Genomic DNA, 144,179 nt, shown 5'->3' on the forward strand with positions numbered 1-144,179 from the left:
GTGATTTCAGTAGGGCTCCACGTTGGTGCAGGAGCAGGGGTCATCTCACACCATGCTCCCACTCTGTGCAGCACCTAGCGCAGTAAGGGCCTGGTCCGGGGCTCAAAGATGTTACTGCAATACAAATAATACATAATACTCCCTCAAGTGCTCCTAGCCTACTGGGCTGTGCTGTATACAGGGGAAAGGTCTTTCCTGAGCCCTGGGATGATCCGTTTATACCCTGAAACATGAGATTACATTACCCCTTTTGAGAGGCAGTGTGATCTAGGGAGCACGCTGCCCTCAGCCACCAGGTCCTGAGGTCTGTTCCCAGCTCGATCAAAGGCTCATACCGAGGCCTGGATCAGTCCCTTAATAAAGCCGTGTCTACGCTGCTCCATGTCAAAGAGGAGCACAAAGATCATGACCGACCAGGAGCTTTGCGAGAACTAATGCACTAGCCCTTGGGAAATGGTTGGCTGAGCATGTGAGCATCTTAGCACAGAAATGATTACAGCGTGTAGGGTTTGCAGCTTTATTCTGTGTTGCTTCACCCTTCACCCAGAGGCGCCAACTCCATGGGTGCTCTGGGGCAGGAGCACCCCTGGGGAAAAATTAGCTGAGCACTCACCAGCAGCCAAGCTCGCACCTCCCCCCAGTGCCTCTTGCCTGCCATGAACAGCTCAGGATGCTCTCGGAGGGAGGAGGACGAGCAGGGATGCAGTGCTCTTGGGGGATGAGTGGGGAAGAGGCAGTGTGGGGGCAGGAGGTTGGGGGAAGGAGGTGGAATGGGGGTGGGGTGAGGGAAGGGGCAGGGGCTTGGGGAAGGGGTGGGGCCTGGGGCAGAGGGGTGGTCAAGCACCCCCCAGCTAGCGGGGAAGTCGGCGCCTAAGCTTTCACCCACCCCAAATCAAAATCCAACATTGCCCTAACTAGCAGGGAAGCGAGGATTAGAGCAGCATGTGAACTGAGCAAACTTCCCAGTCCAAACCTGCTGCAAATGCTGCATACCCCTACTGCCCTCCACGGGCCAGTGCTGCTCTGGGAGGGCCACCTCTCAAGCCATAAGGGCAGTTTAGGTTCCTCCTGCACATTCACTCCTCCTCAGCCTCTCTGCAGATTTGTCCAGCATGGGGACAAAGCTAGGATTATACAACATTTGTGAATTAATAAACTATTCCCTGCCTGTACCTATGAAACTGAAGAGGAGCTGGAATAACATCCTCGTACAGCTACATGCAAGGACGCAGGCTGAGGATTTTGTTTTCTAAGCATAGGCATTGAATGCGATAGACACAGTACATTGGAAAGTGATAGCGGTGGGATGCCATCTGGGGAAAAGGCAATGATGATCCTGTGCTCAGATCACATCTCCGTGCATCAGGGTTTCAGGTACCTGTCTACCTGATAGCTCACATGGGATGAATTGGCAAAGTTTGGCTTATTTTCCACACTATAAGTGTTCAGATCTAGCCAGTATTACAGCATGCTTGTGATAGACATTATGGTTTCATTCATAGTTCCATCTAGGCGCCCCGATCAGGATTACAGCCCCATTGTGCTAGGAGCTGTACAAATACACATTAAAAGGCAGTCCCAGAGGACAAATAGCTACTTAGATATTTGGTTATCATTTGTTCAGTACTCAGACAAAGTCCATTCACCTGCAAAAAAGCCCCCAAAAAACCTACCACGTGTCAATCTTTTAAAATAGTAACATTTGGTAGAAATGCCCAGTTTAATCAATGTGTAATCAGAAGCTGCCCTCAGTTTAATAAAATCACTAGAAACAACACACCCCGGATAGTGGAAAGTGGCTCGCGCTTTTAAACTGGTACCAAGCGAGATCTGATTATTGCATTCACATTAACACAGGCTCATTGTCTATCATTTTGGCTCTGATATCGACATGGCAATGATGTGTAAACCTGTTAAAACGTCTAAAATAAATATATATATATATATATATTTTTTTTTAAAAAGGCAGTCGCTGGCCCAGAGAGGTTAGAGACCAGACTCAAAAGGGTCTACTGATGGAAAGGGGGTAGCAGTGACAGGAACACATCCTAGCTAAGGGACAATGACCACCGCTCACATCAAAGGATTTTTGTTAAAAGTCTAAATAAACTAGGAACAATAATGGCGGAATAACCAGCCACCTGCCTAGCCACTAATGACTGGCAACTTATCAGCAGATGTGGGGTTTGAACAACATTGTAGTTGCTTTACTGAGGAACTTGGGCTGGGAGTTCCCTGCAGGAGGAAAGGCATGAAAGGGCTGAAGGGCCAGGATGCTGGTGGGAGACGTGAAGACGCAAGCGCGTGTCTGCTGCTTGCAGGGATACAGTGGCAAACGTCTCCCGAACTTGCTGGCCCTTGGATACAGTATCCTCTGCACATCCCATCCTAAACTTCTGCCCTCACAGAAATTGGAGATGGAAAAAGACTTGATAGGAGCATGCAGGCAATCGTCCAGTCGGTGCAGGATTAGTCCGTAAAGGACATTTCCTAGTGTAGTGGTTCCCACAGCGTGGCCCATGGACTGTAGATTGTCTGGGGAACACAAGCATGTTGTCCGTGGTCAAAGGGTACTAGTGTCCACCTCTTCATTTCCAGATGCTACATTAAATACTTTCCCAGTGTCTCTTCTCCATATAAGCAGTTGCTGCAGTTGTCACAGAGAAGGTAGATGAACCCCATGGGATGCAGGGAGGTGTCATGTTTGATGACAAATGAGAGAGGGGTCCACAAGCCAACCTCTTTTCAGCAGCTTTATCTTTGTCTTGTCTTCCACCCCCGAGGAGGCTGCATGTCAGTGGTGGGGGAAGTGATTCCTGACCAACATTTCCAAAGTAACCAGTGATTTTTGGCCCCCCAACTTGAGACACCTTGGAGGTGGCTGATTTTCAGAGGGTGGATATTCAGCACTTTCTAAATCATAGAATCATAGAATCTCAGGGTTGGAAGGGACCTCAGGAGGTATCTAGTCCAACCCCCTGCTCAAAGCAGGACCAAACCCAACTAAATCATCCCAGCCAGGGCTTTGTCAAGCCTGACCTTAAAAACCTCTAAGGAAGGAGATTCCACCACATCCCTAGGTAACCCATTCCAGTGCTTCACCACCCTACTAGTGAAAAAGTTTTTCCTAATGTCCAACCTAAATCTCCCCCTCTGCAACTTGAGACCATTACTCCTTGTTCTGTCACCTTCTACCACTGAGAACAGTCTAGATCCATCCTCTTTGGAACCCCCTTTCAGGTAGTTGAAAGCAGCTATCAAAGCCCCCCTCATTCTTCTCTTCTGCAGGCTAAACAATCCCAGTTCCCTCAGCCTCTCCTCATAAGTCATGTGCTCCAGCCCCCTAATCATTTTTGTTGCCCTCCGCTGGACTCTCTCCAATATATCCACATCCTTTTTGTAGTGTCCGGCCCAAAACTGGACACAGTACTACAAATGAGGCCTCACCAGTGCTGAATAGAGGGGAATTATCACATCCCTCGATCTGCTGGAAATGCCCCTACTTATACAACCCAAAATGCCATTAGCCTTCTTGGCAACAAGGGCACACTGTTGACTCATATTCAGCTTTTCGTCCACCGTAACCCCTAGGTCCTTTTCTGCAGAACTGCTGCCCAGCCATTCAGTCCCTAGTCTGTAGCAGTGCATGGGATTCTTCCGTCCTAAGTGCAGGACTCTGCACTTGTCCTTGTTGAACCTCATCATATTTCTTTTGGTCCAATCCTCTAATTTGTCTAGGTCCCTCTGTATCCTAGCCCTACCCTCCAGCGTATCAACCACTCCTCCCAGTTTAGTGTCATCTGCAAACTTGCTAAGGGTGCAGTCCACACCATCCTCCAGATCATTAATGAAGATATTGAACAAAACCGGCCCCAGCACCGACCCTAGGGGCACTCCACTTGATACCGGCTGCCAACTAGACATGGAACCATTGATCACTACCCGTTGAGCCCGACCATCTAGCCAGTTTTCTATCCACCTTACCGTCCATTCATCCAGCCCATACTTCTTTAACTTGCTGGCAAGAATACTGTGGGAATACCAATCCCCTTTAAGGTGTCTCCAGTGGGGCCCCCAAAATCACTATTTGCTTTTGGAAATCTTGGCCTTTGTCTGAATTTCAGAAGGGTGTTGAAAACTTTGATATCAGTTGATGAAAGGCACTATTGAAATCTTAGTTACTAATAAGCGTGACTATTAATAAAGGCAGCTGTGAAGCTGAATCCCCATGCACAGAGCATTGAACTACCTAGGCATGGCTTCTTTTAAAAGAGCATTTAGAAGATTCTTTACCCTTTTTTCCGGTATTGCTTACAAAGATTGTGTTAAACTGAGAGTGGAACCCGGAGGATCGAATCAGAGCCACCCTGTGAGCCATATTCACTCACACAGATGAAGCAAGGCCCTAGTGTGATAAAAAATGCTTTGGCTCATGTTGGTAAGCCCCAGACCTGGGCTATGGAAAGTTATTTACAAACCTGGGTCCTACCCTTGTTTTCCTGTTAAGAGCCGGTTGCCGAGTACTGCATGGGGCTCAAACTAATTCTATATAGTGTCAGTCTTGGGGCTGCATTGTCACTACTTTGGGCTTCCTAGTGCAACACACAAGTGCAAACAGTTCATTCTAGAGTGACCAGATAGAAAGTGTGAAAAATCGAGACAGGGGCTGGGCGGGGGAATAGGAGCCTATATAAGAAAAAGCCCCAAATCTCAGGACTGTTCCTATAAAATCGGGACATCTGGTCACTCTAGTTCATTCACAGAGCTCTTCGGGGCTCATTTCTAGTTGGACAGTGGCCAAAGTGACAGGTAATAGCCACATGCCTATTTTGCGAGAGTAAGAAAAGGATTTGTTGATCTAGTTTTTGAACCCCTGATCTGTAGCATATTTCCTTTTTCTCAGCCCTACTTCACTAACATTGTGAGTTACAGTATATGAAGATATTGTGCCTATCCCTGCCCATGTTACAAAATTCTTAGCAGTATTCAGGTCAGGCAGTAGGTGGTGCTCTGCATTCACTTTCAATTGCCATTACATCCCATAATTGTAAATTACATGCCTTTCCTCTGCCTGAGGCTCAGTTAGGAGGAAAACATGCTCTGCCCAGTTAAAGGGCCTTAACTCTCCAGGAGTTCTACTTGGAATTTGTTCTCTGACCCACTTGAGACTCTCCACTTTGACAGGACTGCAAGAAACATAACAGCCCTGGGCTTTGAAATGAGGCATTGAGTCTTCAGGCCTGTTATATAGCGGATTTATCTCCATTACAGCCCAGGACATTTGAACAGGGGTGCCATTTCAGATCTTCATGGGGGGCAAAGGGGCAACTTTAACTGTGCTTCCAGGGACGACTTAGGCACCTGAAAATGCTAGTGGTTTTTTTGTTGTTTTTTTTAAAGATAACAACTTAGAAATTAGCTGATAGGAGCACTGTATCTAATTCTTATATAAAGGAAGAAAATTAAATAAATATTAGACCCTCTCAGCTCCAATACTAACATATTCTGACATCTTTTGGCAAATCACTTAAAGGACACTCGTTAGGTTTAAAATTTTAATGTATATTCTTACTTTGTTACTAACTTTTGAATACGACAATTGCCCCTCCCCCCCCCCCAAATAATCTAGATTGCTCTCTATCATTTAAGCTACTTACTTTTTGCAGTCACCAAGCTTGGACTAGATCATTAACTTTTGGAAACATCCTACTAGGCAAGGCCCCATGAGTTTACACTGTACCTGCCTGGGGACTTAGGGGTGTTACCTCACTACTACTAATAAACTAGAAATTGACTTTAAACAGGAGGTGAAACTGACACTTTCAAGTCACTTTCACAATATTTGCCCACCCCAAATGTTCAAAACTCATGAATCAGGCTCACCAAGAATGAAATTGCCTTAAAAATCCTGAGATTATTTAAAAACTATAGATTTGTGTTCATTTTATTTGCCTTCTGCTTTTCGAGCCTTTGGGGTGCTCTGGGGGCACATTTTGAAGCTCTCTCCACAGCCATGAGGGCTAGAAACTTACTTTTTCTTTAAGAATGAAGGCTGAAATCATCACAGCTCCACTTGACTCCAGGAGCTGGGGCTTTAAGAAAAACAATTATCATGAGACTCATGACAAAATCATGAGAGTTGGCAAAACCTCTTTCACTTCTATTTAAAGGCTAGTTACTTTCCAGAAGGCTCATAACACAACACTAGGGTGAGTGAGTTGCAGGTCTCACAGGAGAATATTTAAAACCAAACAACAAAACCTCCACATTTTACAGTGGAGAACAAAATTGAGTCTTCTGATATATATCAGGGCCACTGCAGGCAGCAAAGGAAAATAAACAGACCCAGGAGCTCTGGGCAGCTCTTCCTCTTGAAAGAAACTTGGGGGGGGTCAAATCTTCCAGTGCTTAATCAGGTAAAACTTCTATAGTTGTCAGTGCCTCTACTCATCAACTTTATAGATTCTGTGGATGCAAAGTCTGTTCTTTGTTCTGGAATTGGCCTGAATACAGCAGAAACCCTAAGAATTTGAGGCATAAGCACATCTGATACTCATCTGACACTTCCTCATTCCTTGCTTTTCTCAAACTCAGAACAAAAAATGACAAAACAAAATGGTTTTCAGTTAAAATGTAAAATTGCACAGCAGGCATTGCTCTACAGCCCAGCCTCAGCAGAACCTGCCACCCCTTGGGGGTTAGTTATCTCCTCTCATGTGACTCTCATTCTCTCTCTCTTTCTTTGTCCTTCCTGACCTCTGCGCTGCTTTTCATGGTGTCAACCATGACAGCCAGCCCAACCTCCTGGGACCGTTTGCTGGAGTCTCAGCGAATTGGCCGCCTTGGTTTTGCTCCCAACTAGCAGAGTCCCCTTTTTGGCAGCATTCAGCAGAGAGATAGGCTGGTGAAATGGATACGGAGCTAACCCTCAAAGACCTGGGTTCTACTTCCCCCACAGACTTCCTGTATGACCTCAGGCCAGTGCCTTAGGGACAGAGTTTCAAAGGTGTTTTGGCACCCAAAGATGCAGCTAGGATCTAGTGGGGTTTACAAAGCACCTAACCTTCTAAGCGTTTTGAAAATCCCACTAGGTGCCTAAATACCTTTGAAAATCTGGCCTTTACTCTCTATGCCTCAGTGCCCCATCTGTACAATGGGAACAACAGCACTGCTCTACCTCACAGAGGGTTGGGAGGAGAAATAGGTTAGATATTGCGAGGCGCTCAGATACTCTGGTGATGGAGCCACATAAGTACCACAGGTAGAGTGAGAACTTCTCTGTACCACTGATAGCCCTTCCCTGGGTTTTGACTCCTTCTTTTCACCTATTTGCCTCCCTTCTCACTCTTTTCTAAGGCCATGTCTGCCTGTGCAGCACTGTACCGATACAGCTGCACTGCTGCAGCACATCTGGTGAAGGCACTCTCTGCCAACGCAGATAGATAAAACCACCTCTACAAGCGGCAAAAGCTATGGCGGTGGGAGAAGCTGTGCACACAAGCGCTTAGGTCGGTGTAATTTACGTCACTCAGGTGAGTGGTTTATTCACAACCCTGAGTGACATAGGCTGACATAAGCTGAGTGTAGACAGCCTGAATGTAACCTTGGCTGTATTTCTTCTGAGTCCCCGTGTTCTGTCATCAACACCCCACACCCAGGCTCATCTAATGACTTCCTGATCCTTAATTTAACTACCAGCCCTTTCTTATCTTAATTACCCTGCCTCTGTTTAACAACAAAATACTGACTCCCTGCCCCAGGGGCACAAGCTGGGAGCAGCACCTCTCCTCTGCAGAACTCACATTCCACACTCGGGCTGTGCTGCAGATAAGATTCCCCTGGGGGTAGGGCATCTGTCAGGCACAAGCCTCCTGTATGGAAACTCGGGAAGCAGGAGCCTACCCCAGCCCCCACTAAATGGCACCCCTGTTGCATTATAAAGTAGTAAAGAAACAGGCTAATTGCTCCCCTTCAGCCCATCCTGAAAACAGGAGAGGTGGGGGAAACTGCTAGAAAAAGGTGTCACCAAACAGATCTGGAGTTCCTTTCTCTTTTCTTTTCACAGGATCAGAGCAGCTAAGGTTGTACTGGATGATCTAATAGCTCTTCTCTATCCCCTTGCAGCCCATATGGGACAGTCATCTCCCAGGCTCTTGTATAAGAACTGACGAGGTTTAAAATGCCACCTTGGAACAATCCACTTTAAAAAAAAAAAAAAGGTCTAAGAAATATATCTCAGCCCTAGAGACTAGGAATCTCTTTACCCTTGCTGGAGATGTGTGTGACTGAATGGGCCTGGAGACTGAGCTAGTCATTGACCAGATCGGTGATCCCTCCAGAACAGGGTTGATACATATTAGTGGACCTGCAGGAGGAAGCTTGCACAGCTACTCGCCCTTCGGTACCTGTTCTCTCACCACCATGCCAATGTTTTTCACAAGTGCTAATTTTCTAGGGGAGAGGAAAATTAAAGAGCAATGGCATATACCCCGTGCTCCTTTTTTGAGACCAAATGCAATCCAACAGCTTCTGCTAGCTCAGATTTTATTAGTATTGTTATGGTATCACCTAGAGGCTTCCATTAGGCTGCAACCCTGTTGTGCTATAAATATTAGACATGTCAAGGCCATCTCCTAGTAGACCGTGGCTTTGCAACTTACTGCTGCTGAGCTAACATGGTGCCTAATGTTCTTAAAAGGCATTTATATTTCCCATCCCTCGGACTAGTAACCTTGCCACCATTAGCTTCGACTTCCTGACCTGTATCTAAGCTCATCACTAAAACCTTGTCACTATATAAATCCATGATACACCCACACCTTGAATACTGCATGCAGTTCTGGTCGCCGCATCTCAAAAAAGATACATTAGAATTGGAAAAGATACAGAGAAGGACAACAAAAATGATTAGGGGTATGGAACAGCTTCAGTCTGAGGAGAGATTAAGAAGACTGGAACAATTCAGCTTAGAAAAGAGATGACTAACGAGGGACATGCTAGACGTCTATAAAATCATGACTGGTGTGGAGAAAGTGAATAGGGAAGTGTTATTTATCCCTTCACATAACACAAGAACCGGGGGTCACCCAATGAAATTAACAGACAGCAGGTTTAAAACAAACAAAAGGAAGTCCTTCACACAATGCACAGTCAACTTGTGGAACTCATTGGCAGGGCATGTTATGAAGGCCAAAAGTATAACTGGGTTCAAAAAAAGAATTGGATTAGTTCATAGAGGATAGGTCCATCAATGGCAATTAGCCTAAATGGTCAGGGACGCAACCCCATGCTCTGGGCATCCCTAAACCTCTGACTGCCAGAAGCTGGACTGGATGACAGGGGATGGGTCACTTAATAATTTCTCTGTTCTGTTCATCCTCTCTGAAACATCTGGAACTGGGCACTGTCAGAAGACAGGACACTAGACTAGATGGACCATTGGTCTGGCCCAGTATGGCCATTCTTATGTTCTTTGGCGTCAGCATCTCTGGAAATCATGCCTGTCTCATGAGCCCCGACAAAATCATATTCTTCCAGTCATGAAACCCTGTGCTTGCTCCTCTTCTTTCACCAAGTTTAGGCTCATCTTCACCTTCAAGGCCCTTCACAACTCTGCTTTAGCCTACATAGCCCTTGTCTCCACCTAAGCCTCCTTCTGCCCAAGCCTCTTAACCCAAAAACTCCTTTCTTCTCCTTCACATGTGTCTTCTTTCATGTTGCCATTTATGCCCAGACGAGTCTTTTATTTAAAGCACAACAAGCCGTTGTTTCCTCAATTCAAGAAGTAACTGAAAACCCACAAACCCTGGGAAGGCTTCCCTCTGACCCTTTGATCACCAGAAACAAGTATTGTATAGACAAGGCCAGGCATCTAAATTACAACAAGAACCTCAGTAATGGGCATGGCGGGTGGGAAAGAGAAGAACCGTTTATTGATGTTTTCCCAAGGCACTAAGAGGAATGAGAGAGAAAGAGTGGATCGGAGTGGGAGGGAAAATGCAGAGCTTCAGATGAGCATCCAGGCGGGGCAGGGAGTAATCCAAACCACATTTCTGGTGGTTGCCTGTTAGTGGAATATACCCATGCCCTCTCCTCCTTTCTCCCTCGACCCTGTAAAAAAAAAATTCCAATTTACTCAAAGCTGTTTTGGACACATATAGCACAGCACATTGCCTTACAGAGTATTCCTATGAGATTATGGATCAAAAGACCCTAGAAGCATCCGTTTTACACACAGTTGAGTTCCCTCCATGCCCTTTGATGTCACTTGGCAGAATCAGGCTCACAGGGGCCTGATCCAAAGTCTAAGAATCCCATTTATGTCAAAGAACTTTTTAATCAGACTCTCACGGTATTTAAATCAGACTCTCGCTGCTGTGAAAGCCATTGAGCATTCAGAACTGCTGTTGGCTGTGAGTTTCATTTCCAAAATGTATTAAAAGTTTCTGGTGCTTTGGGTTTCTCTGTTTTAGAAAAGAAGTGCATGTGGGAGTGTGGGGAAAACACTGACATTTCCTTTCCCACGACTCCTCTTCTCCGTGCAGCGCAACATGTGGTGTTCTTGTTGATCACTCTCGGTAACTGCCATGTGTAGCACGGGATTTTAATAGATTGACACATGACTGCGTACATGGCCTTCTCCTGCCACAGTACCACAGACAGCATCGGAACGTGCAAAAAGAGCAACTCTGTGGCAAGTCACCACTCAGGACTGTCTGTGACACAATTAATTATTGCTTTAGGCCTGTGATTTTCAAACTTTTTTTCTGGGGACCCAGTTGAAGAAAATTGTTGATGCCTGTGCCCCAACGGAGCTGGGGATGAGGGGTTTGGGGTATGGGAGGGGCTCAGGGCTGGGTCAGAGGGTTGGGGTGCAGGGGTGAGGGCTGCGGGGTGGAGCCGGGAATGAGGGGTTCAGGGTGTGGGAGGGGGCACTGGGCTGGCGCAGGGGGTTGGAGTGCAGGAGGGGGTCAGGGCTCTGACTTGGGGGTGCAGGCTCTGGGGTGGGGATGAGGGGGTTGGGGTGCAGGAAGGGGTTCCAGGTTTGGGGGAGCTCAGGGCGGGGACAGGGGATTGGGGCACGGGGTTGACGCATGGACTTACCTCCGGCGCCTCCTGGTCAGCGGCGCAGCCAGGGTACAGAGGCAGGCTTCCCACCAGTCCTGGCACCGCGGACCGTGCTGCACCCCGGAAGCGGCCAGGAACAGGTCCAGCTCCTAGGCGGAGGCGCTCAAGCAGCTTTGCACAACTCTTGCCTGTAGGCACACACCTGCCCTCCCCAGTTCCCATTGGCTCAGGGCCGGGGGCTGCGCATGGAGCCCCATGATCCCCCTGCCTAGAAGCCAGACCCACTGCTGGCCGTTTCCGGGGCGCAGCGCGGTGTTGGAAAAGGTAGGCACTAGCCTGCCTTAGCTGGGTAGCACCACCGATGGGACTTTTAACATCCCAGTCGGCGGTGCTGACCAGAGCAAGGCGACCCACTGCCTTACATGCCACAACCCACGGTTTGAAAACATGGCTTTAGTCAGCATGGTGGCCCCACAAGACGGCTGGAAAAGGCAGAACTAACTACGAATGCTTTGTGCTAACACAGGTCACACACACACAGAAGTTCAGAAACTAGTTGGTTTTGGCCTGACCACAAGACACCCAGCTGATGTAAATGGAATAGGCTCCAGCCAGCTGGAGACAAACATGAGACAAGGCTTTGATACCGTGTGTAACTCTTTGTTGCCCTTCTCAGTCCAAAGGCCTGTAAGGAGCACAGGTCTGTTTTAAGCATAAGTTGTGGACTAAAAAGCGCAACTATTATACACACAAGTACTTTAATCAAAGTCAAGTATAACAACATTTCTTTGTTAAACCACAAAAAATTATCACATTAACAAGTAAGAAAAATAACTGGAATTTGTCTTTAGTTATTTGAAATATTTGATGAAATATAGTTAATAGGTTAAACCCTACCGGTCTGATTCTCCATTGACTTGTAACATACAGAGTTTTACTGGTGAGGAAGGAAATCCAGGACCTGTGGGTCGAAATTAAACCGAAAACTTGAAGCAGCACGGACGAGTGGTTAAGGTCAGAGACGGGGTATCCAGCCCCAGGGTCTACTCCCACCCCCCACCACTGATGTGCTGTGGCCCTGAGAAAGCCGTAAGTCCCAGGTAGGGGGGATTTCGGTCGGGGCTGGGAAATGCTATGTGTCTGGACTACAGCTTCCCCTAGAATTCTTACACCCAGGAGCGAGGACATGGCCACGGGTTCCAGTGGCGTAACCCAGTTATCTGAGGTGATCTGAGGTTATCTTTGGCCCAGATGATCAAAGTGATTTAGGCACCTAAACCCCATTGAGTTCAAGGGCTGTAAGGCACCTAAATACCTTTGAGGACCTAGGCCTTTGGCTCTTTATTCACACTTAGGTGCCTGAGAGCACAAATTTACATGGGGCTCCCTTCCCAAAAGCTGTTCCAAAACACAGAGGGGAACCACGTGTAAATGTATGCTGCTGACAGGACCTCATGAGCTAATGCCACCAAATTCCCCCAGGTTTAGAAGGGGATGCACAAGGCCACCTCTGCAGCTGACATGCAGCCCATCTGCCAGCTGGGGAGGACTAACTCGGGCAAACACTAGATGTCTCCTCTTTAAACACTGGCTTGCCTCCAGCTGAAATCAACCTAAGTATCACAGTTATATGCACATAGCAATAAGTAGCGATCCATATTTTGCATGTTTAAAATTATTGTGAAAATTTGCAAAAGCAAATTGGAACGGTCAACGCCTTTTCAAGCCAAAATTGCTGAACTGTTCTTAGGTTTATCTTTTTGCCATCTTCTAAATAACGCCACAAAGCTGAATTTAGAATCACTTAAAGACTTATATATAAATAGATTATAGCCCTACTAAAAAGAAATTTAGAGTGGCGGGAACCCATACTTTTAAATAGTTTAAGATTGAAAAGATCAGCTAGAATCTCATGTTCTGCCTCTTTTCAGGTGACAGATGCTGCAACCTACCACCACTCAAAGTTGAAAAATTAACAAGTTCTATACACCCAGCTAGAAAAACCACACACAGTAACAGTGAAAAAAGCATACAACCTGTACTGATGCTGAATATGCATCTATGTCTCCTATTATCTACATGCTGTTATAAAAGAAAAATTATAGGTAAAGTATTTGTAATATAAACATGTTTAGAAACCCCAGGATAACGCTACTATGACAATAAATATATTCTCATCTACATTAGCATCAAGAAGCTGGAGAACAACACTGTAAGTTGTGAGTGCAAGTGGTTCTTTTCCTTGAATATTTGTCTAACTCACTTGGTGGTGGAAGCAGTACTCATCCAGGGACAAGGAAGGACTTGTGCCTTGGGGAAGTTTTTAACCTAAGCTGGTAGAAATAAGCTTAGTGGGTCTTTCATGAGGGTGCCCATATCTGTACCCCAGAGTTCAGAGTGGGGAGGGAACGCTGACACTGATCCACGCTAAAAATCATAACATAAAAGGCTGATCACTAATTAACCAGTGCATTCTACCTAAATGCATGGCCACCGGCCTTAAGTGATAGATGGTGGCAGTCAATTCTGCAAGTGTAAAAAGCCTTCCCTAACTAAAGCGGGTCACAAAATCATAGAATGTAACTTTAAGTAACATTATCTATAGGATTGTGCTCACATCAAACTGCTAGATAACTTGACAGGTTTTCTACCAAATGGATCACTAATGAAAAATTGAGGGAGACTATACAAATATAAAATACTTCTGGTGTTGCTTGAAGATCATGAATCGTTAGAGTCACTAAGCAGTTAGTTAATCTTCAGCTAGAATTTGAAATGCACTAATCAGCATCAGCTAACCATCACCACAACCATCTATCTTCGTGTTTTGTAGTTTAGCGGTTAAAGCGGGGGACCGGCAGTCAGGAAATCTCATTTTTATTTCTGGCTCTTCAGCCTCGAGCAAGTCACATAAACCAAAAGCAAAATGAATTGTGTGTTATTAAACTCACAGGGTATTGTGATGATTAATGCGTGTAAAGCACAGAGATGCTTGGACAAAAGGCAGTATATAGTATACGAGTGCACAATATTATTATTATTATGAGGACGGTAGCTAGAAGTACTGCAACACAGATTGCTTGTGAAAACTGCAACACCGTAAATGATAGATATTTGATTAGAAAGTCAGTTTCATATGAGTCAGAAAACTAAGACAGGCACGTGATAAGTCTCCTGTCATTACCTACCAGGGCTTCATTTTTTTTTAACATTCCTTGAATCCAGTTGAAATCAATACTTTTAAATAAAAACAGCAACAAACAAACTGTCGGGATAATATTCACTTTCAGAGCATGGGACTCCCTCTGGATGGGACAGCTGTATGGTAGTTTTCTTACCAGCATGTCTGTGCATCCCTGAACTGGTGCATCACTTAATCTTAAAAAGAGAGAGAGAGACACAAAAACACATCTACTAGGCCTGGTACCCAGTTTCATTAAAATGCCGCACAAGTGACTTTGAATGTTGAAGTAATGAACTGTATTTGGCTCACAAACTTGTATTGTGCTCAGATAAATCAATAAATGACTCTCCTGGTAACCCACATTCCTAATCCCCCGAATTCTGCCTTCCGTCGTGTTTGAGAGGCAGGCAGTTCTATGTCTAGATTAACGGGCACAAGAACAAACTTCAAAGAGCAGCCTTGCTCTGAAAAGCAGTTGTACCAACTGGATTGTGGGGTTCATGTTTATTGTGCCCTGCTGACTAAACTAGGTCTCCGAGAGGTAAACAGCAAACTTCCTGCACATCATCACCAGTAACAAAAGGCTCTTCAGGTCAAAATTATCCCTGCAATGACCCCTGATGAACCCCAATGTCCTCAATGAGTTTGCACCGTTCTAATGGATTGGAATTTAGGAAGCGATTTTACTGAAGACAAGAAAAGTAGCATCCAACTCTACCGGCTCTGCAAGGCTAACAAAAGTAACAAGTAGTAAAGCGTTATTTTTGTCATTAAAATGAGCATTTTTTACATAGCACTTGTCACCTTTTAATTTCAATGAGTGTTTAGTATGGCCTTTGTTGAGCCTACATTATTATTCCTCCACCCTACCACTCCCAAACCTTATCTATCTTTTGAGTTAGAACATCTTAACTGGGTTCTTTTTACTTATCATATTTTTATTGTGTCAATGCCCTGCTCTGCAAGAGCTTTCAACACTGCATTGACCCCTATGCTGTCAAACGCTTTTTCATCGTCGAAGGCAACACATAAAGGGAATTTGTATTCCCTTGAGCATTCCAATAGCTGGTTTATAGTGAAAATATGGTCCATTGTTCTGAAATTCCTTCGAAAGCCTGAGTGCTCTCTCGGCTGCTCCTCGGCCAGACTCTGTGCAACTCGGTTTATTATTTTGGTGAACAGCTTGTAGACATGTGAGAGCAGGCATATTGGACGATAGTGCTTTAGATCTTCACGATCGCCCTTCTTGTATAGCAGAATGGTGTTGGACTCCTTCCAGCTAGATGGTATCTTCTGCATTTCCAAGTAATGACTAAACCTCTGAGCAAGGGTTTCCCAGAGGTCTTGCCTCCAGCTCTTACCATTTCGCTTGTCAGTCCATCTTCACCTGGGGCTTTTCCTTCCTTCATTTGATAAACTGAATGTTGCACTTCACTGACAAGGACTGGGAGTACATGCTCGTTGGTCTGTTGAAGTGTTGGTCAAACTATTAAAGAAAGCAAATTCTGACTGCACTACAGATATAATTTTATTTGATACTCCCTATCATAAACAGATAGTTAAGGGTTAAGGTCTCTTTTACCTGTAAAGGGTTAACAAGCTCAGTAACCTGACGAACACCTGACCAGAGGACCAATCAAAGGACAAGATAATTTCAAATCTCTGTGGAGGGAAGTTTTTGTCTGTGTTCTTTGTTTGGGTTGTTGTTCTCTCTTTGGCTCTAAGAGAGGCCAGACATATCTCCAAGTTCTCCAAGTTTTCCTGAAGTATTTTCTACTATCCAGTATAGTGAGTATTAGAAAGGCAGATTAGTCTTATAATTAATTTCTGCATTTGCAATTGTGTGTTTGCTGGAGAAATATCTTATTTCTGTTTGCTGTTACTTTGATTATTCTGAGAAAGGAAGGGGGGAAGTCTCTCCAGTTTTATAAGTTAGACCCTGTAATTTTTTCCATCCTGGTGTTACAGAGATAGAGTAATTTCTTTCTTTCTTTTAATAAAATCCTTTTTTTTAAAGAACCTGATTGATTTCTTCCCTTGTTTGGATTCTCAGGGGAAGGGAGGGGGGAAAGTGAATCCCTCTTTGTTTTGATTCAAGGAGTTTGAATCAAGGTATCTCTCCCAACGACTAGGGGAGGGGGAGGAAGGTGGGGGAATGGTTTTTTTCCCTTTGTGTTAAAATTCAAGGAATTTGGATCTGTGTTCCCCAGGGAAAGTTTTGAGGGAACAGAGAGTGTGCCAGAGACTAAAACCTGGCTGGTGGCAGCTTTACCAGATCTAAACTAGGATTTAAGTTTAGAGGAGCCCATGCAGGTCCCCATCTTGTGAACACTAAAGTTCAGAGTGGGGAATAAACCTATGACACTCCCCTTCACATCTCAGTTTAGAAAGGTGTGAAACAAGGAGACACAGTTTTCACCAGCCTGCCTCAAAATGGTAATGAGGTGGATGAACTGGAAGGGTGGAATCATCAACAGAGAGCAGTTAAACCATCTCAGATTCACAGATGATATTGTGTAGATTTCCAAAAATACTATCAAACTACAGGAAATGCTGCGAGAACTCAATGCAAAAAGCAGCCAAGTTGGACTGAAATTAACCACTGCAAAACAAAATTTATGTGGTCTGATACCTTGCCAAAAGTCCAAATAACAATCAAGGGAGAACAAACAGAAGAAGTTTATTTGGGCAAAGAAATTAACATGCACCACGATCAGGAAGATGAACTCTCACAAAGAAGTCAAACAGGTTGGTGTGCATTCAATTCTATCAAGGATGTCCTCCAAGGAAAAAAATCAACAAGGCAACACATGCCAGCCTCTTTAACTCAACAGTACTGCCAGCAATGTTGTACAGCAGTGAAACATGGACGCTGACAAATACAGCGGAGCAGCAACTGTCTGTCACAGAGAGGGCGATGGAAAGAAGAATTCTGGGACTTTCAATCCCCAACCGAGTCACCAATGAATTGATTAGACAGCAGAGTGGAGTGCAGGATGTGGCTGTTGAGAGCAGGCATAGTAAAATGCAATGGGCCGGACATATAGCGAGGCTCACTGAGAATTGATGGACTGCCACTGTCACCAAGTGGTACCCACAGGAACTGAAATGACCACTCAGCCGCCGACTTCCAAAGAGATGGGAATATTTTATCGTGAAAAGACATGTCTGCACATGGAGAAGGAAGGTCAGGATACGAGAAGAATGGAAGTTGTGTTGTGATCGGTACAATCTATACGAGGGCTGAAGGACTGATCGATCAAGGTGTAATATTTTTATTATCTATTATGCATCTGTGAAATGATGTAGCTTCCAGAGTGTGCCAGTGAGGCAGGCGTGTTGTAAATGAAGCGATATATCCCAACTCTGAAACAGAATGCTCTCTAAGGGCGTGTCTACACTTGCCACTTAAAGCGGAAAAAGGCCCCTTTTTGCACAAAAACCATGGGAGCGTCTACACTTGCCAATGACTTTTTGCAATGAAACTCCAAAGTTTCACCCTAAAAAGAAAACCACCTCCACAAGAGGCGTACAGCTTTTACCAATGATGCTTTTGCGGTGATGTGCAAGTGAAGACATGTTCTTCCTGTTTACAGAGCTTTTAGCCTCCGGAGGATATCCCACCATGCCTAGCTGACCACTCTGGCCAGCAGCTCTGCTGCTCTGATGCTAGGTAAACAGACATCCGCCCCTCCCCCTGTAAAGCCCCAGGAACTTTGAAACTCCTCTTCCTATTTTCTTGACAAGTGCTCACTTACCTGGCCAGGTGACAATGGCTGTTCCACAGACCAAATGATCCCCAGCGTGGAGCAATGCTGAGCTACTGGAGCTGATCAGTGTTTGGGGAGAGGGGGCTGTGCAGAGACCCAGGATGCCCCACAATCACCCCTACCCCTTCCCAGAAGACTCATCATCAGACTGGAGAGAACTGCATTGTGGGATAGCTGTCCTAGAGTGCTGCTCTCATAGGCGACGGAACTGCTGCTAATGTAAACTCACTCTGACGCCTGAGGAATGGAGTGAGCACACAAACCAGAGCTTTACTTTCACTGGTTCCCTGTCACTGGTGAAACTTACCGCAAAAAAACTCTGCAAGTGTAGACAAACCCTAACACTAGAAGATCCACTTATCTTTTCACCTGAAATCCTTGCTACTAGAAAAGCAAATGTATTGATAAACGCCCCCTGGTAACAAGCAACCTAGATTAGACTGGGTCAAAAATCTGTTTACCTGAGGTATTTGTACAGTATCAATTTCATGTGTATTTTGAGCACTCTCTGTGACTGCAGCAATTTTCAACTCATTATTGTTATTATCCAAGTTCTGTGGCATTTGGTGTCTATGGTTCACCGAAATAATTAGTTTGCTTTCTGATTCATCAGACTTTAATTATGTAAAGCCACATAAGTAATTTTGATGTAATACTTTCAAACGTAGCTTCATAAATTAATTACTCGCCAAAAGTAAAAGGGAGCATTGCTTGCAAACAAGGTCAATGCTAAATTAGCTTGGAACAGACAGAAGAGAAACCTATACTTAATAACAATATCAAACTGATTCAGCACATGGTCTAGCTCCAACCCATGAAGTGTTCCACCACTTCCGGCAACAAACACAGTGTTTACAGTGTTTTGATTTCAATTTCTCTGGAAAGTCATGCTCAAGTAAGAGTGCCAAGAGATCCTGAATTTAAGTTTATCAGAATATGTGCAAAATCCAAATGGGAGACTGTATATAAACACAGTTTCATGCCTCTTTATGTCTTCTCTTACAAAGGGATGTATATTCATGCTGTACTTCACAGGAAATAATCTGTCCATCTTCTTCACCCAAGATGACTGACATTCTCTTTACAACATATGTTTGGCATACATTTGTCCTCTCTGAAACACCAAAGCATATAGAATTTCAGTCACACCAGCTAGTGCCTTTCAGTATCACAAATACAGCAAATCTTGTCTGAAGCAACTTCCCAGGAGATCTCCAGGAATCAGTAAAATAGCAGATGTAGCTTTTAAGAAGACCAGCCACGTTGAACTGCCAACTATGGGAAATTTTAAAGTGGTCAGTCAAAACGGGGAGCTGTCTGTCTGAGGAGTTGTCCTGAGTGTGTTTTGAGGTGTGGTCCCAGCCTGTGGAATAAACTCCCCCAGGAACTAAGGCCTATCACAAACCTGACCACCTTGCATTTCGGTGAAAGGCACATTTCTTTGACCTTGCTTCCTCTCATATAAACACATAGGAACAGGTATATTTTAGCAAATAAATAAAAAAGAACCCTTCAAGACAAGACACATCATCACACCCACTTCTCCCTCTGGAGAGAGGCTGAGAGAACTAACACCATATGACAGATGTGTTAAATAATGTGAAGGTGCTACTACTGGAAGGCGCTCTGATACTAGGGTGATGAGTGTGTTATAAAAATCTTTTATAGAAGAGAACAGTGCAGGTGTCATCACTATATTTGCAATAACTTTTACATCCTTTAGGTGGAAGTTTCCTTTAAGAATAAATTAGAGTGCAGATGGAGTCAGACAAGTGACTATGTAAAATGGTACCTCTTCACAAAGCTCGTCTGCTTGCTGAATACTTTCAAGTAATATCTGGTGTGATGAATGGGGCTACGCCTGTACAACTTAAGGATTCTGCTTGATATTGTGAAGTCGTCTTATGAAAAACTGCTGTATTACAAGTGCCTATACATAGGGGATCCACCAGTGCTGGACAGGGTCTGTAGCATGTACATCCCAACCAGAAACACAGGGAAATATTAAGGTTAATGATGGTATTTAGACCTCACAAAGGTTATACAAAATAGACGCTGCAGTCTTAGAAAAAACAATTTAGTTGATTCCTCTGGATGGAGGAGGGAGAGTAGGAGGAGTGGAAATTTGCCAGGAGATGTTTCAAATAAAGAAACACATAGGAACAGGAGCCAGGAGGAAGACACAGAATGGGGCAGGAGAAAGCAAGGTCACCGAAGCAGTGTAAGGGGCTCCAAGAGGGAGAGGTCACCCAGCATGTGGAAGCCTCATGGAGGAGGGGGACCCTGCCCCCATTCCTGAACCCAGATGGCCCCAAGGACTCTGGACAACCCAAGAGACATGGACCCCAGCCCAAAGAATGCCCTGGAGGTTCAGGAACCTGAGACAAAGACACGAGTTTTGTCTTATTTTTGTCTTTATTGTTTTAGATGATCTGTACTCTCCCATGCTTTACATGGTTAAGTATAACAGAGCATAAAGGTGTTAGACTGTGCAAAGTGTGTGAGTGTGTGTTGACTGCTGTCCAGTTACTGAGAGCCCCTGAGAGTGTAAAACTGTAAACCAGAAGCTACATTCCCTTTTTGTGAAGTTCTGGAAGAGGGGTGTGTTTATGTAACTGGGATATCTCAGAGGCCGGCCTGGTCCTGCTGCTTAGTTCCCCTCACAGCAGCCCTTGTGGGGGGAGGGATAGCTCAGTGGTTTGAGCATTGGCCTGTTAAACCCAGGGTTGTGAGTTCAATCCTTGAGGGGGCCATTTAGGGATCTGGGGCAAAAATTGGTCCTGCCTAGTGAAGGCAGGGGGCTGGACTCAATGACCTTTCAAGGTCCCTTCCAGTTCTAGGAGATTGGTATATCTCTAATTATTACCTTTAGATAGAAGAGGGTGCTCACTACAATCTGTGACAGAACGGTTATTTTATTTTAAAAAGCAAGTTACCTGTGCCCAGCCAAAACAGCGATGGGACATTTTGCTCCATTCCACACATCAGTAACAAACTCATCACCCAAATCCCAACTGCAGAAACGTACTACTGTCAGCAATGCATGAGCCAGAAAGACAAAGCCTGACCATCAGTGCCAAGACAGGATTTACAACATTTTGACTTTGAACTGAACTTAATCTAGAACCATTATGTTTACACAGTCATTAAAAGCCCCACTATAACCATATTTTAAAAGCGTGTTTGGCGTGGAGTCTCAAATTCTCCTTAAAAGGAAGATGTTGTACTAGTATAAAACCCTGCCATACTAGCTTTTAGCCAAATCCGCCCTTGCCAACTAAATGCTAATTTGTCTCATTGTATGCAGTGTAGTAGCCACGTTGGTTCCAAGATATTAGAGGCGCAGGGTGGGTGAGTTAATATAGTTTATTGGATCAACTTCAATTTGTCTCATTGAAAGAAGCTCCTCTTGTGCATTTTTAGAGAATGCTACCTGCAACCTGGGGTCTGGAGGAAGGATGAAGATTTGGTATAGTGCAATGGCAAACAGGAGCGGCGCCAGGGTTTCTGGCACCCAAGGCAGAATTCGGGGGGCGGCATTTTGTGCGCTCCCCACGGGGCGCGTGGAAGCTTCCGGTTCCGCTCCCATCGCGCTGCCGAAGAAGGACCCTCAGCCGAAATGCCACAGGCGACAGCGGCAATCACTGAGCTGCTCAGTTGCCTGCCGCTGTTTTCAGCAGCACATCGGCAGAAAGTCCTTCTTCGGTGGCGCGATGGGAGCGGAACCAGAAGCTCCCGTGCACCCCATGGGGAGCGCACAAAATGCCGCCCCCCAAATCCTGGTGCCCTAGGCGACTGCCTAGGATCACCTAATGGAAGCGCTGGCCCTGATGGCAAAGGTGCTATTTTATCACCATTCAAAAATTAGGAGATTTACAGGGGGGTGGGTTCCCTGCTCATAAAAATAAGAACAAAGTAGAAGAGGGGTGGGGTGGAGAAGAGGTGTGGAACAGAGGAGACTAGAAAACAAACAGACAGTTGTGCAGTAAGTCAGAGTCAAAAATGCAAGTCTGATGTGAAAAAAAGTTATAGGAGAAGAGCAACAAAGGATAATGGAGAAAGAGAAAGTGTGACATAGAATCACAGAATCATAGAATCTCAGGGTTGGAAGGGACCTCAGGAGGTCATCTAGTCCAACCCCCTGCTCAAAGCAGGACCAAACCCAACTAAATCATCCCAGCCAGGGCTTTGTCAAGCCTGACCTTAAAAACCTCTAAGGAAGGAGATTCCACCACCTCCCTAGGAAACCCATTCCAGTGCTTCACCACTCTCTGAGTGAAAAAGTTTTTCCTAATATCCAGCCTAAACCTCCCTCACTGCAACTTGAGACATCACCCGGGGTAAAATCTGGGCTGTGCAACCGCTGTGCTCCCTTAACTCTGTAGCTCAGGACACCTCTCACATAGCTCTGCTAGTGAAATGCAGCCCCTCCAGGCTTTGCATCACAGCAATTAGCACCCAAAGTTACAGGAATACTCTCCCAGCCACTCATGAACCGTACAAAGAGAGACACCCACAAATGCCCCCAGCCTTGAACCCCAGAAATGTGCATCTTACATTGCTCAAGACCCCCTTGGACAGTGCAAGCTCATAAGTCTGTCATTTTATCAAAGAAAATGAATATGCACCAGCCCTGAGCAGAGAGTTCCCCAAACAGGTCAATCAAAACACACTGGTTTACATAAAAGAATAAAACAATCTTATTAACTACTGAAAGACAGCTTGTAAGTGATTATAAAGTGATACAGGCATAAAAGGTTAGAACTGGTTACAAAAAGAAATGAAATGATAAAATCACTATCTATATTCTAAACTTTGCCAAACTAAGTAAACTTTGAAGCATGCAACTTTCTCACCCCACCAGATGCTGCAGGCAGTTCACAGTTCATACTGATCAGAAAGCCTGGCAGTTAGGACCATCCCTTCCCCCAGATCAATGGTGCTATTCTTTGTCATCCAAATACTCTTGCTTTCAGATGTCAAGATGGAGGGGAGCAGGGCTTAAGGAGCCAGTGTCTCTTATTTTATACCCTCCTCCTCTCCTTCAGGAACACCCTCCTAGTGGGGTATAGACAAAGCAGTCTCCTGTGTACATGAGACTGGAAGCATCACTTAGGTGAATTGTAAATTTCTTGCTAGCACCTTCTATGTATGTGACATTTGGGTTACATGCAAGGCCTTTGTTATTTCTGAGGAGCTAGTCTGTGCTGTACCCCAGACTCACAACATGTTTGAGTAGCAAACATATAGCAAAATCTCATAACTCCATAGATAATGATGATACACACGTTAACAGGATAATGATGTTCAGTAGCTCATGAGTTTTCAAATGATACCTCAACAAGGCATGCTGGGAACCTGGGGCACAGGGTGTTTTTTTGAGGTACAGAGTGTCAGCCTAGGCCGGAGTCCCAGGTTTCCGGCTGCCTGGTGTGGAGGGGTCCAGGCTGCCCCACCGCCCAGCATGTGGGGTTGGGGGCCCAGGGCAGCTGCCTGGCCCCATGAGCTCCGGGGGCTGGCAAGGCAGCCGGCCTGCCCCCCATGGCAGGGGCCCCACAAGTTCCGGGGTCTGGGCCACGGCAGCCACGCGGCGGGGGTCCTGGGCCAGCAGCCAGCTGGCTCCGTACCCCGGGGTTCGGGTCCAGGGTCGGCTCCGGGCTGCCTCGGTTCTGCCACCGGCCCCTGCAATCCAGATTACACAATGTGCTGCCTGTAGAGCAGCGGTTCTCAAATTCTAAGCAGGCGCAGATGCTTTTGCATAAAATTGTGCTTTTCTTTCTTTCCCAGGGTGAGAGCCAGCATCTCTCTGGGTTACTCTCTAATTGCAAGCACTGTGTTTTAGTTTTTAGAACAACTTAAAAAACTTAGTCTCCCATATAGCACTGAAGGAGCCTCTCTTTGAGGCTGGTCAATACATAGCCTACCAATGAAAACTAATACCCACCTCTGCTCTTAGCAATCATAGAAATGTAAGACTGGAAGGGACCTTGAGAGGTCATCTAGTCCAGTCGCCTGCACTGAGGGGGAACTAAGGGTATGGCTACACTTGCGAGTTGCAGCGCTGGTGGAGGCTTTCCACCAGTAAGTGGCCACACCTGCAGGGCACTTCCAGCGCTGCAACTCCCTGGCTGCAGCGCTGGCCGTACACCTCACTCAGCATGGGGAATAAGGATTGCAGCGCTGGTCATCAAGTGTGGCCACACACCAGCGCTGTGATTGGCCTCCAGGGTATAAGGGTGTATCCCAGAATGCTTTTATAAATTACTCCCTTTGTTTTGTTATGCAGCCTCTCTTTGTTTTGTTGTGAACCTCCGGAGCTCCGTTGCTACCGGAGTTGCTCTACCGGAGCTGCTTATCAGCTCCTGTTTGCTGTGATCAATCTGTGAACAATCAAATGAGATCCTCCTTCCTGCGTGTTTGCTTTGCTTGAGAGAAACAGGGAGAGGGGGCAGAGGGGGGAAAGAGAGTATGTTGGATGCAGGCTGTTTGCAGTTAACAGTAAGGGGGTGGGAAAATTTTCTGATTTTGCACAGTCATCATTCATTCATTCATGCCCGTCACCCCAACCGGGGTATGCACAGTGTCAGTTCCAAAAATTCACTCTCTCTTCCCCCCCCCCAGTCCCTGTCACACTGCCCCACACCCCCCTCTTTTGAAAAGCACGTTGCTGCCACTTGAATGCTGGGATAGCTGCCCATAATTCATCACTCCCAACAGCGCTGCAAATGCTGCAAATGTGGCCACACTGCAGCGCTGGTAGCTGTGAGTGTGGCCACACACCAGCGCTGGCCCTGCACAGCTGGACGACCAGCGCTGCAACTACCAGCGCTGCAGATTTGTAAGTGTAGCCATACCCTTAGTATTATCCATAGGTGCTATCTCTGTGGGTGCTCCAGCCCTGGAGCAACCATGGAAAAACAATTAGTGGGTGCTTAGCACCCACTGGCAGCCACCTTACCCCCTCTTGCCCTCCCCCCAATACCTCCTGCCTGCTGGCGGCCTCACCAATCAACTCCTACCCTCCCTCCCAGTGCCTCCCACCTGCCGCAATCAGCTGTTCCGCAGCATGCAGGAGGCACTGGGTGGGAGGAGCAGGGGGGCATGCTCGGGGGAGGGCATGAAACTGGGTGGGAAGAGGCCAGGCTGGGAGGGGGCTTGGGAGAAGGGGTGGGGTGGGAGCGGGGCCTGGGGTAGAGTGAGGGGCTGAGCATGCCCAGGGCCTGGAGGAAGCTGGCACCTATGGTATTATCTGCTGGTTCGCCGTCCTTCCATACATCTCTCATCCTATTTCCATCCATTTGGTATCTGATGTGCTGTTTCGCTGAGGAAGCCCATATCCTGCTCAGCTTACTTGCTGTATTGTACAAATGGGCAATCCCATAATTATCAATCATGTTTGTTAAGGTAGTGCCTCAGGCCCAACCAAGAATGGGGGCCCACTGCACTAGGTGCTGGACAAATACAGAGTAGCAGACAGTCCCTCCCCCAAAGAGCTTGCAACTAAATAGACAAGACAGACACGAGGGTTCAGAAAAGGTTGATACCATGCAAGCAGAGTAAACAATGGGATGGTAGCAATATTAGTGTGATAATTTGTTTTGGCTGGCAGGGGTTAATTAGGAGAAGATCAGCTAAATGGAAAGTAAGGTAACGGGAGCAGTGACATTGGGGGCAGGGCAGGGGAGAACAGCGTAGAGGGGACAGGTGTGGAGTGACAGTGAGGTGAAGAGAGAGTGCGAGGGATGGTGGGGTGGTTTGGAGCAAATAACCAATCAGCACAGGGCTACGAGAGTCCAGTTAAAACTGTAGAAATCCTCCAACTATCTCTGCTTTGGCTGCTTCTAACACGGCTCCTTTTGCAAGCCAAGTATCATGTCTGAGTTTGTAAACATCATTTTTCACCAACCATTGTTTCCTTCCTTTCTCATTTTACCCCTAAAACGCTAGAGTTTTGCTAGAACCACAAAGAACAGGAAACAAAAACCTCAATCTCTCAGTAAAACACAGAGCAATGCAAAAATCATCTGGCTGCACTTCATGCACCTCCCTCACTACAAGTCCTACAGTGAATTTTCCAACGCTTCACTTAATAGATCAGGAATATTTGTTAGCTACAGGTAACGAACAGCAATCCTTTATATGTTCAGGGCCCATGTAGTACATTTTCTTTGTGTCAAATTATTCAGGGCCAAAACTTAACTTTGGTATGAAGGATGCACACTCCAACTGCAAATAATAAAAGAGGTCTACAATGAACAAGAACCACTGATTATCTTTAAAGCAGCCAGCCACAGCCGCCACATGAGTTATTTCTTAACTATTCCTTCATGGAGCTGACAAGACATGAGCTAGTTTAATAAAAGCTTTATAGAACTCTATTTACATGCAATCCAAACTAAGCATGGCACACTCCTACTGTTGTAAGCCACATCCTTCCTCGCCCCATTAAAGCTATTTGCCCTGCAATACCAAAGTGATTCAATGCCGTAATACAGAGACTGGTGCTCAAAGATGCTTTGGCTTCATAGCAGGTTTTATGCTGGTATCAGCTATTTTAAACTGCATGGTGACAGGTTTCAGAGTTGTAGCCGTGTTAGTCTGTATCAGCAAAAACGACGAGGAGTACTTGTGGCACCTTAGAGACTAACACATTTATCTGAGCATAAGCTTTTGTCGGCTAAAACCCACTTCATCAGATGCATGGAGTGGAAAATACAGGAGGAAGCTATATATACATAGTACATGAAAAGATGGGAGTTGCCTTACCAATTCTAATGAGACAATTCAATTAAAGTGGGCTATTACCAACAGGAGGAAAAAATCACTTTTGTAGTGGTAATCAGGGTGGCCCATTTCAAACAGTTGACAAGAAGGTGTGAGTAACAGTAGGGAGGAAATTAGCATGGGAAAATTAGTTTTTAGTTCTTGTAGTGACCCATCTACTCCCAGTCTTTATTCAGGCCTAATTTGATGGTGTCCAGCTTGCAAATTAATTCCAGTTCTGCAGGTTCTCATTGGAGTCTGGTTTTGAAGTTTTTTTGTTGAAGAATTGCCAATTTTAAGTCTGTTATTGAGTGTCCAGAGAGACTGAAGTGTTCTCCAACTGGTTTTTGAATGTTATAATTCTTGACGTCTGATTTGTGTCCATTTATTCTTTTGACTAGAGACTGTTTGGTTTGGCCAATGTACATGGCAGAGGGGCATTGCTGGCACATGATGGCATCTATCACATTGGTAGCTGTGCAGGTGAATGAGCCCCTGATGGTGTGGCTGATGTGGTTAGGTCCTACGATGGTGTCCCTTGAATAGATATGTGGACAGAGTTGGCAACAGGGTTTGTTGCAGGGATAGGTTCCTGGGTTAGTGTTTCTGTTGTGTGGCGTGTAGTTGCTGGTGAGTATTTGCTTCAGGCTGGGGGGCTGTCGGTAAGCGAGGACTGGCCTGTCTCCCAAGGTCTGTGAGAGTGAGGGATCGTCCTTCAGGATAGGTTGTAGATCTTTGATGATGCTCTGGAGGGATTTTAGTTGGGGGCTGAAGGTGACACCATTAAGAATCTGGAAGTCTAGCCTGTAAAACAGTGATTTGTGGGAGGGAGGGAGGGAGGAAGCAAGGGTTGTTTTAGAGAGAGCACAGGGGACTCAGAAAAAATACAGCTAGGCCCTCTGAGCCAAGGTTACATTCAGAAAAGGGGGAGATTTGGGGACAAAGGTGAAAAGAAGGGGCCAAAACCCAGGGAAGGGCTAGGAGTGGTACAGAGAAGTTCCCACTCTACCTGTGGTACTTATGTGACCCCATCACCAGAGTATCTGAGCCCCTCACAAGCTCTAACCTATTGCTCCTAACAGCCCCTCAGTGAGGTAGAGCAGTGCTATTGTCCCCATTGTACAGATGCGGCACTGAGGCACAGAGGGACTAACAGCTAAATTTTCAAAGGTATTTAGGAACCTAGGGATCTAGGCACCTGGAATTAGAAACCGGAACACCTGCTCGAAAAGGGACCCTCCCCAGCCTTTTGAAAATGAACAAGTGAATGAGGGTGGGGGAGAGTGAGCAACAGAGGGGGGGGGATGAAGTGAGCGGTTGCACTTCGGCGGTGGGCCCTGCTTCGGCGGTAATTCGGCAGCTGGGGGCCCCCGCCGCGGGTCTTCGGGGTGCTTCGGCGGCGGGTCCCGGAGCAGAAGGACCCCCCCCCCCACCGCCGAAGACCCGGAGCAGAAGCAGCTTCGGGGCCCCCGGAGTGAGTGAAGGACCCCGCTCCAGGGGCCCCGAAAAACTCTTGTGGGGGCCCCTGTGGGGCCCGGGGCAAATTGCCCCATTTGCCCCTCCCCCCCCCTCTGGGCGGCCCTGGGGTCTTCTAGTCCTTAATTCAGTAAAACTTTTATTGCCATCAGTGCCTCCACTCATAGATATTAACATATGCTTAATAACTATACACTTCATACTTAAATATCTGAACCATCTTATCCAGGGCTACACCTTGGCTCAGGGACCACATTTTCTGACATATTCTGAACAGTGCTGAGCACACAGGTGGTGCCCAGTGAGTAATATAAATCATGACCATAATCGTTGACTTTATGGACTCTGTGGAGGCAATTTCTGTTCTTCGTTCTGGAATTGAGCTGAAACGCTAAGAATTTGAGACATAAACACATCTGATACTCATATGACACTGTCTCATTCCTTGCTTTTCTCAAACAAAAAATGATCAAACAAAAAGATTTTCAGTAAACATGTAAAATTGCACAGCAGCCATTGCTCTACAACCAGGACAGAACCTGCCACCCCTTGCAGGTTAAGTGATCTGCTCTCATCTAACTCTCATTCTCCATCCTTCCTGACCTCTGTGCTGCTTTTCATGCTGTCAACCGCGACAGCCAGCCCAACCTCCTGGGTCTGTTTGCTGGAGTCTCAGCGAACTGACTGCCTTGGTTTTGCTCCCATTCGTCAGAGTCTTCTTCTTTTTCAGGAGAGAGAGAGAGAGGCTGGTGCCGTGGATAGGGAGCTAGCCCTGAGAGGCCTGGGTTCTACTCCCCACCATGGATTTCCTGTATGACCTCAGGCCAGTGCCTTAGGGACAGAGTTTCAAAACTTTTTAGGCACCCAAAGATGCAGCTAGGATCTAGTGGGGTTTACAAAGCACCTAAACTTCTAAGCGCTTTTGAAAATCCTTTCTAACCAAACAAAACCCGAACACCCTTGCCCCGCCCCTTCTCTGAGGCCCTGCTGCCGAATTACCGCTGAAGCGGGGGCCCCACCACCACCGAAGACCCCAGGTCCCCTGAATCCTCTGGGCAGCTCTGGAAGACCCTCCAGCTTTCTTTCAAGAGGAAGAGCTGCCCAGAGCTCCTGTGCCTGTTTATTTTCCTTTCCCACCTGCAGCGGCCCTGATCTACATCAGAAGTTTCAATTTTTGTCTCAACTTAAACATGCAGAATTTTCTGTGTGTTTGGTTTTAAATATTCTCCTGTGAGACCTGCAACTCAATCACTGTAGTGTTGTGTTTAAGAGCCTTCTGGAAAATAACTAGCCTTTAAATAGAAGTGACTTGAAAGTGTCAGCTTCACTTCTGTTTAAGGTCAGTTTCTAGTCCAGGGGTCCCCAACACAGTGCCCATGGGCACCATGGCGCCCACCGGGGCATCTAAGTGTGCCCGCGTTCTGGCCAGTGGACGAACATCCGCCGAAATGCCGTCAACAAGCTGCGTCATCCAGAGGCATTGCCGCCGATTTTTGGTGGTATTTTGGCGGTGACACGTTTGGATGCTGCTGCTTGTCAGCGGCATTTCGGTGGCGACACCGATTGACACTGCTGCTTGTTGGCGGAATTTCAGTGGATGCTTGTCCGCCGCCACAGTCCTCCATGGCTTGTGGTCTGGTGTCCGCCAGACGTAAAAAGTTGCGGACCACTGTTCTAGTCTATTATTTGTAGTGAGGTAACACCTCTAGCGCTGCAGGCAGGTGCAGTATAAACTCACAGGGCCTTGCCCTAGTAGGATGTTTCCGAAGTTAAATGATCTATTCCAAGGTTGGTAAACTGCAAAAAAATGATAGAAAGTCATCTAGATTTTTCTAGAATTGTTTCAATTGTTTTATTCAAGAGTTAGTAACAAAGTAAGAATATACATTAAAACTTGTGTCCCTTCAGTGACCTGATACAAGATGTGAGCACATGTATTAGAGCTGAGACACAGCTAACATTTATTTAATTCTCTTTTTTAATATAGGAATTAGATTCAGTGCTCCTGTCAGATAACTGATAAATTATCTGCCAAAAAAACCCTGGAGTTTTCAGGTGCCTAAGTAGCCCAGGGAATCACGGTTAAAGTTGCACCCCCACACACACCAAAAATCTGAAATGCGCCCCTGTCGATTCCCCATTGGTAAAATGGAGATAATATTTCCCTATTTCACACAGATATTGTGACGATAAAATGCATTAATGCGTGTGAGGTGCTCAGATACTCTGATGATGAGGGCCATTATAATACCAAAGATAGACATATTTAAGATGTTGTAATGGCCTGGCACCCACCTCTCACAAGGTCAGCTGTGTCTGCACTTCTCAGTTTATGGTGATCCCATTCTGGCAGTTTCTCTGGTCATTTCTAGTGACTCAGCCCCCCAGCCAAGTCACACATAGTCTGTGTTTCAGCGCTCACAGCCCTGGCAGGGGGCCGTGCCCCTAAGGCTTCCTCCCTGCAGATTCTTCACCCACTCTGGTCTGCTTTGCCCCAGCTGGGCCTCTTAACAGTTCAGGTCCCCCTCTGGGGGGTTATCACTGTCCAATTGTTGGCCACTTCACCAGTGGCCTATGAGGGTGTGGTGGACCCGGGCCCACCCACCATTCCAGGCCCCAGCCCAGGGACCCTAAGAGTAACAGCCACACTCCACTGTGTCCCTTTAACTAAACTGCTTTCAATTCCCTGGGCCACTTCTCTGCAGCCCCAGTCTTCACCAATGCTTCTCCCTTATCTCATGGCTCTTCTATGTTCAGGCCCAACACCCAGACAGGAGATTTTTTTGGTCTTTGCCAGCACTGAACTGTCCATGTTGCTGCAGTTCCCTTTTGTTAGCCAAAATGGGCCCATTTCTCCCCGGAGCTAGTCAATTTCTCCAAAGAGAGACACAGAGAGCAAAACTGAGTTTGTTACACAGACTCTTTATTGAGCGATCAGCTGAGCGGGTGCCTTCCTCGACTAGTGCCAGAGGAAGGACACACTGATACAAGATTTTCATTACATTTATATAGTATTTTTGATGTCATATCAGACCACATTGACAGAAACATGTTTTCCTAAGTCAGGGACAGTGGGTACACAGGTTTATTTATCTGCTGACACAGACATTCCACGTTTCTCTCCTTGACCAAAGAACTTAGTAGCAATGTTTGTTAGGACAACAGGTCATTAGCTCTAAATCATTGCATAAAGGAATCAAAGTCAAACTGTTTTATCTATCACTTTGGCCAGCCAGGAGCACCATCTTCACTCCACTGATTCCAGCAAGGAACTGACTCTGGGCTACACTACAGCGCCTTTTATATTAGCCTGCAATCCTTTGATTGGCTAGTGCCTTGCAGCCTCCCTATGATTGGCTGCTTCCTGTACAGTCTCTCTCTAGGCCACTTGGAAGACTTCGCTCCACTGCTCCTTTCCTGGGATAGGTATGGCAGGACCCTGAAGCCTCCAGCAGGGGGGGCCTCTGGGCCTAGTCCACCTTGTCACACCCCTCCTCCCCCATAGACAGGATTAGGGGGGTAGTTCTATAGAGGGTAATCTCTTTTTTAACCCATATTTTGCCCCACTTTAGCAGGGTCTTCTCCCTCCCAGACCTCTCTGTCTGGAGAGCTACTGGTAATAGTCTCTGTGCCCAATCTACCATGATATGTCTAAACTTTATCTCAATTTCTCTCATTCCATTTATTTAAAGTAATATATGTTTAGAACCCATCATTATGCTATTTCAAAGAGAGTTCAGCAGTTTTCAAGCAGTATGCTCCCCCATCCTGCCCCCTGTATTAGAACTGAAACTTTATACCTCAGTAATATTTTCTATAAACAAGGGCTACTTTGCAGAAATGGTGCTTTTTACAGGTTTGCCAGGGGGCACAAACAATCCCAAACTGTTCTAAAGACTTGAAGACTAAAGGAGCTAAATGATCCTTTTTACCAGAGACAAGATTTTGACTTTTTAAAAAAGTTATAACAAATAAACGTTTAAAAGAGCATTGAAACAGTTTTGTGACTTTTAAAGGTAAAATAACCAAAATTCATGTTTTAGGGTTAGTGAAATAAAATTGACATTTGTAAATTGTGGAGAAGCAAAGTCTTTTGCCAAAGAATCAAGCAACTTTAGAAAAGACACATCTCTTCCTCTCCTCCTCCTCTCCCCCCCCCCCAAAAAAAACACCTGTTTACATGGGTTAGAACAACAAAAGAATTTTTAAGCACAGGATTACAATTAAATAAAGTGATTGAAAGCTACACTCTCGTACATTTTAAAAATAACGCAAGCATGTTTTTACATTTTAAAAGGGTGCTAAGTTTATTTAATTTTCATAATCATCATCTCTGCAAGAAAGCAAACAAAAATTTAATAATGTTTTGTCTAAATGACTTGCATAGTAAGAAACACCCTGTAAAAATAATTTACAGGGATGTAAATTGTGAAAAAATAAGTTCCTGAGAATAGCAATGGTATACAAAACCTGCATGTAAAGAAGGGTTTGATATTTTTTAAAAATGTCAAAAGGCAGGTTATAGCTTGCTAAATGTTTAAAGGAGCTCTTTAAAAAGCAAACCAACACTATTTAACGTTGTGCCTAAATGAATTGCCCAGAATACAAAATAATAGCCCAACAAAAACTGCTCTATTTGTAAATTGTGAAGAAAGCTTTGAAATCCAGAATACAGTAAAATCTCATAATGGATGGGTTTAACAATAATTAAAACACACGACAAAAGCCATAGCTTTATGGCTGCATGAAGTTTATAGGTAAGTGTGTAGCCTCTGATATGGTTATCAGAAGAAACAGCCCCCTTACCCACTGTGACGATGCAGTTCTGGCTGGACCCCACTGAGAGTGCCAATTCAGGACAAATCGCTTAAACAGGGCAGTTACAGCCCAAGGCTGGGGTTTTTCCACCTCTAAGGCAAACCAAACCAACCAGACAAAGAGGACTTTGGTTTCGCCCCACTGGCTAACCACAAGTCACACAAGCAATTCCCTTAGACACTCCAGTTTCCCAGTATCACCACCAGTGCCACTCGTCCTGGGGATGAATGGTTATGAAAACCAACACCCCAATAAAAGAAAAAGGTTCTCTCCATCCCAAAGAATCAAGCCCCAGACCCAGGTCAATATACACATCAGATCTTACCCACAAATCACGCTGTTGCCAATCCTTTAGAATCTAAAATCTAAAGGTTTATTCATAAAGGGGAAAAGATAGAGATGAGAGCTAGAATTGGTTAAATGGAATCAGTTACATACAGGAATGGCAAAGTTCTTAGTTCAGTCTTGTAGCAGTGCTGGAGTAAACTGCAGGTTCAAATCAAGTCTCTGGAACATCCCCCGCTGGGATGGGTCATTCAGTCCTTTGTGCAGAGCTTCAGTTTGTAGCAAAGTCTCTCCAGAGGTAAGAAGCAGGATTGAAGACAAGATGGAGATGAGGCATCAGCCTTATATAGGCTTTTCCAGGTGTAAGAACCTCTTTGTTCTTACTGTGGAAAATTACAGCAAAATGGAGTCTGCAGTCACATGGGCAAGTTCCTGCCCACCCTGCTGAGTTACAAGGCGTATCTGCCTCCTCTCAATGGGTCAATTGTGTAGCTGATGGTCCTTAATGGGCCCTCAAGCAGGCTAGGCAGAGCTAACACCAACTTGTCTGGGATGTCTCCCAGAAGCACAGCACAAAGTTGAAATACAGACAGCATAGAGCTAATACTCATAACTTCAACTACAAAATGATACATACATATAGACAGCATAATCATAACCAGCAACCTATAACCTGGTCTTAGACACCTTATGTGACCCCCCTTTACATAAGATTTGGTACCATTATAGGACATTTGTTGCAACCATGTTCTATATGGTCCCAGTTTTTATCAATAATGTCACACGCACCCCTCCACTTCTTGCCTTTTTTCAAATGTAAAACTGTCAGCTTCTCCATGCTCTTTTGTTAAACATACAGTTTTTAATCACAGCGGGTTTGTTTTTTTTTTTTTAATATTTTAAAATTTTAGCACATCAGGCGGGACATAGGGGACAAGAGCTGTCCTGGATTTTAAAGGAATATTCTTAACTAACAGAAATCTTTTTTAGTGAAACAGTTTTGTGGGTTGTCGTTAGTTGTCATGCTTTAGCATGGACAAGTGTTTATCATACAGGAACAGTTTCCCACTTTATAAGGCATTATCTTGCCCACACAATGGACTATGAGGAATAATAAAGATTAACAAAAGCATTGGGGGGTTAACATGCTTGGAGTTATTTTGTAGCAGTACCTGCAAAACTATTACATTTTTATTTCTATTACATTGTCTAGAGACCGTAGAGAATTATTTTTTCATTTTTATATAACACTTGACAATTTCCGTTTATACAAGCTGTAACCCTAAATGCTTTACAGTATTAAATAATACAAGCCAGAAGACAGGAGACCTAAGAAATTACTGAAAACAGAGGTGTCTTGATGACTGAAGCCCTAATGCAGAGGGCCTGGGGAGAAATTAAAAGGCACATCTGTCACAGAGTGTGGGGGAGTCAAGGCCCTGCACCCCCACTTCCTGCAGTTCACCATGTCTCTCAGCCAGCCAGTAAAACAGAAGGTTTATTAGACAACAGGAACACAGTCTAAAACAGAGCTTGTAGGTACAGAAAACAGGACCCCTCAGTCGGGTCCCTCTTGGGGGGTGGAGAGCCCAGACTGAGGTTCTGAACCTCCACCCCCATCTCTCCAGCCAGCTCCAAACTGAAACCCCTTCCTGCTGCCTCACCCAGCCACACACTCCAGCCCCTCCTCCAGCCGTTGTCCAGTTTCCCAGGCAGATGGTGTCACCTGGCCTCAACCCCCTCCTGGGCTCAGGTTACGAAGGGCAGCCACCATTGTTTACCTGTTGGATGTCAAGTATCATCCCGCAGTGAAGTCACCCCCTTATTTCTCATCACCATCTAGTTTTGGTGCAGTACCCCAGGGAAACGGAGGCACGCCCCGCGTTAGCAGAAGACAGTACACTAGTAAAACTCCCACGCAACATTACAAGGTTAATACTCCTTACTCCATCACAACAGCTGAAGTAAAAGAGGGTATGATTTAAGAGGGGTTCTGGGCTACTTTGTGATGGTCCAAGGCCCAGGCACCCCACTGCCTATATTCCTCATGCACAAGCACACAGGGGTCCTTGTCGGAGGAACAGGGCATCCATATGCTTTTTCTTATTGACAAATGGTTATTAGGGAAGGCAGTATGCTTGTGGCCCTAGAGGCTTCCACATTTAGTTTGTTATCCACAGCCATCAACAGGTGTTTGACTATGATTAAAAAGAGGCCTTATGATGTACCAATTAGAAGGAAGCCCCTGTACTTTTTATTTGCAAGTTGGCTTATTTTGGTTTCCCTTTATGCACATATTTTTACATTGGTAAAGTCCAGTAAACATAATGTCCCTAAGCATAAAAACGCAGAGATCTAGGACACTGCTTAGGACATTTATTGCCCGTTGGTTTCATTGTTTATTTTGTGCCTTATACACATAGCCTGCAAAGTAAAAGTATTCGCCATTTTATGTAAGGCTGACTGGTCTGTTACATTGGTAGTAGTTAATTCTGCCCTGAATATCAACATTTACAGTACGATGCCAGCAAATAAATGCAGCGGGTTTTCTTTCATCTTGTTTGTGACTGTCTAGTGAAGACAGCATGGCCAGAGGTTCGCCTATTCAGCCCAACGCAGTCAGGCAAAGTCAATTTATGGCTTTTTAGGATACAATTTTATGCTGTTAAATCATAGGGAAAAGCATTAACCACTTGTTTAACTTCATCACCTTATCACATAACTTGTTTTGGTTTGGGTTTTAATTCGGTAAGAGTACTGACTCGGGAAAGCATAAGATGTACAAATAAGACAATAGTAAGGGTACAACAGTGCCCATCCTCCTATGCCCTAAAACAGAAGTTCCTCCTTATTTAGGGAGGGAGAACAATGCACTTTTGAAACATTAGCCCTAAACTTTTGGCTAAGAGTATTGCACAGCCATCGTACAAAAGAGGATGGGCCATTTAAACTCACCCGTTGATTAAAGATGGAAGAGCCTAAAAGTCCCTTGCCCACACCAGCAGTCAAGGGGCTCATGAAGAAGTGTTATACAGGCAACGTTGTGGGAATTGGAGAAACAAATATATTGTTGACACAAATGGTGTTTGAGACATGTTAGCAGCCAATGAATGTGATCACCAGGACAACGCAGAGGAGAAACACAAGGCCAGACCACTGACCCAAGTTTTGTTTGCGACTCCCACACATCCCAACCATGAGACCCCAAGTAATTCCAATGGAGAGTTATACAGCGACCAGTCATAGGTATGTTGTATGTAAGAATCTGTAGGGGCTTGGAGGCTCCTGACCACTGTAGCTCAGCTGGATAGAGCCTTTTGGATTGAGCCCATATAGAGGCAATTTGGTGGTTTTTAAAGCCGCAGGCTGAAGAGGTCTCTTGACACACAAAGTAAAAGGTTTTAAAAGCACATGAGAAAAAAATACAAAGGTGCCTTTCACATATTTCTTACTGTACATTTTTCAGCTGCTGAGTGATTGTTCTTCAGAGGATTGAGGGAATCTGAACACTGACAGCTCCGAAGACGCAAACAAATTGGGCCAATTTTGATTTTGCCAAGTCTCAAAACCAGATATTCAACAGGATGCCAAAAGAGAAGAGAATGCTTATTCTCTAGGTTTGTACTATCTAATTTTGAGGAACAAATATGGTATCGAGCTTGTGCAAGGCTGTAACTGTAAAACTGTTCTGTATTCAATGGTACGAGTTGTTGTGCACGGAATCATCAAGCCCTACCTGAGAGAGAAACAATCTGAGAACTTCCCAGGCTGCATCCTTAATGACCCCGGCCAGAGAAGTCAAGACTTTGTGAGCTAGACCAGAAATGAAATGAATTGTAAAAAGAAAAGAAATTAGTGGTAACTTGTGCATGAAGAGTGTTTTAAATATCATCACATTGGGATATGCACTGCAGTGCCTCTGTTTAACCCAGGAGCATTCAACTCAAGGGGAAGAGGCTTCTTCATTCAGCGAATTACAAAATCTTGTTGAGCCAACAGTTAGATGTGGTATGGGAACAGAATGGGGTATGTTGTAAAAATAAAAGAGAAGTGTGTGGTTTAAGTAAATGTCAGTTGCAAATGATTGTACGAAGTGTGTTTTGATGGAGCTCCCCAGTAGTGGGCCTGGTATCATACAAACAGATCAATAAACAGCTATACAACCCTATCGTGGGCAAAGCCTATCAAAGCACAGCCCCCACCAGGCAAACCGGTATAGGAAAATATAGTCTGTAAAGGCAGTAGTAATGCTTACCTGCCCCACAATATTGTTGTGTAACTTCATTTCAGAAATGTACCTCCTAAAACAGGCAGGCACGTCCAGAAAAGCCCAAACATGTTTCAACATGTTCAGACCGGTCTGTCTTGTCATGAGGTTTTTTGGGTTTTTTTTAATAGATGGTACATTTCTGAAAACCTTTTTTGTGTTGAAACATGTTCAGGACAAAATTAGAATGGCTAACAAAATGAGTTAACACCTATCAAAGGAGATAAAAGGCAATAAAAAGAGGTTTATAAATATATTAAAAACAAGAGGAAAGATGGCAAAATTTTTCTACTGCATTAAGCAGCATCTCATTGACTGCAATTTCGGTGGCAGAGTACTTTTTTCTGGAGCAGGCTGGTAAAGCACCTCAGTTTTCTTGAGGTTGATAGAGAACCCAAATCACTTTGCTGATCTGGAAAAGCAGTCCAGTAGAGGCTGCATGTCTTCGAGAGTATGTGCTACAGTTGCACAATCAGCAAAAAGGAACTCTCTGACAAGAGAGTCAATCACTTTAGTGACACACACAGGCACTGGAGATTGAAGATGCTGCCATCCAGAGGTGGCGAGTTATATGGGCCCATGGTGCCTGTGCTCCACCAATATTCAGGAACTTGGGCCTGGCTCCACTAGTGTTTGAGTTTATATTTTCAGAGCCGTTTATAGGTACGGGACAGCTCTGCTTGGACCCATTTTGAGCACCACCAAAAATTATACAAACCTGGCACCCATGTTGCCATCTATGTTGCAATGCTTGTAAATACTCCAGTCACCGTCTTTAAAAGGATCTAGCACAGGAGTTGGCAATCTTTCAGAAGTGCTGTGCCGAGTCTTCATTTATTCACTCTAATTTAAGGTTTTGCGTGCCAGTAATATATTTTAACGTTTTTTAGATGGTCTCTTTCTAGAAGTCTATAATATATAACTAAACTATTGTTGTATGTAAAGTAAATAAGGTTTTTAAAATGTTTAAGAAGCTTAATTTAAAATTAAATTAAGATGCAGAGCTCCCCCAGACCGGTGGCCAGGACCCGGGCAATGTGAGTGCCACTCAATAGGTTGCCTTCCCCTGATCTAGCAGCATAGCACCAAACGAATGGTAAATAATATAGGTGCAAGCATACAGCATGGCTTCATGACCATCTGTGACAAAGAAAGGCTCTGATGAAGCACCATTTTCCAGCCCTTTAGCCAGTATGCTGACATGGAATAAGTGAACGATGGTGAAGAATTTGTGTGAGCACCCAACTTTGTGCAAGATCCACCAGAGACCATCTTGACTAACAATGCCACCGGCCTTTGTCAGGTCTACAAACACCATATAGAAGTACCAGGAACAAAATTGTGACCTATCTTGTATTTGGCAAACAGCAAAAGTCATGGCCGCCAATCTGCATCCTGCACGGAAGCTGCAATGATACTATGAGAAAATGTTATCGAAGATGGTGGAGAATTTATTGAAAAAGACACATGCCAAAATCTTCCCTGCAATGGAATGAGGCAAGATCCCATGATGGTTGTCACAGACTGCTCGGTCATCTTTGGGATCGTATATATGGACAATTGAGGCATCCTTGAGGTATGGTTTCCTACTCCCAGATAGCATTGAAGAGCCACATGAGCATTCGAGATGTGTGATAAACACCACGCTTATAGACTTCTGGTGGCATTCCATCTAAACCAGGTGCCTTTCCTTGTGACAGCTGTTTGATAATGACCTCTGTCTTAATACAACTCGGTCTATTGAGTTCTTCATGTATTGGAAACTGTGGCATACCGTCGATAACAGCTAGCGTTCATAGTGCAAGATTAAAAAAATTGATTTCTCTTATCACCACAACACAGAAAACGCTTTGGGTAGAATAGCATGGAACTTCTGATGTTAAATTCCATCCTCTATGGACACTGGCCCCCATTTCTTAAGTGCAAAACTGCTCTTTATATCAGCACCAAATCAGGTGTGCCAGTCAATGGGGTTAAATCTGCCCTGTTTGAATTACATAGGAGAATTAGGCAGGAATGTCCATTGTCTCCTTTACTTTTCACGTTGGCCATGGAGCCTTTCTTCACAGAGGATAGGGAATAATTAATCTATCACAGGAATAAAACTTGCAGGAATTCATTAAAAATAGCTTTATGTGTGGATTATGTAATATTTTTAGCTAATCTGAATATTTCCCTGAAATTAGTATCTAAAGAAATCCATTACTTCACAAATTACATCTGGCTTTAAAATAAATTATGCCAAAACTAAAATGATAGTTATACATTTGCCAGACTCTGAGAAGTCATACTTACAGAAAACATGTAGTTACTAATGGGCAGCCAATTCAGGTCTCAAAACAATCTAGAAAAGTTGTATGATTTAAATATTAAACCACTACTTCAGCAAACGAAACAAGATTTGTAGTGCTGAGGGAAGTATGCAATTTCTTGGTATGGAAGAACAGCCACAATCAAATAAATATTTTACCAAGGACTTTTTTTTGTTTTGTTTCAACATATTCTTCTAATTATCCCACATAAAACTCTAGCAGGAATACAGAGAATGTTGTTAGAATTTATATGGAATAAGAAAAGATGGAGTGCAAGTGCAGATGCTTTGTATAGACCCATTAAACCCAGGTGGACTAGCTTTTCCAAATACTATATGGTACTAGCAAGTCAGCCGGCAGACTGGAGGTGCTCCAATCTCGCCAAATACTGAGTCTTTATTGAACAAGAAAACTGTTGCAATGTAAATATTACTGTGACGTTTCACTCCATATTCTTTATCAGAATATGCTTATGACACAAATATGATATAACTGACATGCACTTTATGCAAGATGGGTCTTGTAAGGTATAATTGGAAAGGTTATGATTTACTGAACATGATTATCCAACTTGTATGCCTGTGTCAATGCTGTATCTGAAGGTAGAAATATTAACTGTGTGTCTGTATTTCAAATGTGTTACTTTGAGTGTCAACCCCAACCAACCCCTCAGGTACAACAATGGAAAAGCCAGACAGGGCTAATAGGCCATTAGCAGAGACAATGGACTGTGAAAGAACTTAGTCTTCCTGTGAATGCTGGAGATAGCCTATGAGCAATGACTGCCACAGCCACGCAGAGACCGAGTCACCTGGTACTGGATACCTTTCCTCCCCTTTTAGAATGCCAGTGGTTTTCCATGAGGAGACAAAGGGTTCTCGCCTTACACAAGAGCTATATATGGCAGGGGAGTGACATCATCGCGGTTCTCCTCTGCCTCCCCACCCTAAGAAACACTGAAAAAGACTGGAAAGCAAGAACTGAACGAGGGGGAGAAGGTTTGAGCTCAAGCTGGAAAGGCATCTAGCTTGTGAGTAATAATACCTGAGGTCTCAAGCTGGAGACCAGTGCAGCTGCCTTTCAAGACTTTCTCTAATCTGCCTGCAACAATATCTAGGGTGAAAAATTACTATTTGTAACCAATTTCTTCAGTGAAACTAGCTTATTTTGCGTGTTTGGTTTCATTTGCCTAGTAATCGGCTTTGTTTGGTCTATCTCTTTTATTCACTTAAAATGCACCCTTTGTAGTTAATAAAATTTGTTTTATTATTAAACCCAGCCTCTGTAATTTCTGTAAACCCACCCCTTCTTGTCAACTGTTGAGAATAGCCCACTTCCACCTTAATGGAATTGGTTCATTAGCATTGACCCCCCCCCCACTTGGTAAGGCAACTCCCATCTTTTCATATGCTGTGTATTTACACCTCCCTACTGTATGTTCCACTCCAAGCATCTGATGAAGTGGGTTTTAGCCCATGAAAGCTAAGGACTCCTCATTGTTTTTGTCTTCCAACAGTGGCCAGTGCCTGATGCTTCAAAGGGAATGAGCAGAACAGGGCAATTATCAAGTGATTCATCCCTTCTTGTTCAGTCCCAGCTTCTCGCAGTCAGAAGTTTACAGACACCCAGAGCATGGGATTGTAGCCCTGACCATCCTAACTAATAGCCATTGATGGACGTATCCTTCAGAAACTTTTCTAAATCTTTTTTGACCCTTGTTATACTTTTTGCCTTCACATGACCTGATAACATTCAATATGAGCAAACAAAAGACAGTCCCAACCAGTAAGATAAAATTACACACCCACACGCACATGCTTCAACTGCTAAAGAAAATTAAAGCATAGATATTGTCAAAGTTAGACTCAGGACTCACAGTTTGTCAGACCACTCTGTTTTATTAGCACAGCGCTCTGCTAATGACACCCAGATAATGTGAGCACCATGCAAGACACAAACTATCTTATTTATACAGATAAAAGGGTGAGAACTTAACAAGATAACAAAGGAAGCAGAATCAGATAAGTTTACCTGGGCTAGGCATGCATATCTTATTTCCTTACTAACTATTACCCATCTTCTGTTAATGTTTTGCCATTAGCACCATTGTTTATGCCTAATGTTTCTTTTCCTGGCACCTGTATTTCAACATTTCTTATTTCTGATTAAAGGTACATACAACATTTCTTTAATCCATTCTTATTTTTATAATATAATTCATTCTACTTTCACAATCCCTCCTTTTGGTCAAGCTCACGCCATGACCAAAATTTTACCGGGTTCCACATATTAACCGTTCTTTATCTCTTTGTTCATCAGCAATATTCAAAATTATCATATTAGCACTCTGTTCTGGGGCAGTCACCTGAGTGGCATGCCTTACGCAATTTTGGGTACAACAGGAGACTAACTGAAAACATACAAAAATTATTAGGATTCTAAACAGGATAGTCAGGGCTCCCTGAAACAACCAGTTTCCTATGCCAGAGAAATTGAACAGGTTACTTAGCCACTTCCATAAAGAACTCGGCTCTTCATGGGGAAGATATGCGATTTGTTCTAAGTGGCTAGCGTGATCTATTACCTCATTGGTATTGTCAGGTATAAACACACAACATTGTTTTCCAGTGAGAGCACAGGTCCCTCCTTTGGCCGCCAGCACTATGTACAATGCCTGACGGTTTTGGAGGCCACCTGTCGGATTGCCCCTGTTTCTTTGGCCAGGGCTCTTAAACTTTCTCCAGTTTTATTTGCCATTATTTTAACTACTTCTTTTAACCTCAGGAGCCTTTTTTTGCCTGATGTATTACTCCCCCAAGTGGGTTAAAGGAACTGCCAATAGTCTCTTCCCAGGTGTCATTACTGTTCCATATTGTGTTAAACGGACAAGGTCCTCCAGTGAGGTCTGGGGAATTGAGTGGGATAGCCAGGACAGGAACATCAGTTTGAGAGTGGGCTGGGATGTGGCTGCAGACCCAGCATTTAGAAATATTAAGGGTCTGAGCTACCCACACTTGCTGCTGGATAAAAGAATTGTCATTGTGGACTCCCCAGACCTTCAGACACCAACAGCCGAGGAACAGGCACCACCAGAGGCGCATGTTGGAGGCAGGGCCCTTCTGGTTCTGACAACCTCAACTGAGGGAACTGTAGTCACAGTTTTATGTCCACCAGGCAGCAGGCGCTAGGCTCACTACTGCTTTTTCTTGGGCCTTGCTTTAGGTAGTCGTCTGCTTCTGGCAACTCTTACGAGAACGTAGATTGTAAGGTATTGCAGGCTGTTCCTCTACGTCATCTTCTGGAGTCAAAATTGACTCTGCGTGGTCCTGAGGTGATGATTGGTTCACTGGGGGTGGTGCATTCTTACACGGCAAAGCATGTATCCATGCTGTGGATGCCAGAAAGTTTAACAGCCGTCTGGGTAGTAAGCAGTGCCTGATGATTCTTTGATAATCTTTAAGTCTTTTTGCTTCTTTCCTTGACTCTGGCTATAACAATGGCCTTCACACCTTATCTTTTCCTGATGCATTCATTCCTCATTCACACAAACAGATTGAGAATACAAACAGTAGTATTTTATATCGAGCAAAAAAGGCATTGCAAATTAAACCTTGCTAAGTTTTACAATTAATAACCAAGACAAAATCCATCAACCTCATGAAGAAACTTGCACAAATACAGACGGATATCATCTTCCTTTCCAAATGTAAACGGATGGACATCATACCTAATGGACTAAAGGTAAAAAATCCACTGCTATCTACATACTACACAGACCACAGTGAGAGATTATGCCATACTCTAAGAAACTGAGGAACCACCTGATCAGCATACTATACAGCAAACAGGAAAACATCAAAAAAGAGCTCTCCAACCTAGAGACTCTCATCAATAACCAAACTTCCATACAAACGGACTTCACTAAAATAAGACAGGAGATCTACATCACCCACTTCACCTCTCTAAAAAGGAAAAAGGACTGTAAGCTGTCTAAACTCCTACCTGCCACATGGGGCCACAACCGTGATACCCCTAACCCACCCAACAATATCGTCAATCTATCCAGCCACACACTCAGCCCAGAAGAACAGTCTGTCCTATCTCGGGGACTCTCTTTCTGCCCTGCCACCCCCACCAACATGATACAGTTCTGCGGCGATCTGGAAGCCTACTTTCGCCGTCTCCGACTCAAAGAATACTTCCAGGACAACACTGAACAGCGCACTGATACACAGTTACCCTCCCACCAACAGCACAAGAAGAACTACTCCACATGGACTCCTCTTGAGGGTCGAAATGACAGTTTGGACCTATACATTGAATGCTTCCGCCGACGTGCACAGGCAGAAATTGTGGAAAAACAACATCGCTTGCCTCACAACCTAAGTCGTGCAGAACGCAATGCCATCCACAGCCTCAGAAACCATCCTGACATTATAATCAAAGAGGCTGATAAAGGAGGTGCTGTTGTCATCATGAACAGGTCTGACTACCAAAAGGAGGCCATCAGACAACTCTCCAATACCAAATTTTACAAGCTACTTCCTCAGATCCCACTGAGGAATACACTAGAAACTGCACCATCTACTCAGGACACTCCTGCACTAACACCGAACAAATCAACATACCCTTAGAACCTCAACCAGGGTTATTCTATCTACTACCTAAGATCCACAAACCTGGTAATCCTGGACGCCCATCATCTCTGGCATTGGAACTCTCACTGAAGGACTGTCTGGATATGTGGACTCCTACTCAGACCCTATGTTACCAGCACTCCCAGCTATCTCCGTGACACCACTGATTTCCTGAGGAAACTACAATGCATTGGTGACCTTCCAGAGAACACCATCCTAGCCACCATGGATGTAGAGGCTCTCTACACAAACATCCCACACACTGATGGAATACAAGCTGTCAGGAACAGTATCCCTGATGATGCCACAGCACAACTGGTTGCTGAGCTCTGTGCCTTTATCCTCACACACAACTATTTCAAATTTAATGACAATATATATCTCCAGATCAGTGGCACCGCTATGGGCACCCGCATGGCCCCACAATATGCCAATATTTTTATGGCTGACCTGGAACAACGCTTCCTCAGCTCCTGTCCACTCACGCCCCTTCTCTACCTACGCTACATTGATGACATCTTCATCATCTGGACCCATGGGAAGGAGACTCTAGAAAAATTCCACCATGATTTCAACAGCTTCCACCCTCCATCAACCTCAGCCTGGACCTATCTACACGGAGGTCCACTTCCTAGACACCACGGTGCAAATAAGTGGTGGTCACATTAACACCACCCTATACCGAAAACCTACCGACCGCTATGCCTACCTTCATGCCTCCAGCTTCCATCCCGGGCACACCACAAGATCCATTGTCTACAGCCAAGCACTGAGGTACAACCGTATCTGCTCTAACCCCGCAGACAGAGACCAACACTTAGAAAATCTCCACCAAGCATTCTCAAAACTACAGTACCCACATGAGGAAATAAGGAAACAGATCAACAGAGCCAGATGTGTACCCAGAAGCCTCCTACTGCAAGACAAGCCTAAGAAAGAAACCAACAGGACTCCACTGGCCATCACATACAGTCCCCAGCTCAAACCCCTCCACCGCATCATCAGGGATCTACAACCCATCCTGGACAATGATCCCACACTTTCACAGGCCTTGGGTGGCAGGCCAGTCCTCGCCCACAGACAACCTGCCAACCTGAAGCATATTCTCACCAGCAACTGCACACCGCACCATAGTAACTCTAGCTCAGGAACCAACCCATGCAACAAACCTCGATGCCAACTCTGCCCACATATCTACACCAGCAACACCATCACAGGACCTAACCAGATCAGCCACACCATCACCGGTTCATTCACCTGCACGTCCACCAATGTAATATATGCCATCATATGCCAGCAATGCCCCTCTGCTATGTACATCGGCCAAACTGGACAGTCTCTAAGGAAAAGGATAAATGGACACAAATCAGACATTAGGAATGGCAATATTCAAAAACCTGTAGGAGAACACTTCAACCTCCCTGGCCACACAATAGCAGATTTTAAGGTGGCCATCCTCCAGCAAAAAAACTTTAGGACCAGACTCCAGAGAGAAACTGCTGAGCTCCAATTCATTTGCAAATTTAACACCATCAGTTTAGGACTAAACAAAGACTGTGAATGGCTTGCCAATTACAGAACCAGTTTCTCCTCCCTTGGTTTTCACACCTCAGCTGCTGGAACAGGGCCCCATCCTCCCTGATTGATCTAACCTCGTTATCTCTAGCCTGCTTCTTGCTTGCTTATATATACACACCTGCCCCTGGAAATTTCCACTGCTTGCATCCGAAGAAGTGGGTATTCACCCACGAAAGCTCATGCTGCAAAACATCTGTTAGTCTATAAGGTGCCACAGGATTCTTTGCTGCTTCTACAAGACAATTTACATTGAGACCCAGGCCTTCAATGTTTCTCTAATTTACTTAACATAGACACAATAGAGAATCCTGTCTCTTACTACCTAAATCTTAAAGAGTTAGAGAGGGCCCAATTTGTAATGCATATGGGAAAACAGAATCTTATAGTCCCAGAGGGTCATTTCTTTCTGCTATTCAAAAAGGGTGGCTAGCAGGATGAAATCAAATTATACTTTAATTCTTATGGGACATTATAAAATCCTGCTCCTACATATCCCCCTTTTGACACTAAGATTATTAATCACCAGTGTCACTTCTTATTTAGTCCACATAATAGAAAATACTGGGAGGTGATTTGGGCCTGTGGCTTTAGCTTTGCATACATTTGTTTTATCCACCAGCACATTTTAAACATTTGAATTAAACACACACAATTTAAAACTAAAACCAATTAGGGGTAGTAACAGTATGCTAGTAGTTGTGGGAGACCATCCAGAAAATGTTATACCAATGGTAAGCTGTTATGTCTTTCTGCAGTGGCAATTCTTAACATGTCCCCATTTGCATGTATAATATTAATGGTTCTGTTTCCCACATTGTTTTGTTTGTTTGTTTTTTGTTTCTGTTACCTTTTTACACAGATAATTGGTAACTGTTTGCCATTCAATGCCAAGACTGATCGAGAACTCAGCTAAATCAGTGCTTACAGTAAGCTGAGACTTTTTGGTTGTGGCAAATAGTAAATGTGATTATTGGTAAACACAGTACTTACATTACATGTACATTTGTCTACTGGTGGGTTGCTAACACTTATCCTTTTAAAACACTTCTTTCCAATAATTAACACACACATTGCCTGTTATACAATACTTTGGCCTAATTATTAATTTTATCCCACATACAGGATCCTAGTGAGATGTCTTTACTAGAGGGCTTTGGAGCAACAGGCATGGATAAGCATACCCACTTTTGAGGAGTCCACTTGGTACAACCTCTAGTGTCCAATAGTTTCCCTTCCTCCCCAGCCCACTGGCTTGAGGTCTGAGGTAGCCAGAAGGATCCCAGGTGCAATCTGTGGAGTGGGCTAACTTTCCATATCTTTGCTTCCAGAGCCTGTTGGTGTGCAATTTTAACAACAATTTCTTCACTTAACAAATTTTGTCTTACCGTACTGGAGACATACTGCATCCAGTTATATTGATAGGTATTAAACAATTATCTTTTCTTTTGCTTTAACAGATGTATCAAAACCTTAATTTTTTTTATATTACCCAAAACATTTTATGTTCTAAATATCTGCATTTCAGTACATTTCATAGCTATTGCAGTATGTTTTTTTAACTTTCATTTGTTTTTGTAATAGGTTGTTCTGTAGCTGGTATTAGCTTTTTCTGATTTTCTGAAAGACAAAAAATATTTTTCTACCCCTTTCAGGGTGGCATTGATTGTCGCTTAAAAGGTTCCTTTCTTTTACAAATACCCTTGCTGATTGCAGGCAAAACAGAGGAATTACCCCCATATTTTCCTGTGGTTTTTTTTTTTAATAGGCAGGCCAGGTTTTAATGGCTTCTACTTTTTAAGGGTTATGGGGAAATTATTCCACTGTTTAGTTATTAAATTCATGAGGTGGTGTACCTCAAGTTTTTCTTCTTATATAGCAGACCAAGTTTGTAATGTTTTTCCTGCTGTGTTAAGCTTTAAGTTTATTCACAGGTAATAGCTGAGAAGCATCATTACCATATTACCTTAAAGGATTTTTCCAAAAATCATACATACTATACGTTGTTACATGGGTACTTACTAACATTACATTTATTTCAATGTTTAATATTAACAATAACATTAGCGTCAAATCTATTAAAGATATCTTGTTATACCATGTTGTTGTTTTTTTATTTAGGCAATTTCTTTTGTGCTGGCAGTTTTCACCTTACTTTATCAGTTAGGTAATTTGCATCAACACAGGCTTGGCTTTTGGATTCAAAGCCATCAGCAGAGCTCAGAGACTCTGTCTTAAAAGGGACACAATCAACTTTCACCAGAGTTTTGATTTCTTTCCACTTTCAACTCCTGCTTACAAAACACACAGAGATCTGAAAAAGAAAACAGTCTATTGCGGCTCTTTTTGGAGCCCTAATAGGATTTTAATTCAGTAGCATATTTCATTTGTATTTCTTTTACCCCTTTTTACAATATACACTGCACATGTCCTAGGGAAAAAGCACATTCCTTCTATACTACAACTTTTTTTTTTTAAACATTAGCCATATCAATTTTTACATATGATGTAACTGTTTCTTTTTTCTTACAGAGTTTTCATGTACCCTTATCAAAAGTGACAGTCTGATTACACAGAGCCATTTTAAGGCTCAATGCTTTTAACATTGCTTCTTTTTGTTTTATGCACCTCACCTCTGCTGTTGCTTCAGAGGGGCACTGTTAAATTTTTTTTTTTTAATTCTTTCACTACAGCTCTTATCTGCTATTGTTACAAAAAAAACCCAACCAAACAAACAAAAAGACTCCAGAATCTCTCCCTATTCTCCTGATTTTGACTGCCCTATTGCAGCCATGACTTGGTTTTTATTTAAAAAAAAAAAACATTTTAAATTGTATAAAGAATCAAGTTACCCCTTAAGGGTTAAATGCTAAATCCCAAAGCCAAACAGCACTAATTACCTGTGTCTTGCAAAAAGGTCTGTCAGTTTTGCAACTTTGAATTAAGAGTCAAATGAATTTTTAGTGGCATTAAAAACAAAAACAAAACCAATTTATCTTATACCTACAAAACAGGAGTTTTACAAACCGGATGTGCTGGTTTAGATTCTAAGAACTTTACATATTTTCACAGACAAATAGATACATACACATTTTCTTTTCCTTAACATTCCTTTGCACTGCTTTGTTTTTACATAGCTGTATATATATTTGGATTATTTACAGGCATTCTTTTGGAAAAGGGCCCATTTTCCCTTCAGAATGGCTGCAAAGAAACCAAGAATTCTCTCTCTTTAACATGGTCCTTTTTAACATTTTCACAAAGTTAAACTGCTTAATTCTCTCCAGCCTCTGTAGAGTTAACTTTTCACTCTCTTTCCTTAAATCACTTGTTTATCTCCCAAAATAACACCTTTATCACCTCAGATTTCACCATTTTAAGTATTGTTCCAGGGGTTCATGCCTGCACTTACTGCTTTTCTTACTCCTTACACTATGCCCTTAGGGCTTCCAACCTGTTTTTCAGTTTCTTTATCTGTTGCTTGCCTGCTTTTCTGGGCCTGATCCTGCTTTTTTTCCAATGAACCGTCTGTGAGTGATATTGTGGTCACTTCACAATTTTGAAATAAATGTTTAAGGAAAGGGACCAGGAAGGGTGGGGGATAGTTGAGGAACCCACCTTCTTTGCTCAATTGGTAGTGGAGCTCTAAAGAATCAGTTTTTGAGGCAGACAACGAAGGGGAACAGAACAAGGGGCTTTTTGTCCTTTTTACAATGAGATGGGAGTATTAAGGGGGTTGGATCGATCCGGGGTGGAGGGGTTTTTTTTGTTTTGTTTTGTTTTTGAGAACGGGGTAAAGGAGAGCGCTTGGTCTGGTGGTGGGAGAGGAGGCTTTTAATAAAGCTTTTAACTTATTATTTGAATATTTGAGAGAGGCGAGTTTTGATTTTGTCCAGCTACGATTTGCCTCTTCCCACCACTGAATGAAACAATTAACCTCTTCTTTAGCCAATTTAGTTTTAGGTTGGCCGAGTTTGTCATTTAAGACGTCCACTCGGTCTTTGTTCCAAGATTTTAACAGTGGCCACTGAGTTTTGGGATCCCCCTGAGTTAGCCTAGACCATTTTTCCAGAAATTTACAGGAGTCCGGACCCTTCTTATAGGAGTCTGGACCCATCCTAAATATATAAAATGAGCCAGCGTTCGTTTAGGGAACTGTCCTGACTTAGACGTCTGGTTACCCATACAGGAGGACTTCACACACCAATCGCACAAGAAGGAAATTCGGGTTAGGAGCCCACAGGCTACTGCCTCAATCGCCCTTGCTTTCACACCAGGGCTTTTACCCAAGTGCAGTGCGGCTGCGATTGTGCAGATTCCACTCACTCAGACCGCAGGGACAGGAACCCCTTGGTCGGCCGATCCCTGGACGGAGATGGCACCCAGACTCAAACACTCCACAGGAGGACAGATGGACACAGAGACAGGACAGTCCTCAGTCCGGACAAAACACAGAAATAATTACCTGACCAGATTCCTGATGTCAGATCCCGGGATCCCTACCAGAACAGAGTGGGAACCAACAGGTTCAATGGCGTAGACTTCACTGTGGTCGTGCACCTTTCCGTTCTGGTGGAGGACCGCTCGGGCCAAATGCCCAGGTGCCGGCTGCCATGGTCATCCTACAAAAACAGTCAGGAATCACACAGCCCCAGTGAAGACGATTGCCATCTCTGTGGAACCTCCAAATTGTCAAAGTTAGACTCAGGACTCACAGTTTGTCAGACCACTCTGTTTTATTAGCACAGCGCTCTGCTAATGACACCCAGATAATGTGAGCACCATGCAAGACACAAACTATCTTATTTATACAGATAAAAGGGTGAGAACTTAACAAGATAACAAAGGAAGCAGAATCAGATAAGTTTACCTGGGCTAGGCATGCATATCTTATTTCCTTACTAACTATTACCCATCTTCTGTTAATGTTTTGCCATTAGCACCATTGTTTATGCCTAATGTTTCTTTTCCTGGCACCTGTATTTCAACATTTCTTATTTCTGCTTAAAGGTACATACAACATTTCTTTAATCCATTCTTATTTTTACAATATAATTCATTCTACTTTCACAATATACAGTTAATGCCAATTCAACGTTTTATTGAAAACAGTCCTTATCAAACAAACCTGATTTCACTTGGATGAGATTATAACTTTGATTAAGGTACCTGCACAGAGATAACATACTTCATGTCAGGCATTGGACTTCGTACCATGCCACATTCTGATTTAAAAAGCGGCACTAAACAGTATCTACAGAGCACATATTAAACGGATTAAGAGCTGCTCACTGACAGATCTCAAAAAAGTAGTTAACAGGGAATCATCATGGAAGGAGGACGTTTCTAATGGAATTCCGAAGGCACCGATACTAGGCCTGACACTATTAAACATTTTCATCAGTGATCTGGAAGTAAATATAAAATCACCGCTGATAGTATTTGTGGATGACCAAGATTGCTTGAATAGTAAATGAGGAGAACAGGGCAGTCATGCATAGTAATCTTGATCACATAGTAAGCTTGGTCCATTCGAAGAAAGTTAGTTTTGATACAGCCAAATGCAAATGAAACATCTAGGAACAAGAAATGCAGGACATATCTACAGAACAGGGCTTTCAAGGCGGCAGTTCCATGACTCTGAAAAGGATATAGGGGGTCACAGTGGAGAAGCAACTGAACATGAGCTCCCAGTGCAATGCTGTAACATAAACAATGTATAAACAGGGATGTAGCGAGCGGGAATAGGGAGGGGATTTTATATGGTATCAGTGAGATCAATACTGGAATACTGCATGAAGTTCTGGTGTTCTCGTTTTAAAAAGAATACTGAAAAAATGGAAAAGGTGCAGAAAAGAGCCACAAAAATTATTCAAGGGTTGGAGAAAATGTCTTACAGTGAGAGACTTAAAAAGCTCAATCTCTTTAGGTTATCAAAAAGACAGAGGTGACTTGATTATAATATAGGTGCCTTCACGCAGAGAAAATACCAGGTGCTGAAGTGCTCTTTAATCTACCAGACAAAGGCATAACAAGAACCAATGGCTGAAAGCTGAAGCCAGACAAATCCAAATAGAAATTAAGCACAAATTTCTAAACTACTGTGATTGGCAATTGGAACAAATTCCCAAGGAAAGCGGTAGAGTCTCCTTCTCTTGATGTCTGCACATTAAGACTGGATGCCTTTCTGGAAGATATCCTTTAGTCAAACAAGTTACTGGGTTAAATTACGGGAGTAACTGGTTGAATTTAATGGCCTATGACATGCAGGAGATCAGACTAGATTACAGAATAGTCCCTTCTGGCCTTGAATTCTATGAATCCATACAATGTCATAGTCTCTGCACTGCATTTTCCCCACTTTGAGTCTCCTAGTTCAATGCACAAGTACAAACAGTTTGTCCATAGAACTTTTCAGGACAGTGGCCAAAGCAGTAGGTAATAGCCACATGCCTATTATGCAAGCAAGGAAAAGAATGTGTTGATCCAGCTTTTGCAATGCTGATCTGTAGCCCACTTCCTCTCTTGCCCCCAGCCCTACTTAAATAACAGTGGCAAGTTACATTATATAGAGATATTGGTATTAGACCTGCTCACACTACAACATTCTTAACAGCAGGTACTCAGTGCAGGCAGGAGGTCGTATTTGGCACTCACTTTTGATTCCCAATAAATCCCGAAGTTGTGAAGCACATCTTCCACTCAGACTGGATCTCAGCTGGGAGAAAAACCATGCTCTTCCCAGTTACACAGTGTGTGAACTCTCCAGAGTTTCTTCAAGTTTGTTTTCTCGACCACTTGATTCTCTCCCCTTTGACATTTGTACAAAGCACAGGTAAGACCTCATCTGGAATACTATTTACAATGCTGGTCACCCACGTTGAAGAATGCTGAATTCAAACTGGAATAGGTGAAGGAAGTGCTACTAGGAAGATCAAGATAATGGAGAACATAGCAATGAGTAGAGACTAAAAGAACTTGGCTTGTTTAGCCTAGCAAAAAACATAGGCTAACAGGGGATACAAGGACGCTCAGTAAATAGATTGGAGGTAAACAGCAGCATGGGAGAAAAGCTATTTAAGCTAAAGGGCAATGTTGGCGCAATGGATGTAAAGTAACAATTATTAAATTTAGGCTGGAAATTAGGTTTTTAGCCATCAGGAGTGGAAGTCTGGAACACAATTATAAAATGGGGTTACCTGTGGTAGCAGGGCACTGGACTAGATGACCCTTGCAGGGCTTTTCCAGTCCTATGTCCTTTTAACATGCCTGCAAGAAACATAACAGCCATGGGCTTTGGAACACTGCATCAACACTACAGACCTGTTATACCACAGGTTTATCTCCATCACAGGCCAGGAAATTAGAACAGGGCTGAATTTGATCCTCCCTCTGGAGTATAATGCAGTAAAGAAATAGGCTAAAATTGCTCCCCTTCTAAAAGGGCACAGATGAGCCTGCTCGTGAAGGGTGAGGGCGCTTGGGTAAGTGCATACATGCATTATTCCTTGAAATATGTTTTTTGCTTTTCCTTTCCCTCAAACCTCACCTCCCTCCCCGTCACCAAGCCCCCTTTGTTTCCCATTTAAAAATGGCACCTGGCCCACCTCCAAATTAAGACAAAGGCATTGACTCTGCTTTGCTTTACCGATATAATGTTAGAAAATAACAGGTTAGGGAACCAGTTCTAAGAAGAGTTGTATGGCAATCCTGTTACACAACCCACATCAGAACAGTGTCCTGTGCTCAGCCAGAGGTAACCCACAAAGGTAGAGTCAGCATCCACTTTTCCTTTCTTTGAGTGCTCATTTTCCTTTCTTTGGCTTGCGTGGCTAGGTGTGGTGCTGCTCCATCAACATCAGCAGCAACCTGGCATTCCCCCCCTTCACTATACACACACATCAGCATTCAGTTAGCACGTGAGAATTGTGTTGAGCTCAAGAGGGTCCATGCTTCTGTCACAGAAATGATGGCAAAGCACCGCAGGGCACTGAGGGCATTTTCAAAAAACAATGCGAAAATTATGAGATGTGGAAAGTATTATGGGATGAAGAAAGTGGCATGGTGTGAACTTGACCCCTATCTCTAAGAAATCCTGAGACAAATCACGGCTATTCTACAAAGTATTCAAAAATATCACAAAAGACATTGTGCCAGACAGTGGCATGAGGCACACTAGGCTACCTACTTGTGTTGCACCTAACTTTACACCAATACAAACACTCCCGGTAAGTATGCACCGCACCGAAGCCAACAGCCAAGCATGCACACACCTGAGCAACATACAAACTCTGATGACTGTTCACAGATGTTACTTATGCCAACCAAACTTCATAGTATAGACACAGCCTTAGTTACACAGAAACCCAGGCTTATGCTCTCCTAGATAGTCAGAGTCACTCTCTGGCAAAAAGAGAGCAGAAGGGTAAGGTTCTGGAAAGTCAACCTTAAGGAAGAGATCCCACTGCTTATGGAACCAGAGATGCATGCAAGAATCCCTGCTGCTGGTGGGAGAGAGGAAGGATGCTACCTGACCACATCTGTGTAGTCTCTGTTGTCACCTCTGAAAGAGGAATAGGTTTCAAGCAACCTCCCTGCCTCACCTTGCTGAAGGACACAAGGCCTGGTGACAAAAGCCACCTCATGCTGCTTTTCTGTGCAGGTCTCCCCTTTCTATGTCAGTGGTTTCCTCTGTTACCTCTTATTCAAGACCAGGCTGCCGCACTAAAGTCCAAGTTACTACCCAGCACCCACTGGCAGAAGAGGTTGGTCTACATTCAGTCTCTATATACATCTCCAAGTACCACAAGACTGGGTCACAATCCCATTTGAATACCGTTGGGTTACAGATCTTTCATGGAGACTAACAGTGCTTTGTAGAACATTCTCACTCTGTATTTACACTACTCCATTTGCCTGTATTTTACATACATCAGCATTTTACATGTTCTTAGCACTGTACAAACTAATCATAAGTAACACTACCATACAAAAATCCCAAGCTGGAATTGGCTTGCCTCCAGTTACATGCAGGATTCCTGTACACCCACAGCAATGAAATTGATACTCTGCATACACAAAATTGTAAAAATCTGTGAAAGCAAATTGGAATTGGCAACCTCTTTCAAGCCAAATAATTGAGCTGTTCCTAGGTGTGTCTCTTGTGCTATCTTCTAAATAACCCCCCAAATATGAACTAAACTCAGAATTACTTTAAAGATTTTTTTAATAAAATATATTTTTGAATGGGCAAACTAGTGCCCTCTTTAAAAAAGTAGTTTAGAGTAGATTACAGGTCTAAATACTTTAAGATTGAATAGATCATCTCGTATATCATATTTTGCCTTTTTCAGGTGACAGATGCTGCACGGTAACAACCTACCACCATTAAAAGTTGAAAAATTAACAAAGTTCTAGACACCAAAGTAAAAATATATCCAGTAACAATGAAAAAAGCATACAGACTGCACGGATACTGAATATGCATCTGTGCCTCCTCCCACCTATAATGCTATTATAAAAGGCAAATTCGAATGTGTTTCTTTATCTTCATTTACAAATTCTTTAAATCTCACTACAAGTACTTTTAATGTAAACACATTTATAACACTAAGGACAATGCTGTAATGAAGACAAATATATTCTCATCTACATTAGCCTCAAGAAGCTGGAGAGCACATTGGCTGTGAGTAGGGGACCAATTCTCATGTACACCAAGGAGATCCAAGAATAACCCTCATGAAATTAATGAAATTAAACTAGCATAAGTGAAAGGAAATAAGGCACTATTCCATAAGTTCTCCTCTTGCTAGATGGCATGGGATCTAATGTCAACTATTGAACTGGACCAGTGAACTCTCTAGCTATATATTCTGTATTTTTCAGTAAGAATTATATGTTGTGACCTGTGAAACTACATAAATAGAAAGTGGTTCCATCTGTTTATTGCTTTTCACAGCCTGAATTCCATTGTTGTTTCAGTAATGGTCAAGTCTATATAGGAGTATTCCACATATTTACTAATACAGAGAAAAAAGTTTTTTCACACCTGACAAAGTTGGTTGGACGACAGTTTAAGCCCACATGAAAGCATCTTGTAGAGCTGATGATAAATGGAAAACCTCAAAGGACGTTACTGATTGCTTTAATAATACTTTCATTCTATTTAGTTCACATTTTCATATTCTTAAGTCATAACAGTGTGAAGTCCTGGTGAACTAACAGTTGATGTACAACAAAATGTTTAACAGCACTTTGAAAGACTTCAGTGTACTACTGTCCATATGCACATTTTGAACTTTCCCAAACCCTTTAATATTTCAGTAATATTGAATGGAGTTAAGGTAGCTTGCTTTCATCTTAACTATAAGGGGATAATAATCAACATGTTATATTAAACGAAACATTAGCTGTAAAAACTCTTTACATATCAGTAATTTTTCAAGTAAACAGTTTGATCTATACTTAAAAGCATACAAAAAACATGGACTAGAAATTTATTGCTGTTACAAAAATTAGTTTGTTCCAAGTTACGAGGAGAAAGTTAGGTTAATATTATTGCTGTTGCACAAATGGAGCCCTGAACACACAGAGCGTGATTTCTAATCATTTGCTTTAGGGGATGTGTGGGTGCTTAGGAAAGATCAGGCTCATAGCCACTATTTTTAGTGTTACACTTTGTAAACTGGCACCGTTTTATTGTCTCACAACCATAGCCAGTGCAACTTCTGCGTTCATACACAATTATCCATTAGATCTACTCTTCATGGCAAGTACGAATATTATATGCCATTCCCACATCCTATTTTCTTGATGCAATTTAACCTGATGCTAATTTAAAAAATATGCCTAGTGTATCTTACTATATGATAAGGAACGAATAGGAAGGTTTGTCACCTGGAAAGTCAAAGTGATTCCTGTAATTCATATAATTATATTTCACCTGTTCACGTCTATTAACTTTCTGATACCATTTCATATTCAAATAAACCATTTTTCACTCGCTCTGAGTAACAGACAGCACTCAAAAGCAAGCAATCCAATAACCACAACTGTGTTATTTGCAAAATAAAACGAAACAGTTCAGACTTGCTCACAAATCTACAATCCCGCTTTCTTTCAATTGCATTGATTTCCGGTCATTAGAAAGTACATTTATACAGGAATTTTTAAAAGCAATCTGCACTTAGAAGACATTGTACAGTGCTAGCAGATCATACTACTTCCTCAAAGGCAAATTCTTCTTCATAAGTTATTTGCGCACACAATTGCCAGTTTATTAGGTGGTCTGCAAAGCAAACAATTCCACTCTCATCCTTCCAATTAAGAAGCATACACCATATTCACAAGATAAAAGGGCCACTATCAACTTAAACTATATTTGAGTCTGAATCTTTACTTTACATAGTACTGTTGCAAGTTAATACCTACTGTACCATGAAGGAGATTAAGTAAAATCTTTCCCTTCTTTTACTTTGTCTGTAGTAAGTTTCACTCCGACTACTACATAGTAAGTTTCCATTTTGTTTGTGGGTCTTTCACTCAGCAGCAAGGACTAAAACCTTTTTATAAAATAGCAAAAGGGACAGTGTAGCCCCAAACACTACTTTTTAACTCCCTCCCTAAAAAGGACTGGAATTCATGTTGATGCTGTTCCTGTAACAGTGACGCTTAAACTTTTTTGTGACCCAACCACATTATGACCAGGTGTTTTGGAGCCAGGAATGGGAAAGAGAAGAGTTTGGGATCAGGTTAGATATCTACTGTAGGCTAAATCTGGTTATAACATGGTCAGGCCCAAATGTGTCAAGCGTTTAAGTAGCCAACATTCTAATCCTAAAGCATTCACACCGGTCAATGATTTAAATACCAGGCATGATTAGATGTGGCATTAATGAACTTACTGTTCAGCTCCACTGCCACATCAGTTTTACCCTTTCCTGCTCCCTGCCCCTTCACCCCCACAAAAATAGGTATCAGCACAGAAAGGGAGTAGCCTAAATATCTGTGGAAGGTTATACAAGTGGATGATCTACCACAAAGACTAGTGAACCTGCAAGCAACAAAGCAAATTCACTTAGAAACACACACCTTTGCTTTTCTTTGTATGCACAGAGGAATTATGTACTGACAAATGGACCCACAAAGGCAACACCACTTCACTGGGAACAATTCTTCTCCCCCCAGATTAGGCAACACACACCTAGGTTCATGAGTGCCCTTCATGTATAAAACCCTTAAATTTTGTTTTCCTTCAGATAGCTTAAAACATGACATTTTAAATTAATCTCTCTAAATGCAAAACTGTATTGATTATCCCACAAAAATGTGCAAGGTAAAAACCTGGACTCAAAATAAATTAAAAAAAATACAACGAATTCAACTTGACATTAAAAAGCAACAGAAATACAAAGAAGAGAGATTCTTCAAAGTCTTTGTGGGATGAGAGCACTGAAAGGGCCATTGCTAGCAAGGCTGCAGGAACCTCTAATCCAGTCTGTGCTCTCAATTCCAGTCATTAGCTTGGTTTTTTGCAGAATTCACACCGTATTCCTCCACTGAGATCTTTCACAATCCCTTCTTTGATCAGTTTTTGTAGGAATTTTGTTTCAGTTGTCACATTATGCATAGTTTGTCCTTCCATTGCGGCCATGCAGAGATTGTCATAGTAGTGCAAAGGTGTATTGGGTTGACGGAGGTCATATCCAAATCCTGCTAAACTCACTTCATCACATAAATGTGTGGCCAGAACAACTGCAGTGACCCCAATTGTGGGAACATTCTGAAAAGAAAAATAAACATTTACAATACAACATCTCTCTCCTTTATCAGTTTTCACAGTCATAGAAATGTAGGGGTGGAAGGGACCTCTAGAGGTCACGTAGACCATCACCCTGCACTGAGGCAAGACCAAGTATAGCTAGACCATCCCTGCCGTGTTTGTTTAACTTATTCTTAAAAACCTCCAATGACAGGGATACCAAAACCTCCCTTGGAAGCCTCTTCCAGTACTTATTTATCCTTATAGTTAGAAAAATTTTCTAACATCTAACCTAAATCTTGTTTGCTGCAGCTGAAGTCAACTACTTTTTGTATGGACATTGAAAACAACTGATCACTGTCCTCTTTAAAACAGTCCTCTATAACAGCTCTTTACAACATGTTTGAAGACTTCTTTTCTCAAGAATAAACATGCCCCCCCCTTTTCTTTAACCTTCCTCATAGATCAGGTTTTCAAACTTTGTATCATTTTTGTTGATCCATTCTGGACTCTCACCAATTTGTCCACCTCTTTCTTACAGTGTAGTGCCCAGAACTGAACATAGAACTCGAGCTGAGTACTCACCAATACTAAATAGAGTGGGACAATTACCCCCTGTGCCTGACATACTACGATCCATAAGACATCCCAGAACGATATCAGCCTTTTTAGCACTGCATCACATTTGCATCAAACAGTTGACTCATACTCAATATGAGAACTACTATAATCCTCAGATCTTTTTATGCAGTTCTACCACCTACCCAGTTATTCCCCATTTTGTAGTTGTGCATTTATTTTTTTTCCATCCTAGGAGTAGTAATTTGCACTTGTCTTTATTGAATTTAATCTTATTGATCTTAGACCACTTTTCCAATTTGTCGAGATCTTTCTGAATTCTAATCCTGTCCTCTAAAGTGCTAGCAACTCCTCCCCATCTTGGTGTCATCCACAAATTTTAGATGCACATTCTCTACTCCATTATCCAAGTCATCAGTGAAAATACTGAACAGTACAAGGCCCAGTGTAGGCCTTGCATCAACAATGAAAGAAAACAGAAGTTAATGAATGAAGCATGAATCCACAACTTAAATGTATACTCCAAATTAAAAAACATATTAAGAGAATCAAAAAAGTGCCACTATGGCTAAACAACAAAGTAAAAGAAGCAGAGAGAGGCAAAACGGCATCCTTTAAAAAAGTGGAAGTTAAATCCTAGTGAGGAAAACAGAAAGGAGCATAAATTCTGGCAAATGAGGTGAAAAAAATATAATTAGGAAGGCTAAAAAAGAATTTGAACAGCTAGCCAATGACTCAAAAAGTAATAGCAAAAAAAAATGTAAGTACATCAGAAACAGGAAGCCTGCTAAACAACCAGTGGGACCAATGGACGATTGAGATGCTAAAGGAGCACTCAAGGATGATAAGGCCATTGCAGAGAAACTAAACGAATTCTTTGCATCGGTCTTCATGGCTAAGGACGTGAGGGAAATTCCCAAACCTGAGCCATTCTTTTTAAGTGACAGATCTGAGGAACTGTCCCACCCAGACTGAGGTGTCATTAGAGGAGGTTTTGGAACAAATTGATAAACCAAACAGTAATAAGTCATCAGGACCAGATGGTATTCACCCAAGAGTTCTGAAGGAACTCAAATGTGAAATTGCAGAACTACTAACTGTAATCTGTAACCTATCATTTCAATCAGCTTCTGTACCAAATGACTGGAGGATAGCTAATGTGACACCAATTTTTAAAAAAGACTCCAAAGGTGATCCCAGCAATTACAGGCCGGTAAACCTGACTTCAATACCGGGCAAACTGGTTGAAACTATAGTAAAATTGTCAGACACATAGATGAACATAAATTTGTTGGGGAAGAGTCAACATGGCTTTGGAAAGGGAAATCATGCCTCACCAGTCTACTAGAATTCTTTGAAGGGGGTCAACAAGCATGTGGACAAGGGAGATCCAGTGGATTATAGTGTACTTAGATTTTCAGAAAGCCCTTGACAAGGTCCCTCACCAAAGGCTCTTAAGCAAAGTAAGCTATCATGGGATAAGAGGGAAGGTCCTCTCATGGATTGGTAACTGGTTAAAAGATAAGAAATGAAGGGTAGGAATAAATGGTCAGTTTTCAGAATGGACAGCAGTAAATAGTGGCATCTCCCAGGGGTCTGTACTGGGCCCAGTCCTATTCAACTTATTCATAAATAATCTGGAAAAAGGGGTAACCAGGAGGTGGCAAAATTTGCAGATGATACAAAACTACTCAAGATAGTTAAGTCCCAGGCAAACTGTGAAGAGCTACAAAAGGGTCTCTCAAAACTGGGTGACTGGGAAACAAAATAGCAGATGAAATCCAATGTTGATAAATGTAAAGTAAAGCACATTGGAAAACATAATCCTAACTATACATATACAATGATGTGGTCTAAATTAGCTGTTACCACTCAAGAAAGATCTTGGAGTCATTGTGGATAGTTCTCTGAAAATATCCAATGTGCGTTGGCAATCAAAAAAGCTAACAGAATGTTGGGCATTATTAGGAAAGGGATAGATAATAAGACAGAAAATATCATATTGCCGTTATAGTAATCCATGGTACGCTCACATTTTGAATATTGCATACAGATGTGGTCCCCTCATTTCAAAAAGATATACTGAAACTGGAAAAGTTACAGAAATGGTCAACAAAAATTATTAGCGGTATGGAACGGCTTCCGTATGGAGGAGAGATTAGTAAAACTGGGACTTTTCAGCTTGGAAAAGAGACGACTAAAGAGGGATACGATTGAGGTCTATAAAATCATGACTGGTGTGGGGAAAGTAAATAAGGAAGTGTTAGTTACTCGTCATAACACAAGAACTGGGGGTCACCAAATGAAATCAATAGGCAGCAGGGTTAAAACAAACGAAAGTATTTCTTCACACAACACAAGGTCAAGCTGTGGAACTTTTTGCCAGAGTATGTTGTGAAGACCAAGACTGTAACAGGGTTCAAAAAAGAACTAGATAAATTCATGGAGGATAGGGTCCATGAATGGCTATTAGCCAGGATGGGGAGGGATAGCGTCCCCAGCTTTTGTTTGCCAGAAGCTGGGAATGAACAACAGGGAATGGATCACTTGATGATCACCTGTTCTATTCATTCCCTCGGGGGCACCTGGCAATGGCCACTGTCGGAAGACAGGATACTGGGCTAGATGGACCTTTGGTCTGACCCAGTATGACCGTTCTTATGTTCTATAGCTCCCACTCCAGCTTTACAGCTGACCATTGATAGCTACTTTGAGTATAGGCTTTCAATCAGCTGTGCACCCAGCTTATAGTAATTTCATCGAGCCCATATTTTCCTACTTTGCTTATGAGAATGTGATGTGTCACAAGCCTTGCTAAAAATCAACATATATCACATCTACAGCTTCTCCCATATCAACAAAGCCAGTTATCCTGCCAAGGAAGGATATTAGGTTGAGGTTTGGCGTGATGTGTTCTTGATAAATCCATGCTTATTACTTATTAACCTACTATCCTCCAGCCGCTTACAAATTGATTGCTTAATAACTGCTATTTTAAGAACTCACCTATTTTTACAGTGTAGGCATATTCTTAAGCAAAATCCTCCTCAGCAAAAAAAGGGACATACAAATGATTCAAAAGCCTTACATTCTTAATGCTTAAACGCAGTGCATGGCCTACCACATGTACATGGTATTGAGAAGGCCTGCATCCTTAATGCATTTCACAGAAGTACTTCTTTTTAAAACTTTGGGGTATTGGGAAAAAAAAAAATCACATGCAGGTCACCTTACGTGAACAAAAACAAGCCTAACCCCTAACTTAAAACTTTTTCTATAATTAATGAGAACGGTGAACCCCACTATTTTACAAATATCTAAGAGAAAATGTTAAAGAAAATACAAATAGTGTTTGAGAAGAGAAGACTTTACGACTGAGAAATTGCACAGAGACTACACTGAAAAGTCCAAACTCTTCTTTATTTGATCTTGTTGTATTAGATTTCGAAGGAGTTAAATGTATCTATCCAGCACCTTTCAAAAAAGATCTCACCTTCTCCCAGCCCCAGAATTTAGATCGAGGCTCAGGGTACTGTAGTATATCCAAGGCAGTCTCTTTAATGATGATCGGATTTAAAATACGAAACTGTTTTGGTGTTACAGGAATTTTCTCAGCCACCTGCTTCCAAAAAAATAGTCGCACCCATAGTGGCTAAAGAGAAAAAAAAAATCAATTAAACACAGGGAAACAAATACTTTGACATGGCAGATTGATACTGGGGCATAGCATGTAACTCAATACTATTAAAACATAAGATTGTCCAAATCTCATCAGAAATTATTTATGGCAAAGACTTACTAGGACGTTGATGTATAATTCCCAAATGCCTGACTTCTTTTAAACAAATAATACTTCAGTTGAGAGAAAGAGAAAATGCAATTCTTTATCTGTTTAGTTCATTTACTTTGAACATGTGACTGCACTTCCATGGACAGTCACTCACGCATCCACCCACCCCTCTTGCCTCTATTTGGGCTTCTCCACAGCAACACAGTAGAGAAAGCATTTGAAAAGAGAGGAAAAACTTGATCAAAATTCCACAACAGTTGGCTGAGTGACTTGCAAACAGGTGTAGGACCTGAAACTATTTTACTCACATGTTCAAATTAACTGTATTTCTAGCTGACTGTACATTTAAAGACAAGTGTTGTAGGCTGGAAGGAGAGAAGAGCAATGAGACTCAGCGGGCCCGATTCTGATCTCATGCCAGAATGTTAAAGAAGTCAATGGAGATGCACTGGTGCTAAACTGGTGAAAGATCAGAATCAGGCTCATTTTATGTTTCTCTCCATAAATTGTGTCATAGTGAGCAAATAAGAAAAGTGATGCAAGAAGAGGGTGCCATTTCTGTACACTGGGCACATTCTTTCCCAAAAAATCCCTATGAAAAATATTTGTTATATCTATTGCTATAATATGACTTCTCTTCTGATATTACAAAAATACAGGGACTTTTCATTATTAGAATAGATATAACTTACTTCAAGGTCCCAGAGACACAGACAAAGTTTTCATCTCGAGGCCAAAGGACCAAAAACATCAAGACACTTGATCAAGGCTTTGGATAGGTTAAGAGACTACTTACACTTGATCTTAGCTCACAGAGCCAAGACTTTAAGCCCAGAAAAAGACACTAGAGCCACCAAAGTCAGTCAAATATCCGGTTCAGATCAGAGAGTGCATTCAACAGTTGTTAACATAATGCTGCTATGTGAAATTGTGCAATTTTTTCTGAAAGGTATGCTTGTGTTCTATAAAACTACACATTGCTTGGGCCCAATAGATCACTCAGTGATAGTTCCTCAAAGTTCCACAAATGTAATGTTTGTCTGTTAACTCTAAAAATCAATAATCATTCAGTGTAATATCACCAATATTTAAATTCAAAGGATAATTTAAGGATAACTTCTTCATTAGTGTCACTTGTATTATATATAAAGCATTTTTTTTTTTTAAAGAGCAGAACATACAATGCTGAGCACGGTAATAAAACAGCATATTCTACCTAAATGCATGCGGTAATAGGTAGTCGTGGTCAATTCTGTCTAAAAGCCTTCGATAAACTAGTTCAGGTAGCAAAACAATAGAATTTAACCTTCCTTTGCATTATCTGTAATATTATGTGCACAAACTGCTAAATATCTCAGTTTTCTATTAAATATATCACTAATGAATAATTTATGGGATTTCATGTTTGCATGATAATTCTAATCAATAAAATACAATACTTCAGGTGTCTCTTGCATATAAATCTATTTCTTTAAATATACATTAAGCAACTAAATGAATCTTCACAAAGAAATTGAAAGGCAGTAATCAACACCAGCTAATACCAACTAGTGACATTTTTATTTAATTATATCTATTACACATAACACAAACACCCCTAAATGAGAATGATGTGGTTTAGCAATTAAGGAAGGGGACTGGCAGTCAGCAGGGGCGGCTCTAGACACCAGCGCGCCAAGCAGGCGCTTGGGGCGGCCGTTTCCCGGGGGGGCGGCATTTGGCTCCGGTGGAGCTCCCGCCGGCATGCCTGCGGCAAGTCCACCGGAGCCCGGGACGAGCGGACCTGCCGCAGGCATGACTGCGGCGGGTCCCGTCTTCCCGCGGCTCCGGTTGAGCTCCCGCAGTCATGCCTGCGGCAGGTCCGCTCGTCCCGGGCTCCGGTGGACCTGCCGCAGGCATGCCGGCAGGAGCTCAACCGGAGCCGCGGGAAGAGGGGACCCGCCGCGGGACCGGGGAAGGGCGGCGCAGCGCTCCGCGCTGCTTGGGGCTGCCTACTTTCTAGAGCCGCCCCTGGCAGTCAGAACATCTGGTTTCTGTTCCTGGCTCTACAACCTTAACCAAGTCACTTAACCCAAATACAAAATGAATTATACTTTATTGAGCACATCAGGCATTTTGATGTTTAGTGTGTGTAAAGGATCAAGACACTTGGATGAAAGGCATCAGTGTGAGCATACAGTATTACTTCTATGTACTAACATGAACAATAACTAGAAGTACTGCAACAAATAGATTGCTCGCAAGGTGGATAAAAAAGAACGAAAATTTGATTTATTTTAATTCAACTTTTTTTTTAGAAGATATATTTCAAATTTAATTTGAAATTATGCTATATTAAGGCCTAAATTTATTAAAATATATTACAATAATTTAAATATCAAAATAGTATTCAAACAGTATATGTCTGCTGCCAGAAAAGTTAAACCACTGAACTAATTGAAGTCATTGGCTATGAACCTAGAACCAGCGTTTGAAGTGTTACACCAGCTTTAGACAGACCTAGCCCCTTCTGCAGGTGCAAAGAAAATATTTTCTTCACTTCAGTTTATTCAAGTAGTTCAATGCAATGATTAATTCATTCAAAGTTCTGAAACCATCTGGAAGCTTAAAAAGCAGAAAACTTGTTTTCCTCTTTTAATCTATCAATAAACACGAAGGGGCAGGACGAGATCTACAAGTTATAAAATTTTGATGGACGTGATAACCAGCAAGAAATCAGTTCAATTAACTACAGATAATGCTTTTGTTGTTTAGTAAATCAGTTGGTTTTAAAGGCAAAAAAAATTGATACACTTTTTTTCCCTTATGTATCCAGCATATTTAAGGTAGTTTTAACAAAAAAATTTAAAATGCTATTTTGTGTGCATTTTTAATTAAATGCCAATTTCCATCCAAATAGTACCAATAATAATATGACAACCACTTAGTCTTTATATAGAGCTTCTCATCTTTTATATCTCAAAACACTTTACAAAAGAGGTCACAGTATTACTATCCCTATCTTATAAATGAGAAAATTAAGGGACACGGAGAAGTGACCTGCCCAGGGTCACACAGGCCAATGGAAGAGTCAGGAATTAAACCCACATCTCCTGAGTCCCAGTTCAGTTCTCTAGCCACTAAGCTATACTATCTCCTATATAATGCAGCTAGACAAGTCACTGCTTAAAAAAAAAATCAATCTAGTACATAAATTTGTCATTCAGCATTTTCTAACAAAAATATAAAAATTAAGAATCTGACTTAATCTATGTTAAGCTACATAACTGCTTAAATTCATGTAAGTCATAGAAACATAGGACTGGAAGGGACCTCAAGACGTCATCTAGTCCCGTCCCCTGCACTCACAGCAGGACTAAGTATTGTCTAGATCATCCCTTATAGGTGTTTGTCTAACCTGCTCTTAAAAATCTCCAATGATGGAGATTCCACAACTTCCCTGGGCAATTTATTCCAGTGCTTAACTACCGACAGTTTGGAAGTTTTTCCTAATGTCCAACCTAAACTACCCTTGCTGCAATTTAAGCTCATTGCTTCTTGTCCTATCCTCAGAGGTTAAGGAGAACAATTTTTCATCCGCCTCCTTATAAAAATCTTTTACGTACTTGAAAACTGTTATCATATCCCCCTTCCCCATCAGTCTTCTCTTTTCCAGACTAAACAAACCCCATTTCTTCAATCTTCCCTCATAGGTCATGTTTTCTAAACCTTTAATCAGTTTTATTGCTCTCCTCTAGACTTTCTCCAATTTGTCCACATCCTTCCTGAAATGTGGTGCCTAGAACTGGACACAATAACTCCAATTGAGGCCTACTCAGCGTGGAGCAGAGCAGAAGAATTACTTCTTGTGTCTTGATTACAACACGCCTGCTAATACATCCCAGAATGATGTTTGCTTTTTTTGCATCAGTGTTAAACTGTGGACTCATATTTAGCTTGAGATCCACTATGACTCCCCAATCTCTTTCTGCAATACTCCTTCCTAGGCAGTCATTTTCCATTTTGTATGTGTGCAACTGATTGTCCCTTCTTAAGTGGAGTACTTCACATTTGTCCTTATTGAATTTCATCCTATTTACCTCAGACCATTTCTCCAGTTTGTCCAGATCATTTTGAATTTTAATCCTAGCCTCCAAAGCACTTGCAACCCTCCCAGTCTGGTATCATCCACAAACTTTATAAGTATACTCTCTGTGCCATTAAATATTGTGTACCCTCCTGGTTAGCGAAAAGTAGTACCACGTTATACCAACCAAAGAGAATCAACCTTTCTTTAGAAAAATCATTCAAAAGTACAAATGCAAAACAGGATTAAAACTGAATATTTAAAAACAAAGTTTCCTGCTTGCTGATTTAAAACAATCCTCCCTGACTGCTTGTGAAGAATTCAATACAGTAAAATAGTGACTGGACTGGAAAAATCAGTTTTCTGTGCATCAGAAAACCAAGATACGCATGTGATAAGTCAATTGTTTATACCTACCAATGCTTCATTTTTTACCATTGCTTGAAGCCAATTGAAATCGACACTTTTAAATAAGACAACAACAAACAAGCTCTCAGTGTTATATTCATTTTCAGAAAGTGGGGCTCCCTCTGGATAGGTCATCCTTATGGTAGTTTTGTTACCAACATGATCTGTGTAGCCCTGAACTGGTGCATTATTTAATCTAAAAAAAAAAGGGAAACAAAACACAATAAGTAAACATGGTACCTGATGTCATTAAAATACCACACAAGTGACTTTAAATACCTAAATAACATGTTTTAGTTGGCTCACCAAATTTTATTTGAACATAATACATCAATAAATTACTCCTCTGGTAACAAGAACAAACCTCAATGGGTGGCCTCGCTCTGAAAAGCAACTGTACATATACTATTGGAGTGTTCATGTTTCTTGTTGCCCTATAACTCAACTCGGGCTCTGAGGGGCAAACAGAAAGCTTCCTGCATATTACCACCAGTAACAAAAGGCTCTTCAAGTAAAAATTACCCCTTCAATGACATCTCAGGAATCCCAATGTCCTCAGTGGGTTTGCACAAGTCTAACTGACTGGAATTTAGGAGACAAGGTGGATGAGGTATCATTATTTATTGGACCAGCTTTTGTTGGTGAGAGAGACAAGTTTTCAAGCTTAAACAAAGCTCTTCTTCAGGTCTTGGAAATTAACTCAGGCCATGTGTACACTACGAAATTAAATTGACCTAGCTTACATCGGCATACAGCTGCCGCATTAATTACACTGCTTGTGCATATTTATACTTTGCTCCTCATGTCAGCAGTGTACCTCCTCATGTGGAGTGCTTGTATAGATTGTACTGTCAGTGTGGGGCACTGTGGGATGGCTCCTGAAAGCCAGGAACAGTCTACACTGACACTGCTTCGACCTAACTACATCGACCTTGACTCTACGCCACTCTGGAGGTGGAGTTAAGTCAGCGTAGCGGGGCAGTTACAGTGACAGGAGCAAAACTGAAGTGTAGACATTTCTATAGTTACGTTGACTTAAGCTGCCGTGTTGACCTAGCCTTAGTCTACACTACAGAGTTATGTCTACACTACACGCCTTTTAGCGACACAGCTGTGCCACTACAGCCATGCCACTAAAAGGCGCACAGTGTAGCTGCTCTTTGTCGGCGGGAGAGAGTTCTCCGGCCAACAAAATAAATCCGCTCTCAACTAGAGACAGTAACACTGTCCACACCGGCGCTTTTCCTCTGTAACACTTTTCTAATTCTCAGGTGTTTGTTTTTTTCACACCCCTGAACGACCAACTTTGCCAATGAAAGTGCAGTGTAGACAAAGCCTTAACATCAGAGTGTCACTGCAAGATGAAACAGACAGTTTAACATACGAAGTTAACACATATTTCAAGGGACTATTCAAGGCAAAGTGGCCCATTAACACCTTTCCAGTCAGAGGGAGGAAAAGGCAGGGAAAGCAGCTGGGAAGAGGGGCTATTAGTGGGTTATAGATGGCTGTAATAAGCCATAAATCCAGTGTCTCTATTCAGTCCATAATTTTTAGTGTCTTGCAAATCTATTGGTGACAAGAAAAGTAGTATCTCTGCAGGGCTAATGAGGGTAAAAAGCAGTCAAGACTTACTTTTGTCATTAAAATGAGCAAGCAGTCTATATTTTACATTGCACTTGTCATCTTTTAATTCCAATGAGTATTTAATACGACCTCTAGCGAGTCCATATTATTCTTTGCCCATCTCATCACTCCCAAACCTTTTCTCTTTTCTTTTCTTTTTTTTTTAATTGGAACCTCAGAATTGTTTTTCATTTAAAGACAACAGTGGTTTATTTCATTTTTATTGACTGTTTATTATGCTTCTATTATATTATGTGTCTTCCAGAGTGTGTCAATGAGACAGGTGCACTGAAAATACAGCTATGTATCACAACTCTGAAACAGAATACTTTCTAACACTAACAGATCCACTTACCCTTTCACCTGATCAACTCCCCATGATAACCAGAAGATGGCACTGGTAATTTCAAGAGCCTACATTAGAATGATCAGACATCTATTTACTTTAGGAATTTATGTAGTACCAACTTCATGTGTATGTTGTGCTTTGTCTGTGACTGCAGTAATTGCCAACTCACTATTATCATTATCCACATTATGTGGTATCTGGTGTCTAGAGCAGTGTTTCTTAACCCACAGGTCGCTACCTAAAAGTGGGTCAAACAGATGTACAAAAGGTTCACAGCCGCCCAAGCCCTCAGCCCTGCCACCAAGGGCTGAAGTCATGAAGGTCACATAAAAATCACGGAACCAGTGACCTCCGTGACCTAGCCTTACCGATTAGCCAATCGAATGGAAGGTGGAAAGAGTTATGGGAAAAGAGTGCAGTGTAGAGTTACAAGTGAAGAGTGTGTGTTTTAATCACAAAGTGAGTCTCTAGTTAGTGAAATGGATACATTTTTAAACTGTCCTGTTGCAACTGCAAGTACCAATGATAGTAGGAATTCATCACAACCTGAGAAGAAAAGTAATTGTAGATATGACCCTGCTTACTTAAAGTTTGGGATTTCATTTACCGCGGACTGAAATGGTGAACACAGGCCAGAGTGTGTCATCTGCAGTGAACTGTTAACAAATTAAAGCCTAAAACCATCAAATTAATGTAGACATTTGGAGACAAAGCACTCTAGCTATAAAGAGAAGCCTCTTGATTTTTTTTTAAACAAAAAAGCCAAATGGAAAAGTCAAAAAAAAAATATGAACATGTATTTACTGTCCGTCAGCAAGCACTGCATGCCTCTTACATTGTTGCACACCGCATTGTAAAAATGCTCACGCTGTCACTGAGGAGTTAGTTTTACCTTCTGCTATTGACATATGCACTAAATTGTCAGGCGAGTCAGTGGCAAAAAAAATTAAAAGCAATCTCTCTCTCTCCAACAATACAATATGGAGAAGAATCTGTGATATAGCTCAGAATACACCAAACTGCAAACAACTGATCGTCTTTCAGTAAGCGACTGTTTTGCTTTACAATTAGATGAATCTACAGATGTATCAAACCATGCTATCTTGCTGGTTTATGTGAGGCATGCATGCAAAAGTGATTTGCAAGAACAGTACTTGTTAAGTGCAGATTTGCCTATTTCTACTACTACTGCTGATATATTTGTTACACTGGATAATTACTGGGAGTCAGCGGGATTAAGCTGGTCAAAGTGTGTTGGTGTTACAACTGATGACGGAAACATTCAGTAGTTGCTCTAAGAATCCTTTTGGAAGCACCCAATGCAACATGCAACTAGTGTTTCCTGTACAGGGAGGCATTAGCAGCTAAAGACAAGGCACCCGAGCTTCACGAAACTCTTAAAAATGCTGTAAAAATAGTGAATTACATCAAACAAAATGCCAAGAATTCATGATGCTTTCACGCCTTCTGTCAGAAAATAGGCAGTACACATGTACATCTGCTTTACTGGCTGCCCCATGGCAAAGTGTTGTCTCATGTATATAAACTTAAAAATGAGTTGGCAGCTTTTTCTTGAAGAAAAAAATCTCACCTGGTAGAGCACTTCAGTAACAACAAATGGCTTGTTTGTGCTGCATATATGGCAGATATATTCGATCACCTGAATGATCTGAATCGGTCTTTACAGGGCAGAGGACACAATTGCTTTGAGCTAACTGACAAAATTGCTGCATTAAAAAAAAAACCAACCAACCAACCAAAAACCTCTCTCTGTGGAACAAACGTTTCAAATGATAGGATGGACATGTTTCGTAACGCATATCCAGAAACAAAATTTTTTTGAAAGATTGCACTAGCCAGGAAGCATTGAAGAAAATGATCAGTAGTCATTTAACTAAATTGCACACAAGATTCTGCAATTACTTTCCAGACGAACAACTTGAGGGCAAAGAATGGATACAGGATCCATTTGGAGTTGTGCTGGAAAACATGAATCTACCTAAGGAGGAAGAATCTCAGCGGTCAAGATAACTTGCATTCACAGTCTATAGAGAAAATATACTGAAATGAGCATTTCCCAATTTTCTTGCAGTGCTGCTGCTGGAAAATGTCCTGCTCTTGTAAAAGCAGCAAAGAATCCTGTGGCACCTTACAGACTAACAGACGTTTTGCAGCATGAGCTTTCGTGGGTGAATACCCACTTCATCGGATGCAAGAGTGGAAATTGCTCTTGCTTGCCATGCAATTAGTGTCATTTTGCCTTTCAGTACAACACAGTTGTGCAAAACTGGATTCTCTGCCTTGACTCAACTGAAGAATAAAAGCAGGAATAGACTGGATGTTGAACACAACCTTCAGATTGCGCTGACTAAAATTACACCAAACTTTGATAAACTTGTCAAAGAGAAGCAAGCTCAGGTTTCTCATTAAGTGGAACCTAGGATTTATTACACTGTTAATATGTTCCTGTTAATATTGATTTCTGCCTTTAACTTTCTGGATATTGAGCTGCTTTAACTTATTATTACTATTATTATTGTTATTGTTGCTGCTACATATAGTGGGTAATAAGTATTTTGGGGCCAAAATACGTGTGTTTTCTACTTATCGGATTGGGACTGACCATCAATGTTTACAAATGGGTCCTGGTCCAAAAAAGGTTGAGAACCACTAGTCTAGAGCACACTGAAATAATGATATATTCCTGGTCCCTGCAGTCTGATTTTGAGTAACTTTATCTGATTCACCATATTTTAAATATTGTAAAGACAAGTAATATTAATAAAGTGCTTTCAGTTTCATAAACTAAGTAATAAATGGAGTTTGAGACTTCCCTTTCCCCTCCCCAAAAGAGAGGCTGTTTGCAAACAACATAAATGTTAAATTACTTTGTAACGTTAGACAGAAGAGAAATATGCACCTTATAACAATATCAAATTCATTCAGCACATGGCCTAGCTCCAATCCATGAAGTATTCCACCACTTCCTACAACAACACAACGCTTACAGTGTTTTGATTTCAAGTTCTCTGGCAAGTCATGCTCAGGTAAGAGTTTTAAGAGGTTCTGAAGTTTATGAGAGTTCTTGTGAAATCCAAACGGAGGTTTGTATTTAAACACATCTTCATGTCCGTATATATCTTCTCTTACAAAGGGAAATATGTTCGCGCTGTACTTCTCAGCAAATAATCTGTCCATCTCCTTCTTCACAAAAGAATGTCGACATTCTCCTTGCTGTATGAGTTTGGCATATTTTTGTGCTCTCTGAAACAAGACAGTATATAAAATTTAAGTCACACAAGCTAGTACATTTCAGTATTACAAATATAGCATATCCTGTCTGAAGCAACCTCCCAGGAGGCCAATAGACATCCATAAATTAGCAGGTATAGATTTTAGAAAGATAAACAAAGCTGAACCACCAACTGTGGGAAATTTAAAACTAGTCAGTTAAAACAAGAAGCTACCTGTTTGTGGTGCTATCATGAGTGCAGATTTCAGGTATAACTTTTACATCCTTCAGGTGGAAGATTTCTTTAGGAGTAAGTTAGAGTGCAGGTGCAGTCAGAAAAATTACCATGTAAAATGGTACCTTTTTACAAAGCTTGTCTGCTTCCTGCACATTTTCAAGCAATAACTGGTTATTTTTGTTCATGGCCAAGACAGCTACGGGAAAGGAAGATTGTCATCCATCAGTAACAAATTTGTCAGCTAAATTTTGATTGCAGAAACTGTACTACTGGAGACATGCGAACTGGAAAGAAAAACTGTGTCACATCCAAGACAGGACTTGCAGCATTTTGACTTGTGAACTGATTTTAATCTAGATGTTTATGGTCATTTAAAGAAATCCCACTATAACCATGCTTAAAATGTTCACCCAGAAGTGGAGGGTCTCAAGTTCTCCGTAAAATGAAGTACCAAAATAAAAACCTACAGTACTAGCTTTCAGCTGAATCTTCCCTTGCCAAATAAATGATAATCTGTCTCTTTGAAACAAGATCCTCCTGCACATTTTTAGAGAGTAGAATCTACAAATTGCAGTCTGGTACAAGGAGGAAGCTTTAGTATAGTTCAAAGGCAAAGATGCCATTTTACCACTGCTCAACAAATTAGAGGATTTATCATAAAAACAAGAACAAAATGGAAAGATGGGAGGAACAGAGGCAAGTAGAAAACAAAGAGATGTTTGTGTGATATATATGGGAGAGTCAAAAATGCAAGCCTGATGTTAAGATTACAGAAAAAGGGGAACAAAGGAGAATAGGAAATAGGGACAGTTTTTTTTTAATCGCAATTAAAAGAACTCCACAGATGTCCAGAACAGACCCTACCAGTACCAAAAATGTTTAAACGGGCCCAGGTGTTTTAGAATTCTAAGCAGATATTTAGAATATTAAATTCTTCCTTCTTTCCCAATGCAGGGTGACGATCAGCACCTTTGTGTTACAGTGTAATAGCAAGCATAATGTTTCAGTTTTTAGAACAACTCTCAAGCCTTCTCACTCTCCAGTGTGGCACTACAGAAGCTGGTTTTTAAGTCTGACTAATCATCTCATCCATTCTGCAACTTCCAGTGAGGTCAAAGGCATTCCGTGCATGCAACTAGCAAAATAATCAGGCCACAGAATTCTACGTACATATCTAAGTCCTTTTTTTTTTTTCTTGCAACCTTCCACTGTGTTAATGCAGTCAAACTTCTTCAAACTATGTATCATGTCTGTGATGGCAAATGTTACTCTTTCATAAACCATTGTTTTCTTCCTCCAATTTTATTCCTAAAACTCTATAATTTTCTCTGTGTAAGTCTCACTGCCTACACAAGCATAAGAATTGAAAACCTCAGCCTCTCAGTGCAGGTAATGGAGCATACAGAAAGGTAAATTCATCTGCCTTCATTGTAGGACTTCAGCCTACAACTCCATCACTTCAGGTCCTGCAGTGAACTTTCCAACTCAACACAATACATCAGTAACATCTGCTAGATACAGATAAAGAATAGCAAACCTTTACACGTTTGGGGTCCACATAGTGCATTTTCTTCATGTCACATTCTTCAGGGCCAAAACTTAACTTGAGGATATAAAGGAAGCACACCACGACTGCAAACAGTGTAACACGTCTAAAACGAACAAGAGCCATTGATTACATTTAGGGCAGTAGGCCATAGGAGTTATTTCTGAGCTACTCCTTTGTGAAGCTGATAAAATGTGAGCGAGTTCAAAAAAAAAAGTAAAGAAGCATGTTTAAGTGCAACCCATAGTGAGACACTGCACAGTCCTAATGCTGTAAGCCACATTCTTCCTCACCCCATCAAAGCTTTTTGCACTAAAGTACTAAAGTGGATCAATACTGTAATATGGAGACTGGTGCTCAAGGATGCTTTCGCTTTGTAGTGTGGTTCTGCACTAGTATCGGTTACTTTAAACTAAATGACGTTGATTTGTCCTGCATCAAATCTGGCTACATCAACAGGCTGCTCTCTGTACATTTTGGGACTACACTAAAGTGCGTTTCAGATTTCTTTGAAAAGAACAGTTTTACTTCACTCTTAAAAATGGCCAAAACAAACATTACTCATGCAAAGAGTGCAGTTGCAAACTGAGTTTTCAGTATCAAAAATACTTGAATGTTTTTGGTGCTGAAAACCCAATCTGAAAACTTCAAAGCCTAAATCCCACACCACCATTTAGGTGCCACCAAATCTATTTTGGGTTACTTGGAAGGCCAGAATGCAGGATTTATAATCCCAAATTTAAAAAAACACTCAGACACCCAACTTTCCGCCCTATATTTAAAAGCCAGCATTCCTAGAATCATTTTAATCCAAGTTTTCCTCAGTGTTTTGAGCATGGTAAAGGCCTATGTCAGTGGTCTCCAACACGGTGCCCGCGGCCGCCATGGCGCCAGCGGGGGCATCTTAATGCACCCGCGTCCTGGACCCCAGGAGAGCACCCGCCGAAATGCCACCAAATTTCAGCGGCATTTCAGCGGGGACGCCTCTCGATGACACCGCTTGCCGTCGACAAGCGACGTCATCGAGAGGCGTCCCCGCCAAAATTTGGGAGTGACACCTCTCGATGACGTCGCTTGTCGACGGCAAGCGGCGTCATCGAGCGGCGTCGCTGCTGAAATTCGGCGGCATTTCGGCAGGTGCTCCACCGCCGCAGTGGTCCTTCATCTGGCACCTGCCAGACGAAAAGGTTGGGGACCACTGGCCTATGTGAATGCTGAGTATTATTACTGGGAACTACTATCTGAATAACATAAGTAATAAGAGTTACCAGTCAGCTGAGTGCTGTTACCTTAGATGGAGTGTTATACTTAGGGCCCTACCAAATTCACAGTCATAAGATTTTAAAAATTTCATGATTTCAGCTATTAAAATCTGAGATTTTACAATGTTAATTTTAGGGCTCTTGACTAATAAAGGAGTTGTGGGGGGGTTGCAAGGTTATTGCAGGGGGGTTGCGGTACTGCTTCCCTTACTTCTGCGCTACTGCTGGCAGTGGCACTACTTCAGAGTTGGGCAGCTGGAGAGCGGCAGCTGCTGGCTGGGAGCCCAGTCACCGCCAGCAGCAGCGCAGAAGTAAGGATGGCACGGTATGGTATTGCCACCCTTATTTCTGTGCTGCTGCCTGCAGAACTGGGCCCTCAGGCAGCAGCTGCCACTATCCAGCTACCCTGCTCTGAAGGCAGCAGCACAGAAGTAAGGATGGCCTGGTATGGTATCGTCCCCCTTACTTCTGTGCTGCTGCTGCTGGCAGGGTGCCACCTTCAGAGCTGGGTGCCTGGCTAACAGCCACCGCTCTCCAGCTGCCCAGATCTGAAGGCAGCAGAGAAGTAATGGTGGCAATACTGTGACACGCCCCCCCCAAATAACCTTGTGACCCCACCTTGCAACTCCCTTTTGGGTCAGGCCCCTCAATTTGAGAAACACTGGTCTTCACTGTAGAATCTGTACAGTGTAGGGTAAAAGCACACTAAAGACCAGATTTCATGGGGGGAGACCAGATTTCACCGTCTGTGACACACTTTTCATGGCCATGAATTCGGTAGGGCCCTAGTTATAGTACATTTTAAATATTCACTTGAAAGTAGTTTAAACAATAGTTCATCCTCTCGTTTCACCACCATCCCTTCCCCACAGACACCAGCCAAAGCAGTACCTTTAATTTGGGACATAGGAGAGAGTAATTATAAATTGTTACTATTAAACAGTTACTACTATATGCTCCCCTGTCCCCAGTGCTAGTTCCTATAATGGGAACTACTCCCTAAGAATGTTAATAGACAATGTTTATTAACATTTATTCCCTTGTTACGAAAGGGATTAAAATAAACTATAAAGAGCAGATGTCTTTTGTGCTGCCAACATATGAAGGCATGTAATTGTCTGGCCTTTAACCTCACAAAGGATGGGATTAAGTATGAGAAAAAGTTACTTACTATAACTGGAGGTTCTTTGAGATGGGTGGTCCCTTCCTGGATTCCAAACACAGATGCGCATGCGCGCCATTCGCTGGAGCCGGAACTGTTCATAGTAGTATCTGTTGACCCGCACATGCATCAACTGCGTGGCACATTCGAGGCTTTAAGAGGCTGTGCTAGTCGACACCCCTCCCAGTTCCCTCGTACCAAGAAGCAAATGGAGCCCAGAGCACAGGAGAAAAACGGCTGAATTGGAATTCAGATAGGGACCACACATCTCAAAGAACCTCCAGTTACACTAAATAACCTTCTCTTCTTTTTCAAGTGATGGACCCTATGTCAGGATTCCAAACGTGGGAGAGTAGCGAGCAGTGATCAGTATGGAAGCGGACACGAGGGCTCTTGAGAAGACCAAGTCAGTAGGACAGCGTGACCAGCTGCTGCATCCATCACCATCGAGGGGGCAATGGCATAGTGAGAGGAAAAGGTGTGGACAGAGAACCAAGCAGCTGCCCGACATATCTATTGCCATGGAACATCCGCAAGGAAAGCCAACAGAGTTGCATACGCCCATGTGGAGCGGTCACACTGCAACAGGAGATCCACTTGGAGAGGCATTGGGAAGAAAGGGTGCAACTCCGACAGCGCTCTGTGATGGCGATGAAGAGCCAGGGGGCCAGTCGGAAGTCACATGTGTGGTGGAGATAAAAGGCTAATGCTCAGCAGACATCAAGGGAATGGAATATGTGCTCCATGAGAGAGGCGTGTGGCTTAGGGCAGACGACAGGAAGGTGTGTACTCTGGTTGAGGTGGAAGGAGGAAGTCACCGTGGGCAGGAACTCAGGGTAATGACGAAAGGAGACCCTGTCTTTGTGGAAGATGGTAAATGGCAGATCCGCCATCATGGCGGCCAGTTTGCTGACACATCATGCGGAGGTGATAGCCACCAAGAAGATGACCTTCATGGAAAGATGGGAGAGGGAGCAAGTGGCGAGGGGTTCGAAGGGTGGCTTGGTGAGCACAGAGAGAATCAGATTCTGAACCCAAGAGGGGACAAGCCTTTGTACTGGGGGGAAAGCATTGAGAAGGCCGCAGAGGAAGCAGGAGGTTGTCGGATGGGTGAAGATGTAGAAGCCATCCACAGGAGGAAAGAAAGGCACTAAGTGCCTCCAGGTGGAGGCAGATGGAGTATTGAGCAAGGCCTGATTGGCAGAGATGATGGAGGTAGTCCAGAAGGACAGGAATGGAGACAGAGTCTGGAGAGATGTGATGGTGCTGCGCCCATGCGGTAAAGCGGTGCCACTTAGCTTGACAGCAGATTCGAGTGGATTGGTATCTGCTATGAGTGAGGATGTCTCGGACGGGGTCGGCACAAGCCCGGTCTACATGCGAGCCCCCATCCAAGTACCAGGCGGTGAGGTGCAGAGGGCTCGGATTGGAGTGCTGCAGCCAGCTGTGCACCTGCATTAGGAGACCCGGGAGGGTCAGAAGAGGAATTGGAGGGCAAGCACAGATTGGTGTACCAATACTGGTGAGGTCGGGAGAGGTCACTCAGTCCTTCCGCACTTTGTGCAGGACCTGGGGAAGGAGGGAAATGGGTGGGAAGGCGTAGTGGAGATCCGAGATCCAGGGAATGAGAAGGGCGTCACCTATGAACCTGGGCCCAGGGCTCAACAGGAGCAGAAGAGGGGAAATACTCCAGTTCTCCAACTTCACAGAGGTCCCAGTGCAGTGTGCTCCACCAACGAAAGATGGATCAGAGAGTGGGGTTGAGGAGTCTCACTCCTTGTTGGCGTGGAAGGACCGGCTGAGCCTGTCCGCCGGGGAGTTGCTGGTGCCTTGGAGGTGCACAGCATACAAGGTAATTCCATGCTGGAGGTACCAATTCCAAAGATGGATGGCCTCCGTGCAGAGGAAAGGAGACCTGGTCCTACTTGTTCATTGATATATACAACCTTCGTCATACTGTCAGACAGGAGCTGAACATGGCAGGAACAGAGGAAGGGCAGGAAGGCCTCACAGGCCAGGTGGACTGCCCATAGTTCCAAGACGTTGATGTGCATCTGCACAACCTTTGGTGATCAAAGACCCTGAGCAGTGCAGTCGTCAAGGTAGTTGCCCCAGCCAACGAGTGAGGCATCCAGGTTGGAGAGTGGTGCTAGGCGTGGAGGACATGAACAGAATGCCTGCTAGAATCACGGACAGTTTGCACCACCAGGTGAGGGAAGCCAAAACAGTGGGAGGGATGATGACCACCTTGGGCAGGCGGTCCGACTGGGGATCACAGATGCAGCAGAGCCAGAGTTGAAGGCAACACATATGGAGGTGGGCATATGGCGTGCCTGCAGTGCAGGCCACGATACGGCCCAGGAGGGATAGGTACTGATGGAGGTACATTTGCGGGCGGCGGTGGAGCATCGCAATAAGAGAAGTGAGGAAAGCGAAGCCATCCATGGGAAGAAAGGTACGGGGTGCAGAATCCAGGTGTACCCCCATGAAAGTGATCGTGCAGGTAGGGATGAGGATCGACTTTTCCTCGTTGATGTAGATCCCCACGCTGCCAAGGATGGCGTGGAGGGTCTGGATAGAGGCAAGAGGGCGCCACAAGGAGCCAGTCATCCAGCTAGGGGAAAGAGAGAATGGCCCTGGTGGTGCATATAGGCCACCAAAACCACAAAGACCTTCGTGAAGACGCAGAATGCAGTGGTGATTCTGAAGGGGAGGACGTGGAATTCGTAATACAAACTGCTCACCCGGAGGCGGAGGAATTTGCAATGAGCAGAGTGGATGTCCATGTGGAAGTATGCATCTTTCATATCGAGAGCAGTGAACCAAGCTCCACAGGTGAAGGAAGGGATAATAAGGGGGAGGGTGACCATCCTGAAGCGAAACTTGTGAATAAATTTGTTCAGGGAGTGGAGATCCAAAATGGGATGAAGACCATCCCCTTTTCTTCAGGATGAGGAAACGGGGGGAATAAAAACCATGGCCACAGTAGGGTTGCAGCACGGGTTCTATGGTGTCCTTTTGGAGGAGGGTGGTTGCTTCCTCACAGAGATGGTCCTGGGAAGGGTCCGGAGGGTGGCCACTGGGCGGATGATTAGGAGGGAAGGAGAGGAATTCAATAAGGCAGCCCTGGTGGACGATGTCCAGCACCCAATGGTCAGAGGTGATCCTACCCCAATTGTGAGCAAAGAGGGCAAGACAACCCCTGAAGACGATCTGTGGTGTGGCCAGAGGGATGGAGGAGGGTTCACAGTTCTCGAGGAAAGAGTCAAAAGGGTTGCTTAGATGGATGGCGATGGAAGCAACAGAGGAAGAACATCGAGGTGGCTGGGAGCAAGGGTGATGCAGGTCAGGTGGCCATTGAGGGTACGGCTGGTAAGTGGCAAAAGAGAGAGGGCAGAAGGACGAGCGTTGCTGTTGGCGGGTCAGAGCCAGAGTAGAAATGCCCAGCGACTGGAGGGTGGCACAAGAGTTCTGGAGGGAGCAGAGGGACTCGTCTGTCTTGTCACTAAATAGCTTATGGTTGTCAAAGGGAAGGTTCTCAAGAGTTGTCTGACATCCACAGGGAAACCGCTAGACTGGAGCCAAGAGTAGCGATGGAGCACCACTCCGGATGCCAAGGAATGTGACATAGTGTCAGCGGTGGCATCAACAGCAGTTTGGAGAGCTACGTTGGTCACCAGTTTTTCCTCATCCAACAGATGCTGAAATTCCTGCTGCTTTTCTGGAGAAAGGAAGTCCTGAAAGTCCACCAGCTTGGAATAGGACAGGAAATCATACTTTGCAAGGACAGTCTGGTAGCTAGCAATGCGGAATTGTAGACCCATGGACGAATATACCTTGTGGCCCAGCAAGTCCAGCTTTTTGGTAAAGCAGTCAGGACACGTGGATTTAAAGTGCTGCTGATGGGTGCGCTCCATGGCCGTGTGCACTACCAGGGAGTTGGGTGGGTAAAGAGAAAGTCCATACCATTAGAGGGCACAAAGGAGCAGCGTTCTGCCTGCTTTGACATAGGAGGCTGGCATGTGCCCAACAGCCTGAGCTGACTGCAAGATGGTGTCATGGATGGGCAAGGTGGTATGGGAAGGCCCCAGAGGCTGGAGAATGTCGAGGAAGTGTTCCTGGGAATCATGAACATCCTTCACTGTGAAATTAAATGCAGCAGCTCTGCCGCGGAGCAAGCTCTGGTACTGGGTATGGTTGTTAGGCACCAAGAAGGTGGATGGAATGCGGGCATCATCCAAGGACGAAGAGGTGCCTGTGGGGACTGAAGGTGCCAACGGTGCGGCTGGTGCTGACGAAGCAGAAGCATCCAGAGGTTCCTCATGGAAGGTGGCGGTATGGCGACAGATTAGCAGTGATGCAGGCGGTACATCCCACGATCCTGGTAGGGGTCTCAAGCGGGCCAGTAGGGCCTGGCATAGGGATCGCAGGCATCGGCGGTGCCCATGGGTAGCGGAACCATGGATCAGCTGAGGGATCACAAGTCTGTGGGTGTGACCAGTGCCAAGAGGTCGAGGCTGTAGGACCGGGCAGAAGAGAAGGCTGTGTCCGGGACAGAGGACCACTCTGATTCTGAAGAGGGGTCCGGTAGAGGAGGGGCTGTCAGTGAAGGCAGAATTGTCAATGCAAGACGAGGTCCGAGAGGATGGTCAACAACTAGAAGGGGCACATCCGTCACCAGAGCCGGAGGAGAAAGATGGAGTAGGAGGGGCTCGTCCGCTGGAGAGGGGAGTCTCGGAACAGGCAGGGGTCCGGAGTGCAGGGGAGAGCGAACGAAAGGCAGCATGAGTTCATCTGACGGCATCAGGGGTGATAAGCATGCCAGTGTGCACAGGACTGGGTGGGACAGGCCAGAAGGTCCTGGCAGTGTTGATGGCACCGAGGGCAAAGGAGGAGGCCCAGGTGCCAGAGCAGAAGACAGGGCCAGTGGTGTACAACAGCATTTGGAGCGGTGCTCCATATAAGCCTTCTTAGGAGCAGGAGCATCCACAACTGCACACGACTTCTCGCCCAACCTAACATGGCGCGGGGAGGTAACACTGCATTTAGAAGCTGTCCCCGTCGGGGAGCCGCTCTTATGCCCGTGCTTCTTGTGCACGCAATGGGCTTTAGGCAGGTGTGGCAGCGCCACATGGGAGGGGCCCAGTGAAGCACTCACCACTAGTGTCAGGCACTGTTCCAGCAGATCTGGTGGAGCCGTGTCCAGTTATGCACGTGGGTGCATTGACTCCTCCATCAGATATTTCCGGAGCTAAAGTTCACAAGCTGCTTGAGTCCAGGCAACAAGAAACAGTACAAAGGCAACGAATGTGCTCGTCTCTCACTGAAAAAGAAACGAGGGCGCAAGTCACAGTTCTTGAAGCCGGCTTGCTGGATCCAGGGAGAAAGAAACCCCTGAAGGGGAGAAGTCCAAGGAAAACTAACTAACTACTAAAAACTCATGGACAACTATATACAGCAGAAATAAAGAGCAGTTCTCTTAGTGAGAAAGCAGAGTTCCAACTCTGGCCATGCAGCGGTAAGAGGGAACTGGAGTGGCGTCGACCCGCACAGCCTCAGATGTACCATGCGGTTGATGCACGATGCACGTGTGGGTCAACAGACAGTACTGCAAACATTTCCGGCTCCAGCACACGTGGGCACCCATTAGCACCCGCGTTTGGAATCTAGATAGGGACCATCACTCAAAGAACAACCTTGACTTAAGCATTAGTTCACATGAAATGGAGCTAATGGAGGACTAAGCCTCAAAGGTGGATGCACCATCCAGCACTTTTATGCTACTTAACAGCATCCTTTTTTTGGAAACTCAGCTTATTCAAATGTACTATAAGTGTATATCTTATATTTACCTTTTATTTTAAAGCTACAGAATCCAGGAGTGTGCTAGATGGTTTACAATTTAAAAAAAAATACACAAAGCAGCAAACAATGCCCCTTCATTAAAGTGCTTACAATCAAGATTCTGCCAAGACAGTAATACACAATAGAGAAGAAGGGATGAGAAAAACAAAGGCTACAGTAACAAGATCACACATTTAGTCAGTTTTGCTTATATGCACACCCAGTGTGTTGCGTTAGGCTTTTTTCTTAATTAGACATACGTAGGTCGATCAAAAATTGCACAGCATTTTACAACCCACCACATAAATTCTGCAGAGACATGTTATATCATCACTTCTGCAAAAAAGTTTCAATTCACCTGCTATTGCTTCTGAGAAGGCACAGCCAAGATGTTTTAGACTGATGGAGTCCTTGCCAATACTCCACTATAAAAAGGGCATTTTCCTAAGAACTGATGATTTTTTTGATTTTTTTTTTACCCAGAACAGAATAAATAATGTTAATTAAGTACTTTCTGACAAAGACTATTGTATAACAGTAACGTTGCAATGTCAACAGCCTGATTTGTCATGTTAAAAAACAAAAACAAGAACAGTTAGCAAAATGCTATTTGGTCATTGATATCTTAAAAACCACTCATATGCTAAAGAATAAAAATATTTTTAAATTGACCGTTACAGATGGATATCATTCTTATTCTACTTGTTAGTTAATTTGAATACATTTCTTGTTATTAGGAAATCTGGCTATGGATTTTTGAGGTTTAGTTGTTCATTTATTCCCATGGAACAAAGCCAACCATAACAATGTATGGATTTTTATACACAAATAAATATTGTCAGTCACTTAGAATAGCATAGATAATTTTTAATAAACTAATGACTGTATATTTGGTTTCTGCATGTCAGAAGTTAATATACAATAAAGCCAAGATTTTCACAAATGGGTGACTAAAGTTTGTATTATTAGTGAAGTTTGCTAATCCACACTCTAGTAAACCATAAAAACACTGGCAAGTTCTCCATATTTTACAAAGATTTAATGGCCTACATTGTAATGATGTGTCTTAATACAAATATATCTTTATTTTTATACAATTTAGCATTTATACTAATATACTACTAGCTGTGAAGTATTATCAAATTAGAACTAACTACAAGGGACAAACATATTTTGTGCAATATTTTTTAAAAGCACAATTGTGTTTAGCAAGTAAACTAACACTCAGTAATCTACAGTGTGTTTCCACTGTACTCTATTTTCATCAAGTACCACACTATGGAAGTGTCTGGCATGATGATTTACTGGACACGAAATAAAACTGACATTCCAGGGTTTGCTGCTAAATTCTTATTGGGGGGTGAGGGGAAATGGGTTGTGTATACTATATATACACACACACACACACAGACGGGTCTGGCATCTTGAAAAAAAACGACACAGGCACCAACTTCCAATGTGATTGGGTGCCTAACTCCCTTTGGCAGATGTGACAATCCCATTCCCTAGGCTTTTATACCACACATCACTGAGGTATCTTCAGTGCCTACACCCTGCAGCATGTTTGATTAAACAGCAATTTAAATCTAATTTATCATGACAGAGACACACTTACTTGAGAGTACCTTTTAAAAAACAGCTTGGTCTTTTCATCTTCATGTGTGACCAGCTTATACCATTGCACAGAGGGCAAGTGATCACTTTTCAACTTCATACAATTATCTTCATCACTCAGCATTGCTGTAAAGAAAAAAAAACACTTTAAATAAGAATCTTGTTGCTATGCTTTCAAAAAGCTTCTGAAGACATCCAATTACTATGAACAATTAAAGTGGAAAGTTTCCTGGAATAGATCCTAGTTTTGTTTACCCTGTTGTCAATGGTGAATTGCAGTTTTAATTTCTGTATTGTTAATAATTACTTCATCCCAATGGGTTGCAATGAATGAATGAATGAATTCATCCCAATCAACTCTCAACTGTACTGCTAGGAAGCAATTCTAAAAATATACAAGTGTTACTATTTACAAAGCATAGATTCCATGCGAGTTTAAAATCATAGAAGATGTAACATTTTGAACTATATGAATTACATTATACAGAAGTTATATAAAGCTATCACAGAACACAATAACTGACTATACGCTACATGTACACAAACATTATATATATATATATATATATATATATATATATATATATATATATATATATATATATATATATAAAATCTACATACAAGCCTTATGTCATCTATTCCAGCATTACATCACGTCTCAGACTGTAAACTACCCAAGGCAATGATTGTATCTCTGAATTCTATTCAGCATCACATACAACTATTACAACATACAAGAAAGTAATAAAATATTTCAAAGAGGGAGCCCCTGTAGAGAGAGGGCAGGTGTGACGTATTAAATGACCGAGTTCCAAAAAGAATGTCTAAACAGAGGGGAAACCGAAGAGTAGGTTTCAATCGATTTATAAGAAAGCAGGGTTATCTAAAATACAGATAAATATTTTAGTTTATCCCAAGAGCAGGTTAACAGGTAACTTGATCATAGTCTACAGGAACCTATATGGGGAGAATATTTTTGATAGGTAAGAAAATCTAGCAGAAAGGGGCATGATAAGATCCAAAAACTGGAGGCTGAGGCCAGACAAATTCAGACTAGAAACAAGGTGCACATTTTTAACAATAAAGATAATAGACCATCGGAGCAACTCTGTCACTTGAAGTCTTTAAAATCAAGAATGGATGCCTTTCTAAAGGAAGACTCTAATTCAACCAGAAATTATAGGATTGATGCAGAAAGTCAGCCTAGATAGTCATAATGGTGCTTTCTGACCTCAAAAATTATTAATAAAAATTGACCTCATCCTCTGGAGTGGATTAGGGTTTTCTGTTTCTTAAAGATAAATTGTGCCTCCTAAACAAGTGTAATTTTCCCCATTCTACATTTTATTTCTTAAAGATTCTGCTGCTATTTCGCTTGGATGTGAAAAGCGCTGTGCTGTTTTACTGCATTTACATACTGCAGGTATCATTTTGCAACAAATCTGTATGCTGGTGAACTGCTCAGTCTCCCTTGTTTAGCCAATTTGAGCATTAAGAGACTGAAAATATTTAAAAACTGTCTTTAAGATAATCCTTCTTAATTTGTGGGTTTTTACAAACTGATTTTCCATGAATGAAAATTCTGTTATAGAATCCTGTGCAGTTTCTGATTCTGGTACTGATGTTTTATATTAAGAAATGCATTTACAATCATTGGGCTCTGAAAAAGAAGAGAGAAGCCCCAGGCTGCCAGAACCCGAGCCACCTACTGCTACCCCACCCCCACTGCCACAGAAGCCCTGGGCAGCCCAAGCTGGCCATCCAACCCAAGCAGCCCCAGCGGGCCCAAGGCTGGGCCTCCCCAGAAGCACCGGAGTCACCCTAGTGGGTCCGGGGCCACCCCAGATGCCCCGAACCCGGCATCCCACAGCAGCGGCTGCAGCCAGGAATGGCAGAGCCTTCCCTGGTCTATTATACCTGCCGCCCATGATAACAAATGCTAATAATTATGCCCAGCTCTTACATATCATTTTTCATCAACAGACTTCAGAGCACTTCACATTATTTAATATATTAATCATCACACTACCCCAGTAAGCCGGGGAGGGGGAGTACTATTATCCCCATTTTACAGATGGAGAACTGAGACACGGAGAAGGTAAATGACTTTCCCAAGATCACATGGGAAGTCTTTGGCAGAGCAGAGAATTGAACCTAGGCCTCCCAGGTTATAGACTAGTGTCCTAACCACTGGACCATCCTTCCTAACAAAATATCTTCACACATGGCTCTTGGATCTATTTCACATTTAAACAAAAAACAGTCTCACAACTCAATGGGAACATAAGAGTACTCAGCAAATTGAAGTACCCTCAGCTAGAAATATTTGTACTTTGCCTGACTATACTGACTGTACAACAGTATTTTATTTGTGCAGTTTGAAATGGCTGTGAGAGGAGATAAATAGATTCAGAGCTCTTTCCTCATGTGCTTTGTAAGAATACCAGCCATTTTGAGCACTCTTCTTTATGCCATTTGCTTTTCAGATGTATTTTCAATAAACCAAAGACCATCAAGTTAAATAATCTGTGACAGGAATAATTTAGCAGTAACTGTTGAGTGGGTAACGCCATCAGAAGCAAAGAAATTATTCCAATCTTTCTTTCAGTTGTGTGACAATTTTCATAGAACTGGAAGGGACCTCAAGAGGTCATCTAGTCCAGTCCCCTGCACTCTTGGCAGGACCAAGTATTATCTAGACCATTCCTGACAGATGTTTATCTAACCTGCTCTTAAAAATCTCCAATGATGGAGATTCCACAACCTCACGAGGCAATTTATTCCAGTGTTTAACCACCCTGACAGTTAGGAAGTTTTTCCTAATGTCCAACCTAAACCTCCCTGGCTGCAATTTAAGCCCATTGCTTCTTGTCCTATCCTCAGAGGTTAAGAAGAAGAATTTTTCTCCCTCCTCCTTTTAACAACCTTTTATGTACTTGAAAACTGTTATGTCCCCTCTCTGTCTTCTCTTTTCCAGATTAAACAAACCCAATTTTTTTTCAAATCTTCCTTCACCAGTCATGTTCTCTAGACCTTTTATAAGGTGTTCCTGTAAGCTGCCCTTAGACCATCACTGCAAAGTTTACTAACAATGACCCATACGGAAAAATTGTATCAGATTTCAAGACTATCTCAAAAAGGCACTTCAGTAATTAAAACAAAATGCGTCAGTTTTTTTCTGATGGAAAGGTAAATATTTGGATTTGGGATTTCTCCTCCTATTTAGCATCATATGATAAATTAGGGTAGTACCAAATTTCACGATTCTAGTTGAGAACTGGCAAGTCAATTATATTAGTTAAGATCTAAATTGTATTAAATACAGTTCTCTTTCTCAATAATGCATTTGTTTTGTACCATAATGTTAGAGACAGGCCTGAATTTCACAAGTTCCGTATTTTTCCCCCAGCCAAGAAGTTTTCTACATTACATCTGAATTACGCAGCAGAACAGCATTGAACAGGTGAACTAATAATTATGGAACAATGTTAACCGTTCAGCAGCATTTTTACAATCCTATTATCTAACCCTCCATGACATGGTGGCAAAAGTTACACTTTTGATTTTCATGTCATTAAAGAACTCCTGATGGAACCACATTGGCCTCTTACTACTCTTCATCTTTTTCCTTCACCTCAGAATAGTCTGCAGTTACGCATTTAATACTGTCTTCTCAAGAAATCATCAGCTCTCCTGAACTCCTTTTTCCCTTAGAGATTTTCTTCTCGCAGGATCTTACCTACAAGTTCCCTGAGTTTATTAAAGTCTTCTTTTTTGAAGTCCATTGTCCTTATTCTGCTGGCTCTCGTCCCTTCTCTTAAGGAAAAGCATGCATGTGTATAGACTGGTTTGTTGTTTTTAAGATATGTTTTCTTTGAGATGCTTTTACTCTAAATAAATCCTTTGCTTTAAGGAGGCTGTCTGGTCACTGATTATCACTATCATTGCTCCCAGAGGGAACAGAATCGCAGGGTCTGGACATAAGATAGACTTGCAAAGGTAGTCACAATTGATCCATTGGAGTCTGAAGCCAGAGTCCACTCAGAATGAGAGAATCACATGATACCATCCTGAGAGAGGTGACAGCCAGCAGCTCAAGACATGAAAGGGGAGACCGGGGAGCAGTCAGAGTTGCAGTTAGGTCAGAAACTAAGACACACCTTGTGGTTTTATATTTATTAGAGAATTTTAGCAAGAAATTTCCTTGTGTTACCACCACTTCAGCAGCACCAATGGGAGCCTTGTCAAAGTCAAGTGGAAATTCCTTGCTAAAACTGACTAGCACAGGGGTAGGAAACCTATGGCACGCGAGCTGATTTTCAGTGGCACTCACACTGCCCGTGTCCCGGCCGCCGGTCCAGGGGGCTCTGCATTTTAATTTAATTTTAAATGAAGCTTCTTAAACATTTTAAAAACCTTACTTACTTTACATACAACAATAGTTTAGTTATATATTATAGACTTATAGAAAGAGACCTTCTAAAAACATTAAAATGTATTACTAGCACGCGAAACCTTAAATGAGAGTGAATAAATGAAGACTTAGCACACCATTTCTGAAACGTTGCCGACCCCTGGACTAGCATGTGCATGGAAGGGGGGTGGAGGAAGTACAGTGTGAGATGTATCTACCCTATGTTTCTTAAAATTTTTCCTTCATTGCCACTACCAGTTCAACAGTTAGGAAAGGGACAGATAATAAGACAAAATATAATGACACTGTAGAAATCCCTGGTATGCCTGCATTTTGAATACTGTGTGCAGTTCTCTATGCCCCATCTCAAAAAATATATTTTAGAACTGGAAAAAGTACAGAGAAGGGCAACAAAAATTATTAGGGGTATGAAACAGCTTCCATAGGAGGAGAGACTAAAAAGTCTGCAATGTTCATCTTGGAAAAGTTTGACGGGAGGATATGACAGAGGTCTATAAAATTATGGAATGGAGAAAGTGAAGAAAAAAAGTGTTATCTCCCCCTTTACATAACACAAGAATCACAGGACACCCAATGAAATTAATAGACAGCAGGTTTAGAAACAAAATGAAGTACTTCTTCACACAATGCACAATCAACCTGTGGAAAGTGTTGCCACGGATGTTGTGAAGGCCAAGAGTATATAACTGGACTCAAAAGAGAATTAGATAAGTTCCGGAAGGATAGGTCCATCAATCGCTATTAGCCAAGATGGTGAAGGACAACTCCCTGGTCTGGGTATCCCTAAACCTCTGACTGCTAGAAGCTGGGAACAGACAACGGAATGGATCACTCGATAAATTGCCCTGCTCTGTTCACTCTGAGGCATTTAGTACTGGCCATTGTCAGAAGACAGGATACTGGACTAGATAGACCTTTGGTCTGATGTAGTATGCCATTCTTATGTTCTTAACTACACTAGCAGTAGCAAGGTGAGAGTGTTAGCATAAATAAGCCTCCAGGCAGCTCAGGGCATTCAAAGCACTATGACATCTAACACTGTTCAGAGCCGATCTACATGGCACTGCTTAGAATGCCAGCAGCCTCCTGGAGTCTCTTCTACAAGTAGTGCACTGTTGCTACCACCAGTGAAGCGAGTTTTTAAAGAAGTGAGCCTAAGTTAGACAAGGCTAAATCTCCATTTGGGCTTGCAGGAGAGGAGCAGTTTAGAAGCAGCTTCAATGTTTTCCCTCACAAACATTAAAAGATTAAAGAGGCTAGGACTCTTCAGTTTGGAAAAGAGAAGACTAAGGGGGGACATGATAGAGGTATATAAAATCATGAGTGATGTTGAGAAAGTGGATAAGGAAAAGTTATTTACTTATTCACATAATACAAGAACTAGGGGTCACCAAATGAAATTAATAGGCAGCAGGTTTAAAACAAATAAAAGGAAGTTCTTCTTCACGCAGCGCACAGTCAACTTGTGGAACTCCTTACCTGAGGAGGTTGTGAAGGCTAGGACTATAACAATGTTTAAAAGGGGACTGGATAAATTCATGGTGGCTAAGTCCATAAATGGCTATTAGCCAGGATGGGTAAGAATGGTGTCCCTAGCCTCTGTTCGTCAGAGGATGGAGATGGATGGCAGGAGAGAGATCATTTGATCATTGCCTGTTAGGTTCACTCCCTCAGGGGCACCTGGCATTGGCCACTGTCGGTAGACAGATACTGGGCTAGATGGACCTTTGGTCTGACCCGGTACGGCCTTTCTTATGTTCTTATGTTCACCATGGCATGGATTGGTAACGATCAGTGGACACGTACACTGAATTCTTAATATCATGTTTATACTGACCCCCCAAAAAATAAATCAATCAGGTGCATAGGTCATCACCAATGATAGCAACAGTGGAAGCTGTGGGCAGGACACTGGCCTCCGGCGGTCAGAGGACACAGTAATAAAAATGCCTGCACCCTCTTTACACTACAATGTCCACTCTCACTACCACCAGTGGAGAAAAAAAAATCAGAACCATTTTTTTTTTTTAATTTTCTGTAGACACAGCCATGGTGCTAGTAATTGTAACACAGATACTAATTTTGCTAGTACAAACAGACAACCACTCTTGTCTAGCAACAGAGCAGCACGGTAATGAATCTTTCATTATACAAGGTGATCTCTCTCCATTTCTCATAGTGACGAACTATTGCACTGCCTTCATGTGAGTTACAAAGGACAGATTTTGAAAGTTAGACAAATGTCCAAAGTTAACAACACTCTGAGGCTCCCTGATGAACGGCAAACTCTACAGAGAGTAATTGTGGGAGCTCTGACTGTGTAATATGAATAGCATGGGGACAAAAGAGGGCCCACCAAAACCTACTATGCTCAGAATCAACCAAACTCTCCTATCCATCAGTTCAACTGTTATATTTAAAAAAAAAAAAAAAACAAACAAAAAAACAACCACCACACACACAAAGTATCTACTTGAAGTATTCTCTGCTATTTAACATGCGCCTTTATCACTGAGGTTAGCTATTCCGAAAATGAGGTTAACCTAACACACAGGAAGACTTAAGTTACAAAACTACACTACACTAACATAACGCTGGCAGTAATGCTGAAAAAATAAGTGAGACTGTTCAATTCCTCAAAGGTCAGACAATGAACTCATTAGACAAAGCTTAAGATGAAGGGAGGTTCCAAAGAGGATGGAGCTCTGCTGTTCTCAGTGGTAGCAGATGACAGAACAAGGAGTAATGGTCTCAAGTTGCAGTGGGGGAGGTCTAGGTTGGATATTAGGAAACACTATTCCACTAGGAGGGTGGTGAAGCACTGGAATGGGTCACCTAGGGAGGTGGTGGAATCTCCATCCTTAGAGGTATTTAAGGCCTGGCTTAACAAATGAATTAATGGATGAATTAGTTGATGTTGGTCCTGCTTTGAGCAGGGGGTTGGATTAGATGACCTCCTAAGGGTCTCTTCCAACCCTAATCTTCTATGATTCTAAAACAACAGAAGTCTTCAGGGAATTTTGGAAAGGCTGTGGAATTTCTTGCTCCAGAGTTTCTTTTGCATTCATCTCTATATTAGTATTCAACACCATGTGACTCTTGGATTGTTCATATTATTCAGCTATTTTATGCATGTTTTATCATGTTCTTGGTGATTTAGCTTCTATAATTAGATACCCCTACCTGCATCTATAGCAAGGGGGGGCAAACTTTTTGGCCCTAGGGCCACATCTGGGTGGGAAGACTGTATGCAGGGCCATGAATGTAGGGCTCAGGGCAGGGGGTTGGGGTGCAGGAGGGGTGCGGCAGGGGACTCAAGGCACAGGGTTAGGGAACTCAGGGCAGGGAGCTGGGGTGCAGGACGGGTTTGGGGTGTGGGCTCCGGCCCAGCGCCACTTACCTCAAGCAGCTCTGGGGTGGCAGCAGCGCGGCTAAGGCAGGCTCCCTGCCTGCTCTGGGCCCGTGCTGCTCCTGGAAGTGGCTCCTGGGAATGGGGTGAGTAGAGGCAGCAACTCCACACGCTGCCCTCACTAGTGGGTACCACCCCCGAAGCTCCCATTGGCCGCAATTCCCTGATCCCAGCCAATGGGAGCTGCGGGGGGCAGTGCCCGCAGGCAAGGGCAGCGCATGAAGCCCTCTGCCCTCCCCCCCCCACCAGGGATCGCAGGAACATGGTGCCGGCCTCTTCTGGGAGCGGCGCCAGGCCAGAGTAGACAGGGATCCTGCCTTAGCCCTGTTTCACCACAGAGCTGGCAATCCCGCGGTCCGGATTGAAAGCCCTGATGGGCCGGATCCGGCCTAAGGGCAGTAGTTTGTCCTCCCTGATCTACAACTCAGCATCTACACATTGTAGTTAAACTCAGATTCAAAGACTTTAAGGCCAGAAAGGACCATCGTGTTCATAGACTCATAGACTTTAAGGTCAGAAGGGACTATTACGATCATCTAATCTGACCTCCTGCACAATGCAGGCCACAGAATATCACCCATCCACTTTTATAACAAACCCCTAACCTATGTTTGAGTTACTGAAGTCCTCAAATTGTGGTTTGAAGACCTCAAGCTGCAGAGAATCCTCCAGCAAGTGACCCGTGCTCCACGCTGCAGAGGAAGGCAAAAAACCTCCAGGGCCTCTGCCAATCTGCTCTGGAGGAAAATTCCTTCCCGACCCCAAATATGGCGATCAGTTAAACCCTGAGCATGTGGGCAAGACTCACCAGCCAGCACCCAGGAAAGAATTCTCTGTAGTAACTCAGAGCCCTACCTATCTAGTGTCCTATCACTGGCCATTGGTATCTGCTAGCAGTGGTAGATCAGTTTCATGCCACTGTAGGCAGTCTCATCATACCATTACCTCAATAAACTTATCAAATTCAGTCTTGAAGCCAGTTAGGTTTTTTGCCTCATTGCTCCCCTTGGAAGGCTGTTCCAGAACTTCACTTCTCTGATGGTTAGAAACCTTTGTCTATTTCAAGCCTAAACTTGTTGATGGCCAGTTTATATCCATTTGTTCTTGTGTCCACTTTGGCACCCAACTTAAATAACTCCTTTCCCTCACTGGTATTTATCCCTTTGATGTATTTATTGAGAGCAATCATATTTCCCTTCAGCCTTCTTTTGGTTAGGCTAAACAAGCCAAGCTCTTAGTGTGTCCTCTCATAAGGTAGGATGATCTGAGAAATGGAAAACCTAATAGCCCTTCTCTGCACCTCTTCCAGTTAGAATTAATCTTTCTTAAACTCCTTTCAGCATGACCTATTGTAGTCTTCCCTTTATCCAGTCCCTTACCCACCTTTCAATTCTCATATAAATCCCCATCTTCTCCAATTTAACTAATAATTTCCCATGTGGAACTGTATCAAATGCCTTACTGAAATCCAGGTACATTAGATCTACTGCATTTCCTTTGTCTAAAAAATCAATTACCTTCTCAAAGAAGCAGATCAGGTTCATCTGGCACACTCTACCTATTGAAAAACTATGTTATATTTTATCCAAATTCCCATTTACCTCTGTGTCTTTAACTACTTCCTCTTTCAAAATTTGCTCCAAGACCTTGTATACAATTGAGGTCTTGGAACAAATTATTTGCAGGCCTGTAGTTTCCGGGATCACTTTTTTCCCCTTTCTTAAAAATAGGAACTATATTAGCAATTTTCTCGTCATAGGGTATGTCCTCCAAGTTTACAGATTCTTTAAAAATCCTTGCTATTGGGCTTGCGATTTCATGTGCCAGTTGCTCTAATATTCTTGGATGGAAATTATCTGGGGCCCCCAATTTAGTCCCATTAAACTGTTTGAGTTTGACTTCCACCTCAGATGTGGTAATTTCTACTTCCATATCTTCATTCCAATAGTCATCCTACCACTACCCCTAAGTGCTACACTAGCTTTATTAAAAATTGAGGCAAGGTATTCATTTAGGTGTTGGGTCATGCCTAGATTATCCTTAATCTCCATTCTATCCTCAGTGCTTAGTGGTCCCACTTCTTTCCTTGTTTTCTTTTTATAAAAATGGCTATAGAACCTTTAACTATTTGTTTTAATTTTCTTTGCAAGGTCTAACTCTGCTTGGCTTTTGGCAGGTCTCACTTTTCTCTACTCTTTCTGATTTCCAAAAGGTAGCTTTCCTTGCTGATCTTTCCCATCTTCCATTCCTTATAGGCTCTCTCTTAATAACCTCTTTTGAGATGCTTGCTCATCCAGTTTGACCTGCAATGCTTCCCTGTGATTTTTTTCCCCTTGCTTGGGATGCAGGCATAAGATAGTTGCGGTCCAGTCTACTTCCCTAAATAATTCCCTTAATTTTTTTAAGTTTGTCCTTTTGAAATCTAGTTGCAGATCTATTTTTGTTTAAGTGTATGTTTTAGGTATCTCTTTGTTCTTTAACATTAGGCTTGGAAGGATTAGATTTTTATTGGAAACTTTTAGAACTGGGTGAACTATGGTTTTAAATTGAGTTAGAATATTAGCATAGGCAATAAACCCAAAGCATGTGACCACATATAATGAAATCATGAGAAAGAAGAGTTGTTTGTGTTAAACTTGTAGTGATCCTTGAAATACCAGCATTATCTTATTTAAGGTTAAGCTGAGGTAATGGAAAAAAAGAAAACATGGTTAACTGGATATCAGGTACAGTGTTCAGTCTTAAAACTCCCTGATCTGACTTTGGCCAAGATCCAACAACGAGCAGTAACATCACTTGTTTATTATAGTGTATAAGTAGCAAGGTTTTCTAGGGGTTTCTTTGACAGAGCTTTTCCTTAACCCTTTGGAGTCATGCCATGATGGAAAGGTATCTCCTGGACCTGTTCCTGTTGTGAGTAGCTGGCCAATGTTTATAACTGTATTGTTGCTAGAATGTGGTATACAAATGCATATGTGCTTGTATTTGTCTTTTGGATGTAACCAACATCAACTGGCCTTTGGACAAATAACTGAATGCTTGTGTGGAAACTGAGTCATGGTAAACCTTAATAAACTTATTAGAGAAATTATTTCTAATAGTTGGTAAATGTTGCTTTCACTATACGCACACAAACCAATTACAAATATTTCTATAGATGATCATCCAGATTTACATATAGGCAAAGGAAGAAAAATGCTGCTGGAGAACTAGAGTTTGATTTAAAGATAGTTACTTTGTATATTTTGACATGTGAAGTTGACAAATTTTTTTTATTTAAGTTATAAAGCTTTAACCTTCTAAATCTCAATATCTAGTCATTAAATAACTATTGTCTGACACCCCTCATAATTCTCCACAACTGTGAACATTTAAATGGATAAAAATAAAAAATGCTTAAAAATAAAAACATTGCTATATTATCCATCTAAATTACAAAAAAAAAAAATCAAATTGTGCCAAGCCTATTTTCATTATACGTGGCTAGTCAGAACGAAAGTTGGAGGGGAAGCAATGCAGTTCAAGGGCAGCAGCTTGGTTGGAATCCCAACCCTGGAAGTTACTCAGGCTGCTGGCTGCTTGCGGCCCACCAGCGCTGGTAGCGGCCACTCGCCACCTGACCAGCGCTGCAACTCAGCAGCGCTGCCTGAGCGCTGCTGGCGCTGGGGGCTGGCTGGGGACACTGTGGGGGCACCAGCAGCGCTCAGCAGGGCTCAGTGCACCACAGTGCAAGCACCACCAGCGCCTCCAGGTCACCCTCCTCCTTATTACCTCAGGGAACCCCCCCTGTTCCCAGAACTCTGCCTATTGCCTAAATGCCCTGCCCTTGCCTCAGGTCCCTCTGCTTTTGCCTCTTTGAAAATCTCCTTTAAAAAATCTGCAAATCTAGTTGTGCAGCCATCAGTTCATGCAGCCAGGGTTACAGTGCAATCAATTAATCAGTTACAGGTTAGCACAGCAAGTGCCAGGGCAGGACAGCATGCTCTCAGGTGTGCAGCACAGGTTCAGCTGAGCACGTGGAGCGTGTGTGGGCAGGTAGGGGCACCAGTTGGGAGAGCAGATATCAGGAGCAGATATGAGGGGGGGACATGCTGGGATAGGCTGAGCAGATATCAAAGTTATGGCTGGATGGGGAAGAATCGCGAAGCCCGAGAGATGCAGCCGATCACCGGAGACGAGTGGATGCCCGAGATCCGATCCGCCCCACATCGACAACACACTTGGGGTGACCCCGACAAGATGGGGGGTGGTGGGGATGGGGACACTCCAGGGGAGGAGGAGGAGGAGGGAGAGGGCGGGGGAGGGGGAGAGGGGGGGGAGGAGGGGGGGAGGAGAAAAGAAGGAGGATGGGGAGGAATGGAGGAGCAGGAGCTCTCAAGCCAGGAGAGCCAGGAGGGAGCCAGCAGAGCAGCAGCAGCCAGCAAAGGGCAGCAGCAGATTGCAGCCCAGCAGCTGAGGAAGGCTTTGTTTTTCTGGGTGGAAATTTTTCTGGGCTTTTATTTTTATGGATGAATGCATGGCAGCGTGGCATGTGGGATATGCCGATGATGTATATCGCGTCCGTGTATCAATCTGTTATCATCCGCGTCATGCTAGCGCTTCATCTAGCACTGCAATATGTATGCCAGCTGATCCAGGGTGTCCCTGTGTCCCTTGTGTCCCGGTGACCCGCGCCACCGCGGCCACGCCGCCAGTGGCCGCCCAGCCATCTCAGCGCAGGGACGCCATTTGGGAACACAGGCACGGGAGTCCCCTAAAGAGCCCCATCTGCTCAGTGACTAAACATCCCCGCTGTTATCTTCCTCTAGAAAAGGAAAAATCTTTGAAAAAGACTGAGAAGTGAGAGGATCTAGGGAGAGAAGATCCACCTCTGCCCCTGCATCTCCCCTCCTCTCCTCTCACTCAACCTCAACCTCCACCACTCCCACCCTCTCTCACCCTCACTCTCTCTCACCTCACTTCCTTTTGTTGCAATTTCCTTTTGGTTTCTTTTTGTGATAAAGAAATTAAAGAAGAACTTGCAAAGTGTGTAAGAGACAATGGAGACAATGGATACAATGCTGCCCGTGTGTGTGCTGTGTCTACTCTGTGTGTGTTCTGTGTTTTGACTGGACTGCCCATGTGTTCACAAACATCCAGATCAAAAAAATCAGAAAAAAAAAAAAAAAGAAAAAAAGACAAAACAGAAAAACTGTTTCTTGAGAAAAGAGAGAAGAGAGAAAAGAGAAAGGGGAGAAGAGAGAAAGAAAGAGAAGAGAAGAAAGAGAAAGGAGAAGAGAGGAGGAGTGGCCAGCGAAGCGAGTCGGAAGAGTGGAGCGAGCCCATGCGCTGCGGAGTCATGCTGAACACATGCCCCTAGACTACCCGCCCCTGCCCCACCCAATGTGTCTCCTGTGCCCTTTCCCCCCCGCCCCTTCACCCCCACCACCCCCCCCTGCCCACACCACCACCTCCCCCCACCCACCACCAGCTGCACCCACCAGCCCCCCCACCACCCACCACCCCCACCCCCCCCACCCCACTCCACCCCCATCACCACTGCATCACACCATGCAGCATGCATTAAACAGTGCAGCAAACATGGCCAGACACACAAAACCAACCCACACTGCAAACACCCACACCCTTGCCTCTTTTGTTTCTGTTCTGTGTGTGTCTTGTCTTGTTTGAATGTTTTGTGTTTGTTTTGTCTTTTCAATTTTTTTTTTCTTTATTATTAAAGAATTTTTTAGACAGACAGAATTATAAAGAAAAGAGAAAGAAAAATTCAAAGAAAAAAGCATATTTATTATGGATAATAGAATATAATAATATAGAGTATAACAGTGTATAATACACTATTCATTACCAGGCAGCACAGCACAACTTTCTTTCTCTCTCAAGCCAATCCTTCCTCCCCATCCCCCTCCCTCTCCCCTGTGCTGCTCTCCTCTCCCTCTCCCTCTCTCTTCTCTCTCACTGCCTCCTGCCCTCCTGCTCCTTGCCTTTCACCCTTCCATGCCTTTTCTTCACCTTCATACCTCCCCTATAATGGGGCCTTGGCTTTCCCCAAGCGCTGCTTCCCCCAAGTGCTGCTTCTCCCCCAGTCTAGCTTCACATCAAGCAACAGCTCCGAGCCAAAACGCGCTGCCATAAATCAGTCCAAGCTCACCTGCCTCCTCAAAAGCACCCTGTCTCCTTGCTCCTGCTCCTCCTGGCTAGTCTCCAAGTATGGCCCTGGGCAAGTAGCGGTCTGGAAGTGGATCTCAGTGGGCATGATCTTGATCCCCCCTACTGGGATCCCCCTCTCTCAAAAGAACAGGCCCTGGTTCTCCCTGCACCTCTCTGCATCTTCCTTCTGTTCCCATGCACCATCATGCCATGCACCCTTCACGCAAGTAAGAATGCGCCCACCAATGAAGCAGCGCCTGGAGAACCCCTGGAGAACCAACGAGAACCATGCTCTACGATGCCATGGGGGGGGCCAGGGAAGCCCCATGCGTCCCATCTATCGCCCCATCAGTCCCCCCCACAGTTAGGCCATTTCCCATCTGTCCTGCCATGTCCCCACAGGATGCGGTCTCAGAGTGCAGGATTGCCTAGCAGGATTTTGCAATTGCCTTGCAAAACTTGCATCAAAATCAATTTCCCCACGTTTCTTTCAAACTGGTTCCTGTCTGGATCCTGACTGTGCCAGCTGTCTCCTTGCCATCTGCCATCACCCGCAGACCACCTTTGTCAGGGCGCTCCTTGCGGTGCAAGCTCTCAATCAGAGTGTCCAGGAGCAGCATGAGGTCCCATGAAAGTGGCTTTCAAGTGGCTCAAGTTCTGCAGCTTCTCATCCCAGCCTTCCCCAGCCATCCCGATGATCCCCCACCACCTGCCAGTGCGAGCTGAGCCCAAAAGCAAGCGCTCAACGGTGAGTGAATTTTTCGCGAATGCAAGCAGCACTCTAGTCACACACGACGCAGACAAATCCATGATATCATCGACGGACCACTGTCACTCACTTGCTGAAGAAGGAACTCACTGACCAAACGTGTTGCTTGTGCTGGTGACATCATCAGAGTCCAGCAGCAGCAGCAGATTTCCAGCAGAAATTGCGATTCACGAGAGAGAGAGACAGAGAAACACAGAAAAATACTCACAAACGCTGCCGGAATGAATGCTGGGATGTGAAGCGATGCGGCGGCGGCCTGGGCAAGGACAGGAAATGACACTTCCTTCCTTCTCCCTTTTCCCTCAAACTCCAGGCCAAAAAAAAACGGGCGCGAGGTGTGTGTGATGTCTGATAGATGGCCACCACCACCTACTCTGACAGCGCTGGAAGTGTGGTGCTGCAGCCACAGGCTGCTGCTGGTGGCTGTGTGTCCACACCCTGGCTCCGCACCCTTACACACAGCTGAGCAGCGCGCTGCTACCAGCGCTGCAACTTGTAAGTGTAGCCAAGCCCTTAGAGAGGTGAAGGCACAGGTTTTTTTCCTCCTCCGTTTCTCACCTACAACCCTTTCTTTTTGGTGTGTGAGCATCTCCATCTCCCAGTAAGTTTTCTATATGCCACTATCAGACTTTATTAAAAGAAACATAGGAATATAACAACATAGAGCCTAAGTCAATAATACAGTGAAGAGAACACTCAGTGTAAAGTCTTACTTTTTTCAAATACACTGGTCCACTTCCTTTTTCAGAGCAAGAAAGAATCATTTTATAAAAGAAAATAGTATGTTGGTGTATTTGTTGTATTTGAAAAATCAAATCAATAAAAAATAAAAAGATGTCAAAATTTTTTAGAAAATGGAAATGCCACCTTTGATCATAATTAGGGATAATGAAATTCTGGTGAAGAAGTTTAAGCAACAGGAGGTGTTGAATCTGCAGGGCTTTTCGCGTAAAGTTAAAAAAGAAGAAAAATAATATGTTCTATTTTGTAAAGTTATGAGTGTATTAATTATCACCACACCTTAGGTTATACCAAAAAACTATTTCTGTGTAGTCAAGACCCTAGGACACCTGGTTACAGACACCTGTGCACATGAACCACCTGTTGGGACACTCACCTTATTTGTTTAATAAAACATGCATCAATGACACCTAAGAAAGGGAATGGTTTTCTTTATCGGTCTCTACCACATTACACAAAATAAGAGCTTCACAAAATTACAGAAGAGGTTCAGTACCATTTCTGATTGCTGAAACAGTACTGCACATGTGTCCTCAACTACACTTTCAGCTAAACAACCATTCTCCTGACACCTGTTGCCTGTAGCATCTGTTATTTCTAGTGTAAAAGCCAAGACAAAAACTTACTTTCACTTCCACCAAAGCCCACACTCAATTCTTCTAAATCCCATGGGGGAGGCAACCTTCCTTAGACCTCAGATAAATATTTTACCAACAGATTTTACTTAAAGAGTCTTACAGCATATTAGGTTGGTGTGAATGCTGTGCTTGAGTTAAACTATTCACAACAACACCCACAATGTTATTTGTAAACCAAATTTATTCAACTATGCCAAAGAAACCACATATAATTGGAGACCTAAGTCCAGGGCTAGTCTAAGTTTAGAGTATCATCAGAATTTAGCTCAAAATTTAGGTACATAAATAAGTTTTTACAAAAGCTAAGACCATGAGAAACATTTCCATTATCTGTCTTTTTTAAGTCCAACAGAGAGCATTTTAAACAAAAATATTTCCTTGTAGTATCTGCAACCCAAACACTAAGTCTCAGCCATGTAAGAGCCTGAAATTGAAGCCAATTAAGTCCATGTTCACTGTCCAGAGAAAAAATAAATAAAAAACCCAAATGAATAGTTAATCAAATTAGATGTTTTACCTGTTCATTTTTATTAACCTAAATTTCCATTTGCAACACACAAACACATTTCTAACCTTTACAATATCTCTTTAAATCTGGCAGAATAAAGAAGCACACACACATTTTGATCACCCTTACAACTTCTGAGTTGAAAAAACAGAAATAATCATCCAGGAAGAAAAAGGTTCTTTTCCCAAAATAAATTCTTAAACATTTCTCCCCTACCCTCACAACTGTAAAGGTCTAAAGTAGCATTTTACAATTATAAGTTAGAATGGCAAAATGCAGAAGATAAGCAGAATTACCATCTTCCTGAGTACTATTAACAAGGCCAGCCTTAGGGAAGAAAATGGAGCCCCGGGCAAACTTGTCTTTTGGAGCCCTTTCTTTGAGTTTGAGTACAGCACCATGGGGCTCAGGGCACAGGTCCAGCTCCTGGCCCCGGAGCCCGGCCAGGCTGCACAGGGAGGAGTCCGGGGCTCCCCTGGGCATGCACCCTCTGAACACTTAGCAGGAGGAGAGTGGGTGCGCAGACACCACCCATACCCACAGGAAGGGAAGAACCAGGGGCTGGCCCAGTGGCTCTGCAGGAGCAAGCCCTGCTGCCTGTGTCTCCCCACCAAGCTGGCAGCTCAGGGCATCATTGCCCACCCCCTGCCCAGGCGCTCCAGCCCCGGGTTCACCCACACTCACCCTGCTCCAGCAGCCCAGGCCCGCCAGCTTGAAGCACTCAGACAGCACTCCCCTGACTACAGCACCCTGAGTGGTTGCTCACCTCACAAGGCTTTGTAAGGCTGGCCCTGACTATTAAAGAGGGCCAGGGAAATGTGTTTTAATAGCAGAAAAAACTATTTCTTTCTGCCTTGCAAAAAATACTCACAAACCACATATTCAAATGTAAACTTATATGTTCCAGGGGAAACCCAAAGCAACGTAAGCCAAAAAAAAAATTCTCTTCTCAAAAATAGTGCTGAGAAAGACAACTGTTTCCACCATTTGTTACGGACTCACATCCACAATCTTGGCACATGTCTATCATTTGGAGAAAGCCTTCCTCGCTCTAGATTAAAGGCAGTTTTTAAAGTTTTGCTATCTTTTACGGCAAACGGTTTTGTAAATTTCTCTTTCATTTTGAAACCCATTTAATCTCTTTCAGTTTCACAGCTGTGAATCTAGTAGATCCTCAGCCCAATTTAGAGCATCAGACCACACAACAAAGAGAGAAATGATGCAACATTTTTTTATTTTAATGGCAAAGCATGCAGCACAGGCAATTATATAGTCTATGTGTTCCACCCACTCACTCCTGGTTGGCAACAGAACCCCAAATCACGCTTGCTGTAGCTTCCACAATTTAAATGAGACGCTCCTATTCAGTAGGATATGCCCCCAGTACTGGTACTTTGGAGTTTTGTGGCCAGCACCTATGGAAGCCCCCTACTGTGCCATCACCCATGCAACTGGGCGTGTTCCAGCTATGCAGCTTAGTTACTTAAAATAGCAAAAATGGGGTTTAGAAGACCCCACAGCTAGTTCCAGCTTGTGTGATTGAATATAGCAGGTAGCAGGGATGGTACAGCTGAGAACTTAATCCATTTAAAGAGGTAAATTTACCCAATAAACAGGATTTTCCCTTCCTCTGGACCAAATAAACCACTTCTCACAAACTGCCCTCTCCACAATCAAATCCCCTCCAACCCATCCCTTCTAAGAATGCTCCTCTTCTCCCCCTCTTACCGAGTACCCCAACACTACCCCATTTCCAAAATCTCCAAACCTTCATTATTAGCCACCAACATCAAAACTTCTTCAATAACCCTCTACAGTTCTTCCCTAACCCAACAGACCCCACACAACACTTCCATAACCCCATACAAACCCGGTAACATCCCATACAAACTCTCCCACCACCTCACAGCACCAAAATCTTCCCAACAAACTATGTAACTAGAGCGGTGGGGGGGGGGGAGGGGGAGATTTCAGCTGACCCAAAACTATTAGTGAATTCATGTCAAATTCACCATTTTGGTTTGGTTTGGTCAGGTCAAAACTGCCTTGACATTACCAAAATGTCATTTTTTTCAGGTTGGAGTAACAAAACAGCTGAAGGAAGGGGTAGGGGTGCCCCCTTTATAAAGTTTAGTCAAATGGTTAGTGTACTCACCTGGAACTGTAGGAGAGTGCCTTACCACTGGGCTGGATATTCTGGTGGAGGGTCTCAATCTAGATAATTAATCAATCATTGGAGCAGTGATTGAAGTTGGGTTTCCCACATCCTGGGTGAATTCCCTAACCCCTGTGGAGCCATAGACTCATTCCCTTTCCCTAGGGCACTGTCATTATGAATAACTATGAACTGATAGTATGAATGACAATGAACAATTGGACCAGGGAAAGAGAATGAGAATGCCTCTATAGCCCAGGGGTGTAGGGCACTCACAGGATATGGGAGGTCCAAGTTCAATCCCTGATTTAAGGACTGTTTGTTTAAACAGAATGAAACAGTTTCAACAGGAGAGAGACCCACACCAGAACATCCAGCCCAGTGGTTAGGGCCCTCTCTGCAATGTAGCCAACCCAAATTCAGAGAGGGCAGAATAGAACTTGGGTCTCCCACATCCCCAGGAATAAGGGGAGCACCACCAGCCTCCCCCTCCCCAGTTTTGAGAGTACAGTCATTCTTTCAAAAAAATGCCTGAAATCAAAACAAAAAAAAATACCAGTTGGCTTGAAGAAAGTGTTTCACGCGGCCCAACTAGAAATGTTTCCTGATTTTTTTTTTAATATGCCAAAAAAATTATTAAAAAAATTTGTTTTCAGTTCAACCCAAAACAAGGTATGTTCAGAATTGCCAGAGTACTGAGAAATCCATCACTAACTGAATTCTGCCCATAACAGTCCCTTACAAAGTTTCTGAACACCGTCCTTGCACCCAAACCTGCCCAACAACCGCCTACAGACCCCATAACATCCCCTACAGACCTACCACCACCCCAGAACCAACATGCCCACAGCCTCCTACAGGCAACTAATACTCCCAGCCAACACTCCTGCCTGTAACCGCTTACAGAACCCGCACAATACCCCCACAACGCCCTGCAGACCCAAAATATCCCCTACAAAACCACCCCATAACCCTAAGGCAACCCGAACCCAAGCCCCACATAACCACCTACAGGCCCCCCCACATCCCCTAGAAACACCAGCCCAGCCCCTTACATCCCACATAGCATTGCCTACAGAACCTCTCCCCATAACCCCCCACGGGCAACCGGTACAGACCCCCAACAACCCCAAAACACAGTCCCGCCCCCCACAACCCGCCCCAGCCCCCAGCTCATCCCGCCCGGCAGGCCCCGCCCCCGTGGCCCCCTTCCTAGCCCCTACCTGCGCTGGGCTCCGCGCCGGCCTCGTCGCGTTTCCTCTGCATGGGGGGGAAGCGAAGCGCCCGGCAGCCCCAGCCCGGCCAGCAGCTCCGCTCCGCCCGCGGCTGCGCTGGGCTCCGCGATAACCGGCTCGGGCAACCGCTCGGCTGCGGGCACGCGACACGTGGAGAGGCCCAGCCAATCGCACGGCGCCGGCTCTGCGGCGGAGAAGGGGGGGAGGACGAGGGCGAGCAGGGGAGGGGGCCAGGCCGTGAGGGGAAGGGACTGGGGGAGGGGGAGGGACACAGGACCGGGCAGTAGGCCCCTGAGGCGGCTGAGGGGCTCGTCCCCAGAGACCTGCCCTCCTGGGGCGGCCCCGCGGCACCTCTCGGGGGGCAGAGGCAGGCGCGTGGCCCCTCCCTGCGAAGGATTCGAAGCCCCCCCCGCCCCCCTTCCTGCGTCCCCAGCAGAGCGGATCCCTGCCCCCTGGGACGCCCGCTAAACAGCTGCGGGGTCTTCTGCGCTCAAAGCGCAGCCCTCCAGCCTTTGCACTGAAGGACAAGCTCCCTCAGGATAGGTCTTCAGTACAGATTCCCCTTAGGGCTTGGGGGGAGGGATAGCTCAGTGGTTTGAGCATTGGCCTGCTAAACCCAGGGGTGTAAACTCAATCCTTAAGGGAGCTATTTAGGGATCTGGGGCAAAAATCTGGAGCTTAGTCCTGCTTTGAGCAGCAGGTTGGACTAGATGATCTCCTGAGGTTGTGAGGTCACTTCCCACCCTGATATTCTATGATTCTTGGAGAGGCAGCATTCACCAGCTGGAGTTCTGCTGGTGTGGACAAAATCTTCCCCAGTGAACACTAGCAGTGCAGGCAGAAGCACCCTTCTGTGGGCAATGTTGCTTCCAGACTGAGGGTTTTGTTGGTCTAACGGGGTTGATGGTGGGTGCAGCTTTTTCAACACTCCTGGCTGACATAACTATGCCCCTGTCAGTTTTTAAGTGTACAGTAGACCCATCTTCAGCATTCATTAGTGGTAATACAGTACATGTCTTCTCCCAACAGAGGACTGTGATGCACAGGCTAGAGCTTGATTCTCCGTAGCCTTTGAACCTGGAGCAGTTATTTATGTCTGTGCACACAGTATTGTCAGCCTCAAGTGTTCAAAAATCATGACAGGTCAGGGGGAAAAAAAACATGAGCTTGGCTTAAAAATCATAGGATATTTGGTTCTTTTCCTTTCCAGTTTTTAAGTCTTCAGTTTATATTGGCAAAGAGTTCTGTGGCACCTTATAGACTAACAAACGTATAGGAGCATGAGCTTTCGTGGGTGAATACCCACTTTGTTGGATGCATGTGGGTATTCACATATGAAAGCTCATGCTCCAATACGTTTGTTAGTCTATAAGGTGCCACAGGACTCTTTGCTGCATTTACAGATCCAGACTAACACGGCTACCCCTCTGATAGTTTATATTTGGTTCATGTTTCCAAGAGACAGGGAAGTGTTAGTACCATTATACAAGGCACTGGTGAGACCTTCTCTGGAATAGTGTGTGCAATTCTGGTCTCCCATGTTTAAGAAGGATGAATTCAAACTGGAACAGGTGCAGAGAAAGGCTACTAGAATGACCCGAGAAATGGAAAACCTGTTTTATAAGAGGATTCTCAAAGAGCTTGGCTTGTTTAGCCTAACCAAAAGAAGGCTGAAGGGAGATATGATTGCTCTCAATAAATACATCAGAGGGATAAATACCAGCAAGGGAGAAAAGTTATTTAAGTTGAGTGCCAAAGTGGACACAAGAACAAATGGATATAAACTGGCCATCAACAAGTTTAGACTTGAAATTAGACAATGGTTTCTAACCATCAGAGGAGTGAAGTTCTGGAACAGCCTTCCAAGGGGAGCAGTGGGGGCAAAAGAACCTAACGCTTCAAGACTGACTTTAATAAGTTTATGGAGGGGATGGTATGATGAGACTGCCTACAGTGGCATGTAGCTGATCTAGGACTACTGGCAGCCAATATCTCCAATGGCTAATGATGAGGCGCTAGATGGGGAGGGCTCTGAGTTACTACAGAGAATTCTTTCCTAGGTGTCTGGCTGGGTGGGTCTTGCCACATGCTATGGATCTAACTCAGGGGTAGTCAACAGGAGGCTGACGGGCCAAATCCAGACCACCTGATAATATTTGGGGTTGGTAAGGAATTTTCTCCCAGGTCAGATTGGTAGAGACCTTTGGGGGGTTTCATCTTGCTCTGCAGCATGGGGCCTGGGTCACTTGCAGGTTTAAATCAGTGTAAATGGTGGAGCTTCTGTAATTTGAAGTCTTTAAATCATGATTTGAGGACTTCAGTAACTCAGCCAGAGGTTCAGGGTCTATTACAGGAGTGGGTGGGTGAGGTTCTGTGGTCTGCAACGTGCAGGAGGTCAGATTAGATCAGGGGTTCTCAAACGTCATTACACCGTGACCTCCTTCTGACAACAAAAATTACAACCTGACCCCAGGAGGCGGGACCAAAGTCTCAGCCAACCTGAGCACCGCCACCCTGGTGGGGGGGAGGTGGCAAAGCTCAAGCCTCACCACCCCATGCAGAGGCTGGCAGGGACAAAGCCAAATCCCAGGGCCTCAGCCCCAGGCAGGGGACTGTAGCCTAAGCCCCACCACCCAGGGCTGAAGCTGAAGCCCCAGATGGTAGGACTTGGGCTTCGGCCCCAGGACCCCGCAGGTCTAACACCAGCCCTGGTGACCCCATTAAAACAGGGTCGCAACCCACTTTGGGGTCCTGACCCACAGTTTGAGAACCCCTGGACTAGATGATCATGATGGTCCCTTCTGACCTTAAAATCTATGAGTCTAAGCTTTTCTCTGCAACAGTGAGAAATGTAATAATTTAATGAAAGCAGCAATTCTCAAGCAGTCTGACGACATGGGTATTCACCCACGAAAGCTTATGCTCCAATACGTCTGTTAGTCTATAAGGTGCCACAGGACTCCTTGTTGCTTTTTACAGATCCAGACTAACACGGCTACCCCTCTGATACTTGATTCTCAAGCAGTTTTCTGAATTCAACAGCTGTGGCTTATAGAATAACTCCAAATATTAGACTTGTAAAAAGAATGTGCAAGAGTTGGCAGCATTGGCACAGTAGGTGTAGAATGTCACCCTTCTGATTTGGTAGCAGTTTGCACAGGTGCAAATGACTGCAAGTTGTAAGGGAGTGAAAATTAGGCCCATGGACAAATCAGTAAATTGCACTGGGAGACGGAGAAAGAGCATGAATAACAAGCAACTTGAACCATGAGCAGGTCATGCTGAACACACGGCAGCAGAGAGCGCACATACCAGCTATGGGAGAGAGCAGATTAAACAACAAAACCAATTAGATTGCTACAGATCTTGCTAAGTTTTTTTATATATAGTGCCTGTCACTATGGTAGCTAAGCACTGATTTATAAACAGAAATCATATTCTATCATAGCTGATTAATGCAAACAGTAAAAGTAGTTCCAGACATAGGCAGCTCCTAACCAAATATAGAACTTGTAACCAGCACTAGGAACTGCATGCACTATAATAACCATGACAAGGGATCTGGTTACAATAAACTTCCTCCCAGATATATTTAAAACATGCTTCTTTCTTTTAGTGTAGATGGGACCTAACTATTTTCAAACTATTTTCTGAAAGTTGCGTGGACAGAAGAGGGCTAGTAGCATGGTTCAAACATTATTAGGTATATCTACAAGGCAGAACCATGTTTTTACTGTCTCAGGAAATGGTGTTTCAACACCATTGACATTGTTGCTAAGCATGCAGGAAAAGTGATAGAGTATGAGATCACACCCATATACCCCCTCTTTGGTCTGGTATCCTGTTTCTGAGGGACCAATAATAGATACTTCAGAGGAAAGTGTGAAAACCCTTGAATATACCAGAGTGGATTTGATTTAAATCATGATTTAAATCACTAGTCAGGAAGACTCGATTTAATCATGGATTTCTACATAAAAGTGCATTCTTGTTGGTTGTTATAACCTTAATACATATTCTTCACAACTCAGAGATAGATGTAGGTTTCATTTTTAGAAGGTACACGCTATACATTTTTAAACAGTGATTTATTTTGAAAACTTTTCAGATTAGTTTTACAGCTATATCAGAAAATGAATGATTGTTTAGTTATTTCATTTACCAAAGGTAATTGAAGCAGATATTTATGAAGTCATTGGGAGGTGACAGGTTACTCATTAATATTTGGAGGATTTTCTTGCCATGATGTATTAGGAGGAGAACATCACCAGACAGACATTTAAATTGTTTTATTTAACTAAAACACAACGTTATGTATTCTGGATTTTTTTCTTCAACAGCAAACATAATATTTTAACAAAACAAGCATATGAATTTTTTAATTTAGTTAAACATTCAAGTTTTTTAAAATCAGGTTTGTTTTTGTTAAAATTGTTTTTAAGTAAAATAGTTAAATGAAATATTAAAAAAAAATTAAATCGACTATGACAGCCAGGTCAACATGAGAAACTTAAAATATTGGCATCTGCAGCTAACTCAGTTGTCTTCACCTTCATTTTCTGTTTGTTCATAATCTGGAAAAGAAAAACAAGCTTTCCTGCTTTTTCAGGTCCCGAACGATTTCTCAATTTGGAATGAATTAGTTCAAAGGAAGAAAATAGTCTTTCTACACCGGCAGAAGAAGTTACTATTGTTAAAAGTGAGATTGTCACTTCAACAGTCTCTGAATCCAAGTGCTTAAATGACTTCCATCAGTTCGCTGGTGTGACTTTCTTTAAACATCATCAGCAAACATATATTTCTTGAATGGTTCTTATTCCCAAACTGGGTCTCTCTTATGGCCTGCTGCCATTATAGGTTTTCCCTTCTAGTGAGAGAATGGTATGGTAGGTCTCAAATCAATGAAGTTACACTCAGAAAGAACTCAAGACTTTGGGAATATGCTGCTCAAACAGTTTCACTTTTGTTTCTACTGCCTGTCCCTCCCTTCTCACATTTATCTCCAGAGTTCTCCTCCTTGTCCAGATCTATTCTGCCCCCAACAATCTTCTGTTCATTGAACTTTTTGAAATTTGCACTTTTAGAGTGAGGTAAGGGATTGACTCTGTGTACACAAATTTGCAGAGGGACAATAGGGTTGAGGTCTGTTATTTTTCACCTCTATATATTATTTATTTATTTAAAAACATTTTTGCTGTTAACAAGTATATCATCTCTGGAGACACAAATCCACAGTTTGAGAACTGCAAAACTAAGCATCTCTGATGTATCTTCTAGACTGAGCACTAAGTCCCATTGGGTAGATAGAAAGATTAACCTAAATAATCTATACAGAAGCCCCTGGAACCCCATAAAATTGGGTCCCTAATTCATGAACTATTGGAACTCATTTACAAAACTTTTCTTAAACATTACATGAATATATTGTCTCATACTGTAGCATTAGAATTTATAATCCCTATTCCATGATGAGATATCTTTGTGCTATAATGTATCTTAATTAAAACTATTTTAAGACAGGTTATTTCCTAAAAGGCATTCTATAAAAAAAAATCCAATTTTTAAAAAAAAATAAATAATTTGTATCCACCCTGGAATGTACAATCATACACTAACATGAACATAAAGGACGTTGTTTTATAACCACAAGCAGTTAATAATTAGTTTATGTCCTGAAGCATGAGGGTTTATATCCCTTACAGGTTTTTATCTTTTCTTATGTAATTGTAGATATACTCTTATTAACCATCTAAATGTCTAATCCATTTTTAAAAATCTTACTAAGATATTTCCGTTAATAGAATTGTAGAAATAGAGGGCTGTAAGGAACCTCAAGAGGTCATATAGTCCAGCCACCTGCACTGAGGCAGGACCAAGTATGCCTAGACCATCCCTGACATGTGTTTGTCTAACCCATTCTTAAAAACCATCAGTGATGGGAATTCCACAATCTCCTCTGCAAGTCTATTTATTGCTTAACTATCCATATAGTTAGAAAGTTTTTCCTAATAGCTAACCTAAATCTCCCTTGCTGCAGATTAAACTGTTTACTCTAGGAATTTATTTTTGAGAAGTTCTGTGTCCTGTGTTTTACAGGAGGTCAGACTAGATGGTCATAATGGTCTCTTCTGGCCTTGGGATCTATGAATATATACAAGGCTTCTTGTCCTACTTTCAGTGGGCATGGAGAACAATTGATCACAAACCTTTTATAAAACAGCCCTTCACATATCTAAAGCCTTATCAGGTCCCCCCTCAGTCGTCTTTTCTCAATTAAACATGCCCAGTTTTTTTAATCTTTCCTCAGAGATCAGGTTTTCTAAACCTTTTATCATTTTTGTTCACCCCTGAACTCTGTTCAGTTTGTCCACATTTTTCTTAAAGTGTGGTGCCCAAAACTGGACACAGTCCTCCAGCTGAGGTCTCATCAGTGCTAAGTAAAGTGAGACAGTTATCGCCTGTGTCTTACATAAGACACTCATGTTCATACATCCCAGAATGATATTCGCGTTTTTAGTAACTGCTTCACATTGTTAACTCATATACGATTTCCTTTTCAGCAGTACTACCATCTAACTCACTATTATCTATTTTGAAGGTGTGCACTTGAGTTATTCTTCCTAACGTGTAATACTTGTGCTTGTCTTTATTGAATTTCATCTTGTTGATTTCAGACCAGTTCCAGCTTGGAGTCATCTGCAAATTTTATAAGCATACTTGCCATGCCATTATCCAAGTCATTAATGAAAATATTGAATAGTACCGGACCCAGGAGAGACCCCTGTGGGATCACAGTATGTACATCTCCCCAGTTTGACCATAAACCATTGATAACTACTCTCTGTCCAAAGCCATGCTAAAATCAAGATATATGACACCTACAGCTTTCCCCCATCAACAAGGAGGGTTATCCTGTCAAAGAAGGAAATTAGGTTGATTTGGCATGATTTGTGCTTCACAAATCCATGTTAGCTCTTACTTATCACCTTATTGTCCTCTATGTGCTTACCAACTGATTGTTTAATAAGTTGTTGTAGTATCTTTCCAGGTGTTGAAGTTAGACTGACCGATGTATGATTCCCAGGGTCCTCTTTTTTCATCTTTTTAAGACAGGTACTATATTTGCTCTTTTCCGGTCCTCTGAGACCCCACCCATCCTCCATGAGTTCTCAAAGATAATAGTTAACAGTTCTGAGATTGCTTCAGCTAATGCCTTAAGTACCCTATGGTGAATTTCATCAGGCCCTGCCGACTTGAATACATCTAATTTATCTACAGTGTGCTTTAACCTACCCGTTCCCTATTTTGGCTTGCATACCTTCCTCCTTGTTGTTAAGATTGTGTAAATTGTGGTCACATTTATCTTTTTGGTGAAGACTGAAGCAAAATAGGTCTAGTCTACACTACAAAATTAGGTCGATGTAAGTCACCTTGTGTCAACCTGTTTGTGCTTGTCTACACTCAAATTTGTCTCCGGCCAACATAAGTGCTCCATTACAGTGGTGTAGTAAAACCAGCTCCCTGAATGATGTGAAACTATGGCCACCTAATGAGGTTGACACAGTGCCACTGTTAACACAGTGGGACTTGTATCAATCCTAACAGTTTTCCAGCAGCCATCCCACAACGTCTCTTTCTCTGTGACTGTCACCGCTCTAGTGACAATTGTGAACTCCACTGCTCATGGGTCACACACCGGAAGTCACCCTCCCACTCCTTAAAAACTCTCCCTGTATTTTTCAAATGCCTTTTCCTGATTGCCAAGCTTGGCAAGCACACCTAGCAGTGCTCCTTTGTTGTATGCAACTGACCAACCAACTATGTCAGCTACAAGCACTAGATGTACTCCTGCCTGGAGTATTGGATGTACTGGGTCTCCCGGCACAGTGGGGAGAAGTAGATGTGCAAGAACAGCTACAGACCAGCTGTAGAAAAATAGACATTTATGAACAGATTGCACAGGAGATGCAGGCAACAGGGTCTGACAAGGATAAGCAGCAGTGCCACCTGAAAGCGAAGGACTGCACCAGACGTACCACAAGGCTAAGGAGCGCAATAATCATAGAATCATAGAATCTCAGGGTTGGAAGGGACCTCAGGAAGTCATCTAGTCCAACCCCCTGCTCAAAGCAGGACCAAACCCAACTAAATCATCCCAGCCAGGGCTTTGTCAAGCCTGACCTTAAAAACCTCTAAGGAAGGAGATTCCACCACCTCCCTAGGTAACCCATTCCAGTTCTTCACCACCCTACTAGTGAAAAAGTTTTTCCTAATGTCCTAAATCTCCCCCTCTGCAACTTGAGACCATTACTCCTTGTTCTGTCATCTTCTACCACTGAGAACAGTCTAGATCCATCCTCTTTGGAACCCCCTTTCAGGTAGTTGAAAGCAGCTATCAAATCCCCCCTCATTCTTCTCTTCTGCAGACTAAACAATCCCAGTTCCCTCAGCCTCGATGTAGTGCTGAGCTGCAGACCTGTTGCTTTCACAACAAGCTGCATACCATACTTGACGGAGACCTCACCAGCACCCTGCAGACCACTGTGGATACCTCGGAGGAGCCCAAGATAGAGAACCCTGCGGGAACAATGAGGAGGAGGAGGAAGAAGAGGAGGAGGGAAGAGATGTGGTAGGGGGCTTTAATCAGTTCATGCGCCATGACCTGTTCAAGACTCCACCAGCATCTTGCCATTCCCACCAGACAAGGACAGATGAGCACAGGAAAGGGGAAGTGACCTCAGGTAAGTATGTACATTGCAGATTAGAGCAGACATGAGTGTGTGTGCATGCATAGAAAGTTAATTAAACCCAGAATATCTTATTTACAACCCATATTTATTCATTCCCAGCATGCTCTTATATCAAAATTGCTAATTAATTAATTCTACAATACCAGCCTTATCACTACACATAAACAACACACTTACAAAACACACAGCCTTCACACATCTCACCCTCCAGCCACACATTCACAATTCCATCTCAAGCCCTTCACACAATCAACAGAAACACAAAAAAAACAATCAAAAAAAAACACAAAAAAAAAAACAAAAAAAACAAAGATAAAAAAACAAAATCAACAAAAAAAAAAAAACAACATCCAAACAAAAAAAACTTATAACAGCATAACAATAAAAAGCACAAACAAACAAATATTACAATAGCATTAAAATATTATATCTCATAATAAAAACAAATTATATTAATACATAAAAAAATAAAACATCAAAAAACAAAAAAACAAAACAAAACAACAAAAAAAACAAAAAACATTTATTATTTAACATTTTTTTTTTTTTTTTTTTTTTTTTTTTTTTTTTTTTTTTTTTGTGAATTGTTTTTTTGTTTTTTTTGACTTTTTTGACACTGAGGGTGACAAACATCAAAATGATCAAAACACAACAAAACAACAAAACACACAACAAAAAAACAACAAAACAATAAAACACAAACACAACACAACAACACAAATCTAAATGTAACAACAAAATAAAAGCAAAAACACAAAGATAAAAAATCAAAAAAAAAAAAAACATCATTCTAATCAATTAATTCATTCATGGAAATCAGCAAACAAAAAAAAGATCTATCTCACACAGATTCACAACCTCTCTGAGGCTGCTAACCTCGGCTCTCTCTCAGGTCTGGCGCTGCATCTGAGCTGCCGCGCCTGGCTCCTGCCACCACGCCGCTGGCCACCTGGGACGACCACATGCACCTGACCCACCACCTACCACCACCCACATAACCTTGCCACAACCCCCACCCATATTTGCTGGTAACACACAACCAACCCTGCTGTTCCCTAACTGCATAACTGGTCCTTTCCCCATACAGCTACTGCTGGGCTACCTCGCTGGGCTGTTTTTGGCCGTTTTTAACCAATTGTAACCAAACCACAGCAGCTGACTTTAAGCAGCGCAGCGCTTTTGGCTGCCTTATCACTGCAAATCAGTCTGGTCTAAAAAGGAGCGCTTGCCTAATAAGAGCAAAGCGTTTAAAAAGCTTAAAAGCAATCTCAAACAGTAATTGTCAGTTTTAGTTTGCTTAGTTTCAGTTTGCAGGTTTTTGGCTTTGGTTCTTTGGCTCTTCTTCATGCTTTAGCTTTGGCTGCAGCTAACAGTCAGCTGCTCTATAGCATGTGTTATTATGCCTGCTTTTGACTGTTCCTGCTTTTGAAGGTTATTCACTTTGATTTTTTTTTTCTCTAAAGGCAGTCTGTAAAGCTTTTAGCTTTGTTGCTTCTTTTCACCTGCTTGCTGCTCTTCTCTAGCTCTGCTCTCTCTTGCCTCTCTCTTTTCTGTTGTTGTCTGTGGCTGTGCTCAGTGTGCTACTGAAGCAATGAAGTCTTCTTCGCTCTTGTTCCAGTTTTCGGGCCAACTTTTTGAGTTCTTCTTCTTTCGTTTCTTCTTTCTTTATCTTTCTCCTTCTTCCTGGCTCTCTCTCCTGGCTTCTGAGTGGCTCTCTTTCTCTATCATGCTCTCTCTTCTCTCTCATGGCTAAGCTCCTGCAGCTCCTATCTCCAAAGCTGAAAAGCTTGATCATCCTCCATCAGCGATTTTTTCATCATCAGCGATTTGCACTTTGCGTTCTTCATTTTGAACTGACTGTGCTCTTTGGCTTTCTAACTCCACTCTCTTCTACCTGTCCTGGGATTCTTGAGAAGTCTTGAGCATTCATCATCAATGGACTTTTTTTTTTTTTTTTCTTTTTGCTTCTAACTTTTTTTTTCTTTTCTTTTTTTCAAATTTTAACTTTTTTGCATTTCTTTTTTTGATTTCCTATCAACTTGATCTTTGCTCTTTGTTCTGCTTTATCACCTTTTACTTACTTTTACTGTTTACTTTCTTTCTTGCTTTCTGTTTTTTTTCTTTCTTTCTTTCCTTTTTGGCTTTTCTGTTGCTGATTTGGCATCTCCACTTCTGCCTCTATTACTTTCTTCTTAAGTTTTGTTTTTTTTTGCTTTCTTCTTTGCTGCTTGCTTTGCTGCTTTGCTGCTTTTGCTCTCTTCAAATCTCTCTCTCTCATCATCTTGATCATCATCATCTGGGAAATGGATCCATCCCTCCTCTTAATCAACCTCATCACCAGCTCATCATATTCCATCTGTAGGTCATTGTCTGTAGGTCTCTGTCTAGACTGTGCTTTTGGTTCAGGTGAGCTGCTTGCTGAAGGGCTGTTGTGATTCTCTGCATGATTCAAACTGTAGATCTCGCTGATGCAGAATCAAGATCTCGCTGATGCACAGTTCTCCTGTCAGTGTTACTCTCAAACTTCACTGTCTTCTCAAAATCTCCCATTCCTCACCCTCTCTCTCTCTCCTCTCATACTGGACTCAGGACCTGCCACTAGAGCCCTACCTCCCACGCCCAAAGAGCTCCCGCAGCGAGCTCCCAGCCAGTTCCCCACACAGTTTTATTACTATTGATTGCGGAAAGTCCCCCTTCCCCCCCCCCCGCAGCCAGGCAGGAACGCATCAGAGAGGGTTTTTTCCCATCACCGATCGTGACGCTGCTCCGTTCTCTGCTGGCTGCTCACTTCTTGGCTGCAGTGCTGCACTCTTGCTCAGTGTGTGCTTGGCTTGTCAGATGCCCAGCAGCTCAGCCGCCCTGCGGCTCGCCCAGCCACTTGTCGTCCCTCCCAGCCCGACGCCTGAACCGCCAGCCGCCGCCCGATTCCCGCCCCCTGCGACTCCCCTCCGCTTGTCAGGCACGCCAGCCTCTCTCGCAGGCCCCCGCCTCTCTCTCCTGCCGCCCTGCAGCTCCCAGCAGCTTCCCAGCTCCCACTTGGCGCCCCGGCGGTTGACCAGATCTTGGACCTGTACTGGAGACTGCTGCTGAGAGCTTGAGCGCGTGAGGCTCTCAGGCAGGCAGGTACAGGGTCTCATTCTTCTCTTTCTCCAAGCTCAAGCAGCTCTCTCCAGCTGCTCGCTTTTTTTTTTTTTTTTTTTTTTTTTTTTTTTTTACAACTACTACAACTACAAGCAACACAGCAGTCAGATGCAGTCAGATGTTTCATGGGGGCTTTTCATTTTTCATCAACATAGTAGATTAGAGCTTGATCACTTTTTATTTGTTCTTTATTCTGTGTTGTCTTGTAGTGTGAGTTCTTTTCAAAGTAGTAAGCCAAGTCATATATCCCAGATAGATACACACTCACTCTTTTTTTTTTTCTGAGTTGTTTTTTTTTATATATTTTCATACAATCATACACATATATACAATGGATTCAGTAAAATTCATTTTTAATGATTTTTTGATTTTTTTCTTTTTTGAAGAGAAAAGAGAAGCATCTGCAGCTGTACTTTTTGTTTTTGTTTTGTTTCAATGATGTTCTTTGTAGTTCACTACTTACTGTACTGTCTGTATCACAGTCACCATCATCACCATTTGTTGAGCAAGAAGAAGTCAAGCAGAGAGAGAGAGTGTGTGTGTGCATCCATCCATATTCATTTCATTCATTGCATTATTATATAATATACAAAGCAAATCACAATTACAAAATATTTAATTAAACCCAACACCACAGCAGCTGTAACTCAGTAAATTATCATTCTACACACTGTCTACCCTATCTCACAATATTCACAATTAGCTGGCTAATGAGAACAAGCCCAAGGCCAGCCCTTCACACACAATTCCAATCCAGAAGCCTTCAGCATCTCACATTCAATCCCACATGTACAAAGGTGCCAACCCCATGGGGGCTCCGGGGCTCAAGCAGCCATGGAAAAAAAATAGGGGTTGCTCAGCACCCATCAGCCACAGTGGTTCCTGCCTGGGACTTGCAGCTGTTCAACGGCCTGGGGGCTGGCAATCAATCAGCTGTTCAGCAGGCAGTAGGCACTTGAGGGTGGTGAAGAGGGAGGAGGGAGGAGCAGGTGAGGGAAAAGGCAGAGCGAGGGCAGGGCGGAGATGGAGCTCCCCCAGGTAAAAATACAAGTCAGCACCTGTTAGTGTGTGCATCTTTCCTTACTCTGTTTAAATGTAAAGATGGAACCCAGCCCATCCCCAAGTTAACAAGACAAATGTATCAACTTGTCATTGTTTTACTCATTCAAGAAGAGATAGCTGTACAACAAACAGAGGCAGAGTTGGCATGTGCTTTTCTTTCCCCTGTTGGGTTAGGGGAGGGGAGATGGGACAGGGGGTGGAGCAGTTTGCTTGTACACATAGGGATGTCCCTTGTATCCTCCTGAGAGATCTTGATGAAACTTTCATGGAGATACTCTGCAATCCTTTACTGAAGGTTTCTAGGGATGGCTGCCTTATTTCTTCCTCCATGCTAAGACACTTTTCCACGTCACTACACAGTGAATTCAGTTGGCACCATTGCAGTAAACAGGTTAGCAGCATACAGACACGAGTGACTTTGGAATGCCAGTAGCAGCTGTGTTCTCTGTGCCTTTGTTGCCGTCAGGAGTGAGATATCAGCTAAAATCACCACCACCTGTGGAAAATAGTGGCAATATTCAGTGCCATTGCCCTGTACTTGTACCCATGGAATATGGACTGAATTTTTATTGTTTCACACAACCAAAATTCCTCCCTCACCCCTTGCAGGCCATACTCACCGTGGCTGGGATTGGGGAGCCGTGCTCTGCAGAGCTGCTCCAAAGCTGAAGTATCAATAAGAATGTCTTATTAAAAGTTTCCATGGGAATAAGGGAAGGAAGTTTTGAAACTTACCTTTTCCTTTCCATTGTGACTGTAAATCCAGTGATACCTCCGTCTTTTCTTATAAGCATCTGCTGCCGTTGCAGTTTGAGGGTTGCCTCCTTCACACCTGCAGAGTGCCTGATCCTGATGGGGAAGAGAAAGAAAAGGATTAGGGAGGAAATGGTCAGCAAGATCCTACAAGCCAGTGCTGCATCGGACTGCAAACAAAGAGTCTGGGAGGGAGCCAATGTGGCAGATGGCGTGAAGAAGGAAAAAGTGGACAGGAGAAAGGGCCAGGAATTCCAGCAGGGAAAGTACAGCGAGATGCACCAGGCTATAATGCTGCAGACCGTGATTGACCTACAGGTCCCAAAATCCCAGACTCCCCATCCTGTACAGTTGTTGGAGAACTCCATGGCAGCAGAACCCTCTGACTGTCAACATTCTGTGTGGCATCACAGGCCATATCCTTACCCCTACCCACTCCACGCCAGGGGACAGCCAGGAAAATTACAGCTTCACCTGTGAGAACCACCGTTTGCGTATGCGTAGACACAACGGACATGGGACTGACTACACTGCCCTGAAATGGACAAAAATGTTTGCTGCCTTTCCAATCTTACAGTTCCATTCCATTATTATAAGTAAAAAGTTTGTATTGTATTGCCTGTTGATTTTTGCATATATTTTTGCACTGCTTTTGACACTAAATTAATTTCTAGTTTTGGAGAATAAAGTTATCTTTATTAGTTCACAACACATATTGCAAAATGCATAGTGGTACTTAAAGCTCACAGTACTGGTAAATGAACAGCAAACGCTGTATAACTCATACGTTCAGGAAAATATTCATAAATGTCCAGCAAGCACCACATGACTCAGGTTCCAGAAACATACAGTTATATTTATAAATGTGCAGCAACAGCAAGCACTACACAATTCCTAGCAGCACCCAAATCTCCAAGCCCAGACAACAGTCCAGCAGGGAACACTACTGTGGCTGAGCGTTAAGTGCCCTTTCAAAGTTCTCTCAATTGCACAGTTCTTCATAGAGCTCTTGTAATGGCCCTTCTGTCTGGCTGTTCAAAGTTAGTAGACAACCTCTTCACCCTGGCGTCGACTTTTCCCCCTTTGCCTCACAGTTATTATGCAGGACAAACAGACAGCTATAATCATTGGGATATTTTTCTCATTCAGATACATTCTAGTGAGTAATCAGTGCCAGTGCCCCTTCAATCTACCAAAAGCACATTCAACTGCACCTGCTGAGCTGGTAGCTAAATCTTTCCTTGTTGCTGGCGAGGTGACCAGTGTATGGTTTCATAAGCCAGAGGTGAGGGGGATAGGCTTGGTCCCCCAGAATCACTGCTAGCACTTCCATACTGCCAATGGGAATCTACTGGTCAGGTAAGAATGTCCCTGCTTGCAGCTTTCTGAACAGTTTTGTATTGTTAAAGATGTGAGCATCATGCAACTTACCTGATCAGCCCACAATGATATTGGTGAAGTGTCCCCGGTGATCCACCAATGCTTGCATAACCATAGAAAAGTAGACCTATCTACTGATGTACTCTGTAATAAGGTGCCAAACTAGGCATATGTGTGCCATTTGTTGTCCCAGCACAGTTTGAGAACCCCACTGCTGAAAATCCATCCACTATATCCTGCACATTGCTGAGAGTCACAGTCCTTCGTATCAGGAGTCAATTAATGGTCCAACTGTGATAGATTGTACCCATATCGTCACCACTTTTACAATTCTATGATCAATTTTGTACAAAGTATGCCTTGTGAGGTATCATTTGAAAACTCATACTCTACTGAACATTATTTTCCTGGTAAAATGTGTGTAGCACCATTGTATGTCAAATTATAAGATTTTACTGTATGACATTGCTGAGACATGCTCTGAGTTTAGAAAAGCAGCCCAGATCAGTTCCTCGGAGACAAAAGGTTAACCAGCACCTCAGCCAGGTGTCAACACGATCAAGTGAACTATTACTGGGTTGAGCAGACATTCTTTTGCAAGAAGAAGGGTGTGAGTGAGAAATTTACATTTTGGCACTGGAACAGCTGCAGGTTTCCATGTAAGCAGACTGGCTGTCGCCTGAACCCCAGCTAGAGAGGATTCTCAAAGAAGAAGAAAAGATATAAAAATGAGGAACAGAAGACACAAATCCTCCCCTCGTCTCCACTCATGGCATCAACAAAGTTTGAAAGACAAACTGGGGGAGTGATCCTGACTGAAGGAGTTCAGCCAGGAAAAGCATGTGGTGAGGAAAAAAAACCTTTGCTTTGAATTCACTTAGCTTAATAAGTTAGGTGTTAGTTTGCATTTTTCTTTTTGTTTCTTTGTAATCAATTGTGACTTTTATGCCTCCTAGCTTTTAAGTGATTACAAGTAATCTCTCTGTAGTTAATACACTTGGTTTATTGTTTTATATAAACCAGTGTGTGTTTAGATTAAAGTATCTGGAACGTCCACTGGAGATAATGGTGTTTCTGCATATCATTTTCTATTAATGAAATGATAGGCTTTCTATGAGTTTGTACTGCACAGAAGGAATGAGCTGGGCAGTACACGATGCACATTTCTGGGGGCAAGTCTGGGACTGAGAATTTGCTGGTGTCACTCTGCAACGTAATTCAACAGTGGCTGGCTAGAATCACTCATATCAGCAGATCTCAAATTGTGGGTCGGTGTGGGTTGCATTTTAATGGGGGTCACCAAGGCTGGCATTAGACTGGCTGGGGCCAAGGCCAAAACCCAAGCCTCACTGCCCGGGGCCAAAGCTCAAGCCCTAGACGCACCACCCAATGCTGTAGCTGAAGCCAGGTGGCGTGGCTCAGGTCACAGGCCCCCTGCCTGGTGCTGAAGCCCTTGGGCATTGGCTTTAATCCTCCTCCCTCCCTCTGCACCCAGGATGGCAGGGACTGGGCATGCTCAGATTTTGGTCTCCCATCCTGAGGTCATGTAGTAATTTTTGTTGCCAGAAAGGGGTCGCGGTGCAATGAAGTGTGAGAACCCCTGACTCGTCATTCAGCTAGGAGTGATTTTGCATGCTAGCAACTGTATGTGAACAGACCAGGAGTGGGTGCTCTCACAGGAAAGAAGGGTGAAAGGTACCCCAGGTTGGAGAGGACACAATTGTTCAGTTGTCCAGATTGTACTGTTGGGAATGTTACACCAACACACTTGGATGACAGTGGCCCCCAATGTGGATTTTCCAACTCCAAAATGATTTCCCACTGAGCAGTAGCAAGCCAGTGTTGCAAGCTTCCAGAATGTGATTGACACTTGCTTTTCCACTGCCAATGCTGCTTTCATTCTGGTGTCCCTCCACTGCCGGGCTGAGGCGAGCTCTGCACACAGATCCAGAAATGTGAGTTTTCACATCTAAAAGTTCTGCAGCCCATCAGTTCTCATCAACCCAAACCTGCATTACAATGCAATCCCAACAGGCAATGCTCATTTCTTAAGCCCAGAATGGTCTCATCTGCAGCTGCTCTGTGAATGTCACCAACAACCTGGGATTGTTTTTCACTGTGTTCCTCAGCAAACTGTCCTCAAAGAAATTGTCATGTTACCCATTGCTGCAGTACTTCCTGCAGGTCTGCTAATACAGGAGGATCATAGCATCCTAACTTTCATGAGAATAGTGCAGTTTTGTGGGCTCCGTGCTTCTGTCAGGAATGGTGGACACCAAAAGGTTTGTAGGATTTAAAGAAGAGGTGCAAAATGATGGAATATGGATGGCATTATGGGATGGAGAAAGTTGCATGCTGTGAAGTTGACCCCCTAGCTCTCAGAGATTCATGGGCAAATCATTTCTGTCCCACAAGACATTCCAAAAAATTCCCAAAAGGCATCACGCTGGGCAGCAGTGCATGGCACACTGGGAAAAATTCCTGTGATGCACTGCCCTTTTCATTGACACAAGTGTTCCTGGCATGTATATGTGGCACAGACACATGCAGCCAAATATGCACATGCACAAACAATGCAAAAACTTTGATGGCTGTATGCCATCATAACTTGCGTCAACTGAAGTTTGTAGTGTAGACATGACCTCAGCCTTTTTGATGTTGTCCATTATTAGCTCTCTTTCCTCGGTAAGTAGGGGACCTACACTTTCCTCTGTCTTTCTCTTGCTCCTGAGGTATTTATGGAACTTATTGCCTTTTATGCCCTTTGATAGGTGTCATTCATTTTGTGCCTTAGTCTTTCTGATTTTGTCTCTACAAGCTTGTACTATTCTTTTGTACTCATACTCAGCAATTTGTCAGTGTTTTCCATTTTTGTAGGATTCCTTTTTGATTTGCAGGTCTTTAAAGAACTCCTGATGGAGCCATATTGGCCTTTTACTATCTTTCCTATCTTTCTTTCACATTAGTATAGTTTACTGTTGCACCTTTAATGTTGTCTCTTTGAGAAACTGCACTCCTGAACTCCTTTCCCCCTTAGATTTTCTTCTCATAGGACCTTACCTACCAGTTCCCTGAGTTTGTTAAAGTCTGCTTTTTTGATGTCCATTGTTCTTATTCTGGGGCTCTCACCTCCTTTCCTTTCCTTAGAATCATGAAATCTATCATTTCACGATTCACTGTCACCCAAATGGATTTCAGTCTTCAGATTTGCTACCAGTTCCTCCTTATTCTTCAAAATCAAGTCTAAAATGGCTATTCCCCCAGTTACTGCCTCCACCTTCTGAAACAAAAAGTTGTCTCCAATACGTTCTAAGAACGTATTGGACATTTTGTGTTTTGTCATATTACTTTTCCAACAGATGTGTGGGTAGCTCACTTTCCCCATTACTAGCAGATCTTGTGTTTTGGATATTTCTGTTCTTTTGGTTTAGAAATGCCTCATCCACCCAGAGATTTTCAGCTGCTCTGTCTTTCCCCTCCTTCTGGACTTCAGGTCTAGTGTATACATTCTTGATATATAATGCAACACCTCCACCTTTTTTTCTCCCCCTTCTTGTCTTTCCTGGACAAGCAATATCCCTCTATTCTAATATTCCAGTCATCAGATTTCTCCCACAAAGTCTCTACGATGCCAATTAAGTCATAATTTAGCTTGTGTACTAATACTTCCAGTTCTTCCTGTTTAATCTCCATGCTCCTTACAACTAAGTAAAGGCAGCTAAGATGTTGAATAGATTCCTCCACTGATTTCTCTCTTGTTCATATGACCCTATTGTAATTTTTCATTTTCTCCCCCAATATTTAACCCTCTGTTCAGGCCAGCCTTTTCATACCTACCTCTGGGCTTTTATTATCTTGAGCCAGTGAGATCTACAGGATGACTGCATTGTTTTTGTATTCTGCTGGCTCTAAATGTATTTGTTTTTTTAATTTATGGCAGGACCTCCTAGAACTTTAGACAAGCCCCCTCTTTAACTTTTTTGCATAAATCAAAAGAAAACAACGTAAAAAGTGTGTCCTTGTCCGAATTAAATGTGTTCACTTTTCACTTCACCGAGTAATCCTGTTGTTCTGATTGTAGTGTCTTAGACACAGAAACCCCCTGGGGAGCTGCCAACCGATGTGCCAAGATTACTTCTATCCCTGTTTTCCCTGCCAGCTCAGGACTTCAGCACCCTGTCTTGCCGAACCAGACACTCTTGTCTACTTCAACAAAGACCCAGAGTCTGAATTACCTGCCCCAAAGCTGCAGGTTTACCTGAAAACAGTTCACAGAAGTGTGCTCATCTTTAGCACCCAGATGCCAACTCCCAATGGGGTTTAAACCCAAATAAATCCATTTTACCTGCATAAAGCTTATGCAGGGTAAACTCATAAATTGGTCGCCCTCTATAACACTGATAGAGAGATATGCACAGTTGTTTGCTCCCCCAGGTATTAACACATACTCTGAGTTAATTAATAAGTAAAAAGTGATTTTATTAAATACAGAAAGTAGGATTGAAGTGGTTCCTAGTAGTAACAGACAGAACAAAGTAAGTTATCAAGCAAAATAAAATAAAATGCACAAATCTATGTCTAATCAAACTAAATACAGATAAGATCCTCACCAGTTCCAGAATGCTCTCTTTTACAGGCTAATCTCCTTTTAGCCTGGGTCCAGCAATCACTAACACCCCCTGTAGTTAATGTCCTTTGTCCCAGTTTCCTTCCAGAATTCTGGGGTGGTGGAGAGGCTCCTTCTTTAGCCAGCTGAAGACAAATGGAGGTGTCTCCCAGGGGTTTAAATAGACTCTCTCTTGTGGGTGGAGACCCCCTCCTCACCCTGTGTAGAATCCAGTCACAAAATGGAGATTTGGAATCACATGGGCAAGCCACATGCCCATGCATGACTCAGGACTTACAGGCAGCAGTCATTACCCACATGCTACCTTGAATGTCCTCAGGTAGACTTCTTATGTGGATTGGAGTCTTCCAAGCTCTTTTGTCTGTTAAATGCTTCTTGACTGAGCACATTCCTTTCCCAAGAAGTGACCAAATGTTCTAACTAAGGCTACTTAGAAATCAAGCAATTATACAGCCAATGTTCATAACTTTGAACACACAAATGGTGCCTGCATACAACTAGGATGAACATAACCAGTAGATCATAACCTTTACATAGATATGGTACATGGCATATGTAGCAAAACTCTATTCCAGTTATATCATACATACATTTATAAGCACCCCCCCATAAAGCCTTTTGGGGTACACTGTCACAGCGTAAAAAGTGTGTCCTTGTCCGAATTAAATGTGTTCACTTTTCACCTCACCGAGTAATCCTGTTGTTTTGATTGTAGTGTCTTATACATGCAAGCTGGCAGGTACAAACTAATACCCGGATCCTCAAAGATATCTAGGCTCCTGACTTCCAGCCTAAATACCTTTGAGGATCTGGATCTAAGACCCTGATTCTGCAAATACACATGTGTGTAACTTTTACTCACATGACTAGTCCCATTAAAGTCAATGGACTTGCTCACATGTGTATGTAATTGCAGGATTGAGCCAAGACTGGAAAGCAAAAACAGGCCAGGTTTTGCAAGCAATGTTAAAAAAAAAAAAAGGCAATTAAACAGAGAAGCATTATATTCTCCATCATACAAAAGCAAGGTGATTACTGAGAAATACTGTCCCAAATGATCAGAAACAATAAAATATTGTAAGCTAAACAATGAAGAAGAAAAACTGCCCGTGTCTTTCAGAGCAATGAGAAAAACAGCAGCAATTTCAGAATATATTGCTGTTTGCCATCAGATTAAAAATGTGCTGTAAGGAGATTAGAATCTATTTTTCAACCGCTGCTCTATTTGTTGCTCAAAATATGTTGTCACACCAGCTTTGACAGTCTGGTGTAGTTTGTCATGTCTATAAAGTTATTTGAATATCGGCACTGGCTGTAGAGTTGACACCACTGCGCTGCTCGGAGCCCCAACTCTGTCTTGGCTGAGCTGTTGAAGGTAATATGGAAACACTGGACATTGGTCTGGGGTGTAACAAAGCAGGCTGAAAGTCTGAAGTTCTTACAAAAGTAGTTGCATTACTCAAATACGTAACCTATTTTGCTATGGCATGGAGAATAGTTAGATTCAAATTAAGCATCCTAACTGGCTAGTTCCTGCAATCTGGGCTGGGGGTTATGGAGTTAGGACCATATTTTCAAAGGTATTTAGGTGCTTAAAGATGCAAATAGGTGCCTGGTGGGATTTTCAGAAGTGCCTAGGCATCTAACTCCATAACGATCTCAATCTTTAGGTGTCTAAATAGCTTTAAAAATCTGGCCCGTAGAGCCAGTGTTCTCTGCTGTGAGGAGCCAAATGCTAGAAGGGCTTTTGCAATGATGTATAAATTATGTATTATTTATTTGGATCTTTTTTTAGATACATGCACTATTGCCTCTCTCCTCAAGGGAATTGTTCCAGAATTGCTCTCTCGCCACTTCTCCGTCATTGTTGTTTGGAGAACAACACTGTTTTTATTAAGAATTGAAGTCTTGCAACCTCAGTAAAGTCCTTCATTTTTGTGTAACTTAATTAGGCCTTTACGGAGGTCCCCAACTTTTATTGACTTGAAGGAACTATTAGTGAATAGTAACAGGGTACTACTACATATCTTTACAGGAAACTCTGGTCTGTGACATAATTAACAGTGCAGGAGAAAAAGCCTCTCAGATATAATTATAGATTTTGCATGCTAGAAAAGGGAAACGAACTGAACCACAGACATAGCTATTTTTCCTGTACTGGCTGTCTTACTTGGTTGGGGTAAGGCAAGTCATCCTTCTGCAGTAGGGCTGCACTTAAATAATGGTTGTCTCTGGTTACTGATCTTTTTAATTATTTCTGCAGCATCACTCTTACAATTTTATTGAGCTGTGTTGTGCTTTAATGGTTATTTTGACTGACTACTGAACTATAGAACTGTGCATCAAGATTGCTACTGCACCAATGAAGAAAAGCTTAGAAAGTTACAGTGTATTCTCTAGGAAGCACATTTACTCAACAGAGAGCTGCTAGAATTAAGAATAGTGTGGGACACTACTAACAGGGGTCAGACTATATTCTACATGGTATGGCAATTTAAAGTAATAACATTTTTACTGTGATGAGATATAAGTTGCATACAGAGAGCACTGGACATAACATTGGTCGTTTGTATAGGTTTTTTTTAAATATGCTGCAGAATCCACTCCGTACTGCACCATTGTACTCCAGAATCAAAACTCTTATTTAAAGAACAAATACATTTCTGGTCCATATAGTTGCCAAGATAAACTTCTAGATGAGAACAGAGTATATACTCGTGGACTGTTTGTCTTCCCACAGCAAACCTCAATAAATATCATTAACCTCAATGGGACATGAACTTTGAAACCGAATGGGAAATGAAAACTATCAACATTGCTAGGCAAGGCTGAGAGCTTCTTAAGGAGGCTGTGATCCCTAAGCCTTTTAGCCCCCATCAACCCTTAACCAGGGGCAGGGCTACTCAGGGCTATTCAGGGAGGCCAGGGCTTTAAAAAGCCCACTCCTAAGCGAACAGAGGAACTAGTGAACAGGAGGGGCTAACAGGGGAGTTTGACAAGGGAGATCACAGGGGGAGTGTGAGCAGGGACTAGAACTCAACATTCATTAGACTTAAAAGCCAAAATCACCCTCTTGATATAAACAAAACAACAACAAAGGAACCAGCTGTAGGAGTAAAAAGAGAATGCAAGCAGAAGTCCAGCAACAGAGTGGGGGCTACCCAGTTTATTGCACGCAATGCAGCATGTATGATTATCTTACCCTATGGGCAGGTGGCGTATGTGTGCATTCGGTGCATGAAGCTCCTGTCCCTCAGAGACCGTATATGGGCTCTGGAGATCAGAGTGGCTGAACTGGAGGAGGTAAGAGAGACAGAGAGGCACCTAGATGAGACTTTCCAGGACACAGTGCTGTTGAGGATGAAAGTCCCAAGGAAGGAGAGCATCTAACTGGAGCAGAGGGAAACAATCCCATAGTTGGGACCCTCCTTCCAGATGATGATGTGGTATCCTCTCGCACTGAGGAAACCTCTCCGGGGGAGGGAACTCCAGCTATTAGAAAGAGACAGGTATTAGTAATGGGCGATTTGATCATTAGAAACATAGATAGCTCGGTTTGTGATGACTGGGAGAATCTCATGGTGACTTGCCTGCCTGGTGTGAAGGCTGCGGATCTCTCCAGACATCTAGATAGACTTATGTGTAGTGCTGGGGAGGAGCTGCTGATGGTGGTACATGTAGGTACCAATAACATAGGGAAGGATAGAAGAGAGGTCTTGGAGGCCAAATTTAAGTTGCTATGTAAGAGATTGAAGTCCAGGACCTCCATGGTAGCATTCTCTGAGATGCTCCCAGTTCCACGCGCAGAGCCAGTTAGACAGGCAGAACTGCAGAACAGGGCCGGCTTTAGGCCTATTCCACCAATCCCCCAAATCGGGCCCTGCACCCAGTGAGAATCCCTTCCCTGGCTAGAGGCACCTTTTCAATTTTTACTCACCTGGCGGCGCTTCAGGTCTTCAACGGCACTTCGGTGGGAGGTCCTTCGCTCGCTCTGGGTCTTCGGCGGCACTTCGGCAGCGGGTCCTTCAGTGCCGCTGAAGACCTGAAGCGAGTGAAGGACCCACCTCCAAAGTGACACCGAAGACTCGGAGCACTGCCCGGTGAGTACAAGACCCACGTGTTTTTTATATGTGGGTATTTTTTTTTAAAGTCATCCCTGCTGGGGCCCTGACAAAACTGTTCAAATTGGGCCCTCCACTACCTAAAGCCGGCCCTGCTGCAGAGTCTCAATGTGTGGATGAGACGATGGTGTAGGGAGTAGGGGTTTAGATTTATTAGGAACTGGGGAAACTTTTGGGAAAGGGGGCAGCCTATAGGAAGGATGGGCTCCACCTAAACCAAAATGGAACCAGATTGCTGGCACTTAACATTGAAAAGGTTGTAGAACAGTTTTTAAATTAAGGGCTGGGGGAAAGCCGACAGGTGTGGAGGAGCACATGGTTCAGACATCCCTTAGGGAAGAATCCATTAATAGACAATCTCTATGTCCTAGTGAGGACGAGAGGATGGAAAATGATAAAATACAGGCAGGGTCTGATCAGAAACAGTCAAATAAAAAGAGTCCCATCATCGTATAATGGCAGACAACTATAAGGAGACAAGTTTTTAAGTGCTTATATACCAATGCTAGAAGTCTAAATAATAAAATGGGTGAACTAGAGTGTCTCGTATTAAATGAGAATATTGATATAATGGGCATCACAGAAACTTGGTGGAATGAGGATAATCAATGGGATACAGTAATACCAGGGCACAAAATATATCAGAAGGATAGAACAGGTCGCCTTGGTGCGGGAGTGGCACTGTATGTGAAAGAAAGTGTAGAATCAAATGAAGTAAAAATCATAAATGAATCAAACTGTACCATAGAAACTCTATAGATAGAAATTCCATGCTCTAATAATAAGAATATAGCAGTAAGGATATATTACCGACCACCTGATGAGGATGGTGATAGTGACTGTGAAATGCTCAGGGAGATTAGAGAGGCTATTAAAATAAAAAAACTCAATAATAATAATGGGGGATTTCAATTATCCCCATATGGACTGGCTACATGTCACCTCAGGATGGGATGCAGAGATAATGTTTCTTGACACTTTAAATGACTGCTTCTTGGAGCAGCTGGTCCTGGAACCCACCAGAGAAGAGGCAATTCTTGATTTAGTCCTAAGTGGAGCACAGGATCTGGTCCAAGAGGTGAATATAGCTAGACCACTTGGTAATAGTGACCATAATATAATTAAATTTAATATCCCTGCGGCAGGAAAAACACCACAGCGGCCCAACACTGTAGCATTTAATTTCAGAAAGGGGAACTACACAAAAATGAGGAGGTTAGTTAAATAGAAATTAAAGAGTACAGTGCCAAAAGTGAAATCTCTACAAGCTGTGTGGAAATTTTTAAAGACACCATAATAGAGGCTCAACTTAAATGTATAGCCCAAATTAAAAAACATAGTCAGAGAACCAAAAAATATCCACCGTGGCTAAACAACAAAGTAAAAGAAGCAGTGAGAGGCAAAATGGCATCCTTTAAAAAGTGGAAGTTAAATCCTAGTGAGGAAAATAGAAAGGAGCATAAACACTGGCAAATGAAGTGTAAAAATATAATTAGGAAGACCAAAAAAGAATTTGAGGAACAGCTAGCCAAAGACTCAAAAATTAAAAGCAATTTTTTTTTTTAAGTACAGAGAAACAGGAAGCCTGCTAAACAACCAGTGGGGCCACTGGACGATCAAGATGCTAAAGAAGCACTCAAGGACAATAAGACCATTGTGGAAAAACTAAATGAATTATTTGCATTGGTCTTCATGGATGAGGGAGATTCCCAAACCTGAGCCATTCTTTTTAGGTGACAGATCTGAGGAACTGTCCCAAATTGAGGTGTCATTACATGAGGTTTTGGAACAAATTGATAAATTAAACAGCAATAAGTCACCAGAACCAGATTTTCTGAAGGAACTCATATGTGAAATTGCAGAACTACTAACTGTAGTCTGTAACCTATCATTTAAATCAGCTTCTGTACCAGATGACTGGAGGATAGCCAATGTGACGCCAATTTTTAAAAAGGGCTCCAGAGGTGATCCTGGTAATTACAGGCCCGTAAGCCTGACTTCAGTACCGTGCAAACTGGTTGAAACTATCATAAAGAACACTATTGTCAGACATATAGATGAACATAATTTGTTGGGGAAGAGTCAACATGGTTTTAGTAAGGGGAAATAATGCCTCACCAATCTACTAGAATTCTTTGATGGGGTCAACAAGCATGTGGACTAAGGGGATCCACTGGATATAGTGTACTTAGATTTTCAGCAAGCTTTTGACAAGGTCCCTCACCAAAGGCTCTTACGCAAAGTAAGCTGCCGTGGGATAAGAGGGAAGGTGCTCTCATGGATTGGTAACTGGTTAAAAGATAGGAAACAAAGGGTAGGAATAAATGGTCAGTTTTCAGAATGGAGAGAGGTAAATATTGGTGTCCCCAGGGGTCTGTTCTGGGACCAGTCCTATTCAACATATTCATAAATGATCTGGCAAAAGGGGTAAACAGTGAGGTGGCAAAATTTGCAGATGATAGAAAATGACTAAAGATAGTTAAGACCCAGACAGACTGCGAAGAGCTACAAAAGGATCTCTCAAATCTGGATGACTGGGCAACAAAACAGCAGATGAAATTTAATGCTGATAATTGCAAAGTAATGCACATTGGAAAGCATAATCCCAACTATACATATGAAATGATGGGGCCTAAATTAGCTGTTACCACTCAAGAAAGAGATCTTGGAGTCATTGTGGATAGTTCTCTGAAAACATCCACTCAATGTGCAGCAGCAGTCAAAAAAAGCGAACAGAATGCTGAAATTAATTAAGAAGGGGGATAGAAAATAGGACAGAAAATATCATGTTGCCTCTATATAAATACATGGTAAGCCCACATCTTGAATACTGTCACTCCATCTCAAAAAACATGAATTGGAAAAGGTTCAGAAAAGGGCAACAAAAATGATTAGGGGTATGGAACGGCTTCCGTATGAGGAGAGACTAATAAGATTGGGACTTTTCAGCTTGGAAAAGAGACAGCTAAGGGGAGATATGATTCTATAAAATGACTGGTGTAGAGAAAGTAGATAAGGAAGTGTTCTTTATTACTTCTCATAACACAAGAACTAGGGGTCACCAAATGAAATTAATAGGAAGCAGGTTTAAAACAAATAAAAGGAAGTATTTCTTCATACAACGCACAGTCAACTGGGCTAGATGGACCTTTGGTCTGACCCAGTAAGGCCATTCTTATGTTCTTATTATCTAGTTTACCTCTGATCATTTTAGCAGATAAATTCAGCTAATACTGTTATTCTTTAATCTCAATCCACCAACTCTCAAAAATCTCATAAACCTCAACTCTCACCTAAGCCACCTGCCAAAACCTCCAGCTTCCTATCTGATGACGTCTACAAGGCCATTGGACATTGTTAATACAAGAGTCTGCAGCTCACTGAAAAATTAGAAATGGTGTAAAATAAATAAAATTTGATATCAAAACAAATAAGCAATGCTGTATGAATTGTACTGTGCACTTTCAGATTTAATCCAATAAACCCCTCACATCTTGAAGTTACTGGAATCTGCAGAATTTCTATTCTGCAGCTCCCAATGTCTCAGAAACCAGGGAGCTTTGATGCAGAATTGAGGTCCATGCAGAACATAGGGCCTTTCAGTTCTCATTATGGACAGATGCTAGTCTCTCCAGAGTTAATGTTGCAACTAGATGACTATTTAAAACTTGATAACCACATAACTATTTGAAACTTGATAACCACATGACTATTTTAAACTTGATTTTGGCCTCGTATTCTAAATTCCTCATGAAAGAGGTCCTTTGCCCAGGAAATGTGGCAGGTTACATTTTGGCAAGAGGACTCTCTTTTGACCAAATTTGAGATGTCTCTGACAAGACATCTCAGAGGTATGGTACTAACAAAAAAGAGGTGACAGAGTTCATGACAAGATCTTAGGCACACAAGTTGCTGGCAGAGCACAGGGTATTTCATTTTGGAATTAACATAGGAACAACAGGAGGAAGTAAATACGCTTCTTGGCTATCCAGGTAGTCAGATGGGTCCTCTGTGACAGGGAACTATTAGTAGCACATGCAGCGAAGAAGACCTCTTCTGGAGGCAAGAGACGGCCTCAGGGGAAATAAGCAGGGGGAGGTATGTGACAGGGCACTATTAGTAGCCCCCCAGTCGCTGATGTTGCTGCAGCATGAAGAAGGCCACAAATTCAGTTATGAGCAATTCCACACTTTCTGTTGGGGGATTATGAGCACCTGGGTGGTACTCACTGGGTTAACAATGTAATTGGGAGGATATAAGTGTAAGGAACAGGAAGCAAGGGAAGGCTGAGAAGGAAACCTCAGAGGCTGAGATTGGGCTTAGGAGTGGAGGCCTCCTCTTGCTGTAATCCTGCAGTGCGCTGTGATACTTTGCAAGGAAGGAGTAAATACACATGTGGTGAAAAGGTAACAACCTGGCGTGTGTTTGTGACCGTGAGACCACAGTGCAGGTAGTGACCAAAGTGCCATCTGACAGTCCCCAACAGCATGGTGTCTGGGCACCTCACAAACATTAATGATTTTTATCACCACAGCAGCTCTGGGAAGCAGGGGCGGCTCCAGGCCCCAGCACACCAAGCATGTGCTTGGGGCGGCATGCCGCGGGGGGCGCTCTGCCGGTCGCCGGGAAGGCGGCAGGCAGGCAGCCTTCGGTGGCATACCTGCGGAGGGGCCGCTGGTCCCGTGGGACCGGCGGAGCGCCCTCCCCTCCCCCCCGCGCGGCATGCCGCCCTGCTTGGGGCGGCAAAATGTCTAGAGCCGCCCCTGCTGGAAAGTCAGGAAGTGTCATTAGCTCAATTTTATAAACAGAGCTCTGAGGCACGGAGAGATGAAGACCCTGCTTCAGGAAGGTACTTAATCACATGCCTAACTTCAATCATGTGAGTAGGTCGATTGTCTCCAATTGGACTACTCACATGCTTAAAGTTAGGCATGTGCTTAAGTAACTTCTGGAATTGGGGCCTAAGTTAGTTGCCCAAGGTCCCACAGGAAGTCTATGGCAGGGCTATAAATAGATTTCTAGAGTCCCATTCTAGGGCCTTCACCAAACCATTTCTCTCCTAGCTGCATCTTAATGTTTTAACCATCTCGTCCTAGAAGATAAGAGACATAAATATTACTACTGATTATAAGTCAGTAATTAAGAGATAAGCCAATGCCTTCCCGTTTACAGAACTTTCTATTAGTCATTGTTATACCTTAATTACTAAAGTAACACACAAGTATTAGCCTTCCTAGAACTCTGTAAAAGAATCTTGAGAAGAAAAGTATTTTCCTTAATATTAATTCATTATTCCTTTTCCTAACACTGGCTTAGATTAAGCCCACATCTATGCTAGAAAGTTTTACCAGTAGCTTTTCTGCTGGCATGCCGCTGCTGACATTGCTATTTTGCCAGACTCCATTCACACTTGGCTGCCTTTGCTGCTGCAGTGTGTCCTCACTGCACCAGGTTGCACTGGCAAAAGATGTGTGGCTCTGGGGGCAGGCACCCCGATGTTCCTTGCACCATTGTTGGGTGCACTAGCTTGTGGGAAATATTTGTAGTGAATTGTGAGGAACTAGTGCTCCTGAGAGGGAAATGTGGGAGTTCGGGGTCAAGTTCCCACAATTCCCTCTGTTCCATCCCACAATCTGATCTTTCTTGTACTGTTCCTGTTTTCAATGTCTCTCTCGGTGACAGAAGCAAGGAGGCTGAACAGGTCATCAGAGTTCTCATGTCTGTTTTAGACAGAGAGCCTATAAAGGCTTGTCTACGAGATCGATGTGTGGTGATCGATGCATCGGCAGTTGATTCAGCAGGTCTAGTGAAAACCCGCTAAATCGACCACCAATCACTGTCCTGTCAACTCCTGTACTCCACCTGATCGAGAAGAGTAAGGGGAGTTGACGGGAGAGCGAAATACTCTCTGAGAATACTGAACAGACAGAGATGACACAGATAGTGAAAGAAAGTTGCCAACTCCTGCAGGCATTAATTGACTAACTGCTGCAGTTCTGGGCCTGTTTGAAGCAAGTACTAAGTGGTGGGATGAGATCAAATGCAAATCTGAGACGATCGGCAGTGGCTGCAGAACTTTTGGCTTCAGAAGATCATGTTCCTGGAGTTGTATGAATAGTTCACCCCAGCCTTCCAGTGCAGCGACACAAAAATGAGAACTGCTCGGACAGTGGAGAAATGGGGAAGCTTGCAATCCTATATAGCAGTTGGTTGGTGGGCAATCAGTTCAGTGTTAGAAAGTCTGTAATTAGGGTTGCCAGGTGTCCGATTTTCAACCGGAACACCCAGTTGAAAAGGGACCATGGCAACCTGAAATGTAAGCCATCATCTTCCTCATCACCATCACCTTCCCCTTCATCACCAGTGGCCATCATTCTGGCACCTCCCAAGGACTACATCTCTCTCTCTCCGACCGCCCCTAGGCTGGGATGCTACTTTTATAATATGTTACACTGACGCCGCTATATTTGATGCATATTTAGTAGGGGATTTTTCTCCTTTTCCTTATTTGTATTTCCTCACCTTACTAATGTTGGAGTGTCTTTTTCCTATAGGTTAGTATATCAATAATCTCAGCTTATTCTCATATACATCCATTCGTTACCATGGCCCTTTTTTGGTTAGGTATCACATTTGTTATTTCTGTCCTAACTGGGTATTCCAGTTCTTTCCAAGTTGTGGGTACCTGTTAAGTTTAAAAGAGTATGAAGTCAGGAAAGCCGCTATGCCAGCCTGCTTTAACACCTCCTTTATGTTAAAGGTCGCAATGGACCTTATGCTTCAGCTCATCACCATCTATCTAGGTCAGTGGTTCCCAAACTGGGGTTCGTGAAATGTCACAGGGGGTTCTCGGGAAAAAATTCCCTAATGGAGGACAGAGCTGTCCCTAGGCACCCAGGGCTTCCAAGAGCTAAGCAGATCAAAGCAAGCATATCTATCACACTGAGGAGATTTGAACTTCAAGACTCCTTATGAGACATGGAAAGGGAAGTGGATATTTTTTGCTGTTTTTAAAATTAAATAGGCAGATAGTGTTGTTTTTAAAATTATTATGAAGAACAAGTTTAAGCTTTGTTGTAAGATGCGTTATTTGCCTGGAGTGCTCAAGACCTGAATGCTTGTGTAGGAGGAACTCTTTGAGTTGGCTTTTTAAATACCTTCATGCTGTTTCACATCTGATACTCCTTGATTAAAGGTAGGAGCCTTGTCTTATAACAGGCTTATTCAACATGACACAAGCTACAAAAGTGAGATCTTGGAAGAGTGTTGCCGTTTTCATAATGTAATAAAAATACTGTAATGATACATAATTCTTAATAATAAATAGCACGTAATAAGAATGTCATAAAAACAAATTTTATATTTCCAAGATCACTTCTTTTATAATTTATACTCAGGTAAAGGAGAAAATCTCTGGAAATATTAATTTTTAGGAGGGGGTTCGTGAGATTTGACATTTTAGTGAAAGGGGTTCACAGGTTGTTAAAGTTTAGGCACCACTGATCTAGGTGAAAGGTCCCAAACATATCTGTGATAACTTTGCCTTAGCTCATCATATAGGATGTGGCCTGCAGGTCCCTTGTGTTACAGCCTAAATATACTCTACTATAGACCTATACACCTATTATAATAAAACAAATAATCAAACCCATAGGAAAATAAGAAACGTATAAAAAAAGATATATAGGCAAGCAAGCAGACTAGTCTTATATGTATCTCCTGTACTTGATGTACATCAGTTTGTTGCTAGGACATATCTGTGGTTGAATTATTTACTGGTGGTCAGAACTTCTCCTTAAATTCTTTTTTCAGTTCCCCCAATATCTGGGGTTTTCCACTGTGCTGTTTATCTATGTAAAGTTTATCTGTTCACAGTTCATAGGCCTCAAGCCTTATGCTCACTTGCTGAAGCTAATGTTCTACAGGATACAGGCCTGTAGGTTTCTTGCATTAATGCTGAATATAATGCAAAGCAGAATATAATGCAAAGCATTAAATATAACAAAGTCAAACTAGCCCACTGGGCTATACTCTGGACAAGCTGGAAGCCAGAGCCGAGCCACAGTAAGAGCCACCCAGGAAACCTGGGCTGCTGTGGGGAGCCCCGGACCCTCCACCTGCCCTTGGTGGCATGCCCCGTGGGACAGGGGCATGGGCTGAGGGCTGCTCTGAGGGACCCCGGTGCCCCTCCCAGGACAGGTGGAGGGTCCAGGGCTCCCCACAGCAGTTCGCCCTCCAGCTTGTGGCGTGGCCAGGGAGAGGGGCCTTGGAGGGAGAGGAGGAGCAGGACCTCATGCCCCCACCCCCCACACTTCTACCAAGGTTCCAGCACACCTGACTCTGGGCAATGTGCAGAAAATAGATGGATTCAACGTAATGCACTTCCCTAATTGCGGGGTGGGAAATAGGCACAATCCGTATCACAATTCTGCCCCTTCCATCCCCCAGCTTGTTTCTGAGAACATAAACAGAAAGGGCTACTTCTCCATGCTTAGCTTGGATACTTATCCACGTTAGTGGATCACCAGGGACGTTTCACTGACATTAACACTGGCCGGTCAGGGAAGGTGCATGACACACACTACTTCAGAGAGATACGGTAATATATTTTATTGGACCAACTTCTGTTGGTGGAAGGTACAAAATTTTGAGCTACATAGAACTCTTCTCAGGGCTGGGGAAGGAAATCAGAATGTCACAGAGCTAAATAGAAGCTGGGACAGATTATTAAGCATAAGGAGTAACACAGGTTGTAGGTGGTCACCTGAAATGAAGAGGGCAACTGAGGATTAGACTGTTACGTGTAAAGGGTTTGAAGAGGGCAATTAAGGGTAGCAGGCAGTGTGGTGTGTTACAGCGTGTTGTAACGAGCCATAAAACATCTTTAGGGCCAGAGGACTTTTTGACATGCTGTAAGCAGGTACTATTTTCCCAGACTGGCACATCCCCGGGGTGGGGCAGGGGGTTGCAATGCCAGTTGTGATTCTCAGGGACTTAGTCGACTGTTTGCTTCCTTGGCTCACAAAGCCATACAGCAGGCACCTGGACAGCAGCAAAGAACGATTTAACTATTGCCTGTGCAGGTACAGAATGACCATGGTGCTTGCACCTTTAGCTGATTAAAAGGACAGTGGAGATGTCGCTTGATCAGGCTGGATCTCAACGAGCCAAATATTTCTGTTGTTACATGTTGTATTTAACATAATATTTGCAAGGCAAAGGGGGAAATATTATGAGCAGAATGGAGTGGGAAGTGGAAAAATTGACTAATTTTGAGCAGCCAGACAACAGGGCAATTACCAGAGCTCCATTGGGAACTGTATGTCTAAGGGAGGCCTTAGAAGCAGGGGCGGCTCCAGGCACCAGCGCACCAAGCGCATGCTTGGGGGCGGCAAGCTGTGGGGGGGGCGGCCTGCTGGTCGCCGTGAGGGCGGAGGTCAGGCTGCCTTTGGCGGCATGCCTGCAGGAGGTCTGCCGGTCCCGCGGCTTCAGCGGCAATTCGGCAGTGGGTATGCTGAAGGCACGGGACCGGAGGACCTCCCACAGGCATGCCGCCAAATCTGCGTTACCAACGAACCTTCTGCAGGCAAGCCGCCGAAAGCCGCCTGACTGCCGTGCTTGGGGCGGCAAAATACACAGAGCCGCCCCTGCTTAGAAGCACACTTTGACAGTGTGCCATAGCCAGCCATTGTGCTGCATTCTGATACTTTGTGAATAAACAGTGTATGACCAAAGTATGAATTCATATAGAGAGTTTTATGAATCTGCTCAGGAGCCACTGATTAGGGGGATTTACATCTCAGTGTTGTAAAACAGCACGTTTGTGACAGGATCCCTGGGGTACAACCTGAAACTGTGGGACCATTGTGCTCCCTTAATTCTCCTTCCTGGGCTGTCTCTTACAATGTTGTGCTAGCAACAAAGAATCCGGTGGCACCTTATAGACTAACAGACGTTTTGCAGCATGAGCTTTCGTGGGTGAATACCCACTTCTTCGGATGCAAGTGGTGGAAATTTCCAGGGGCAGGTTTATATATGCAAGCAAGAAGCAAGCTAGAGATAACGAGGTTAGTTCAATCAGGGAGGATGAGGCCCTGTTCTAGCAGTTGGGGTGTGAAAACCAAGGGAGGTTTTCACTGTACAGAACCAGTTTCTCCTCCCTTGGTTTTCACACCCCAACTGCTAGAACAGGGCCTCATCCTCCCTGATTGAACTAACCTCGTTATCTCTAGCTTGCTTCTTGCTTGCATATATAAACCTGCCCCTGGAAATTTCCACCACTTGCATCCGAAGAAGTGGGTATTCACCCACGAAAGCTCATGCTGCAAAACGTCTGTTAGTCTATAAGGTGCCACCGGATTCTTTGTTGCTTTTACAGATCCAGACTAACACGGCTACCCCTCTGAATGTTGTGCTAGTGCAGGGGTTCTCAAACTGGGGGTCAGGACCCCTCAGAGGGTCGCAAGGTTATTACATGGGGGGTCGCGAGCGGTCAGCCTCCACTCCAAACCCTGCTTTGCCTCCAGCATTTATAATGGTGTTAAATAGATTAAAAAGTGTTTTTAGTGTATAAGGGGGGGGTCACACTCAGAGACTTGCTGAGTGAAAGGGGTCAGCAGTACAAAAGTCTGAGAACCCCTGTGCTAGTGCAAGCAGCAAAACCCCTCCAGGTGCTGTGATCACTCAACCAACAACAGGCGGGGATACATCCAGCTAAATTGCATGAATGCTCTGTAAGACACTCATGAATTATACAGAGATAAACACCAGCAAATCTCCCCACCCCCAGCCTTGCACCCCAGAAATGCTCAAGACCTTCTCTTGAACAGTGCAAGCTCATTAATTAGCTCACCACTTCGTCACCCGAAAGTGCACATGCACCAGCCGTTGTAATCTGAGCAGATTCCACAAGGACTTTAGACAAACTCACTGATAAGGCTAAAACAGTCAAGTAAGTTTATTAACTACAGAAAGATCGATTTATAAGTGTTAGTCACAAAGGTCAAAATTGGTTACATAAGAAATAAAAAATAGACCTTTAGTCTAAATTCTAACTTTAACAGACTAAGCAAGATTTTAATCAAACCGCTTTTCTCACCCCAATGGATGTTCCAGGCAGGTTACAGTTCTTAATATAGAGGCTGAATTCCCTTTCAGCCTAGGACCAATCTCCCAAATTCAAAGTCTGTGTCTTCCAGATGATCTTCCAGGTGTTGAGATGGGGGAGTAGAGAGGCCAAGTGATGATGCCATCAACCTTCATTTATATTTTCTCTCCAGGTACTAGAAAGATCCTTGCTGTGACCTGGGGGTTAGGTAGCCTCAACTGTGTATGTGCCCTCTGTGAGGAGTCTTCTTGATGGGCCATCAACACATGTCTGGCTGGTCCTGATATAAATCTATCTTGTCAGTTGGTCCTTTGTTGCCACTGAAAGACCAGATGAAGGCGTTTGCCACTTACCATATACAGGTCTGTCGCAACTTACACGCATTTAACATGCACGATTTCAGCTTTATGCTGTATGGCCGGAGTCCTGGGGGGCGTGGCCTCAAGATTTAAAGATCCTGGGGCACCAGCTGTGGCTGGGAGTCCCAGGGCCTTTAAATCACCCAGGGGGCTCCCAGCTGCAGAGGTGGCTGGTAGCCCCTGGGGCAAACTAAAGGGCTCAAGGCTCCAGCCACCATGGTGCTCCGGGCCCTTTAAATGCCAGCCCCGCCCGGCTGCCAAAGCTGTGGGTGGGATTTAAAGGGCTCCTCCAGGCTCCCCACCGCGGCGGGAAGCCCAGAGGAGCCCTTTAAATGCCGCCCCAGCCCAGCCGCCGGAGCTGCAGACGGGATTTAAAGGGCTTGGGGATGTAATTTTGAGTATACACGGTTTTCGCTTTACACGCTAACCACGGAACGGAACCCCCGCATAAGATAAGACTTGCCTGTATTTCAGTAGCAAACATGGAGCAATACTTCATAACTTCACATACAATGACAGCACATACAATTCCACAGGCTATTAATGTTCAACAGATCAAGACTTTTTAAATGATACCTCACAAGGCATACTTTGTACAAAACCGATCATAATCATATTAGTGTTGAATATGGTGATGCTATTTTGAAATACAGCATGTCACAATGTGTTTCACACTTTAGTGTGCAGTAATAAACAATGAACACACTATTTAAAAAAAGATTAAAAACATTGAAAACGTGCAAAATGCAGAGGGATAATTTACAGGTCAGTGTAGATGTAGCCATAGGAGTTCTCCTTATTTTCTAGGTGTATTGAGTGGAAGGGGCAACGTTGCAGAGAATATATTTTCCCTTGTTTGTTTCTTATTCATCTGTATCCAGGTCAGTCTTTTAGCAAGTGTGGAGGAGTGTGGATACCCCAACTGAGGCCACTGAAAAACAGACAGACAGATTTAAGGGCCCTGCAGACGTAAAAAGACAAGTGTCACAACTCACTACATTTTTTTCCATATAGCTCTATATAAAAATTATGAACAGAATCAGACTCACGAATGCTTGCTTCTGGGCCATCTGTCAGCACACAGCACAGTGAGTATATGGGGACAATTTTCAAACCTGGTAGCTATGGGGGAATAGCAGGGTTGAACAGCATCGAGGAGCCCATGTAACAAGGGATATAGTGAACACTGCTAAAATTATTACAAGCAGTGGTGATCAAGGTGGATCTATCGTTCCATCTGTCAAAGGCCCAGAGAAGGCAGATGCTTGAGATCACAGGTGATGTGTGGAGGGCAATGCATGGTCACATCTCCCTTTCCCCCGATCTGCAGCTTGGCTTGTAGTGAGCATTCGCACATGGACTGAGCATGCTCAGTAACACTGCTGAAGCCGCCTGCCCTCACTCCCTCCCCACCCACTATCGGCAGGCACAGACTTGTCTCTGCTTGAGATGGCTCAAGGTCACCCCGGCCATATGCTCCTGACTTCTTCACAGTAATGGTGCCCTCAGGGCTCACTGCAGAGTGGCATTGGAAGTTGTTTTATCACAGCAGGAGAAACAAGGCAGCTATTCCTGGAAATGTGCTTGCTGGACAACTTCACTGAAATTGTGCCAGAGGACGAAAGGGAGGTCCGGGCTAAGATAAACCAGAATCTCTGCAAGCGGAGAAGAGTTGTGCTCGCTGGCTAGCTTTACGAGCCAGCAACATACCGTTCTCCTTTCTTCTGAATCAAAGCATAGTCTGCAAGCAATTTGGTTTGGACTTGGACTTGTGGCCTCAGAAACAAAAATAGTGTGTTTGAGTGGAAAACATGCTGCCAGTAAATTTACAATGCTCTTCCAGCACAATTATGCGGTGTGAGTGCCGGGTTGCCAGAGCGCTTGCACGCATTTTTGTATCTTTTCCATGTATTTCATTTAGATGCTTGGGTATTGGTTTGTCTGTATGTTGTTGTGACACTGGAAGGCCAGCTACCCGCTGTCACGGACTCACAGATTGTGCCCACTCCTGGCCCCGCGTGGTCTGTGGGGGGAACCCCTTTCAGTGAGACAGCCCTTTTCCCGGGGGTCCACTCTCTCTCGGGGTTAGGCCCCTCCACCTCCTGGAGCCGCACCTCTCGGAGCCTTAGCACATCTGTCACTCTCCGTGGGCCCCCTCAGGTAGTCCACTCGCTCTGGACCCCTGGGGCCTCGCAATCCTGTTCTCTAGACTGGAGTGACTCTCAGCCAGCGTAAAACAGGAGGGTTTATTGAGTGTTGAACACAGCACAGGAAACTCTCAGGGCCTCAGGCCTGGCCTCCCTCAGCACAGCACATCCCAGTTTTCCCTGCATCCAGGTGGGCTCTGCCTGCTCTCTCTCTCCAGCCCAGAGCCCCCCGGCTTCCCAGCTGGGCATCTGAGATCACTGGCCCCAAGCCCCACCTCGGTCCATTGTCTTCTCTCCAGAGAGACAGGGTTGTAAACCTGGTCCCCTGGGCCTCCTCTCCTCCCTTCTGTCCTCTGGACCCCCTCTGGCTGGTTAGGTCACGGGGTCCTCCCACTGGCCAGAACCGGCTGCGACTCATGAGCTGGGTCCTCAGGTCATCAGATCACCAGGTCGCTGGGGTATCCATCCTCCAGGCCATTGGCTGGGGTCCCAAGTTCCCTCTCTGATCTCTGTAACAACAAACTCCCTCTCCCCTCACCTCATTAAACCAGTAACACCCAGGGACACTGAGTCCCACTCCCTCTGCATGCAAACCATTGGAAAAACAAGGAAACCACAAGAAAATCCCCCATTTGGTCACATCAGCTCTTGTCCAGGCTGCAGGCATTAGCTAAGAACTGACTCATAGCTGGAGACCAGACCAGGTCACCTGTATGTTAGTTTTGCTCAAAATAGGTATTAGTCTTATACTAATGTATTTAATGTCCATACTCTATGAAATGCTTATAAATTGCTGTGTGCATTAATCTCACTTGTAATGTCTATATTCTATGCTATAAGAAAATATATAAGTTTTGCTTTATAACTTTGGAAATGTTTGCTCTGAACTTGTGAACACAGGCACAGGAATTGTCGTCGTCCCCAGTCCAGGAGGATTATCAAAATCAGATGGGCCATCAAGGAACATCGCAATACAAAGGACTAATTAATGGCCCTATGGCACCGTGGAAATGCTAGGTGCAAGGAAGTTCATTCTATGGACTTGGGAGCTGGATGAAGGAAATAAAACAGTCACCGGAAAATGTTCCATCTCTTTTGCTGTTTGAACACTCTCAAGGCCAGAGAAACCAAACTGAAGCCAGAGATCCCCAAGAGTTACCTCCTGGTCTGCCCTGAAAGACACTGTGAATTGACAGATCACTACAATTCTGTCACTCTTAGGATTTAGATGATAACTCATTCGTGTGTGTATGTTTGCTTGCTTTAATCTGTAAATAATTCTCTTCGTTCTTTTGCCTAGTTAATAAACCTTTAGATAGTTTATTACAGGATTGGCTAAAGGCATTGTCTTTGGTGTAAGATCTAGGGTACCAATTGATTTGGAGGTAAATGATTGGTCTCGGGACAGAGAGCAACCTAACTATTGTGTGCTTTTTGGTTTAAGTGACCATTTATCACTACGTCCATTTTGTCTGGGTGTCAGGATAGACTGGAGAGTCTAAGGGAACTGTCTGACTCCTTGGTAAGACTGTTACAGTGATCCAGGAGTTCATTTGTTACTGGTTTGGTGAAATCTAATTACAGAACACACCACCAGTTTTTATTGTCTGCCCTGTTTTTGACAGTCTGCCCTGAGGTGAGCCACTCCAGATGGCATGACACTAGTTGTTTGGAATTGAATTTCCATTGTTTTTATTTTACTATTTTTTTTTTCGCCTGCACAAAATACTTATATTTGGGAATGCTTTTTGGCTCCTTCCAGTACTCTTTCTGCTCATTTGTCTAATACTGGCAGTGCCTGCTCTTAAAATAAACTGAAACTTTAAAAGGCAGTTCCTTTGCTCCTGTCCTCACGTGGTCAAATGCCATTTTACGAGGGGAAAGGGGGCAGGGAGTTTGGGGGGGCAATGAAGAAAGTTAACAGAAGAGGCGTACATTAATGGGGGCAGTAAGTTACACTTACCAGAATTCCCTTCCCCTTTCTTGGTGGGTTCCATTCCTGGGTTTGGCTGGCTCAGAGTTGGCTGGATCCAGAAGCGCTCCTGGCTCTCCCTGAACT

At 43.4% G+C, this 144,179-nt stretch overlaps 1 protein-coding gene and 1 long non-coding RNA gene across 7 annotated transcripts; both read right to left on the reverse strand.

Annotated features, from left to right (window-relative positions):
• Positions 1-56,282: 56,282 nt before the first annotated feature.
• Positions 56,283-104,921, reverse strand: ST3GAL5 (ST3 beta-galactoside alpha-2,3-sialyltransferase 5). 6 transcript variants are annotated; one of them, XM_039541433.1, is made up of 7 exons: positions 104,662-104,921; positions 84,642-84,756; positions 74,740-74,854; positions 72,653-72,996; positions 67,767-67,953; positions 62,987-63,145; positions 56,283-58,935 (listed from the first exon to the last, which is right to left on the reverse strand). In XM_039541433.1, exons 1-7 carry the CDS (start codon positions 104,702-104,704, stop codon positions 58,672-58,674), a joined length of 1,227 nt encoding a protein of 408 aa, XP_039397367.1. In that variant the 5' UTR covers positions 104,705-104,921; the 3' UTR covers positions 56,283-58,671. The 6 variants fall into 6 exon arrangements, with proteins under 6 accessions (XP_039397367.1, XP_039397363.1, XP_039397362.1 ...); XM_039541429.1 differs by having other exon boundaries at positions 84,632-84,756; positions 104,662-104,916; XM_039541428.1 differs by lacking the exon at positions 104,662-104,921 and adding an exon at positions 103,439-103,615.
• A 12,827-nt stretch (positions 104,922-117,748) lies between these two features.
• Positions 117,749-118,746, reverse strand: LOC120405593. The gene is made up of 3 exons (XR_005598708.1): positions 118,696-118,746; positions 118,362-118,475; positions 117,749-118,122 (listed from the first exon to the last, which is right to left on the reverse strand). It is a non-coding gene; the product is annotated as an uncharacterized LOC120405593 (long non-coding RNA).
• Between the last annotated feature and the right edge of the window lie 25,433 nt (positions 118,747-144,179).

Source organism: Mauremys reevesii, linkage group 5 (genome assembly GCF_016161935.1).
Source record: "Mauremys reevesii isolate NIE-2019 linkage group 5, ASM1616193v1, whole genome shotgun sequence".
NCBI classification, from domain to species: Eukaryota; Metazoa; Chordata; order Testudines; family Geoemydidae; genus Mauremys; species Mauremys reevesii.

What these genes read in the sequence shown, in the direction of transcription:
- ST3GAL5 (XM_039541433.1), bottom strand. Translation starts at nt 104,704, where the DNA reads ATGCAGAGGAAACGCGACGAGGCCGGCGCGGAGCCCAGCGCAG. An exon ending in CGGCGCGGAGCCCAGCGCAG is followed by an intron (nt 84,757 to 104,661) that starts GTAGGGGCTAGG and finishes TTTTCTTTACAG; the next exon opens with CAATGCTGAGTGATGAAGAT. An exon ending in ACCAAGCTGTTTTTTAAAAG is followed by an intron (nt 74,855 to 84,641) that starts GTACTCTCAAGT and finishes TGTTCGTTTTAG; the next exon opens with ACGTGTTACACTGTTTGCAG.